At 46.7% G+C, this 141,563-nt stretch overlaps 5 protein-coding genes and 1 long non-coding RNA gene across 20 annotated transcripts in view; 3 read left to right on the top strand and 3 right to left on the bottom strand.

Annotated features, from left to right (window-relative positions):
- LOC118080270 (uncharacterized) overlaps positions 1-3,401 on the top strand; it is an 8,856-nt gene extending 5,455 nt beyond the window's left edge. Inside the window, exons 2-4 of the long non-coding RNA XR_015948545.1 lie at positions 1-37; positions 1,693-1,818; positions 3,126-3,401. The exon at positions 1-37 is cut by the window's left edge and continues 296 nt beyond it. This is a non-coding gene — a long non-coding RNA (uncharacterized LOC118080270). The remainder of the gene's footprint in view (positions 38-1,692; positions 1,819-3,125) is intronic.
- Positions 3,402-18,751: 15,350 nt separating this feature from the next.
- On the bottom strand, positions 18,752-57,098 carry SLC43A1 (solute carrier family 43 member 1). 3 transcript variants are annotated; one of them, XM_035124885.3, is made up of 16 exons: positions 56,799-57,098; positions 52,995-53,122; positions 51,252-51,429; positions 48,919-49,114; positions 47,974-48,029; positions 47,467-47,543; positions 41,096-41,188; positions 40,077-40,210; positions 39,181-39,350; positions 32,362-32,508; positions 32,076-32,111; positions 30,664-30,802; positions 30,397-30,538; positions 30,201-30,274; positions 21,931-22,054; positions 18,752-20,339 (listed from the first exon to the last, which is right to left on the bottom strand). In XM_035124885.3, exons 3-16 carry the CDS (start codon positions 51,403-51,405, stop codon positions 20,145-20,147), a joined length of 1,737 nt encoding a protein of 578 aa, XP_034980776.2. In that variant the 5' UTR covers positions 51,406-51,429; positions 52,995-53,122; positions 56,799-57,098; the 3' UTR covers positions 18,752-20,144. The 3 variants fall into 3 exon arrangements, with proteins under 3 accessions (XP_034980776.2, XP_034980803.2, XP_088520338.1); XM_035124912.3 differs by lacking the exon at positions 32,076-32,111 and having other exon boundaries at positions 56,799-57,095; XM_088664212.1 differs by lacking the exon at positions 30,201-30,274 and having other exon boundaries at positions 56,799-57,095.
- Positions 57,099-68,413: 11,315 nt separating this feature from the next.
- TIMM10 (translocase of inner mitochondrial membrane 10) lies at positions 68,414-74,707 on the bottom strand. Of its 3 annotated transcripts, none has more exons than XM_035124850.3 (3): positions 74,673-74,707; positions 73,899-73,996; positions 68,414-68,758 (listed from the first exon to the last, which is right to left on the bottom strand). In XM_035124850.3, the coding sequence occupies exons 2-3, from the start codon at positions 73,967-73,969 to the stop codon at positions 68,557-68,559; spliced, it is 273 nt and encodes a 90-aa protein (XP_034980741.1). In that variant the 5' UTR covers positions 73,970-73,996; positions 74,673-74,707; the 3' UTR covers positions 68,414-68,556. The 3 variants fall into 3 exon arrangements, with proteins under 3 accessions (XP_034980741.1, XP_060133353.1, XP_034980761.1); XM_060277370.2 differs by having other exon boundaries at positions 74,546-74,692; XM_035124870.3 differs by having other exon boundaries at positions 74,540-74,692.
- On the top strand, positions 70,116-113,374 carry SMTNL1 (smoothelin like 1). 2 transcript variants are annotated; one of them, XM_035124815.3, is made up of 9 exons: positions 70,116-70,252; positions 95,006-95,465; positions 96,741-96,876; positions 103,013-103,067; positions 103,887-104,057; positions 106,051-106,153; positions 108,277-108,428; positions 109,908-110,115; positions 111,517-111,923. In XM_035124815.3, exons 2-8 carry the CDS (start codon positions 95,070-95,072, stop codon positions 110,050-110,052), a joined length of 1,158 nt encoding a protein of 385 aa, XP_034980706.1. In that variant the 5' UTR covers positions 70,116-70,252; positions 95,006-95,069; the 3' UTR covers positions 110,053-110,115; positions 111,517-111,923. The 2 variants fall into 2 exon arrangements, with proteins under 2 accessions (XP_034980706.1, XP_034980686.1); XM_035124795.3 differs by lacking the exon at positions 70,116-70,252 and adding an exon at positions 85,698-85,794 and having other exon boundaries at positions 111,517-113,374.
- On the bottom strand, positions 112,353-116,888 carry UBE2L6 (ubiquitin conjugating enzyme E2 L6). Of its 3 annotated transcripts, none has more exons than XM_035124836.3 (4): positions 116,601-116,888; positions 114,705-114,800; positions 114,200-114,386; positions 112,353-114,089 (listed from the first exon to the last, which is right to left on the bottom strand). In XM_035124836.3, exons 1-4 carry the CDS (start codon positions 116,628-116,630, stop codon positions 113,935-113,937), a joined length of 468 nt encoding a protein of 155 aa, XP_034980727.1. In that variant the 5' UTR covers positions 116,631-116,888; the 3' UTR covers positions 112,353-113,934. The 3 variants fall into 3 exon arrangements, with proteins under 3 accessions (XP_034980727.1, XP_088520358.1, XP_088520368.1); XM_088664232.1 differs by lacking the exon at positions 116,601-116,888 and adding an exon at positions 115,368-115,397; XM_088664242.1 differs by having other exon boundaries at positions 113,782-114,089; positions 116,240-116,622.
- Positions 116,889-127,766: 10,878 nt separating this feature from the next.
- Positions 127,767-141,563, top strand: part of SERPING1 (serpin family G member 1) — a 17,140-nt gene continuing 3,343 nt past the window's right edge. The window contains exons 1-9 of one of the 8 annotated variants that reach the window (XM_035124763.3): positions 127,773-127,840; positions 128,211-128,283; positions 130,327-130,440; positions 131,279-131,380; positions 133,555-133,674; positions 135,436-135,712; positions 136,345-136,482; positions 138,336-138,539; positions 139,880-140,022. In XM_035124763.3, the coding sequence (XP_034980654.1) occupies positions 128,224-128,283; positions 130,327-130,440; positions 131,279-131,380; positions 133,555-133,674; positions 135,436-135,712; positions 136,345-136,482; positions 138,336-138,539; positions 139,880-140,022 (1,158 nt within the window). In that variant the 5' untranslated portion in view covers positions 127,773-127,840; positions 128,211-128,223. Of the gene's footprint in view, positions 127,841-128,064; positions 128,284-130,326; positions 130,441-131,278; positions 131,381-133,554; positions 133,675-135,435; positions 135,713-136,344; positions 136,483-138,335; positions 138,540-139,879; positions 140,023-141,563 lie in introns of those variants that run through there. The other 7 variants (XM_035124733.3, XM_088664276.1, XM_088664284.1 and 4 more) reach the window with 7 other exon arrangements.

Here is a 141,563-nt window from a genome sequence, read left to right on the forward strand (position 1 = left end):
GAAGAGTCGATGGAGAGGGAGCCAAGCCAGCAGTCAGGTAAGCAAGGACTAGGGCAGAGGCAATTACATGTACCAGGTTGGAGAACCTATATGATGGGGGAAGTAGTCAGAAGGTGCCCTCTTCCTCTTGGGGGGGGGGGTCAAAGGTTGAGAATACAGATCTGATTAAAGGGAAAGCAGCAAACATTTCTTCAGGAGCAGATGGTCAAAACAGGGATGTTTTTCTTTGCCGTTTTAGTTTTCTGATTATTATTTTTTTAAATTTTATGATGTTGCCTTAATTTGGATTTGTGTATGGTCACCCTGATGGATAAACAAGCAAACAAAGATGGGGAAGGATCAGGAGATAGTTTTATCACAACTGGAGGCTGATTTCCCCAAAAGTTCAGCATTTCTGCCTCTCCCAAATATACAGTCATACCTCTGTTTAAGTACGCCTTGGTTTGAGTACTTTCAGTTTAAGTACTCCGCAGACCTGTCTGGAACAGATTAATCCACTTTCCATTACTTTCAATGGGAAAGTTTGGTTCAGGTTAAGTATGCTGCAGGTTAAGTACAGACTTCCGGAACCAATTGTGTTTGTAAACCGAGGTACCCCTGTAATTTGAAGTGCTCCTAAATGGTTGCTAACTTTACTGTATGCCGAGTGTTGAAGAAAGAATACCTTCCCACAAGAGGCATAGTACCCAAGGTTAGTTCTGGAAACTGAGGCAGAAAATCCTACAAACAACTCTCCTTGAAGTACAAACATAACCATAATAAATTTAAAAATGAACAGTTTGCTGCCCTTTCATGACATCCAGAATTAGCAGTCTGAGGCAGCTGTTCCACTCTGTTTAATGGCAGCCCTACTATTTCCTATTTATTTATCTAAAATATATACCATGTAATTCAATAGAGCCTTCAGGACAGTTTACAAAAACAAATGAAGTATCCTTAAGGGTCTAAACTTCATTTTTGAATGCTAAGGTGGAAACTGCAGCCAGAGTGGTGCAGGCTCTAGTTATCTCTTGCTTGGACTACTGCAATGCACTCTACCGGTACGTGGGGCTACCTTTGAAGGTGAGCCGGAAACTGCAACTAATCCAGAATGCGTCAGCTAGACTGGGGACTGGGAGCAGCTGCCGAGACCACATAACATTGGTCCTGAAAGACCTACATTGGCTCCCAGTACAATTCTGAGCACAATTAAAAGTGTTGGTGCTGACTTTAAAGCCCTAAACGGCCTTGCCCCAGCATACCTGAAGGAGCATCCCCAGCCCCATCATTCAGCCCAGACACTGAGGTCCAGCGCTGAGGGCCTTCAGGTAGTTCCCTCCCTGCGAGAAGCAAAGCTACAGGGAACCAGGCAGAGGGCCTTCTCGGTGGTGGCGCCTGCCCTGTGGAATGCCCTTCCATCAGATGTTAAGGAAATAAACAACTTCCGGACTTTTAGAAGACATATGAAGGCATCCCTGTTTAGGGAAGCTTTTAATGTCTGATGTTTTATTATATTTTTAATATTTTGTTGGAAGCTGCCCAGAGTGGCTGGGGAAACCCAGCCAGATGGGCAGGGTATAAATAATGTATTATTATTATTATTATTATTATTATTATTATTATTAAGTGTGTGCTCTAAAAATGCCAGTCTGAAATGTCCGTCTTGGTGAAGGTGAGTGGGCCTCTGACTCTCTCTATTTTCTCTCACATCAGCCTCAACTGTCTTGGAGTTTCAGAGCAGCCTTCATACAGGGCAGGTCATTTTCCTGCTCCTGGTGGTCAAGAGCTTTGCCTATGGCACTGCTCTGGGAATCTACACAGCCTGTAAGAAGAAAACATGTAAGAGACCCATTTTACTTACTGAAATCTGAATGGTACAACTTCCTTGGCCACAGGGAACCAGTGTTCCTGTATCCAGAGGCCCTGGTGACATCCAAAGTATATAATGAAAGCCCCACCCCACTTAGTTGGAACAATTGGCTTGCTGATCAGAAGGTCGGCGGTTCGAATCCCTGCGACGGGGTGAGCTCCTGTTGCTTGGTCCCAGCTCCTGCCAACCTAGCAGTTCGAAAGAACGTCAAAATGCAAGTAGATAAATAGGAACCGCTATAGCGGGAAGGTAAACGGCGTTTCCATGTGCTGCTCTGGTTTGCCAGAAGCGGCTTTGTCATGCTGGCCACATGACCTGGAAGCTATACGCCGGCTCCCTCGGCCAATAATGTGAGATGAGCGTGCAACCCCAGAGTCGGACACGACTGGACCTAATGGTCAGGGGTCCCTTTACCTTTACCTTTATGTAAACAGTAGGGCTGTGCATCGGTCCCAAGATTCAGCTTGTATCTGTAGGTTTGGGACCCAAATATATTTGTTAAATTTGTTTCCCACTCCCCATCCAATATAATGGGGAAGTTAAAAACAGCTATAGCTTGTTTTCCTTTTTGTAGAAATGGATAGAGTCGATTAAGCCTACCAAATGGTAGGCGGGGAAAATCCAGGTGTTTTCATGCAGGGCATCTTTACATTTTGATTTTTAAAGGGGAGGGAACAAAGGAAAAGTATATAAAATTTTCTGATTCTCCCAGAATTAGATGGAATTTGCGAGCGTGGCCATAGCCTCTAAAGGGGTAAATAGCCTGCCAAATTTCTAAACGATAGCTGCAGTGGATCTGCAGCTGGTACAGGCTTTAGTATTTGGGGATAGGTACAAATGGAATGATGGGGGAAAGAACATGAATTTACAGGAAATCTTGGAGCAAGGAAAATGTCACCCCAATAAGTATCCTATTACCCCAAGGGTCGTTGATGTGAGGTGCACTCCCCTACCCAATTTTTTAGGGTATAATGGAGAATGAGAACAAAACAAACACTGTTTTTAATCCCTCCTCAAAACCTGCCCATCAAAACAAAAGGTCTTTCTGCCAGCTCTGCATTCCCTTCCCTCTTGAACTCTGAGCATTTCCCAAGTCACAGAATGGTTCAGGATCTGTTTTGACTTGAGATGCCTTGTTAATGGTGCCATCTCACTTGGAAATTTGAGAAGCTTCTGCACATCGCTCTGCGTTGCTTCATATATCACTGTACACACAGAATTGATGGTGCATCCTGCGCTGATGATCATTGCCTTGCTGGGTTATTTTCTTTTATAGGTCTCTGATGGAGCTGTGGAAAGGCTCTGTGTCTTCCTGCTGGGACTGAAGCGTTAGCTCTTCCTTCAGTCAAGAAATTTATCCACTTACAGCTGGAGGCCATTCCCAGTGTGGATCCTCAATGTTTCTTCTCTGACATTTTCCCGTCTTCCTTCTCATCTGCTCTTCAATCTTGAGGGACCTACATTGGTCACTTGAAAAACTGCTGAATTCTTCCTTTCCTTGAGCAAATTTCCTGTGTAACAATAAACAGAACTAGATTTTATTATCTCTGCATGACTGTGTTGGGAATTATTAATCCAACAAGATGGGAAGCTCCTCATGTGCACCTTTCCTCATTGCTGCATCTCTGTTTTGGGGGGGAGACACAGATGCAGCTCCTGTTAAAGACACACAAGCGCTCTCAAATGTTCATGTATCCTTCCATCCATTAGGTCCCACCCATATCTAATTAATTCTGGGATGATATGCACTTCACATGATAGATGTGGGCTGTAGTGGTTCAGTCAGTGGTAGAACATTTGCTTTGTATTTAGATGGATGTCCAATCTCCAGGTGGAGCTGAGCATGCCTCTTGCCAGAAACCCATGGAGAGCTGCTGTCAGTCTGTGTAGACTCACTTAGATGGACCAATGGTCTTGTTCAGCATGAGGCAGCTTCCCTATTCTCCTGTGTTCATTAATCATCATCATCATCACCATCAATTTATTATTTATATCCCACCCATCTGGCTGGGTGGCTTCCAACAAAATATTAAAAGTATATTTAAAAAATCAGACATTAAAAGCGTCCCTAAACAGGGCTGCCTTCAGATGTCTTCTAAAAGTCAGATAGTTGTTTATTTACGACAGGGGTCCCCAAACTACGGCCCCCGGGCCGGATGCGGCCCAATCGGCCTTCCAATCCGGCCCGCGACGACCCCCGCCGCCCGCTGCCGCCGCCCGCTCTCACAGCGTGCGGCGCAGCGACGATCTAAAACAATCGGCAAAAAATCGCCGAAAATCCTTTGTGCGCATGCGTATGGGCCTCTCCCAACCCGGAAGAGGTCATTTCTGGTGCACTTCCGGGTCGGGGGAGGCCCATACGCATGCGCACAAGCGATTTTCGGCGATTTTTTTCCCGCCCGTGTGCGTGTGCGCATGCGCACGGGCGCGCACTCCCCCGCCCTCCGGCCCGCTGCGCGCGCACTCCCCTGCCCTCCGGCCCACCGCGCGGTCGGCGCGGCGGGCACCGGCCCGCCGCGCGGTAAGTCTGGGGACCCCTGATTTACGACATCTGATGGAAGGGCGTTCCATAGGGTGGGCGCCACTACCGAGAAGGCCCTCTGCCTGGTTCCCTGTAACCTCACTTCTTGCAGGGAGGGAACCACCAGAAGGCCCTCAGAGCTGGACCTCAGTGTCTGGGCTGAACAATGGGGTTGGAGACGCTCCTTCAGGTATACAGGACTGAGGACATTTAGGGCTTTAAAGGTTAGCACTAACACTTTGAATTGTGCTCGGAAACCTCCTGGGAGCCAATGTAAAATGGGTCTGCAGCACATTGTATTCCAAGGTCTCAATAGAAGTGGGAAGGGAATTAAGAGTATAGCAGCTGGATGAGCAGATTCCCCAAAACATACTGGAATATTTTATAGATATCTAGACATGCATGCACACACAAGCATCATACTATGCTTCCATCACCATAGTCAATGGGGATGAGACTACAAAGGGATACTTGCATTAGAACTGGTGCAGGGAAGAGGAAGGTGGTGGTGGGAGAAATTGTCCTAGTGGAAGCCATTGAGGTGTAGTGGTTGGAGTGCTGGACTAGGGCTGGGAAAATCTCGGTTCAAATCCTCACTCTGCCATGAAGCGCACTAGGTGACATCAGGCCAGTCAACTTTAAAAAGTTGTTGTAAGGATAAAATTGGGCTGGTGCGGGGGCAGCCTTGAAGAAATGGTTTGCCTGCCCATCTCAAGGCCAACAGAGAAGGCACCAGCCCAACCTGCTTTTGGAGGGAGTGCCACAACTGGTGCATAGGTTCCTCGGCTACAAAATGGAGATGAGTCTGAGACAAGACCAGTTTTGCCGAGTGAGTTTGTGGCTGAGGTGACATGTGAACTGGGAGGTTGTCATGGAAACCTACCCTACCCACATCTGTCTCTTTAAAAAACATACCGTTCCTTCAACCTCTGTTTCATAGAGGCAGACAGACCACATCTTTCCCTCCTCCTCTGAACACATGAGCTGAAAAACCCTGCTGTCGAGCAGAGAAGCTAAATCGCTCCAGAAATAGTTGATATTTTGGTAGCTGCATCTCTGTGCCATTGACACCTTGATCATGTCATTTTCTAGTTCTACAAAAAGGTCATAACCCCACTTTCTTGCTTTCCTGCAACTCCATCTCATAGGTTGTCCCTCCCTGGAGCAACTATCAATCAAAGTCCCGAAGCCCTGAACCCCATCAACATAGAAGGACATACCTATGGTGTGGTCCCTCATTCCTCACCATCAATGTTTCTGCATGTACTTACTATTGAGGTGACCCTTGTATTGTGTGAGTATATGACTCCAGAGAATAAGCTTGTTTCTCGCATTAAAGTTTAAGCTATTTTCTTTAAGCAAAATCTTTGCCTTTCCCCTTTATTCTCTTTAAACTTCTTCTTAATAAACCCTCCTAAAATTTGCTGCTGGAGTTTGTGCATTTATTTTGTGTCAAGCTTTTGTGTGAGTAGGGGGAGGGGGTTTGAGAGAAAAGCAAGTAGCTTTGCTCTCTGGTGAAGAAGAGGGGTGAAAGCTGGATGCTCCCACCAACACACACACACACACACACCCCAAAATACCCCAATTCCCTTGGAATTTCACTTCTGCCTATGGGGAAAGGGAGAAAGTAAAGCATGGTGTCAGCAAGCTGATACTAACACCTCATTGCATGACCAGCCTACAGGCCCAGTACCAAGTCAGGCACTAGTTAATGGCTCCAGGGGCTCAGAAGAGCCCCTCAGCAGCTGCACTGCCTCTCACTGACCTGAATGGCTCCTTTAGAGATGGGTGGTGCCACTTTTGAATGAGAGTGAAGCTTGGCACCCATTTGTAGTGGCCCCCTGCCCTTTCAGTGTATCCAAAATGCAATGCCCCGGCTTATAGATCTAAAAAAATGTATGACTGAGTAAATTAAAACAGTGGGCAACTGCTGCCCAGCTGCCACTAAAATGCCAAGGGTCCCCCAAATCCTTCTGGCATAGCTCATTTGGCAGACATGACAAGAGGGGCCTTTTTACCCACAATGCTCTACTGGTGTGCCGGAAAGTTCCGTGCAGCAGCGCTAAGTGCTAAGCAACAGTTCTGCCTTGCTGACAGTTGAAAGAAATAACTAGGCAAAACATACCAGCATGCTTTACAGGTCTTGGGTTAACTGTAACACACTTTAGAGTGTGGAAGTCTACCAGGTGCCAATTTAAGCAGATGTTAAAAATACATAGGGGAAGCCACACAAGCCAAACTAGGGGTCTTTTAATCTGAGTCAGCTCCCCACTGTGTGCAAACCCAAATAGCCTTGGGGCTCCCATCATCTTTAATCTGGCTTTGTTATAGGGCAAGGAGAAGCTGTGCTCGCCTTCCACTTCACCTGCAGCCCCGCTTCTTTTTCTCTTTTTGTGTCAAAGCAAACCTCAATAGTTTCCATCTTCTATATCTGCCTGATCTACAGCTGCAGGAGCCGCTTCCTTTCAAACAAGAACTTCTTTTGTTTTTTTGAGAACCGTGCAGCTTCAACCCCGATCACAAAAAACCTGCCTGCACTTTGATGACACTTGCTAGGTCAGGGCTGCTGCTCAGCTGCAGCATGAGAAAAACACAGAGAGAGAGTGGTTGCAAGTCCTTTTGAGCTCGGTGAGGTTTCATCTGTGCCTTCCAGTCCTTAACAAAGCCTGTTAAGCTAATTCTTAACTTACTGTTGAACTGTTTCTTGAACACCTTTCTCCATTAACATGCTGAAGCATTGTAATCTGATGTGAGATCCAGATGGTTTTGCGGTAAAATCTTGATTCCCTCTGCATAGTCGCCACAGATTGGGCTAGGAATGCTAAAATCAACTCAGATGAAAGTAGTGCATCTTGTAGAACGGTCTGTAATGAGATTAATTCCAGCCTCACGATGGACAGGTTCCTACAGTCATCTCTATCAATGCACTGGTCTGAAACATCTCCACCAACCATCTCCAGTAAGCTCTGGAGTCTGTTGTTGTTGTTTAGTCGTTTAGTCGTGTCCGACTCTTCGTGACCCCATGGACCAGAGCACGCCAGGCACTCCTGTCTTCCACTGCCTCCCGCAGTTTGGTCAGACTCATGTTGGTAGCTTCGAGAACACTGTCCAACCATCTCGTCCTCTGTCGTCCCCTTCTCCTAGTGCCCTCAATCTTTCCCAACATCAGGGTCTTTTCCAGGGAGTCTTCTCTTCTCATGAGGTGGCCAAAGTATTGAAGCCTCAGCTTCACGATCTGTCCTTCCAGTGAGCACTCAGGGCTGATTTTCTTCAGAATGGATAGGTTTGATCTTCTTGGGACTCTCAAGAGTCTCCTCCAGCACCATAATTCAAAAGTAGAAGCTTTGGTAAGGTGGTGCTATGAGGGGGAAGGCCCCACAACTTCCCCCTCATAGCACCACCTTACCAAACTGAAAGGAGACCTTGAGAGAGTTTGAGAAAAAGGTCTACCTGGCCAAATGCAGAATATATTTAGGAAAGTGTACTTTCATTTGTTGCTTGTACCACAATGTCAGTCTCACTGCCCTGACCCTTACTTCATGCAATAGCCGTATCTAAGCTGTACACAGACCACATCCAAAAGCAGAGATCATCTCTCTCTCTCTCTCTCTCTGGTTTCCACCTTCCACAATGCAAATAATAACACTCAGTGCTTTTTTTCTGGGGGGACATATGGGGACGCATACCCCTAAATGTTTTGTGAATCTTTGTACTTTTGTCCATTTACTGTATTTATTTCCCCCAATTTAAACTATAAAACTGTGGGGGTTTTTTAGTCAAAATGAGAACACCCCTAAACATTTTTAAGGGGGAAAAGCACTGATAACAGTAACTGCCTCCATTTTGAATACTGATCTATAATAATAATAATAATAATAATAATAATAATAATAATATATTATTTATACCCTGCCCATCTGGCTGGGTTTTCCCAGCCACTCTCGGCAGCTTCCAACAGAAGAATAAAATAATTGATTAAAGATTAAAAGCCTCTCTAAACAGGGCTGTCTTCAGATGTCTTCTAAATTAAAATCTGGTAGCTTTTTTCTCTTTGACATCTGGTGGGAGGGCGTTCCACAGGGCAGGCACAACTACCAAGAAGGCCCTCTGCCTGGTTCCCTGCAACTTGGCTTCTCACAATGAGGGAACCACCAGAAGGCCCTCGGTACTGGACCTCAGTGTCCGGGCAGAACGATGGGGGTGGAGACACTCCTTCAGTTATACTAGACCGAGGCCATTTAGGGCTTTAAAGGTCAGCACCAACACTTTGAATTGTGCTCGGAAATGTCTACCATATAGACCGTCCATTCCACCTTAACCTACCCTGCCTTTCTGCCTCTTTTGCTTAAAGAGAGTACGTGTATGTTTTTCCATTCTAGCACTTAAACACCCGCCCGCACACAAACACCTGCACACCCATACACAATCAGCATTTTTCAGTCGAGGGGGGCAGGTGGCTTCATGATATCACAGGTACTAGTCAACCAACCAACAGCTCAGGACCACAGTGCAACAAAGACCACCTCTCCCCATATGAACTGACCCAGACCCTGCAATCATCATCTGAGGCCCTTCTTTGTGTGCCCTCTCTATGAGGGGTCCAGAGGGCGGCAACACGTGAACAAGCATTTTCTGCAGTGGCTCTCTGTTTATGGAATGCTCTCCCCAGGGAGGCTCACCTGGCGCCTTCATTACATATCTTCAAGCGCCAGGCAAAATCATTCCTCTTCACTCAAGTCTTTGGCTAATTAAACAATCTATGACCTTTTAAACTGTGTGGATGGGGTATTGTTTTGTTTGTTATTATGTTTTGTATTTCTGTGTTTTTGTACTGTAATCCACCCTGTGATCCTTGGATGAAGGGCGGTATATAAATTTAACAAACAAACACTGCACACAGCCAGTTCTACTGGAAAATGAAGGGGGGGGATCTGGTATTGACTGAAATTGACCCTGAAGAGAAAATTGTACTTTTGACCAAAACACAGTGAGCTTCCATGGAATCACTCGATATATAAATTTCTATGCAGCCTATTTTTTAATACTTTATATGAGTTGGAAATGCAGTACACTCGAATTTTACACACGTTAAATATGTGGGCATGATGGAGATCCTCTCGCAAGATCTCACAAGAAGTCAGATCGCCCCATGAAATCTCGCGAGAGCATCCCTAGCAATCCCAGAGCTGGTGTGCAGAGTTCAAAAGCTCTTTTCATGCTGGGTAACCCCAAGCTGCCCTGGCACAAAAAAAGCTTTTAAGCTCTCGGCCTTGCTTCCCAGGCAAGGCCTGCTCTACCCCTGAGACTGGTAGAGATACTGCCTCTCTCCCTGTCACCTGCTGCCTTACAGAGAGCGAGGGTAATGTGGTTTTGGCTATATGTGCTTTTCGCATTCACGCTTTACAGCTGGAACTGAACTCCCACATAAGATGCAGGCCAGCTGTACAATAAGTGGATTTGTTTAACACTAAGCAGGAGGGTCATCTAGTCCAAACCCCTGCAATGTATTCAGCTCCCTAGGTCTCAGGGGCCCCAAATGGTTGGGGGGGGCAACCCAGTCAGATGGGTTCTACACATTCCAAAATGGGTAGAACTTCTGAAGAAGCTATAATTTCCACAGACACAGCCTTTCCTGTTTGGAACCATGAGGATAGCCATACCTGTGGAATATCACTTTGTTTTAGACCCTTTCGATGGGAAAAGGTACTTTCCTTTTTGGAATATAGATGCCCCAGTTGTGTAATTAACACTGAATGTTGATTGTTGTAATCCTTGATAAAGCTTTCTGTCCCAATGAAAGTCTTGCCCCTACTCTCTTCTAAATCCTCCTGTTCCAAGTCTCTTGTCTTTTGTGGCCAGAAGTTTCCCAAATTCATTGTGCCCTCTGTTGAGATAAATTTCCGTCTGACACTTTGCCTTTTGGTTCAGTTGAGCTATTCCCTCTTTTATTATGAATAATGGAAACCAGAGCAAAGCCGCTTGACATTTTCCAGGCGTTGCTTCTCATAGGAAACAAGGGTGTGTGGCTGTGGGGGAGAGAGAGAGACAGCTTTTGAAAGATGCTGTCAAATGTTCCTGAAACCAAGGTTTTCATTCATCATGGGGGTTTATAGTTTAAAGAAGAAAAACAAAACCTAGCTTGTCTATTTCAAGCACCTTGGGGGGGAATATTTATCTTCTCTTTTTTCAGGAGCCTACGCACGCTAGAGAGGCTGCTAATCTATTTCCTCTTTATCTCATTCACCAAGAGCAGATGAATGGAGTGTGTTAGCTGTCGCAATGAAGGTGCTGAGTGCAAATTGTAGAAGTAAATCAGTGAAGTGGTCTGTTGGGGACGGGCCATAACTCAATAGCATAGCATCTGCTTTGCATGCGGGAGGCACCTGAGTCAATCTCTGCCAATCCTTCCAGGTACGGCTAGCCCCCTGCCTAGAACCCAAGACATTTGCTGCCAATCAGTGTAAACCATACTGGTCTAGATGGTCTTACTCAGTTGTAAAACAGCTTCCTGCATTCCTATGTATTGTTTTATATGGAGCCTGAGCTACCGCTCACATTCCAGTCTCGCCTTCTCATCCCTGTCTTCTCAATTCATTTCCCAATCATAGGAGCCAACTTCAGGGGGCGCCATGGGTGTTTGGGCACCCGCAATAATAGAATTGTGGGGGCCAGGCACCCACAAAGTCAATGAAAAAAGCCAGCAGGCGGCAGCGATGCTGCCTTCAAGAGAAAAGCAGTTCAGCTCCATCCTCAACAGCCAGCCAGCTGCCTCCGCTGGCCGCTGCAATGTGGACACGCTACTTCACATGCACATGCCTACACATAGTGTGCATGGTGTCATGTGATGTCATAGTGTGTGCGTGATGTGCATGTGACGTTGCATGTCTGCGTTGCAGCAGTGAGCACCAACAATCCTGAGGGCGAGATGCCATCAGGCTCCTCATTTGAGGTGTCATGAAAGGGCAGCAGAGGGTTAGTTATTTAAATTGTCCTCGTACTTTTATTGCCAGGGAAGGGGAGAGGTGCTTGGGAGATTTTCTGAGTTGCCAAAACAAACATTGGATAGTATCTTATATACCTTGACTCAAGGGTGGTGGGGGTGAGTGGGATTTCTGCTGCTCCTCAGACATAGGTAAAGGTAAAGGGGCCCCTGACCATCAGGTCCAGTCGTGTCCGACTCTGGGGTTGCGGCGCTCATCTCACTCTATAGGCCGAGGGAGCCGGCGTTTGTCCGTAGACAGTATCCGGGTCATGTGGCCAGCATGATAAAGCTGCTTCTGGCGAACCAGAGCAGCGCACGGAAACACCGTTTACCTTCCTGACGGAGCGGTCCCTATTTATCTACTTGCACTTTGACATGCTTTCGAACTGCTAGGTGGGCAGGAGCCGGGACCGAGCAATGGGAGCTCACCCCGTTGCAGGGATTTGAACCGCCGGCCTTCTGATCAGCAAGCCCAAGACTCTGTGGTTTAACACACAGCGCCACCTGGGTCCTCCTCAGGCAGCAAAATATCAAGTGTCTTAGCTACTTGCCCTTTCATAGACACATTCAGCTGTGTGTGTTTTTGTTGCGGTTAAACAAAAGGTCAGAAGTACTAATACTGCATTAACGGCTGCATGATTGATATGGAAAGCTACACTTGTTGAGTTCCTTCACTGCATCTTCAACTGTTGAATAATCTGCCTGTCATTCAGCTGTTAAAAAAAAAAAAAAGGCGCAGAGGCTCTGTCAAGTGCGGGGGTGGGGGAGTGGCAAGTACATTTTTGCATTTCCAAACTTTTAATGAAGCAGATTTCTTTCCCCAACGGCCTATTTTTGTTTAGCAGCCTGCTCAGATGAAGCATCCCCCAACTGTATTTTTAATCTATATGATAATCCCACAAACCTCAGTCCCAAGAAATGATAAGACATGCTATCTCCACGTAGTGGGGGCCACGGGTAGCCAGGCTATCATCACCCCCTGTTTAAATAACTGAAGAAGAAGACAACGAGCAAGATCCAACAAAGAAAAGGGGTTCGCAAAACAGTTGGATGGGGAAGAAGAGAGGGAGGACAGTAACAAGGTGAATTTTCTATATTTAAACAGAAGGACCCAAAAAGGGTAGGGACAGGTTAGAGGAACTTGCTTTGCCAGTCAATCTATATGTCACAGGGAATATCCAGTCGGCGTTTGTGACACCTGTAGACTCCTCGTTAACTACAGCTATACTGGGGGTTTGTGTGTGAGAGAGCTGCCTTGGGGGATCTTTCGATCCGAAAGATGGGATAGTAATTAATTAAGCGGAAGGTGCTGCCTTATACAGAGTCAGACCAATTATTCACATAACCCAGATCTGTCTATGCTGACTGGCAGCAGCTCTCCAGGGTCACACACAGAGCTCTTTTCAGCCTTGCTATTTGAAAACCTTTAACTGGATGTGCCAGGGACTGAATCTGGGGCTTTATACATGCAGAGCATGGCCTCCGACACTGAGCCACAGCCTCTCCTTCTCATGCTGCAGTCACGGTAGCAATGGGGGCGCCATCTGGAGAAAAGGCTGTTTCCCCTTGAACAGCTGCCTCGGAGAACTCCAAAAATACTGCATTCCCACTAATTCTTGCTGCTTCTGCTCAGGGCCGACCCTACCGTTGGGCAGAGTGGGACAATTGTCCCAGGTGGTGACAGAAGCCCGCCTGCACCCCAGCCATTTCTCCCGAGTTCCTTCCTCATTCCTCTGTTAGGAGATGAGAGCTGAGCTCCACTCAGCCTGCCATATACCTTTTTAATGAGTCTGCTGCCCTCAGGTGGAGAGGAGAATGCTGTCCCGTTGCTAGTGCTGAAGTAAGATTAAAATTGCCAGTCCAGTCAGTTTCTATACATGGAATTGGGGGGGGGGTCTCCTTTTCCTAGAGCAGCAAAAAGCCTTGCACCACCCCTGCTCCAAAGCTCAAGGATGCGAAAATAACAAAAAGAAATGCTGGAATATTGTAGTCCAATCAGACATGAACATTCCAAGAGCTGCAAATTTTGTCACTGAAGTTCATTTTGCTCCCCTGCTCACCCTCGATTTTGTCACTCCTCCTACCAAGGCTCATTGCCAGCAGTGCAGCGACACTAGACCACTAGCTTGCTGGAATCGTTAATGTACCAGAGACTGCTATCCTACGCACACTTAGCTTGGGAAAAAACATCCTATTGAACTCCATAGGAGAGACCTCGGAGTCAGGCAAGCCCAGGATTGCACTGTCGGGCACTGCTTATCATGCCCTAGCTTTTCTAGCTGATGGTGTGTGTCAAACAGAAGCCTTCTCTAGTTGAATAAGACAAAGACGACAATGACAAGTGCTGTGTTGCCTTAGTGGTTGATTTATTCTGGCAGTTGAAGAGTAATGCCTACTTCATTAGAAACTGGTACAAGGCCCATTTTATCTCCCAAGTCACAACAGCTAAAAAGCTGCAAAGACAGATTGTTGAAAAGTGTTCCTGCGTGGAACGTTATCTTCAACGTTAGCACTTTGTGTGTGTGTGTGTGTGTGTGTGTGTGTGTGTGTGTGTGTGTGTGTGTTTAAAAGCTCTTCACGGCATCACAGTGCCTTCTTTCTTCTATTTTATAATGGCTACTATGATAGTTTCCATTTCTAGATGCCGTTTTTCAGGTGTAAAATAGATTCGGGTGATACTAGGGTCTGGGAATCCGCAGGAACCCTTACAAACCATAACCTGTTTCTGAAATTAACATTATTTACCAACATTTACCATTTACCCAGGTGGCTCTGTGGGTTAAACCACTGAGCCTAGGGCTTGCTGATCAGAAGGTCGGCGGTTCGAATCCCTGTGGTGGGGTGAGCTCCCGTTGCTTGGTCCCAGCTCCTGCCAACCTAGCAATTCGAAAGCACATCAAAATGCAAGTAGATAAATAGGAACCGCTACAGCGGGAAGGTAAACGGCGTTTCCGTGTGCTGCTCTGGTTCACCAGAAGTGGCTTTGTCATGCTGGCCACATGACCTGGAAACTATACGCCGGCTCCCTTGGCCAATAATGTGAGATGAGCGCGCAACCCCAGAGTCAGTCACGACTGGACCTAATGGTCAGGGGTCCCTTTACCTTTACCAACATTTACCATTTACAACCTCTAAACTGGATCTGAACATTTTTGCCATGTTCAGGGCTTCACAGTGCTAAAACAATCCTATGGACCCGCCACCCATTTCTGGCCACCATCTTTTCATACTCAGCTAATCAGGTCGTTTTCCATAGCCTTTTGCCACTTTTTAATCTCTAGACTTGATTTTCAGAGTCCGAACAATGTGTGGAGGGCCACACGTTCCCCACCCTGCCATAAAGGGGGACAGTAGGACCTTCTTGATTCTGCAGGATCTCTGGGACTAGTGTCCTCCTGAAATACTTGCACATGTTGGGAGCAGCAGGAATGACTTTTAAAGAGGCTTGTATGCTTTACTTCTCCTAGGAATTTTAGCATTTTCATGTATGCCACTGCAGCAGCGAGACTTTTGATTGCTAAATACTGGAAGCAGCAAACGTTACCAACGATCGATGAATGGCAGATGAAGATGATGGAATTTATGGAACTGGCAGAGATGACCGGACGAATCTGCAACCAGGGAGAACAAGCAACTGAAGAAGAGTGGAAAGATTTTAAATTGTATTTAAAAAATTACGTTAAAGTAACATTTTAAGAATAGAAATTAGGTGGTAAATAAATCTGTGGATTAGGTGAAGAGGTTATTTTAGACTAGAAAATAAGAAATTTTGTATTAAAAGTGAATAATTAGAGGTAGAATTTGCTAAATTAGATGTGTGTTTGAGAAACACAGGGACGGGAACCCGAGGAGGTCCCAATTTACATTGTGATAAAGATAAGTTATATAGTTTTTCACTTTTTCATTTTGTGGTTTTTCCTGTTTTTCTTGATCTTTGTATTGTGTATTCTTGTTTCTTGTCCCCACCCTTTTTAATTTTTTGTAAATCCCTTTTTTATTGTGAAAATCAATAAATATTTAATATTTTAAAAAAAAGGAATGACTTTTAAAGAGTTCTACTCTCCTTCACGCTTTCCAATCAGGTGGTCGGCAGTTCAAATCCCTGCAACGGGGTGAGCTCCCATTGTTTGGTCCCAGCTCCTGCCAACCTAGCAGTTCGAAAGCATGAAGCGCAAGTAGATAAATAGGTACTGCTCCGGCGGGAAGGTAAACGGCATTTCCGTGTGCTACTCTGGTTTGCCAGAAGTGGCTTAGTCATGCTGGCCACATGACCCGGAAGCTGTACGCCGGCTCCCTCGGCCAATAACGCGAGATGAGCGCCGCAACCCCAGAGTCGTCCACAACTGGACCTAATGGTCAGGAGTCCCTTTACTCTCCCTCACAGCCAAGTTCCAGAAATGCTCTTTCCTATGTGAATTGTCTGTCAAGCTCCCATCTTGTCTCCTTTTAGCATCTACACAAAACTGCTAGGATAAGCAATTCACAGGACTCAGGCACAGTGTCATCAGTATGCTTCTGATGTCCCATTATGTCTCTTTTCCCTCTGCATCAGGTGTGGAAGGACGCTTGATGAATGACTGCCCAAATCAGTAATAGACTGAGTGAGAGTGAATAAACTGAAATTCAATGCAGGCAAAATGAGGTTGCTGATGATGGGAAGATCAGCTGATCCAGATGTCAGGGGAATTACCTGCTCCTTCTCCCATAAAGATTCGCAGCTTGGGAACGATCCTGGATTTAGTGTTACCTTAACACAGAGAGCCAGTAGCCACGGCCAGAAGTGTGGAGTTTGGCTTTTGGTTTATTTCCACATTGGCTGATTCACTACTTGTGCTCCTTTCTGGAGACTAAAGGCGTGGCCACTGTTGTGCACATTCTGGCAACTTCCCTAAGTGACAACGGCAATGTGCTAAATGTAAGGCTGTCCCTGGAAACTGTACAGAAGGTTAGTGGCTCAAAAGATGACAGCTTTGCTTTTAGCTGGCATAGGCCACAGGGTACGTATAACTTAATCCTTTCCATACACAAAAACTTGCACTTGCTATCATGTTGTGTCTAAGCAAAGTTCAACATGCTGGGTTTGGTGTGGGGAACATGTGGCTCTCCAGATGTTGCTGGACTTCTATCAGCCCAAGCCAGCATGGCTAACAGACAGGGCTGGTGGGAGTTGTTGTCCCAAGAGCATCTGCTTCCCCATCTCTGTTTAGAGCTGTGAATGGCCGGAGTCTGGGGTACCTCAGTAGCATCTTCTCCTTATGTGCACTTCTGTCCTTAACCTGACCCCTCCCCAGTCACCGCCAGTGGATTAAGAGCGGCTGATCAGCTGTGTTTTCAGTGCTACCGTGTTTCCCCTTTTTTAAGACACCGTCTTATAACTTTTTTTCCTCAAAAAAACACAAGGTGTCTTATTTTCAGGGGATGTCTTAATTTTTTATTAGGTTTTTATTACAGTCCGGTACCTTACTGGCTCGGGGTGCTGCCATCCATCCCATCGCTAACATGGGAGCCGAGGGGCACGAAATCGAGGCGGGAGAGCGGGGGGGGGGAGAGATGAGAGAGACGCGAAGCAGGTCGTCTGAAAGATGCCTGTGTACGCCCTGTCCCGTGAGGGGGAAACGAGACCCGTGTCCACACCTTGTCCACACCACCGAAACACGCATTCATAAGGGGCGGCAGCTCGAGGAGCTAAACTTCCTTTCCCGCTTGAGCGCGCACGGAGGCGGGCGAGGTGTGAGCGCAGGGACCCCCTTCGGGATTCCTCTGCGCCCTTAAACTCAGGAGGTCGAGTAGCCAGCCAGCCAGCCCCCGCGCGCGCTACATCTCTGAGGAAACACGCTTTTTTTTACACTGATACACTGAAGTCCCGCGGAGTTGCCCCAGGAGGAGGCACCGGCGGTGGCACCCTGACTCCAGAGGGAACGGGGCGAGTTCGTCGTGGCCCACCCGACGAGCACCCCCGTGGGTTTTTTGGGCAAAGCGGCGGCGGCGGTGCCTGAGGCACAGCTAGCAGCGCCGTAGCCACGCTCCCTGAGGCCTCCCCACCCCGGGCCGTTTCCATTAGCGGGCGGAGCAAGGTGGGGGTTCCCTTGCTTGCTCCTCGCCGCCCTTCTCCCTCCAGGCATTGGCGAGGCCGCCTGTCAATCAGCCGCCAACTCGCCCGCAGAAGGGGCCAGCAGTGCTCCCTCCGCCGTCCATCGCGCGGGCCTTGGCCCATGCAGCCCACGACGTTCTGGTGGCACAGAAGGGGCCAGCAGCGCTCCCGCCACCATCTGTCACCCTGGTGGCGCGGAAGGGCCTGCAGGCCTCCCGCCGCCGCTCTGCCTCGGGCCATGCTTCCCACGACGCTCCAGCGGCGCGGAATGGGCCAGCAGCGCTCCCGTCACCATCCGTCGCCCCGGCGGCGTGGAAGGGCCCGCGGGACTCACACCGCCGCTCAGCTTTGGGCCATGCAGCTCACTACGCTCCGGTGGCACGGAAGGGGCTAGCAGGCCTCCCGACACCAAGGGGTTTCCCCATCCAGGCGCTCCGCCGGAGTGGAAAAAAGTCCTGGGAAGAGCGGGGGGGGAGTCCTCCTAGCGCGGCTTGCCTGGCGACGCGCTCAATTCATGCACCCCACTCCCACCTGGTCTCAAGCCTCTCTGAGGCTCTAAAGGAAAGCAACAAGGTATGCCTTATTTTCGGGGTATGTCTTAAATTTCGCAAATACTTAAAACTCCTGCCATGGCTTACTTTATGACTACGTCTTAAAAAAGGGGAAACACGGTAGCTGTGGCATTATGGAACTCATCCACAAGCGAGACCTGCCAGTCCCACAAAACCAGTTATTTTAGGTGACTAGTAAGAACTACCAGGTTTTTGTAGTTTCTATGAGTTTTAAGCTTGCTTCCCCCCCCCCCCCCGGTTTAGTGCCCCCAGCAGAATGCTGTTCCAGGAGAGGCTTGTATGCTTTTCTTCTCCTAGGAATTTTAGCATTCTTTATTTATTTTCCTTTCCAACAGTTTGGTGGCGGTCTGTGGTGGTTCAGACTTATGTTAAGAGAGGGGTCAGCAACCTTTTTCAGCCGTGGGCTGGTCCACCATCCCTCAGACCATGTGATGGGCCAGACTATATTTTGGAAAAAAATATGAATGAATTCCTATGCCCCACAAATAACCCAGAGATGCATTTTAAATAAAAGCACACATTCTATTCATGTAAAAATACTAGGCAGGCCATACAAATAACCCAGAGATGCATTTTAAAGAAAAGGACACATTCTACTCTGTAAAAACATGCTGATCCCCGGACCGTCCGTGGGCTGGATTGAGAAGGCGATTGGGCCACATCCGGCCCACAGGCCTGAGGTTACCTACCCCTGTGTTAAGGGATGGAGATATTGCTTTTATGATTTGATTACCTAAAGATAAGATATCTTTATTGTAATTGTCCCCTTGCAGGAACAACGAAATTACTCATGTTGTGCTTTGGTTTAAATTACTTTGTGTTTCATATATTGTATTGCGTATTTTACTGCAAGCTGCTTTGAGTGACTTGTACAAAGCGACTTAAAAAGCTTAAATACTACTAGTAATAAAATCGAACCAAAACTGGTTTCGGTTTATTGTTGATTGATTGTCTTGCTGTAAGCCATGTTGAGGACAATTTTTGGTAGGAAGGCAATGCTAGAAATTTAAATATAAATAAATAAGTCTTTTTGTTGGAGTCTGGCAACATACCTGGTGTAATACCTAAAATCCAGCCTCTAGAAAGCACTGCTACAGTCGCTCTTGCTAGGATATAATTCAGCTGAAAGTCATTAAAAATTACATTCTTGTTCTCCTCCATTACAAATCCTGTTACATTAACATCCTCTCCAGTGTAATCGAGAACCAGTTCTGTAATTTGCACATCTTGTCATAACTGCTGTCAAGAGAAGGTCCAAACCCGTAGAGAGACACATAGCTTTCAAGAGGCCAGCGGAGTTTAGTCTCGGGACGAGATAAGCTTGTTTTAATAAAGCTTGGTGTGGGATTAGGAGATTAGAGGGAGGACTTGCAGTGTCAGCTATAAAATGATGCCCCAATATTGACTCTCCAACAGCAGCTGCCAGAATACAAGGAAGCTGAGGAAACATCTTTGACTCATGAGAGTCAGTTGAGAGAGAGAGAAAAGCATTACCATTGGACAGACACCTGTGTGTGTTAATTCAGCTTTCCTCAGTTCAACGCCCTCCAGATCTACAAATGAGGTCAATTAGTTGAAATTGAAATCCAAAACATCTGGAGGACACCAGGCTGGGGATGGCTGGCTTCATTCATCCCTTGATTGCATCTGCAATAACCACCATGGCAGAGAGGAGGGAACCGAAAAGGGTAATTTGGCAGCACAACCTCAGAATGTTGAGACTATGATTGGAAAGTGCTGGCTAAGTGGTGTGAACTAGACATAAGACACCATGATGTGTCACCTGTCAGCAAGAGAGAGACCTTTCTATAAACTATTCTAGTCCTCTAATGCTCACTGCCCTAGCATCTATTTAAAAAGTTTTAGGGCTGTTTAAAATACTCTGCAAAAAAAAATAGAGTTCTCTTTCTGTATATAGTTATATATAAAATATAGACATAAATATAGATATGCATTTGTTGAGATTTAAAAGCACCTCGGTTATTTTCATAGTTCCCAAATATAAAATTGTCACAGTATTTCCCCCTCTCCCCCCCCCTCTAATAGCATCTCACTCCATCTGCTCAGCACTCGGATTCCACATTCTGTTCTCTGTCACCCACAAGCTCCCCACCTTCCCTGTCCATGGCTTATACAGTGGTGGCATCATTGCTCAACAAGCCATTGGTGGCTGCATTGTCCTGGAGTTTCATCTGGGCACCGTTCGCCTGATCTGGAATCCCTTCTTTGGCTGCCTGTTCCTGGAGGAGCCTGCGGCGGTAGAAGTAGAGGTAGCTGGGAAGCAGGAAGCCCACAAAAGAGAAGATGAGGAGGGGAAGGTTCACCTGGGGAGAAGGCCAAGGAGAATCGGTAACATGAGTGCATACCCAGTGATGTACATTTATGCTAAATGCTGATGAGGGGCAGAGAAAATGCTGGCTCCACCTCCTGGCCTGCCCTTAAAGTGGAATACTGTCTTCACTGTAAAGTCCCAACTCAGAAAAGGAAGCCAAGAGAAGGGAAACTTTTAAAGTCCCAACTTAGAAAAGGAAGCCAAGGGAAAGGAAACTTTTAATATCCCCCCATTAATGAATTAGAAGGATGCATCCTGCTGCTTCCGCATGTAATAATAAACTATATATTAAAAAAAATGTAAAAATGGTGAAACTGTGGGCTCCACTTTTCTCGGTAACCGCTTGACCAATCCCCCTGAAATTTGGACACAACGCTCCATGCCACTTCCTGAGTGTTCGCAGAACCTCGGATGTCTCACATCTCTTACCTGCGCAGGTACAGACCTGCTTTTCCACAAAGTAAAACAGCGCCCTCAAGTGGCGTTATTCCCACAGCTCCCTTCCTATGAAATCTACACCACACCCACAAACCCCTCCTCCACCACAAGATCCACTACTCACATACATCCATGAAGGCCAAACCAACTGAAAACAGGCCTTTTCCAGCAACAAGGCCCAACATTGCTAAGTGGAGGTAGGGGCCTGCCTGGAGGGGATGGGGGCCCAAATAGAGGGCAGGGATAGGTAATGGGTCAGAACAGGGTGGGGGGAGACACAGGGATGAAACCTGCCCTCTCCACAGTATCTCGACTCGGCTCAGGGGGACTCTGAGGCTCAGGGGGATCTGAAGAGGGGCTATTACCCTCCATCTCACAGACTAACACACAGCAACGCGTGGAGGGCCAGCTGCTAATAATAATAATAATAATAATAATAATAATAATAATAATAAGGCAATCAAACATTAAAAACTTCCCTAAGCAGGGCTGTATTCAGATGTCTTCTATAAGTCAGATAGTTGTTTATTTCCTTGACATCTGATGGGAGGGCGTTCCACATGGTGGGCACCACCACCGAGAAGGCCCTCTACCTGGTTCCCTATAACTTCACTTATCGCAGGGAGGGAACCGCCAGAAGGCCCTCAGACCTGGACCTCAGTGTCCGGGAATGATGGGGGTGGAGACACTCCTTCAGGTATACTGGGCTGAGGCCGTTTAGGGCTTTAAAGGTCGGAACCAACACTTTGAATTGTGCTCAGAAATGTACTGCAAGCCAATGTAATGATGCACAGGCACATGCCCACTCAGCCCCCATCCTGTGATTGCTCCTTTTCCCGCACTGCACCAGCATGCTAGAGAAAGGGTCAGAGCACAAAGCTGGCTGCAGCAGGCACCTATTGCTCAGCACATGTGACATTACCAACCTCTCCACACTGGCAGAGTAGTTTTGTAACTGTTTTTAAAATGTTAGCGAATCTTTCATTTTTTGCAGGATGTGGGGGTGAATGCACAAATGCTTAGGCTTGTTTCTTTGTTAAAAGAAGTGCACAAGTGTAAATGGGATCCACACTGCAAATGAAAAGTTTGCTGCGATCCCTCAGAGAAAGCAACCTCGGTCTTCATCCCGAGAAGCCATAACTCACCCAAAAGGGATCACCATGTAGTGGTCCCACCATAGCCATGAAGAGTGGCTGCTGGAGGAGAGCAAATACAGCACTGATCAAGGACTGTAGACCGGTCAATGTACCAAAGTGATTGGACGGGTACCTGGCAACCAGAAATTGCATACAGAGGGTGAGACTCAAAATGCCGCAGAAGCTAGTAACAACCCTCCCCCACTCCCAAGACCCACTGCACACACCTTCCAGATACCTGGGAAGTGGATCAGCTGCTCAAAAGATATAAAAATCTTTCCATATTTTAAAGCAGTCTTCGCCAACCTGGTTCCCTCCAGATTGCTTTGTGTTTTAAATCCCCCCAAAAAGTATTGCGGTACAAAACATCTAGAGGGCACCAGGTTGGCAGAGGCTGAGCAAGGACATGTGAAACATATAAGGATGTCTATCTATGAACAGGAAGAGGAAAAGAATGTGTGAATGGACAAAGTTAGTAGTGACATGAACAACAGCTTCTACTGAAAAGCAGGAACCGCTTTAAGGTTTGGCAACAGAAACGGAAATATAAACTGCCTCTTTATTGCTGCTCCTTTCCCCCTCCTCAAACTCTCAATTGCTAGGGAAGATACTCTGCCTTTAGAAAAAGATAACTGGAGATAAAGAGAAGGGGAAAGCCGGCCGATAGGGCATCTCCTCCTCCTCCTCCCTTCCAGCTCTCTTTGCCTGTCAGCCAATGAGTAGAGCCAGAGAGCAGAGCTGCTCTTCACACAGGTGTCACAACATGAGATTTTGGAATGGCAGAGAATCCTACCAGAATGCAAACACACACAGGGACCTCCCTCTCCCCCACCTGTACGGTCTTGCTCTGCAGCTCCAAAACGGAAGCTGCTGCTAGGAAGGGAAAAGGAGCCCACTTGGCTGTCTCTCCTGCTTCATCCACCTCCTGTGGAACTCTCCCCATGCCTTGTGCTTTAGCCACATACCGTGTTTCCCCTTTTTAAAGACACCGTCTTATATTTATTTTTCCTTAAAAAACACACTATGGCTTATTTTCAGGGGATGTCTTATTTTTTTATTAAGTATGGTACAGCAATCTACATTTATTCGATTTATTTTTAAAAAAAAACGCCCGGATCAGATGGCCCCAAAATATAAAGACGTGCCGCTTCTGCTGCTGCGTTTCCTTCTAAACGCGCAACAGAGGAGGCTGCAGAGTCCCAGCCACTTGCAGCGCGATCCTATGGCTCCTAACTCAGAAGAAAGCCCCGTGGAGTTCAGCGGGGCTCTGACAGCCAGGGACCAGCTTTTGGCTGCGATCCTGCTGCTGCTGCTGCCGCCGCCGCACACATTTCCCCTGGGGGCAAAGCGCGCCACTGAATGCGCAGGATGGCACTGTGCGCGAGCGAGGCGACGAAAGTTAACTGACCCAAACGGCAGATCCCCAAACCAAAGCGCACAGTCGGATCACATGCCTGCGCCTCCTTTTGTGCATTGCTTCCTCCCTCCAGCCCCGCAAGAGGGTTAAAGGCAATAGGGCAGCCCAATCCTATGCAGAGTGAACCTCCATCCGCCCGCGCTTCAGTGTGCGGGACCCGGGAGCGGGAGACGCTGCAGCGAGGAGAAGAGGCAGCGATGGCAAAGGGGGAGGAGGGGGAGGAGGCGGGGGAGGAGGGGGAGGAGGCGGTGGAAGTGGCTTCGGCTTCACCTCCTTTCCTCCCTCGCAAGGCTTCTCAGTGTGGGATGCAAAGGGTTAAGTGCAGTCAAGTCACAACAATCCCTAGATAGTCCACTTGGAGGACTGAGGAGGAGGATATGACTAAGCGTAGTTTCCTCTTCCTTCACATGCAAATGAGTTGAGGAAGTGGCAGATAAATCCTGAAGGAAACAGCCATTTTCCCTCTCTTGGACCAGACCTCTTGGACTACACACATCTTAGTGAGTCTCTCCCTCAAGGCCTCCAGCCTAGAGAGAGAGATGAGATGGAGTCTCACTTCTTATAAGTGAACTTCACAATGTATATATTACCTTTTAACTAAGCAAGTCTACCTCTTGAGTGTGCTGTACCTCGAGATGCTTGTAAGTAAACATCTTTTATACTTTTAAGAGCATTGTGTTGTGTCTTTTCTTTTAAGAGGGAAAAAGGGGAAATACCAGGAAAATACACTTTATTTTAGTGGCTTAAATCAAGCCTGCGCAAACGTTCTTCTGCTGTGTATTTTGCAAAAGGGGAATGTTTTACTCTGCTAAAGTTTTGTGCTTGCTAGCGCAAGCGGGGATAGGATATATTAAACAATATCTCCTCATCCACATTCCTGAACATTCCCACATAGGGTTATTGCGGCCCAGAGTTGCGTATTTTGTGTATTTTTGAAGGATTGATTTGGATTGTGATTTTGAACTCTGTAGGATTTTTCCAGTTAGGATTTCCTGGTTGAGCACATGGTCTCTTTGTTCTGCAGTGTGCTTGGGGGATTAACTACCCCTCCCCTCCCTCAGAGTTTACAGCACTGAGAAAGCTCAGAGGTAGTGAAGATATTTTTGAGATTTTGAATTTGATTTTTGAAAGATTTTTGAATTTTGGAAATTTTTGAAGTTTTAAGATGGCAAGCTCCAGTTTTGATAGTGAGGCAAGACCAAGTTTTATGCTGCTGGATGACAATAATTTTGTGCAGTGGAAGCAGCGCGTTTTAGTTTATCTTGCTGCTAGGCGTGTTCTGCAGGCCATTAAGGAAGAAAAGCCTACAGGAACCGATGCAGAAGCTTTAGCTAAGATAGAAGCTTGGAGTATTAAAAATGATGAAGCCAAGCACATAATTTTGAGCAGTTTGAGGAATGAGCATCTATCAATGATAAATTTTGAAGATGATGCATCTAAGATCCTAGAGGACATTGAACGCATTTATGCACAATCTACAGAGAGTTCCTATAGATACTTGTTGGATAAGTTACTCAAGTTGAAGATGAATTCTAGAGAAGAGTTTACAGAGCATTTTAAGAATTTTTCTGAGATTGTTCAAAGAATTGCCCTTACTCCCAGAGCCTTTGATGATGTGACTAAAGTAACGTTTATGCTTGCATCATTGGGACCTACGTTTGCTCCATTTAAAAGTATAATGGATCACACAAAGGATTTAACTTTTAATGAGCTTATCAACCATTTAAGAGAGGAATGCAGAGATAGCCTTGATTCTCAAGAAAGGAATCCAAGGAGGAAGGATAGCAGCTATGCATCCAAGCATTTTGGAAAGTCCAGACAGACATCTAGAGAAATAATTTGTTTTAAATGCAATGGGAAAAACCACATAGCAAGGAACTGCAAGAGTCAAAATGGGGATAAAGTTGAATCCCACCCCTCAAAACCACAAGGTGTTAAGAAGGGGAGTCATGAGCAAACCATGTTGATGCAGGAGAGGAGTTTAGCTGTCCAGGATTGTGAAAATAAGCGCAATAAGTGGATTCTTGACAGTGGAGCGAGTTCTCATTTCTGTTATGAAAAGGAGTATTTTAATGAGATTAATGGGGATGAAACCTCTGAAATTGAGATTGCTGATGGCAACATTGTAAAGGCAATTGGTTCAGGAACTGTGAATTTGAAATTCAACGTAGATCATGAAACAATTAATACTAAGATAACTGAAGTTAAGTTTGCACCAAAGCTTAATTGCAACTTACTCAGCGTGTCCAGTTTGGACAGGAAAGGTTTTAAAATTACATTTGAAAAAGGACAATGTATTGTGACTAAGCATGATGAAGTTTATGTTCAAGGCACACTAAAGGATGGTGTATATGAGCTTAATGTTTCAGAGAACCAGCAGAACCAGTCTGCAAAGGTGGCGCAACCAAGTCAAAAGGACGAAGGAAGTCTGGAACTCTGGCACAAGAGACTTGGACACAGAGACACCAACGTTATTCTGGAACTACAGAAAGGTGATCTTGTGAGAGGTCTGCAGGTAAAGCAAAGCAACACAAATACACCAACATCAAAATGTATAACTTGTGTTAGTGAGAAAGCAACTAAACCTTCTTTCCCACGTTGTGCAGAGAAGAGAAGCACTAAAGTATTGGACATTGTCCATACAGATCTATGTGGACCAATGAATGTGTCTTCTCTAGGAGGTAATAAATATATTTTGATATTTTTGGACGATTTCTCGAGATTCTGCGTAGCCTACTTTATCAAGGAGAAGAGTGAGACAGTGGAATTGTTCAGGGACTATCTTAACATGGTCAAGAACAAGTTCCAGCGAGCCCCTTCCATTTTAATGTCCGATAATGGTGGGGAATTTTGTTCACATGAGATGCAGGCCGTCATGGCTAGAGAAGGCATATCACACGTGACCACAGTTGCCTACACACCCCAACAAAACTCAATTGCAGAGAGGAAATTTAGATCCATTTTGGAAATGACAAGGTGCATGCTAAAGGAAGCTAACTTGTCACACAGGCTGTGGGGTGAAGCGGCTCGTTGCTCAGTCTATCTTCAGAACAGACTGCCCACAAAAGGCGCAGAGCGCACACCATTTGAACTTTGGCATGGAAAAGCCCCAAATTTGTCACATATACGTGTATTTGGAAGTTTGTGCTACTATCATGTGCCCAAGGAGCACAGACACAAACTTGATTCCAGAGCGAAGGCAGGGATCCTAGTTGGGTACGCTTCTGGAGGAAAAGGATATAGAGTCTTGGATCCGCAAACTGGCAAGACAAGTTCGCAGCATGTAATTTACTTCGATGAGCAAGGCAAAGTTGATACAAAGGACACTGCCATTGATTGTTCCAAGGAGCCACAGGATGAGGAATTTGTGATTTTTCCTTTTGAACCAATACAAAGTACTAATCCAACTTCTAGTGTCGTAGCACCCCCTATAGGTGACACCCGAGAAGACGTGGAGGTCCAGGCCCCTGGCAGCACCAGAGACGAAGATGATGACGAGCAGCTGTATGGGGATATGCCACTGCTGGAGGAGGATGAGGAAGCTGATGCGGTCGAAAGACCAGAGGTCAGACGCTCATCCAGAACCAACAGAGGTGTTCCACCATTACGGCTGTCCTACCTTACAAGGTCGGCGTCTCCACAGGAACCTTCCAAATGGGAAGAGATAGAGAGGATGCCACCAGATGAAGCCAGTCTCTGGAGGAAAGCTGCTCAGGAGGAGATAGATGCACTTCATCGGAACAGGACCTGGACACTCACAGAACTACCTCCTGGTAAGGAAGCAATTGGAAGTAAATGGGTGTTCAAGGTTAAAAAGGGTTCAGAAGGGGAGGTGCAACGCTACAAAGCTAGGCTTGTGGCACAAGGTTTTTCCCAGAAGTATGGAGAGGATTACGATCAAGTGTTTGCACCGACAGTTCGATACAGCAGTGTCAGACTACTTTTAAGTATTGCAGCATCTAAGCAAATGTCAGTTTACCATATTGACATTGCGACAGCCTTTCTTCACGGCGAAATTTCTGAGCAGATTTATATGAAGCAGCCCAAAGGTTTCATTAAACCAAATGAGGCACATCTAGTGTGCAAGCTGCAGAAAGGACTTTATGGTTTGAAGCAAGCAGCGAGGGCTTGGAACCAGAAACTCCATGAGATGCTGGTGCAGCTTGGGTACAAGCAAGGGACTGCTGATAAGTGCTTGTACACCAAACAAAGGAATGGACAGTTTTCGTACATTTTAGCCTTTGTTGACGACCTTTTAATTTCTACGTCAAATGAGAAAGACTATAAAGACATAGTCAAACACCTCAACAGGGAAGTAGAGGTCAAGGAACTTGGAAAAGTGAAATACTACTTGGGAATTCAAGTTGAGAGAGAAGAGGATGGATCGTTCTTACTCAGCCAAAGGCAAAAGATAACTGAACTGATTGAAAGCATGCAGATGCAGGACGCACACCCAGTTGCGACACCGATGGCCACAGACTTCTTGAAGAATCAACAAGGTTCGAAGTTGCTGCCAAACAACACGCAATACAGGTCAGCGGTCGGCAAACTTTTGTATTTGGTTACCACATGCAGACCTGACCTGGCAAGTGCAGTGGGGATCCTAAGTAGGAAAGTAAGTTGTCCCACTGAGCATGATTGGGCTGGAGTTAAGAGGGTTGTTCGTTATCTAAAGGGAACCATGGACTGTAAATTAAAACTGCCAGCTGTCAGAGACCCTAAACTGCTTGGGTACACTGATGCGGATTGGGCTGGGGACAATAAGGATTATAAATCCACAAGTGGCTATGTTTTTATGTATGGGGACGGAGCTATTGCATGGGGCAGCTATAAACAGAAATGTGTAGCTTTATCGTCCACAGAATCTGAGTACATTGCGGCTTCGGAAGCTTGCAGAGAGATCCCCTGGCTGGATCAGCTCCTGAAGGACTTTGGCGTGCCAAGAACGGGACCTGTCAGCTTGATGGAGGACAATCAGAGCAGTATGAAGCTGACACAAAGTGAAAAGTTCCTTGCACGCACCAAACACATTGGGGTCAGGTACCACTACATACGCCAGGTGATCGAGGATGGACTTGTTGAAATGTGTTACTGCAACACTGACCAGATGACTGCAGATGTCCTAACAAAGCCCCTGCCAAGAGAGAAGTTCCAGGATCTTCGTGGCAAGCTGGGACTCTTGGGTGGTTGATTAAAGTTATTTATGTATGTTTTTGTGTATGTTGTGAATTGCCTGAGAAGGGGTTTGTGGGATGCAAAGGGTTAAGTGCAGTCAAGTCACAACAATCCCTAGATAGTCCACTTGGAGGACTGAGGAGGAGGATATGACTAAGCGTAGTTTCCTCTTCCTTCACATGCAAATGAGTTGAGGAAGTGGCAGATAAATCCTGAAGGAAACAGCCATTTTCCCTCTCTTGGACCAGACCTCTTGGACTACACACATCTTAGTGAGTCTCTCCCTCAAGGCCTCCAGCCTAGAGAGAGAGATGAGATGGAGTCTCACTTCTTATAAGTGAACTTCACAATGTATATATTACCTTTTAACTAAGCAAGTCTACCTCTTGAGTGTGCTGTACCTCGAGATGCTTGTAAGTAAACATCTTTTATACTTTTAAGAGCATTGTGTTGTGTCTTTTCTTTTAAGAGGGAAAAAGGGGAAATACCAGGAAAATACACTTTATTTTAGTGGCTTAAATCAAGCCTGCGCAAACGTTCTTCTGCTGTGTATTTTGCAAAAGGGGAATGTTTTACTCTGCTAAAGTTTTGTGCTTGCTAGCGCAAGCGGGGATAGGATATATTAAACAATATCTCCTCATCCACATTCCTGAACATTCCCACACTCAGGAGCCCCGGCGCTAGGCAGAACCTTGGGCCCGGGAGCCGCCGGCCGGCACTCACCAAAGGGAAAGGACCCAGCGTGCCGGCGACGTGCGCTCTGCACCAGGGCCACGATCCTCGCCCCCATCTCCTCCAGCCTCCCTACTCGCCCTTCCATGTTGGATGCCTGGCAGAAACCTCGCTTCTGTAGGTGCAGAGTTGCAGCCGGACGCTGAGTGCCGCTTCCCGGCTCCCCCCCCCCGCGGTTTCCCTGCGGTCTGCCTCGATCCGAGGCCAATCAGGCTCCCGCATTGCTTCGTTCGATCGCCTTGAAAAAAATCAAAGCGGGGAAATGGCGTGGGCGGCGGCCGCTTTTGCTCTCTTTTCATCCAGTTCGTCTAAATGCTTTCTTCCTCGTTTTCACTCAGGTTCTTCAGCTTTCCTTTAATTGCTGCTGCTGCCGCCGCCATTGCTATTGTGCTTTTTACAGCAGAGTGGATCCGGCGGCCTGCCGGGTCGGCGCCGATCAGCGCTGCGCTGAGCACCGGATCGAGGAAGTGGCCTGCAGGGTCGGCGTCCAGCAGCGCCACATGGAACACCACCTCCTCAATCCAGCACGGCGCTGCTGGACGCTGACCCTGCAGACCGGCTCCTTGATCCAGCACTCTGCGCGGCGCTGTTGGCTTATTTTCGGGGTATGTCTTAAATTTTACAAAGTTTAAAAATCCTGCCCTGGCTTATATCATGACTACGGCTTAAAAAGGGGGAAACTAAAACTAGATCCAAATCAGGGTGTATCCACGTTTGAAAGAGTTTGGTAAGAGGCCTTTTTTGGCCTGAGATTTCCATATCCCTGGTGTAGCGTAAGAAGCACAATGCAAGCCCTCCTCTCTCCTGACCATTCTAGCTGGGGCTGATGGGAGTTCAACTACATCAGGAGGGCAGGGCACCAGGTTGGGGGGGGGGAAGCTGGTGCTGACCATAATCTGGCTCCCACTCTGAAGCTGGGAGGGCAAAGGTGCTCCACACAGTGGCATAAACTCACACAGCGGCATAGAGACCTCCGCAGGCAGAATGGAAAAAGCCACGCACCATGGTGTGAAAGATGAAGGTCACATACTGTGGAGAAAGAAACAAAATGAAGGAAGCCACACAGGGCTGGTTCGATGAAGGGCAGGGTCAGAGGGAGGCCATATGCCAAGGAGCATCATGGGTGAAATGAGAAGTGGGGCAGAGGTTACCTGGAGAGGGAGGCTGTTGATCAGGCAAGTGATACCAAATCCCACCAGCAGGAGATTGGTGATGACAAAGGCACGAATAGCATTGGTGAGCTTCTGGATTTTACAGTAGCGAACTTTGCCTGGCTTTCCTTTTGTCTCGGTCCTAAGAAGAAAAACAGAGAACCGGTCAGCCCCCTGTGACTGCATCAACACCCTCACACCGAGAGCATTCAGGTTTGGTCTTCATACCGATTCTGCTTTTGAAATTAGGGGAATTGTGACTCTCACCTTGCCGATCCAGTGCTGTGGATGTTCGCTGGTGCATCCACACAGTCCTTCATGCGCCAGTCCATCACGTAGCCAATGACGGGACAGGTGAGAAGGCACAGAAATTGCATGACACCAAAGATGGAGGAGTAGAAGCCAACTGCCCAGCAAAAAGAAAGGGGGTAGGATAGAGAGAACAGTCTGAAAGACTTCCTCGTCTGAAGCTAAGCAGCAGTTGTTAGACTGCCATCTGAGAGGCCCTATACACACCACTCTGAACTCGTTGGAGGCAGGGTGGAACAAACATATGAGAAATAATCATCCTTTGCACCCAGTGCAGATGATGTGGGAAGTATTTACCAATTGCCATGGGGAAATGCTTTGGTCTAGGCCTGTCCACACATCATGAATTCGCCACTCCACATTTCACCCTTTCACCCTTTGTCCCTGCTTCCCATTCTATTTCTCTCAGCTAATCCAGTCTGGCCCTCACTTTCCCCAGGTAAGCTTTTTTATTTAAAAAGGGGCCCATCCTAAGCAGCTAACAATCCAAAGATAAAAAACAAAACAAAATTGTAAACCAATGAACTACCACTTAACAGCTCCTAACATCACCTACTATGTTGGACAAAGGACCAGAAACCCAGTATTCCTCCCATGGGATAAAACTTACTCCACACACACACACACACACACACACACACCATTCCCAGTCTCTCCATTTTGTATACAGCTCAGCACCAGGTTACTTGAGAAACTGTCTTATCCCTTATATACCCAGAAGGGCAGTGCCTTCAGCTGGAGAATTTCTCCTTAAAGGGTCAAAAATATCAGAAGCTTGCCCCATAGTAAAGTAACTCAGAGCAGGGCTTTCAGTGTAGTTATCCCTTGTTTCGTGGAACAGCATCCCCGTGGAGATACAGCACTATCTGTACTTTCCAGAAACAACTGAAGACATTTTTTTCCTCTGACAAGCTTTTCTGGCTGGAAGGAAAGGTTCCTTGCCTTAGGTGTTCATTTTGTATTGCTTCAATTTTCTAAACTATTTTTAGCTGTTCTTATGGTTTGTTTGTAAGTTGCTTTGAGACACATGTAAAAGGTAATTCATTTATTAATAACAGCAGCTGCAGAGGCAGCTCTGGTTATCAGTCAAGATGGGCCAGTTCTGCTCCATCAGCACTCATAACTTGCCACTGTGAAAAATTGCTACTTGGACTTATTAAATTTTCCAAAGCAGGGCTGAGAACCATTTTATGTTTGCAGGGAAGCGGCTTTGAGGTTTTAAAAGGAGACTCTAGGCTTTGTTTCCTAGGAAATGGAAGTTCCCAACCAACTCAAAGTCTGGGCAGGCAGAGCAATGAACAGAGGGTTTGTGTATCGCACACATACATGGAAAGGTCTGCACTAGGCTCGTCTCCCATGAAGGTTCCTACCTGTTGCCTCAGCTTCATCCGCCAACTCTTCTGGAACTGGAATGCCCAAGAAAAGAAGAAGGAAAGAAGAACAAGACTGCATCACAGTAACTGGACCAGGACCTTGTCCCAACAGACCCGGATTCACTCCCCTGGCAACTCTACACAATTATTATGTAGGTTACCCTGCAAGCAATACTTCTTCCACTCTCCTATGTTGTTTATTCTCCCCCAACTCCCATCTTTCTCCCCTTTGCTTCCCGGTGTGCTTTGGCTGCTGGGAAATCTTTCCCCTATCAGTCCTCACCAGGGTCCTGGCCACCTGTTACTTGGAACTCCAGCATCTTGTTCATGGCTGCCATGTAGAAGATGACACGCAGCTGGGTCATGCCCATGGTGAAGAGACTCCACAGAAAGATGGGGGAGCAGACACTGCGGCGGAAGGAGGTGGCACCTGGAGCCAAACAGAGCACAGAATACAGATCAGGAAGGGAGAAAACTTCAAGTTTCCCTGGACTGCAATACCAATAAGCTCTGCCACTGGCTATGCTGGGCTGGGGCCTACGGGGTCAATCATTTGTAGGCTCCCCTTTCTAATTTAGAGGGTTGATATGGCACAGCAGATGGACAAAGCAGAGCAAAATCTTGTGTTCACTTAAGGTAAAGTTTAAAAGGTAAATAACCCCTGGGCGGTTAAGTCCAGTCAAAGGCGACTATGGGGTGCGGCGCTCATCTCGCTTCAGACTGAGGGAGCTAGCGTTTGTCCACAGACAGTTTTCTGGGTCATGTGGCCAGCATGACTAAACCGCTTCTGACGCAACGGGACACTGATGGAAGCCAGAGTGCACGGAAAAGTCGTTTTACCTTCCTGCTGCCGCAGTACCTGTTGTGACGTGGGGTTTGTGATTTCAGCTCTCTTGACATAACATGCTGGAGACAGTTCTCTAGTAACAGCTCTTTATTAAAGTGAACAAGACTGAAGACTGAGGAGAGGAAAGCTACATTTATAGGGACAGGGGACTAGCTAGGAAGGGATACATTTTGGAGGGAACAATATCAAGCAATCACAGTGCTGCCTTTTGGAGGAAACCAATAAGACAGAGGATCCAAATACAGCAGCTTAAATGAACCAATAGTAGCTGTACCCTCTGGAACCAAAAGGCAGTTACTTTATCCTAATGCAAATACAGACAATAATAATACAGATATAAAATCCTTTGACTCAATACACAACACCCCTCCCCCCCTAGTGAGCACAGCAGACGTAATCCCTCAGGTACTGTGGGGTCCTACAACTTCTACCTGATCTCCTGACAACAGGGGTTGCAGGTTCTGGATTGGGTGTTACCTGTGGTGGAGGGGCTGCTATAGGGGTTTCGTCAGGAACAGATGGAGTCCCAGACATCTCAGGGTCCCCGACCTGTACCTCGTCATCCTGAGGACTAGCAGACCCTGGTTCATTTGCTGAAGCCCCTGGTGACTGCACCTCTGGGCCATCTTCACTCTGGTCTCGCAGCTGTGCGTCATTAGCCAGGGATGAATTATCTGACTCCTCCCTGCTGAGCGCCCGGCGCCTCAGCTGATCTATATGTCTCTTCCAAACTTGCCCATTTTCCAAGGTCACATAATAGGACACAGGTCCACTAGCCCGGGTGATCACACCGGCCACCCACCGCGGACCTCGTGAATAGTTCCTCACCCAGACCAGATCTTCAGGGGCGAGATACCTTGTTGTGTCAGTCTCAGCCTGGGGGGTTGCTCTTGAATTATGGTTTGGCATTTTATCTGGGTGGACATAATCCAGCACCGTTACCAGTCTTCTACCTAAGAGCAGCTCGGCTGGCGACTTGCCCGTCGCAGTACACGGCGTCGCATGCTGCAAAAATAACATTCGCGCAATGCGAGCCGACCAGTTACCCTCCATTAAGCGCGCAATGGATTCTTTGGCTGTTCTTACCATGCGCTCAGCCTGCCCATTGGAGGATGGGTGAAAGGGCGCGGATGTGACCCCTCTTATAAAGTTATCAGCCAAGAATGCCCTGAATTCTTGGGATACAAAAGCTGCCCCATTATCTGATACAATGGTCTCAGGTAACCCGTGGGTAGCAAACAGCTGCCTCAACACCTTGATTACGGCAGCTGATGCCATACTAGGGACCATCGCCACTTCTAACCATTTGGAATATGCATCAACGATAACCAAAAAGACCTTCCCTTGGAATGGCCCAGCAAAATCTATGTGCAGCCGGCTCCAGGGAGTCCTGGACTGCTCCCACCAGTGGACTGGTGCTCTGGCCACTTCTGGCCGCACCTCTTGGCATGCCTTGCATGTTCGTACCCATTGTTCTATGTTCTGGTCCATTCCAGGCCACCACACATAACATCGGGCTAGCGACTTCATCCTGACCATTCCCGGGTGTCCCATGTGAAGCGTCTCAAGAACCCTGTTTCTCAGTGGTGCTGGGATGATCACCCTATCTCCCCATAGGAGACAACCCTTATGCATGGACAATTCGTGCTGCCTTGTCGCATAAGGCCTGAATTTTTCTTCATGCGGACCACCTGGCCACCCCCTCCCCACCCAAGTGAGCACACGGGAGAGAACAGCATCTTTCCTAGTTTTCTCAGCTATATCCGTAGCTGTTACAGGAGCCCCCGGAAGTGTTTCTAGCATCATAATGTGCTCCGCCAGAGCAGGATCCTCATTGCTCCCGCCAGGAAGGGGCAATCGACTCAGCGCATCAGCATGGCACAACTGTTTCCCCGGCACATGGGTCAAGGTGTACTGGAACCCATTCAGGAATATTGACCAACGCAACATTCTGGGGGAGAGAATTTGTGGCGTTTGTTTGTTTGGGTTGAACAACCCTAACAGTGGTTTGTGGTCCGTTTCAATGGAGAAATGGCGACCGTACAAATAATCATAGAACCTTTTGATTCCGGACACAATAGCCAGTGCCTCTTTATCAATTTGAGCATAGTTGCGCTCTGTGGGCGACAACGTACGGGAATAGAAAGAGATGGGCTTTTCCGACCCATCCGGTTCCCTATGACTCAGCACAGCCCCCAGACCGTATTGAGAGGCATCACATGCCAGGACCAGCGGCTTTGACTCATCATAATGAGCAAGGACGCTCCTGCTACTCAGCATTCCTCGCAAGGAGTCAAAAGCCTTCTGCTGCTCCCGCCCCCATCGCCACACATTCTTTTTCTGCAATAGTCTATGTAATGGTTCAGCTACCGAAGCTTTCTGGGGTAAGAACGAATGATAAAAGTTAATAAGTCCCAGGAATGACTGCAACTCCGTCTTGTTCTGTGGTCGTGGTGCCTCGATGATGGCCTTAATCTTAGCATCTGTGGGGTGGATGCCTGATGCATCAATTTTAAACCCCAAGAAATCCACAGTTGGCACCCCAAAACTGCATTTTTCTTTTTTCAGTTGCAACCCCACCTCCTTGAACTTGAGCAACACTGCACGGACACGCGCAACCAGTTCCTGTGGGTCTTTTCCAGCAATCAAAACGTCATCAAAAAATGGCAAGACCCCCGGCAGACCTCTTAACAGGCGTTCCATGAGCCCTTGAAAAATCCCTGGGGCCACACAAACTCCGAACTGTAATCTGTTAACTCTGAACACCCCTTTATGTGTGACAATAGTCTGTGCTTCCGCTGATTGTGGGGTTACTGGCAGCTGTTGGTAAGCTTGTGCCAGGTCAATTTTGGCGAACACCTTGCCCCCAGCCAGTTTAGCCAACAGATGTGATACGACTGGAATGGGGTATGAGTTTCCCCTGAGTGCCTTATTGATAGTACATTTGTAATCTGCACATATCCTGACTTCCCCATTTGCTTTAAGGGGCGTGACGATTGGAGTCTCCCACTTAGCAGAGTCCACGGGTGAGAGAACTCCCTGCTTGACCAATTTATCCAGCTCTGCCTCGATCTTGGGTTGCAGTGCAAATGGCACTCGCCTTGGTTTGAGTCGGATTGGGGCCACACCGGGGTCCAACTCGAAGTCAACTGGGGGCCCTTTATAACAACCCAGTTTTCCATTAAAGAGACCAGCAAATTCCTTGCATAATGCCTCGCTCATCTCAGGGCAGGTTTGGATTGAATTAAGCCCTGAGATACTCAGTCCCAGGGCGGGGAACCAGTCAGTGCCCAGGAGACTGGGGCGACTGCCCTTCGCAATCACCAGTTTGAGTACAGCCTGTTTGTCCCGGAACTGTACTCTCACGGCACACATTCCCATAACATGGATGCGGCCTGCTGAGTACGACTGCAAGGTTGCCGGGAAGGGCTCCAGAGGGGGCAACTTACCCCTGGGGAAGAATGTCTTCGCGGTCTGGTCCGACACGATGGTGAATGCAGATCCGGAGTCCACCTCCATGTCGCACTTCTGACCCTCAATCTTCACCTTGACGTGTGCCTTGCCTTGCGCTGGAAACTGCACGGCCCTCCCGTTGATCTCCGTTACGTAGTGGCAGTCCTTTAGAAAACGAGTTGCTGTGGGCGGTCTGCGATGCTCCAGTCTAGGTGCTCCTGTTGCTCCCGACGCCGCCGATCTACAGACCCTGGCGATGTGACCCGTCTTTCCGCACGTCCGGCACATAGCATCCCTGAAACGACAACTCTTCCGCTCATGGTTTCCGCCACAACCTGGGCAACTGCCTCGGCGATCTTTGTGCACTGTGCAGGCCTGACGCACCAACTCGACCCCACGGACTGGGCTCTGGCTCGGAGTAGCCTCTAGCTCGTCCATGGCATGCGCAACTTCTATCTGTGGCTTAGTGGCCTTGCGACTGGCATCAAGCTCCTCTCTTTCATAATTCTCCGTGGCGGTGGCCTCCTTCAAGGCTGAAGCAAGGGTAACCTCTTCTTTAGCCACGATGCGTCTTCTGGCTTTCTTGCTGCTCAGACCACCAATAAACCGATCCAGGAGAGTCTCTTCCAGATTTTGGAAGCCGCAGTGCTGAGCGAGCTTCCGGAGTTCAGCCAGAAATGTGGATACAGACTCCCCAGCATGCTGCTGCCTCTTATGGAACTCCATCCGCCGGGCCATCTTGGTCTCAGTAGGCGCCAAGTGGCTTGTTAGGCAGGCAAGAATATCTTTGAGAGATGTCTCACTCAGCTTCGCTGGAGCAAGTAATGCCTTGGCCAGCTTGAAGGTCTCGGGCCCACAGTAGCTCAGGAATGTGGCCCTTCTTTTGCTGGCATCGGTGATCCCTTGAGCCACTGCAAAGAACTCGAAGCGTTCGACGTAGTCTTCCCATGTGTGGGGCTCTGATGGCTGGAAGGGCTCCAATACCCTTGGACTCTCCATTGTCCTAGCGGGCAGGGTCGTCTTCTCAGCTGGCCAGTGAGTCTTGTTCTAAGCTGCAATCCGGACTCTGAGGCAGGGCTGTGTTTAACCGCTCCTCAGCATTCCGGATCCCACCTTCGTCGCCAGTTGTTGTGACGTGGGGTTTGTGATTTCAGCTCTCTTGACATAACATGCTGGAGACAGTTCTCTAGTAACAGCTCTTTATTAAAGTGAACAAGACTGAAGACTGAGGAGAGGAAAGCTACATTTATAGGGACAGGGGACTAGCTAGGAAGGGATACATTTTGGAGGGAACAATATCAAGCAATCACAGTGCTGCCTTTTGGAGGAAACCAATAAGACAGAGGATCCAAATACAGCAGCTTAAATGAACCAATAGTAGCTGTACCCTCTGGAACCAAAAGGCAGTTACTTTATCCTAATGCAAATACAGACAATAATAATACAGATATAAAATCCTTTGACTCAATACACAACAGTACCCATTTATCTACTTGCACTGGTATGCTTTCAAACTGCTAGGTTGGCAGGAGCTGGGACAGAAGCAACGAGAGCTCTCCCCGTCATGGGGATTTGAACCACCGACCTTTCAATCGGCAAGCCCAAGAGGCTCAGTGGTTTATACCACAGTGCCACCCGCTTAAAGTATATGGGGGTGTGGGATTTTCCACTTGCTGCCCATCCCCCTACACCAACATGGAGCACACTGGCTGGGCTAACAGGGCAATCCTACTTCATCGGTGAAGGCATAGGACGTTTCATCTGAACAGCCCTGCGGGTGGCAAACACCAAAAAAGATGATGGGAAAGATTAGTGTCTAGCTCTCATGGAAAAGCACTAGCTTCACTCTCATTTCAGAGAGTGAGCTTTAGTAGACACAGAGGCACTTCTGAGACTCAAAGGTTTGTATATTATGCCTTGTTAGGGAACAAGAAGGGGGTGGGGTTTTTTTTGGTAAAACCTTTACCTTTTGAATTCAGGCTCAACACAGTTGCTGGCAATTTCCATTGGATTATTTACAAGGCTATATACACCTCCCTGGCAGGACTCTTAACTCCAGACCAGGCATCCCTAAACTTTGGCCCTCCAGATGTTTTGGACTACAATTCCCATCATGCCTGACCACTGGTCCTGTTAGCTAGGGATCATGGGAGTTGTAGGCCAAAACATCTGGAGGGCCAAAGTTTGGGGATGCCTGCTCCAGACTGCAGTAGGGGATTCCTCTGGTATATGGGATGGGAGGTGAGACTCTTTAAGGGGACAGTGTGTAGTTAGTGTACTATGCCTGAATACAGGAAAGGGTTGTTGTTGTTTTTATATATATATAAAAAGGATGGACTCGGGAATGGGCTTCAGCCCTGTTTTCTGCTATGAACTAGAGTAACCTCCTCCTCGAGTAATTCCTTTGCATTATGCAGGCAGAGAAAGCCCAGCCACTCCCTAGAAGTTGTTTTTCCTCACAAGAGCAAGACAGATGTCGAAAGGAAACGGCAATGGCTTGCTCCGGCCAATAGATGGAGCCAGATGCCAGGGCCTGTTCTCAGCTCTTGAAGCCACTGCCAGGAACGGAGCCTGACGCAAGAGGCCCAAGGCTTTCAGGAATAAATCTATAACACTTCCCATCCCTCAGGAAGCCTCGAGGAAGGCCCTTGACCTGCAAGAGACCTGTGTGTGTTTGTGTGCAAGCCATGAAACACTAGACGGGCACCGAACCAAACCGCAGGCTTTGTTCGACAGGCCAGGGGGGGCCGGGATTCCCTTCCTTCTTGGGGAGCTGTGGTGATGTGATGAGGGGGCACTCACGATCAGAGGATTTCACGGGCTTTTGGTAAAGGTCCTCCACAGATGGGTAGAGCCCGTCGAGACGGGGCGTTCTCTGGCTCAGCCGCTGCCCCACAGCCGTCACGTGCATGTAGAACCGGTCGCCCGTCACCTTGTGGTCGAGGGCTAAGCTGCTCAGTTTGATCTTCTTCCTATCTCAGGGACATGGAGGGAGGGTTACATGCTTGCCCAAGGGAGAAATTCAATGTTGCACTATGATGGATGCCATCTTGTCTCACGGGAAATTGGTGCCAGTGCCACTTCTCCGCCAGCAGCAGAGGCGAAGGTGGCATTTCCGGTTTTTGCCTCAAGCGGCAAAACAGGACATGCTGCCACAGCTCTAGTGGAAAATGAAGTGGATCCCGCAAGGCTAAAGCCTGTCCACCTCTGAAGTAGTGGGAGAGCCCAATGGGCCCAAGCCCAATTATGAGCTGCGTTGGGCTGAAGGGGGGGGATAAAACTGAGCCTCAGATATTGTGGACTGCTTAGAGTGGAAACAGGCGTATGTGGTAGAAGTGCCTCAGGGTCACGGTTCAGAAGCAGCAGCTGGCATCCTTCGCCATGTGCCATGACTGGCAGGGCCCACTGCTGCCGCCCTGCCTGTGTCCCCCCCCCCCCGGCTTGGCACTCCAAGCAGCACCCGACAGCTAGTTTTAGCCACCCTTTTAATTTCCACAGTGCCCGTCTCCTAGGAAATCAGAAAGGGTTGCAAGACCTAGCTGCCCAGTTTGCCCAAACCAAAGTGCTGCTGCTATTGGGATAGCCACCTCCCCACTCCCTCACAGAAAGCAGCTCTCTCTGCCCACGGGACAACCTGCCCCAGGTGACAGGAACAGGAGCATCCTTCCTCAGTTAAGGCTGAACCGGCTGCTGCTTACATGTAGCTGACTTCTTCGGGAGCCGGGAAAGATTCACGGGGCCAGTTGATCACGCAGTTGAGGAAGATGAGGCAAGCCAGGCCTGACCAGACGAGCATAATGGTGATGAAGGAAACTCCGCTGTCGTAGATCAGCTAACAGCAACGGGACAGGAGACAGAAATGAAGGGGTGGGAGAAGACAGAGGGCGGCAGAGGAGGCCTCAGGTGGGCTTGGGCAGTCTCCCAAAGTAGAATCAAGGGGGGAAGCCAACAGGTAGTCCAGAACACCTGGAGAACACAGAGTTCCCATCAGCCCCAATCAGCATGGCTGATAGTCAGAGAAGATTGGAGCTGCAGCCTGCAATATTTAGAGGGCACCATGTTGGCTACCCTACACTAAGCCACGATTGGTTTTAGCCAACGTGTGCTTTCTTTGAGCATCAAACCCAGTCTAGCACTAGCCATGGTTTGTTGTTGGTTTAGAAACCATGGCTTGCTTTAACTAAGTGTAGCGTTCTGTCTGAACCCAACAGGCTTTGTTTAACCATGGTTTGCTTGGCCACCCCACCCTAGAAATTTGCCAAGCTACAGAAGCACAGGGCAGCTTGGGGGGGGGGGACCAAGCATCAGAGAAGAAAGCCAGGGTTTGTTTGCTCATGTGAGAGACACCCTGTGGATTGTTGAACAAACCATGGATAAAGCAAACTATGGTTTAGTGTTATGTATGAACTCAACCAATGCCTCCTGGATTCCACCCTGCCTCGCCTTACGCCTCCCTTCAATACCCCTAACAGGTCTAATGGAGGAAATATTATCAACTGTAAGGCTCTGTCAGCCAGGAGAGAACCACACAGGCATACATCTGAGACATAGCTGTCAAGTTTTCCCTTTTCTCGCGAGGAAGCCTATTCAGCATAAGGGAATTTCCCTTTAGAAAAGGGAGAACTTGACAGCTATGATCTGGGAGCTGCCTCGAGTCCTAAGTAATAGTGGGGCACTCCACACTAGGCAGCTGGGGTGATTCAGGTTTGCTACATACCTTGATCCCAGGAAATGTAACAGCAGAGGAAGCATACGAGCCAATCATGAGGGCCATGAAGGTGGACCGCAGGTGTCCAAACATGTTGGGCAGCTAAGGAGAAACAAAAGGAGAAAACAATTAGCAAAAATGTCCTGCTTCCACTCCAATTCAAGGGCTTCTTCTATAGGGCTGCTAGAGTCCTCCTTCTGCCTTATTCAAGAACTTCACAGAACACCATGGAAGCTCCAAAGGCTGTGCTGGAGGATTATTACCCTCCAGGCACCAAACGGCTGGAATTTTGTTTATTTTCCAAATTCTCATTGCATCTCTCATTCTGAGCTTTCATTTACTACAGATGAGGCACATTCTACATAAATGTATCACAGCTTAATTATCCAACATGTGTTACAGCCCAAATTATATATGCTTACAGTACTTACCGTAGAAGTATTTCTCAGAGAGTTCAAGGGAGCTTAATCCCAGGTAAGTGTTGCAACTTTAACCAAGTTCAGTGCAAAGAAGGTAAAAAGTGGGGTTTAGTTCGCTCTTTCAATTCATCTTGGGAGGGGTGTTTCTAGGACGAAGGGGGAAATGTGAAGTTCCCTTGTCATTTTTGCTATTGGATGCTGCATGTTCTTTAAGGAATGCTATATTTACAGTTTTGGAATGTGGTTTTTTTGGTATGTTACTATATTTGCTATTTGCTGTGTTATTATGAAATTGCTTTTGTTTTGCTGTGCTATGAAATTGTTGCTATGTTGTTTTGCTGTGTTACTATGATATTGTTTTATCGTGTTTGTTTGAAATGCATCCCTGTTTCTTTATTGTAAGCCACTTTGAGCATGATTTGTGTGTGTGTGTGTGTGTGTGTGTGTGTGTGTGTGTGTGTGTGTGTGGAAAAGCCGCACACAAATAAAATGGATGGTGAATGCATGAACGAAAATGAATGGTATGTGGGTACATGCAGAAGATCTGGATACATGTGGTTTGTTGCAAGTGGAGAACTAGGAAGTGATAGTCATTAGCCCAGATTTACTAATCCACAGTAAGACAAAGCAGAGAAAGATGTGGCTAATTTCCAAGAGCAGAAAAGATAAACACTATTGTCTTCTAATCTCTGCAAATCAAGCTGGTGTTTAAGGTACTGGAGCAGAGGCTGGTAAAACTATTGGGTGCCTCAGAGACACCAAAAAAGCCACCTGTTTATCAGGAGGGGAGTTCTGGTGTTGTGAAGAGTTAAGAAATCTCCCGGTATGAATGTGTATAAGTCAGTGGGGAGCAGGAGAAATAATAACCTGGCTTCCATTTATTTTCCTGTTCCGGAAGGGAAACTCCAATTTCTAGATTGATTGCAGCATCTTAAAAAATGCAAGGTGGGGTATAGAACAGCTGTGGCCCTCAGAATCCTTAGTAAGATGTAAGCTTACACCAGCATCAGAGAGAGATAACTGAACATATGGTGTCGCCATATTCTGTCAGGCCGTTGACCCACCAGAGACCACCCAATATCTCAGGCAGGGATAAAATTCCCAGCCCTATGACTAGAACTGTTTCAACTGGAGATGTCCGAGGCTGGACCTGGGACCTTCCAAGTGCCAAACATTTACATCCACTGAGCTATTTGTACTCCACTCTCAAGAAAATATGCTTATACTTGGAGGGAGGTCCTTCTAGTTATCCACCTGTTTTTCCTTTGCAACAGCCCCGGGGTTGTGGCGTGCTGCCAACCAAGCACTTTGCTTGGGTAAACAGTGGCGTACAGGAAGACTCTGCCACACTCCAGCTCTTCAACATATGCCCTTGCCAAAGGCAAGGGGGAAGGGGGTGGGGCGCTCGACCCTGTCTTCTGATTGGCCAGATACTACCCTTCCTAGCTCATGTATATGTACCCTGTGAGTGGTTTTGCCTGCCTATTCAAGAAGGCACTGTGCTCTAATAGTAAGGCAAGCACCATTCCTTATGTGTTCTGGAAAGAATTGGAAATAATCAGAGCATGCACGCAAACACCACCACAGAGGGAGTGAGGTGTCTCCCTGCCCCCTCCTCAATATCATATTCCCTTTCTTTCTGCCAGCACAGATTGGTTTGGCACAACAGGGACAAACAAACTGTGGGAGACGATTCCCACTCTTCCTACCATATAACCAACATGGACCTTGCAACATGGCCTTATCTAGACAGGGTTTCCCAAACTTGGGTCTCCAGCTGTTTTTGGACTAAAACTCCCACCATCCCCCAACCACTGGCCCTGCTAGCTAGGGATGATGGGAGTTGTAGTCCCAAAACAGGTAGAGACCCAAGTTTGGGAAACCTTGTGCTAGGGTGACCGTAGCACAGGAATAAAGGGTTCTTGTGCCTTTAAAAAAAAGTATAATGAGAGGGACTTCCAGTAAGTGCAGCCCTTCTCAGTCCCAGATGGTGAGATGCTTACAACATGCCCTCTTTGACATGGCTCTAAAAGGCACAGGGTCACCTCTCCCAGGTCATGTCACCCACAGGGCTCTGTCCTCAAAACTTTGCACTCCCTGGAATCTTACACAACAGAAATGAGAAGGGCACGCATGTCCCTCCCAATACCTGAACAGGAGACAGATTACGCAATGAAACATGCACACCCTATGCCAAAACAGACAAGTTGTATGAGAGGTGTTCTTGCAACCAGTAAAAGGGGCTTCACATTTTACACGAACACCCTCTGCACTTGGAAAGAAGACACGCATGCAGAGCAGAGAAATGTCTCAACCTGCAGGGCTGAGTTCCACCACACAGATTTGCATCACTTTAATTGCTGAGTTTTACGAGGGCGGGTTTTTCTCAAATTAACTTGTTGCCAATACTTCCGTCATAAATCACGCAAATTATACCACAGCACAGAGAAACAAGGCATGTGAGAGAACTAGCGGGACGGTGAGATTTAGTAGAAAACAAACACCTGGGCTTTTAATTATGGTCTCAAAGGGAGACTACTTATTTCTTTGTGCTTTTATCCTGTGTAGGTGTCCTTCCCTGTGCCAACCCACCCATACGGCAGCCGAGCTTTGCTTTCCTCGCTTGCTTTTAAATGCAGCAAAAGAAGAAATAAGCCTGTTTCTAGAAGTACAACCTCAAAATGCAGATGAAGGCTGACATGACTGAATGGTCCTCCACACAAAGAGGTGGGTAAGGCGATGTGAGACATTTGTCTTCTGTGTACAAGGATTTACTTCCATGGGGAAGTGTTCAGACACATGAGTCTCCCTCAGGGAAGCCCAGGGGCCGGATGAAACTTCTCTATCTGGCCACTGGGACTCTTCCCAGGTCAAACTTGCCATTGGTCCTTCTCTATACCCCTTTGACTTCTTTTGCTTGGCTGGAACATGTCCTTGAACAATGGGCATGCGTTTCAGTGTGCAGAGCAATCCCTGACTTGTGCATAGCTGGAACATAGCTTACTATACAAAGGCAAGAGGACTATCAATGGCTATTAGCCATTGGAGGTTGGCTATTAGCCATTAGCCAGTTGGAGGTAGAGAAGCTTCAGAATACCAGTTGCTGGAAACCACAGGAGGGGAGAAGATTCTTGTGCTCAAATCCAGGCAACAAGATTTGAGAACGGGATGCTGGACAAGATGGGCCACTGGCCTGATTCAGCTGGCTCAGGGGTTGTTCTTAAGAGTCTCGTCTGTCACCCAGCCCTGTGATCTTTGGATGCAGGGCGGTATACAAATTTGACAAATAAATACTAATATGCAAGTTCTGAGCAGAAGAGGCTAACCTCCAAATTTCCATTCTATAAGTTCATGGATCATCGTGGCTTTTACATGCAGATCTCAGAAACCTAACAATACTAACAGCAGCAGGAAATCTCTGGTATCTCCTCTTAGATATCATGAGGATTCGTGCATCTGATCTAGTTTTTTGCACCATGGCAGTGACATGAAGTGTGGGATCGATGATGATCACAGAGCAGTCTGTGAGCACAGATGTAAACTGATGGTTGAGAGTGGATATAGGATGTCCCCACGTAAAAATCACGCCTTCTGGGTTCCTCGCAGCCTCAACTGCGGGAGTGGGGCTGAGATTCCCAGCAGGTGTTCAGACACAGAACACGGTATATTTAGCTCTGAATAAAAGATGATGCCTAAGCTCAGATACGAGCAAATATGCAGCTGTGTTTGAAATGAGAGAGGCGCCCAGCGCTCCAGTTACCCAAGTTCTTGCCTCGAGTTAGCAGAAATTATGAAAGAAATCAAAATGGTATCAAAGAAGAAAAACACAACTCCTGAGCGATGCAGCGAAGCTCAGTGAGAAATGCAAATGACAAGGAAGCCGTCTCTGCCCTCTCTTAAGTACTCCTGCAGCCACATACTCAGCCTTGACACAGGACTGCAGGACTGTACTTGTGGCAAAGTATAGATAGGCACCCTGCCAGTCCTGTGCAGTGCCCTGCCCCTGCCACGCCTTGCCTCTGAGCCAATCATTGTGTGCGTCCCCGTTTCTTCCTGCTGGTTGCCCTGTTCCTTGGGAAACAAGTAACAGCTACTGCCTGCAATTGTAAACAAGGACAGGGCTTCTGTATGCTTAATAGCTGTACAAAAGAGGGAGCCTTTGGCAGGTTCAACTTTTGCACGCCACACCCTGCTCGGAAAGCCACAGGTGCCCAAAGCTGCACTTCTCCACCAGGGTTAAAGAGACAGGAGCCCTGTCCTCATTGATCTCCCTGGCATTACATCATTATCATCTGCAGTTTCCCCAACCTGGTGCCCTCTGGATGTTGTTGGACTGCAATTACCATCTGCCCCAGCCAGCATGGCCAGTGATCAGGGATGATGGGAGTTGTTGTCCAGCAATATTTGGAGGCCATCAGGTTGAGGAAGGGGGTTGTCTGAGTTCAATGAGGATGGTGCTTTTCTTAAAAAAAAGCAAAAAGAGTGTTTTTCAATAGATGAAGCCAAATCCTAGCCTAAACCAAATCATAAACCAGGGCTGGGTATGTTTAGCCTGGAGAAGAGAAGGTTAAGGGGTGATATGATAGCCATGTTCAAATATATAAAAGGATGTCATATAGAGGAGGGAGAAAGGTTGTTTTCTGCTGCTCCAGAGAAGCGGACACGGAGCAACGGATTCAAACTACAAGAAAGAAAATTCCACCTAAACATTAGGAAGAACTTCCTGACAGTAAGAGCTGTTCGGCAGTGGAATTTGCTGCCAAGGAGTGTGGTGGAGTCTCCTTCTTTGGAGGTCTTTAAGCAGAGGCTTGACAGGCATATGTCAAGAATGCTTTGATGGTGTTTCCTGCTTGGCAGGGGGTTCGACTGGATGGCCCTTGTGGTCTCTTCTATGATTCTATAAATGTGTGTATGTGTTTGCATATTGCCTATCCCCACGACACTGACAAAAAAGCTCCACTCATATACTATGTAAAGAATGAAAGTTTAATGTGCCCCTCACCTTCCCCCTCTTATTTCTCTCTCTCTCTTTTCCCTCCTCTCTCCCCCCATCTCTCTTTCTCCCTCAACCCCACATTGTCTACAAAAAAGGCCTCAAACTGACTGCAACTGACCTGTATGAAGGATTCTGTAATAGGAATTGATACTCCCAAATTTTGGGAGTATCAATTCCTATTACAATTTCTACCATTTGAAAACAGAGACATTGAATGTACTTTTGTTACCTATGAAAAATCTTTCAATGAAAAACAGATTTAAACTGTAAACTTTATGTATTTGCAACGTCATTCTGAGCTATTTATTTTTCACTGCAGGTTTTATAAGATCTGTCTTTTGGGGCGGTATTATTGAAGGAGGACAGGTAAGGAGGGGGAAGCTGTACAGTTCTGGCAATGTAACCCACCTCTCTCAGCTACTGTGAAAATGGGAGAGAGGCCACCAAGTACAAGACAGACCCTAAAGGAGGGATGAGGAATCTGTGACCTTTCAGAGATCGCTCAACTACAGCTCCCATCGTTCCTGTCCATTGGTCCTGCTGGGTGGGGTTGAAGGGAGATGAAGCCCAGCAACACCCAGGGGGCCACAGGTTCCCCACTCCTGACTTAAAACTCAGCTTGAACTCAGGCCATGTGGAAAGATAAGATAAGATAGATAAGATAAGATAAATCTTTATTGTCATTGTCCCCTTGTGGGAACAACGAAATTGCTCTCCAATGTCCTTGGAATGAATATAGGTGAAGAATATTGTTCCAGTATCTCCTATTATCGCCACCCATCTCTTTATGCAGCAAAAGGGCCAATCTGTCCAGGGCCATCTCAAGCATGTCAGGCGCCCTGCCGCCGTGGTGCGGAGATCGCTCCGGCGCCTCCACCCTGGTGGGCGCAGCACAGCTTCCGCGCGGCGCCACCCAGCCTACCCCTAGAGCCGGCCCTGAATCTGTCGCTTTCCCCCATACTTACAGTTAAGGAGGTGAAGGTCAGGCAGATCCCACCAAAGCCATTCAGGGAAAGGCCAAGGAAAATCAGTGGGGAAAGAACTAGCAGGAAGAGAACAGAAATGTAGGTTGAACACAAATGAGATAGTGGGGTGCCGCAAAGAATGGGGGTGGCACAAACATTAGTGGGGTGACGTCCACAGGGCTTGAGAGCACCATGCGAGTTTGCTAAGGGAAGTGGGTGGAGCAGGCTAACAGTTTGCAACCTGGAGAGCCATCGCATCGTCTTTAGGCTTCAGCAGCCAGAAAGGGGGATCCAGCCCTGGCTTCTGCAGCAACTCTCCTTTGCAAGCCCCATTGCACATGCCCACATGCTGCCTACTGTGGAGGCACAGCAGGAGGGGGAGGGTGGGCCATGGGAGTCGGTCAAGAGGGGTGACGCTGCAGAACCATCCTCATTGCTGATGGGAGGGGGGAGGGGGGAATTCTCCACACTGCTACTGAAAATAAAGTGGCACATGGCCAGTCTTACCTTGTGGTTTGTAGGCTGCCAGGGCCATGAGACTGCAGGAAAGAGCAAAGCTGGCACTGCAGAGAAAGCAAGACAGACACATGAGAACAATGCAAGGCTAAGTCATGCCTTCAATGAGATGCCCCACAACCATGTCAGGAAGTCATCCCCCCAAACCACAACCCATTCTTAGTTTCTCCGTGGCCTATCCAGTGGACCCCACCCTGCCATTCCAGGGAACCAGGCAGGGCCTTCTCAGTAGTGGCACCCGCCCTGTGGAAGGCCCTCCCATCAGATGTCAAGGAAATATACACTGAAGAAGTGTGCATGCACACGAAAGCTCATACCTACGACAAACTTAGTTGGTCTCTGAGGTGCTACTGGAAGGATTTTTTATTCTTATTTTGACTGCGTCAGACCAACACGGCTACCTGCCTGTAACTGATGTTTTATCGCTATTATTATTATTCTATTGGGAGCCACCCAGAGTGGCTGGGGAAGCCCAGCCAGATGGGCGGGGTATAAATAAATAAATTACTATCACTATTCCAGACCCCTTTGAAACAAGAACCCACTTGCCAGCACCCTCAGGGCAAATTTGTCACTGTCCCTAGACCGGGGAGGGGAACTTCAGGCCCAGGGGCCAAATCTGGCCTTCTAGGTCTCTCTATCTGGCCTTCAAAAATTTCCCTAGGCCACAGCCCTCCCTGGGCCTGCTTCACCCCTCAGTGCTTTTGCCTGGCTGGAATGTGTCCTTGAACTCTGCTAATGCCTCTTGCTTGTCCGGATAGAGAAGAGAAAGGGGCATGTCTAAAACTTTCCTACCATACAAAGGTAAAACGTACATTACTGGCTCCGTCCACTTTTGCCACTGGCCCCACCCAACCCTGGAAAGTGGCCCTCAGAACACTGTCCAGAAAGTCCCTTCGGTTGAAGAAAGGTTCCCCATTGGTCTCTGATCCATACCTGCCAACCAGGCGCAGTGGCCTGGGGCCAAGCCGGTCCATGAGGATCCCCAGAGGCAAAGTGGCCGCGCTCAGTAGAAAGGAGCCAATGGTGAAGCCCAGGTTGAGCATCTCCTCCTGCTCCACGCAGCCAATGGGCCAATGGTGAGACGAGGTAGTCGCAGCTGAGCCGTTAGTGGCATTGGTGTCATTCGCACCTAGGAAGAGAAAGAGGCAGCTTGGGTCAGAGACCGGCCCTTCTCCTATGAATCTCTCCCTTTCACACTCCCAGTGTCCTAGGGCAAGCAGGCTGCTCTCTACCCCTGAGGTCCCATTGCTCATCTTTCCTCCTCCCTGGTGTGCTGAAGGGAATGCAGAATCTGTGTTTCTCCACAACAGGGTCAGCAACAGAGCCTGGGGAGGAGGAAGGTTGGGGACCCAGTATCAGTGCTGCCTTGAACCTGTAAAGCTATAGAAAGGTTGCCTCGTTTACATTGTGGTCAAGGGAAGGAATCTACCTGAGATATGGAATCGGTGTGAGGGGAAAGTGGGTCCCTAGGGCAAGGGCTTGGCCTTGGAGAAGGGAGGGTGTCACTTCGATTTATAACGGGAGCAGGTGTTTCTAAAGTTTTGCCCCATCGGAAGATAAGATGGCCACCTGTGGCTTGCAAATTAGCATCCTGGGAGGGGGACAGGTGTCGTGCCCCGAGGCCTGTAGGAGGGAACCAGGCACTCTCACTTCAAGACAGGCCCGTAGGCTATGTTTATCAGGTGGAGAATCTTTGAAACAGCCTCTGTGTGATTGCTTCCACCTACTACTGCCCTAATGGGTAGCCATAGTTGCCATATTGCGCTTACACACTGTGTGGAATGTCTCCCCACCAGCCCTACCCACTCCCGACCTCAGCGGGGGGAAACCCCAGAGGGCTGCCAAGTTTGTGGTGACCCATGACAAGGCCTTTACAGAGGTGGTTCCCCATTGGTGGAGAACCCTCCCTAGTGAGGCGTGTCTGACTTCCTCATTGACTTCCAGGAGGAATTTAAGAACATTATTGTTTACCCTGATATTTGATGGCAGTAAGATACTGTGCCCGGCAACCCAGAGACCACAGGTTGTGAAAGTTTTGCACTGTTTTTAGAATGTTTCTTAACAGCTTTTCGTTGTTCTTAATAATAATAATAATAATAATAATAATAATAATAATAATAATAAATTACCATTCCCTTGTCTGACATTCTGGGCGCCTTTGAGAAGAACAGGATATAGATTAAATAAATAAGGATGAAAAGTATGATCTGGATGTCTGTGGCGTCCTAACTCTGTGTGCTATGATGGCATCAGTATTATGGCATTGTCTGGAAGCTCTCAAACAGCCTCCATGTGATAAGGCTAACATGCCACTTTGCTTTGACTTTCAGCCAGTCACACAAACCCCACATGCTTGATGCAGGGGGTGGGGAAGACACATGAATTAGGTATCCTTGTAGTAGTGGTAGTAGCAGTAGTACATATTTGATTTTTTACCCACCTTTTTCCAAGAAGTCCCAGGGTGGCTTATGATATAAAAATACAGTATCAGAAACAGATTACAATCAAGAAAATTGTGTGCAAGGATACAGAACTCCTTTTGCAGAAATAAAATTCATTCAATGTGTTAATACGAATGGAAGTCAAAAAGTCTGTAGCTGTTGATAAGGGATTAAGATCAAGACGGAATGTAATTGGATTAAATAAGATTTCGGAAGCAGGATGAAATAAAATTATTTTACCTTGAAATCTAGCACGCTCGGCGGGTCACACGAAATGTACAATTGGCTTTTTAATTTAAAAAGTATAATTATATTTGAATTTGAACTGCAATTTGGTATTGATAAAATGTGGTTTATATTGGATTTTAGTAACTGAAAACTAATAAAAATTATTTCCAAAAAAAATAGGAATGAAAGAAAATTGTGTGCAGTATCAAAAGGACAGGGTAGAACCAGAGGCAGTTGAATGCCAGCCCTACCAAGGCTGAAGCGGATGTGTCCTTTTGCTTGGTCTCATACCCACACCAGAGTTTCTACTGCACACAGTACAACATTCTCTATCAGGCTGGTTCATAAAAGCTCTGCTCCAACCAAGACCCATGGCCAGAAGAAGCCTGACCTGGTTAGAAACATCCTTGTGATGATTAGGTATCTCAAAAGAGCAGAATGTGAGGAAGGGATTCTGCAGAGCTTTTTGGAAACCATCGGACAGGATCTTTTCTGAAATTCACCCTCCCCAGCCCCTACCACGTTCTTCACCTGCCTTACCCCACTCTCTCCCTCACCATAAATGTCCAAGCAGCGCCCTGGGATTTCCCGTCTCACCTATGCATACATGGGAGTAGAACCCTTCGTGCTTGAGCATGATGAGCAAGGAGCCCCAGCCCAGCAGGACGGCAGAGAAGAAGAGGTTTTCCACCACTGCGATGCAGGCCATCCACCAGCGCCGCCGGTACGCCTGGTGCAGGCTTGGCGCCATCTTCCCTTGGACTCGGAGACCAGGCTGAAAAGGAAGGTAGACGTCACTTCTCACACCCGGCAGTCTTATCAGAGGCATGAAAAACAGCCGTTGCTGAAGCAAAGCAGAGATGGGGGAGCAGTGTGCAGTAGCTGCTGGGATCTGGTGCCCAGATTTCCCACAGACGACTCAGCTGCATTGTGGCTCTTCCTATGAGGGAAGGAGAGCCTGGCAACAGCAGCCATTCAGAGGGGTAAGAACGGCAAAGAAAGTTGCAACCCCACCCTCCCTGCAAGAGCATATAGCCGATCTGCCAGCCACTGACTGCTCTAAGGGCCCATATATACTCTAAATTTAAAGCAGTATCATACCACAGTCATGGCTTCCCTCTAAAATTCCTGGGGAGGGCTGTTTATTGAGGGTGCTGAGAGTTCTTAGGAAACCCCCTCTGAGAGCAACAATTCCCAGAATTCCCTGGGAAAAGAGATTGGTTGTTAAACCACTCTGGAAATCCCTTTTAAAAAGGAAGAAATGTGAAATTAAAAAGATTTACATATAGCCACCCAGATCTTGAGGGACAGAGCAAACAAAATAGCATGGCGGCAGGTGGAGTTGTTCTACGCGGAATTAAAACCCAAAAGGAGAGATTTCTACATGCTCAGTTGGATGTCTGCAAACTGTAACATGTGTATAGATGCTCATGGGTTCCCTGGAGATATTAAATTAATTATATTTACATCAGGGGTAGGCAGCAATCCAGCTACACATGTGAACTGGGCACAGTTTGAACATCTGTGTGATATTTTAGCTGTGAACCAAGGAGGCCTCTATTTCAGGATGATAACACCATACATTTAAAATGCATGGCTTCCCCCAAAGGATCCCAACTACTGTCATTTGTTGAAGATGCTGGGCTGTATGAGGAGTAAGCTACAGATCCCAGGATTCTTTGGGGGAAAGCCAATGCATTTTAGATGTATGATGTAAGTGTGACTAAGACCTCCCCTCTGCCACAAACTCACAAAGCGGCCATAAACAACTTGCTATGTCTTAAAGGTAAAGTTAAAGGGACCCCTGACCATTAGGTCCAGTTGTGACCGACTCTGGGGTTGTGGCGCTCGTCTCGCGTTATTGGCCGAGGGAGCCAGCATACAGCTTCCTGGTCATGTGGCCAGCATGACAAAGCCGCTTCTGGCAAACCAGAGCAGCACATGGAAACGCCGTTTACCTTCCTGCTGTAGCGGTACCTATTTATCTACTTGCACTTTGACATGCTTTCGAACTGCTAGGTTGGCAGGAGCTAGGACCGAGCAACGGGCAGGGATTCAAACTGCTGACCTTCTGATCGGCAAGCCCTAGGCTCAGTGGTTTAACCCACAGCGCCACCCACGTCCCTTGCTATATCTTAGTCCCCATCTAAAACAACGGGATGATACTAATGTTGTCTTACCATAAAGCGCTGTTGTAAAATGCAGGCAAAATGTTCTATGAGCAAGCAGAAAGCTCAAATGTTAGGAGCTGCAAAGGAACGCTTGAAAACATGACTCCCTCATGAGACTTAACTACAAGTGCCCCAGCCAAATTGCTCAACCGCAGAACCTTATCCTTACTTGTAAGGGCTCCAAGTGTTATGCTGGGCTCCCGAGTCCTGAAGGCAGCCTTTTGCTTCTGAGCATTTGGGGCCGAGACTTCTGAAGCTCGACAGATACAGCGGAGCTCCCAGAAGATTTAGCGCTTCCTGTGGCAAGGTAGAAAGGGAAGCAAACAGCTTGGCAATGGAATTCAGAAAAGACACTCAACCCAGCAGCATTTGTAAACAAGCAACATTAGGGGGGGTGGAGGGGGGTGTTGATAGATCCAAAAGAAGAAAGAAGACCAAGGAAATGTGGCCACCACAAGATTTTGCATGGAAGCAAAAGAAAGAGGAGCTGTAAACACAGGTGTTGCCTATGGGAAACAATGCCAGAAAGCAGCTGCTGCTTGAAGTGGTTAGGAAACCACCATTACGGGAATGTGCTGTCAACACGGGGAACATGGTGGATTTTTTTTTTTTTTGAAAAGGTGTCCCATTCAACAGAAATGAAGGGAGGCAAGGAGATGAGGACAGGTAGGCAGGGGTAGGGTTGTCATTCACGAACCTACTTAACTTACTTTTAAAGCCCTCCAAGTTGGTGACTGTCACTGTGCGCATTAGTTTCATAATAAAATAACTCCACCAACACATGCACACACACTCCACACAGATTAGCTGAGGAAGAGGGAAGCTGAGCAGGAAAAAGAAGGGGCCTGTGTGTATGTAATGTGTGTTGTGTGTGTGTGACTGTCTGGTTACAAGGAGAGGGAACAGAGCAGCAACGTATGTGTGCATTTGTTAAGGATGTGTGGTTATGTACGTGTTTGGCCCCACCCACTCCAGGCCCTTGGTCAGAAAAAAGTTCCCCACTCCTGCCCTAAAGAGAAATGAATTCCAAGGGTGGAATGTTTCTATTGCTGCCCCATAATTTTTCCTCAGGCAATTGGCTAACAAAGACAGGTGAGAAGGCTGAGCCATTTGACTGGAAGTACGTTTCCATGTCTTTATTCTCTTATTTCCTCTGAGTACATCCTGTTATAGAAGGAAAGGGTATGAATTATAGAACTAAGGAATACATAAATAAATATTTTTCCCGTCTCTTCCAGCAGCGTTAGAGAAAAATCGCTGTGAAATATGCTGATCTGCTATGCCATAGGGTTGCATGTTATTGTAGCTCAGAATTCAAAGTTGTGGGAAGGCAATTGTTCTGTTAGCACAAGCCTTTCTGCTTGCCAGGCAGAATGATCTTCCCCTCTTCTCCAGACCACCCAGAACCCCATTGCAGAGAGAGGCAGCCCACTGCACTAGCGTGACTTGTTCTACTGGCTCCTCCTGCTAGTGCAACAACTCAGTTGAATCCACCCTAGAGATGCTGAAATTTCATTTTAAAAGAAAGCAAGCTTCTGTTCTTATGGAAGGAAAGGAAAACTCGGAAGACATCTGGGCACCAGTGTTTGTTAACTAAGATGGGAGCTGAAATAAACATTGGAGAGAGAAAGAGGCTATTGCACTCTGCACAGTTCCCCAAGGTTTACTGTGCCTGTATCTCCTGCTGTCCATCTAAGTTTCCCTGCTTCTTTCCTGTGCTCCACACACCCCTTAAGGTAAGGTGATCAAATTGCAAAGGAAGGCAAAGCTCCTAGATGTCTAACGGAAGAGGGGATTGCAATAGATTCAGCTTTTCTGAACACTGTGTGCCCTGCCAAAGTTCTGCTGCTGTCCTCCTTTGCGCAAAGCCACTCTAGCCGATAAACTTCAGAAGAGGGAAAGAAGTTCCATGTGACCATCGCAAGGTTGCAATAAAAACAAATAGGGAGATGTAAGAACATCGAAACAAAGTTGCATCATTCATTCCAAACCCTGGAAGCGACCTTCTCCAGAAGTCTATATTTAGACACACACACACACTTGAACTTGCAATTTAAAATGTTGGCTTGGCAAGCACCAATCTGTCAGACATCCAGGTGTATTAAAAACAAGGATGCATCAACACATTGCATGCTATCACTCTCTCGCTCACACTAGCTGGATGACAGCATGTACGCAGTGAATGGGTTTGCCATGCCCCAAAGTGGCTGCTTCAGGTGTATGCACAAACCTTCAAACAACCATTTCTTGGCTCTGATGGTGGTAAGGTGGGAGGGGGTGTGAGAAACTCTCCCCCACCAAGACAGAAGGAATAATGTGACTTGGCCTTAAGAAAGACCATTAGGAAGAGGACGGCAAGATCTACAATGGACCCCCATTCTCCCCTACAGAAGGGTTGGAGATTATGGTGGGAAATCTGTGGAACATGTTGTTGTTGTTGTTTTGAGAGGGGCAGGTTCTAGCTGGGCATTGTCAACCCAGCATTGGCCCTGGGCTGGAAATGTTTTCATCTTCTGCAGACAGCACAGGGATATGAGAGTCTGAGAAGAGGCAGGCTAGTGCATTTGGGCAGCACTGCACACCAGCAGATTGTCAGTTATTATTACTATTGTTTGTGGGGGGAACACAACTCTAGGCTTTCTGCCCAATGGACACCAAACAATCTAGCACAGCCCCCTTGGGAATGTAGCTGAGAGCCTGTTCTATCTGCATCCTGGTGGGGCTGGGGGTGGGGGGACAAGGAGCACAAGAAAAGCTGCAAGTTCCCATGTGCCAGGGGCTGAAGTTTGGCGGAGGAGAACAAAAGGCAACAGTTTCAAGGAAGATGGGATTTCCGCGGAAGAACATCAGACAGAGCGCCCTAACGGCAAAAAAAGGAGGAAGAAGTTGCCCCAGGAAACTGTGGAGTCTCCGGAGGTGTGAAGAAGAGGAGAGGGAAGAACATCTGTTAGGATTTAAGTCGAGGGAATCCAGTTGTTGCTAAAGGGCAGTGCTCGGATTGGGGGGAGGGGGGCCTTAAGTTCACCACAGCGCCCTGGCCGGGCCGACCCGCCCCCCCCCACTGCCCCACTTAAGCCAAACCATGCTCCCCGTCGCCTCTCCACCCACAAGGAAAGGGGCAAAGTGGGGTATCGCAACAGGTAGGAAGGAGATAATCCTAAGCAAACCCACATATGTTTCAAGCACTGCAGGGTGCCATTTCCTCAACACCCATTTCCTCGGTGACCTCGCCTACCCCTCTTTATGAACCCCGCAAAGCCCTCTGGTATGGGGGGCCAACTTGAATAAAAAACATTGGGGGGCTGTAAACCCCGCCTCGCATAATCGATCACAAGATTCACAAGATGCGGTGCTCAAACACCATTTGAATGCCAATGCTCATCAATTTTGGGGGTCCCAGCCCCTTCAAATATTCTATTGGGGGTACCCTGTGCCCTCCGGAGATCCTGCCGCTTTATTCCCTTCCAGGACGAGCGTTGACTCGGAAATGGGGGCGGTGGAGGGGGAGCGATCAGAATATCCTTATCTCCATGCAGAAGGAGCCACCCGATTTTGGAAGGTGAAGGGGAGATCATTGGTTTTAGTACGACTCCCTCCCAGCACTTTCCAGCGACCCGATTCCCTCTTGAAGCGATCCCTTCGCTTCTCTCTCTCTCCCCCCCCCCTTTCTTCCAGCTTTCGGCCAGGCCCGCGCCGTCCCTGCTTCCCCCTCCCCCCGCACACCCAAAATATCTATGGCTGGCAGAATCAACACATGGCCGAAGTAAGTTATTTGTTTTTCCCAGTCCAGGCTAGAGGAAGCGGCTGCCACGTAGAAAGGAGAGCCCTGCCTGCCTGGCAGGCGAGCGGCTTGGAGACCGGAGAGCAGTCCACAAAGGAGGCTTTCAGGGCGAGCCCCGCCCGGGACACTCGCCACCCCGCGCCCCTTTCCCGCCACCCCGCGCCCCTTTTCCCGTCCAGTCGAGCCACTCACACTGGGCGCCGGATCTCCGGCGGGCGGCAATGGAGTCGCGCCTGCTCTTCCTTGGCGAGGTGCTGCCGGCTCTGCGCTCGGGAGGGGTGGAGAGCTGGAGGGGGGGAATCTCCTCCTGGCCCTGCCCTCCACCTAGGCGAAGATTACGCGCCACGCCGCGCTGGCGGGTCTCGCCAGCGGCGGCCGCGGGGTGCCTGGTCCTGCCCGCCCCGGAGGAACAAGCGTGTTGCGCGCCTGGGGGGTCGGAGAGGGCGCGCAGCGAGCGGCCCGCGCGGGAAGTGTTGGCGTTCGGGGGAGGGCGGGGAGACGGAGGCGCGTGTTACTTTATAAGGCCATCGGATTTGGAGTGTGTGTGTGTGTGTGCAGTGTTTCTGTGTTTCTGTGTCAGTCAGTCAAGAGGGGGGAAAGAACATGGGACTCGGGGAAAGTGGAGCAAAAGAGCCCGAGGCAGGGAAAAGAAGGAGCGCAGCACTTTCCACGTGGGGCATCGTCGCCCCAGTCAGCGCGCGCACACACAAGAGCCTCTTGTTCTAAGCGCTTCATGCCCGCTTCCCTCGCTCTCGCTTTGGAGCAATAAGCGGATGGGATGTTGGCGCTAGAGGACCGGCTTTGTAGCCAGGGGCAGAAGGGCAGGAATCGAATTCACCACTGCCCCAGGCTACAGAGTCGGGACTCCAAGTATGTGCGTATGTATGTATGTATGTACGCGCACACACGCAGGGGCTGGGTGGCTATGTGAGCACTTGTGTGTGTTTTCCCCTCTTCTCGCCCCTATGGGGGAAATAAAATTGAACTACCTCGCAGGACTTTCCTCTTGCGCCTCTTGATTGCGCGCAGCAACAGAGTAGAATTTGTACTGACGCCTATTACTTTTCATATTGCAGGTGCAGATATGCACCCCTTGGTACTGCGTGCAAATATGAACTAAGTATTTTCAAAATAAAAATAAAAGAGGTAAATGCTGAAAAGCTTTCCAGAGCAAGCTTGCTTAGAAATTCAACCCTTGCCTATACTGTATGTATACTGATGCAGCTGGATTAAATGCATAGAGTGCAGGGAATGTTGCAAGACAGCATGTTTCTAATTTAACCGTTCCTCTGTGTAACTGAGTCATTGGTTTGCTTGTTTTTGTTTAAAATCCAACTCAGAACACCCTTGTGCCTCCCCCCCCCCTTTCTCTTCTCTGCACACATTCAACCCTACTGCACTGAAGTGAAGGAGCTGAGCTTTGGTTTGAAATAAACAGTTTTCCATAGTTTAACTATGTGCTGTGTATAGAAAAACTTTCTTTTGTCTGTCCTGAACCTTCCAACCTTCCTCTTCATTGGATGCCCACGAGTTCTAGTGTTATGCAGGGAGGGATAGAAACTTCTCTCTATCCACTTGCTATACATCATGCATAGATTTATGCACTTCCATCATGTCACCTCCTACTTGCCTTCAAAACTTCAAAGCCCCAAACAAAAAACTTCAAAGCCCCAAACATCCTCTCCTCTTTGAGGAGTTGTTCCCTCCCCTTGATTGTTTTGGTTGCCTTTTTCTGAAACTTCCAGCTCTACAGTATCCTTTTTGAGGAGAGGCAACCAGAACTGTACTCAGTATTCCAAATGTGGGTGCACTATAAGATTTGTATTGGCCATGGCAGGAAACAGGATGCTGAACCAGGTAGGTCCTTTCTTCTTCTTTTTGCTCCAGGAGGGCTCTTCTTACATTGCTAGCTGTTGTTTGTTTGTTTGTTTGTTTGTTTGTTTGTTTGTTTGTTTTCGGCCCCATGTTCTAGTTTATCCATGTCATTGTCTAGTCAAGACATAGCCAATGCAGTGCCTTCCAGATGTTCTTTGATTCCCATCGATCCCAGTTAGCATTGCCAATGGTCAGGAACAGTGGGGATTGTTTTCCAGCCTTGTATTGAGGACATCACATTGGCAACCCCTGGACTGCTGAACCTGAAGTTGTGGATTTGTATACCTAGCAAACTAGATGAGCATCCATCCTCCACACTCCCCTGTGCACGTTATTAAAACAGCAAATAGAGCAGGAAGACCCACAACTGTTCCTTTGGAAAACCCCTTGCTCCTTCATTCGCTGGGATTCATTCCCGGCTACATTTTGAGTGCACTTTTCCCGCAACCCACACACATACCCCCACCTTACAGGAGGCAGCTTTCCAATCCACCTTCTTTCCATTTTATTTATGACAATGTGGTGTGGAACCATGCCAGAAGAGAAATAGCTCAAAGCTCCTCCTGTATTTAAGAAACATAGCCTATTCCAGGCAATTTCAACATCCTGAACACATATAAGATCCTTTGTCCAAAGGGTTCCTGGGTATGCAGTGAAGATGTTAAATGCCTTCAGCCCATAGGAGAAAACTGCTGCCAGATGCAGCACCGGCAGGTAATGAGGACAGAATGCATAAAGTAGCTGCTCAAAATAACCTTGAAGCAAGCAATGATGAGTTGGTCCTGTCCAATTTAATTGGAAGGGCAAACGGAGCTGGAAAGGCAACGAAGGATTCTGGAAAGGGCAGATCTGGAGAAATCAAGGTAGCTGGTTAATGAGGGAGGTGAGCTGGGCAGCGGAACTACATGCCCCCATATGCAGACAAGGGTTTTAAAGGTTATAACTGGCAGTGCGTCGCTTTTGTACCATATGAATGCCAAGGAAGGCAAAGGAGCCCGAGGGAAGTGGCTTCAGGCCTAATTGGATGTGTAGCATGCAAGTCAGCCTGGAGCTTATGGGGCAGCGTTCATGTCCAAGGAACAAACACAGCTTTGCTTTCCAGCAGCATTGTACATGTGGAAGGTATAGCTGACACGAAAAGCTATATCCTGTGAGCTACAGAAACTCCTACAGTGGAAAGAGAGACCTGCATAAATGGGCACAGGACCTGAGCTCCTTCTGCACGGCTTGTAAGACAGAGCTATTCCGCCTGGCCTTCAATTTGAATTAGCCTAATCCTCTATTCCCCTTTCCCCTTTCCTCTTCTATGAAGAAACTCTTTCTGAGACCCCACATGTAAATTCTTCACTGGTCTTGCTGGCCCTAGTAGGACCAACTTGGCCAGTTAGCCCTGGTGATCACTTGATGTCTACATTCCTAAAATGACCCCTGAAATTTTTGAATTTTATTGATATTGACTCTGCATTTTATGTTGTATTTTATGCTGTTTTTAAGTTGCATTTTAATCAATGTTTTATACTTGCTGTTGGCCGCCCTGAGCCCGGTTTTCAAACCGGGAAGGGCGGGGTATAAAATTTATTATTATTATTATTGTTATTATTATTATTATTATTACCACAGTCAGACACAAGTCTGGCATTGGGCAGGGTTACGTGCCAGAAGGCGATGGGGACTGTCCCATAGCAGGTTCCAGCAATGGGATCAGCTGGGCAGCCGTCACCCCACTAGAACTGCACATTTGAGCTGTAAGGCATATCCTTGGAATGGAGAAGTGCCAGGAAAACAACTTGTTTGAGGAAACCATATAGGAAGTAAAACCAGTTGGGTCAATTAAAAGCTAATTGCAAGCATCGATGGCTGCAGGTGGAGGCTTCCAAAAGAACTCTGCAAAGTCCCTTCCTTTTTGGTACACTTCTGCCAAAATATACATGACAGCAGCTTCCAAGAAGAGCCCACAGGACAATGTTCTTTAGAAAACTTGGGAGGGTTCCTCCAATGAGAAGATATGTGACCACAAGATAAGCTTCTGAAACCTTCCAAGAGGGTTCGGTTTGTGCTACACCACATTCCCAGTTCACACAGCGGGTGTGTGTCTGAGAGAGGATGGTGAGGTCTAGGACAAAGGGAAGGGAACCTTTCCCAGCTCAAGGGCCACCTTCTCTTTTGCACAACCTGCTGAGGGCCACACGCCAGTGGTGGGCAGAATCATGAATATGAATGTTATCCTTTTAACAGTAGGCCTGTTTCTACATACAGTTACAGAGCCTTTTCTATCCTCCCTCCAGCCAAGCAAGAGGCATTCAGAGTTCAAAGGCACATTCTGGCTGGGATGCAAAGCAAGGCCAATTGGGGGGGGGGCGGTAGCCTAGAGGGCCTAATGGTTTGATGTTCTCCATCCCAAGCAAGTACCTGTATGAACTGAACATGGGCAGGGGGGGGGGAGGTAGATTACTACCAGTATGTATTTTACTGTTTTATTTGTAAGATGTCGAGAATTATTATTTTTTAAATTGAAGTGTGACTTACATTCTTAAGACAAAAGTGTGAAAGTAATAATAGATCAAGATTTCCCAGACAACCTCTGGATGGGTTGCAATAAATAAGCAATTGGACTCCCACACTGGATGCAAAAGTCTGGTTCCCTGGCCCCAAATTCATCTGGTTAATGAAGTGTTTAAGGGGGAGTGCAGAAGTGGGGTTTTGGAGAAAAGAACAGCAAGCTCAAATCCGGTCCACAAATCCCATCCCTGGGCTCAGCTCAGTGCGTTAAAAACCTCTCTGTTCCTTATTTCAATGTGTATTCTCTCCATCCCCCTTTAGAGCAGCTTCTTCTGAAAGACCACATGGCAGCAAGCCCCACTGAGTTCATAGGGACTTGTTCCCAGGTAAATGTGTGCAGCAAGCACTCCAGCTCTCGTGACCAAGTCAGGGATGAGTTGGGAGTTCAATATCTGGAAGGCCACAGGTTCCCAAGCCCCATTAAGCAGGACTGCAGCTTTTAGCCACTTTTTTGCTTTTGTGTTAGTGTTCTAATAAGAACCAAAGTACACACACACATCCCAAGTCTGCCCTAGACCAAGGCTCAGAATATTTGTTATTAATTGCGTGTGCATCCCAACTTCCTCCAAAGATCTCATGGTGGCAAACGTACGTGATTCTCCCCCTCCTCATTTAACTCTCCCAGCCCTGTTAGGTTAGACTGAGAGACCGTGACCGACCCAAGGGGGGGGGCAAGTGGAGATTTGAAACCTGGTCTCGGTCCTGTATACCTGAAGGAGCGTCTCCACCCCCATCGTTCAGCCTGGACACTGAGATCCAGCGCCGAGGGCCTTCTGGCGGTTCCCTCGCTACGAGAAGCAAAGCTACAGGGAACCAGGCAGAGGGCCTTCTCGGTAGTGGCACCCGCCCTGTGGAACACCCTCCCATCAGAGGTCAGAGAGATAAACAACTACCTGACATTTAAAGGTAAAGGTAAAGGGACCCCTGACCATTAGGTCCAGTCGTGACCGACTCTGGGGTTGCGCGCTCATCTCGCATTATTGGCCGAGGGAGCCGGCGTATAGCTTCCAGGTCATGTGGCCAGCATGACAAAGCTGCTTCTGGAGAACCAGAGCAGCACATGGAAACACCGTTTACCTTCCCGCTGTAGCGGTTCCTATTTATCTACTTGCATTTTGACGTGCTTTCGAACTGCTAGGTTGGCAGGAGCTGGGGCCGAGCAACGGGAGCTCACCCCGTCACAGGGATTCGAACCGCCGACCTTCTGATCAGCAAGCCCTAGGCTCAGTGGTTTAACCACAGTGCCACCTGGGTCCCTTACCTAAAGAGAATACCTAAAGGCAGCCATGTTTAGGGAAGTTTTTAATCTGTGATATTTTAATGTATTTTAATGTGTGTTGGAAGCAGCCCAGAGTGGCGGGGGGGGGGGCCAGCCAGATGGGCAGGGTATAAATAATAAATTATTATTATTATTATATCCCAGGTCCAACACTCTAGTCCAGGCATCCCCAAACTGTGGCCCTCCAGATGTTTTGGCCTACAACTCCCATGATCCCTAGCTAACAGGACCAGTGGTCGGGGAAGATGGGAATTGTAGTCCAAAACATCTGGAGGGCCAAAGTTTGGGGATGCCTGCTCTAGTCTAACCACTACACCACACTGGCTCTCCAGGGAAAACAAGCAGGAACTCCTCAGCTTTCACATCCATGTAGGAAGCTGCACCTGGAAGTATAACGTTTGAAGTTCACCGCTGCAGAAAATCGTGAGGAAGAATAAGCAACAGATTAACATCCAATACACCCGAGCCCTGCTGAGGCTGTGAGCTTTTCTAAGCAGGATGTGAGAGGTCTTGATTTTTTACTAGCTCCCTTAATTGCTCCCGCCACTGCGCCTATAGCTCCTCCTTGCCCTTTCCAGCCGCCACGGGGTGGACTCAGAGCTCTGCCAAAGCAGCCGCAGCACAACGGCCTGGCCCTGTGCAGGCATCAAACCGCAAAGAAGGCTTGCCAAATAACTTCCAGCATGTGGTTTTAAATAACTTCTAATTGCTTTAAGCAGCTCTAATTGAATAAGTCACCCTTTGGCTAAACACAGCTGGTATTTAATTAGAAAATGCAGAATGAGGCTGTAAGAAATCAAAGGGGCCCAATTATGAGGTATACTCATAAAAAAAAAAATATAACAGTAAGAGTGCCTGAAAGTTGTTACTCACACACTGTCGGTTAAAAAAAGAAAGAGAAAGAGAGAAAGAAAAGCCACGTGTTTTGCAATGGCCCCTGCTGGCCACAATGAAAAACACAAATGTTTAAATCCAGAAACAAAACCCTTCTTCATGGGCCATTTGGTTACAATCATGCTAGAAGAGGGAGGGGCGAGAGTTTAATGAAAAACAGCAACACGCCTCCTCCTTTGCAGAGGGAAGGGCGGTCGGATCTCCAGTTCAAATCATACAGAGAAATGGCTTGAGGGCTCCCAACGAAAAGCACCAGAATAGAGGTGGCTTAACAAGCACATCGGAAGAACTAAGTTTTAGCAAATATGGTGAGGGCTGCTGGAAGTTTACCCATTTATTATTATTTTCTCACATATCCAGTTTTCCAGTGTGCCAGAATTTCCGCATGGCCTTCTCCTCCGAGTGCACCTATTAAGATTGACATACATTCTGCTCTTGGCAGAGACACAGATGCCGCCCACGCTTATCCCTTCACCAGCTTCACCCTTGAACTTCTGTGAAACCCTGGGCCTTCCTGCTGCAGGCACAGAAAAGTAAATAAAATACTGTATGAACAAAATCACAATCTTACAGGCTTTGGTTCCCTCTAGTGGCTGCCTTCTGCAACTGCAGGCAGCTTCCCTTTTTTGTGCCCTGCCAACAGCAGTGTGACCATTAATGCTCATTTCATTTCAAATTTTTCATGGTTAAAATTAACTATGCTAACATGCATAGCCTGCCAGGTAATGTGTGTATCACACTCTACTCAAAACTTCTTTTGAAGAAGACTCAGGACACTGAAGCATCTCATACAGGGCTAGGAATTATTTCTGCAGTTGGCTCAGCAGGCGACTTCAGATTTTTATTTTTGGACTTCCCCTGTAGCTTTCCTGACTTGCTTGAATAATCAGAAGTGATTCTCTGTGCTAACAATATTATGTGGCACCCTTGCGCTCCCACTGCTATGGGTAGATGATCTTGCAAATAGCAGGGGATAGACCATATCAGTGTTTCCCAACCGGGGGCCACATGGTGAAAAATGCATAAATGGGGGGCCATAGCACGAGGCTAGGGGGCCACAGAGGGAAGGGGGAAAAGATTTTTTAAAATAAAAAAATCCTGATTGGCCGGCTATCTGCTTGGCCAATCACAAGCAGGTAAGGGGACAACCCACCAAGGCCTGGCGCTCCTTTTTGCCACACATTTTCTTTGAGCAATCCTGGGCGATCGCTGAGGCTCCTGCTTTGACCAGTAGAGACCGCGATCCACAACCCCCAGGTCAGGTAAGTGCAGTGGTGGGGTGGCAATGGGTAGGGCTGGGCGAGCCAGAGCTGCTTGTTGTCCTACTTCATTGTCCAGAAAGTGGGAGAAGCAACAAGAGGATCAGCCTTTTTAGATCTGGTCCTAACCAATAGTGATGACTTGGTTAGTGGGGTAGAAGTGGCAGGATCATTAGGTGGGAGTGACCATGCTCTTCTGGAGTTTATTATCCAGCGGAAAGGAGCAACCAAGCATACTAAGGTCCAAATTCTAGACTTTAAGAAAGCCGACTTCAGAAAACTTAGGGAAACGCTGGGTGAAATCCCATGGACAGTAAAACTAAAAGGGAAGGGAGTTCATGATGGTTGGGAGTTTGTTAAAAGGGAGATATTAAAAGCACAACTTCAGCCAATACCAATGAGACAGAAACATGGAAGGTGCCTAAAGAAGCCAGGCTGGCTATCTAAAGAACTTTTGACTGAGTTAAGATTTAAAAGGGATATGTACAAAAAATGGAAAAGGGGGGAAATCTCCAGAGAGGAATTCAAACATATAGCCAGCACGTGTAGAGACAAAGTCAGAAAAGCTAAAGCACAGAATGAACTCAGGCTCGCCAGAGAGGTTAAAAGCAACAAAAAGGGCTTTTATGGGTATGTCCGTAGCAAAAGGAAAAACAAGGAAACAGTGGGGTCACTCAGAGGAGAAGATGGTGAAATGCAAACAGGGGACAGAGAAAGGGCAGAACTCCTCAATGCCTTCTTTGCCTCAGTCTTCTCCAAGAAAGAAAACAACGCCCGACCTGAAGAATATGGAGCAGATGATTCAGCAGGGGAAACACAGCCCAGAATAAGTAAGGAGGTAGTACAAGAATACTTGGCTAGTTTAGATGTCTTCAAGTCTCCAGGGCCAGATGAACTACATCCAAGAGTATTAAAAGAACTGGCAGAGGTGATTTCAGAACCACTGGCAATAATCTTTGAAAATTCCTGGAGAGCAGGCGAAGTTCCAGCAGACTGGAGGAGGGCAAATGTTGTCCCCATTTTCAAAAAGGGGAAAAGAGAGGACCCAAACAATTACTGCCCAGTCAGCCTGACATCAATACCAGGAAAGATTCTAGAGCAGATCATTAAGCAAACAGTCTGTGAGCACCTAGAAAGAAACTCTGTGATCACTAAAAGTCAGCATGGGTTCCTGAAAAATAAGTCATGTCAGACTAATCTGATCTCATTTTTTGACAGAATTACAAGCCTGGTAGATGAAGGGAACGCTGTGGATGTAGCCTATCTTGATTTCAGCAAGGCCTTTGACAAGGTGCCCCATGATATTCTTGTAAAGAAGCTGGTAAAATGTGGGCTAGACAATGCTACCATTCAGTGGATTTGTAACTGGCTTACTGACCGAACCCAAAGGGTGCTCATCAATGGCTCCTCCTCATCCTGGAGAGTAGTGACTAGTGGGGTGCCACAGGGTTCTGTCTTGGGCCCAGTCTTGTTCAACATCTTTATCAATGACTTGGATGATGGGCTTGAGGGCATCCTGAGCAAGTTTGCAGATGACACCAAATTGGGAGGGGTGGCTAACACCCCAGAGGACAGTATCACACTTCAGAATGACCTTAACAGATTAGACAACTGGGCCAAAGCAAACAAGATGAATTTTAACAAGGAGAAATGTAAAGTACTACACTTGGGCAAAAAAAATGAAAGGCACAAATACAGGATGGGAGACACCTGGCTTGAGAGCAGTACATGTGAAAAGGATCTAGGAGTCTTGGTAGACCACAAACTTGACATGAGTCAGCAGTGTGATGCAGCAGCTAAAAAAGCCAATGCAATTCTGGGCTGCATCAATAGGAGTATAGCATCTAGATCAAGGGAAGTAATAGTACCACTGTATTCTGCTCTGGTCAGACCTCACCTGGAGTACTGTGTCCAGTTCTGGGCACCACAGTTCAAGAAGGATACTGATAAGCTGGAACGTGTCCAGAAGAGGGCAACCAAAATGGTCAAAGGCCTGGAAACGATGCCTTATGAGGAACGGCTTAGGGAGCTGGGTATGTTTAGCCTGGAGAAGAGAAGGTTAAGGGGTGATATGATAACCATGTTCAAATATATAAAAGGATGTCATATAGAGGAGGGAGAAAGGTTGTTTTCTGCTGCTCCAGAGAAGCGGACACGGAGCAACGGATTCAAACTACAAGAAAGAAAATTCCACCTAAACATTAGGAAGAACTTCCTGACAGTAAGAGCTGTTCGGCAGTGGAATTTGCTGCCAAGGAGTGTGGTGGAGTCTCCTTCTTTGGAGGTCTTTAAGCAGAGGCTTGACAGCCATCTGTCAGGAATGCTTTGATGGTGTTTCCTGCTTGGCAGGGGGTTGGACTGGATGGCCCTTGTGGTCTCTTCCAACTCTATGATTCTATGATTCTATGTTGCTGCCACCAGTGCTGGGCCTGACTCTGCAAGGCGCAGAGTGCAGTCAATCCTCCAGCACCTAGTGGATCAGGGCCTTTGGATGTTGCCAAGGGTTGCAGGGTCCGTTGGCACTGTTGGCCCGGCTCTGCAAGACGCGGGGTGAAACCCACCAGTGCCTAGCTGATCGCGGTCTGGTGCTGCTGACTTGCATCTAGTAAATAACTGTCTACTCAGAAGAAAACCACACTGAGTTCAGTGGGCCTTACTCCCAGGTAAGGGGGGGGTGCTATAGTGTTTTATCTAGGCAGCCAGGATTCCTCCAGGTGACAAGATCTTTTTGCACCAGGTCAGTGAGGACCACTCGCATTTTAAAACTCTCCCATATCTACAGAACTCCCTGTGCGCCTTTTGGATTGTATCTGTAGGTTTCCCCCTCTGCATCAAATAACTGGGGTCAAATAAGTGTTGATAACATTTAATAATATGTGGAAGGTGGATCTTCCTCAGGAGGTTCTGGAGGGCCAGAGGCGGCCCAATCACTTCTAAATCCGGCCCGCGGACGGTCTGGGAATCAGCATTTTTTTTTACATGAGTAGAATGTGTCCTTTTATTTAAAATACATCTCTGGGTTATTTGTGGGGCATAGGAATTCGTTCATATTTTCCCCCAAAAAAATATATAGTCCAGCCCACCACAAGGTCTGAGGGACAGTGGACCGGCCCCCTGCTGAAAAAGTTTGCTGACCCCTGTTCTGGACTCTCCTTCCTTGGAGGTTTCTTAGCAGAGGTTGGGTGGCCATCTGTCATGGATGCTTAACGGAGTTTCCTGCATTGCAGAGGGTTGCAAAAAAATGATAACCCTTGGGGTCCCTTCCAGCTCTATGATTCTGTTTTTCTGCTTCAACATTTCATTATGTTCCTATCATTTTATGTAATTGTATTTTGTTTAAATTATAAAAATTATAAATAAAATATGTTCTATTTACAAACAAAACATTTAAATAGCTGCATTTCTACCGGTATGACCGGGGTGTGTGTGTGTGCAATGGGCATAGCCAGGATTTTTGTTAGGGGTGCAGAACCTCATATTTATATTGATTTTGACTTATTTGGGGGGCAGCTGCCCCTCCCCACAGCCATAGGGAGGCCACAGGAAGGAAACCAGGTCAGAAGGGGGCCATGGTCAGACAACACTGGACTACATTTCAACTCTTTTAGTCTAAATAGCATGTCTTGTAAGTGAAGCATTACCTAAATAAGAAAGATTATAAACTCTGCTTCAACTACTGTTCCGCTATTGCAAGAGAGCAGCAAGAAGTCACCAAAACCACCTGCGAAACCGGCTTTTAGGAAAGTGAATCCACGCAGAAGAACAGAATGTGCCAAAAGGCATTCAGTCTCTCTGCAGCCTCCAACTTTATGTGCTGGGACAGGAAAGCTCCATCGGACCCCACAGGTGAAGAGGATCTCCCTTGGCCAGAGAATCGCAGACTGCCCCCATCTTCCATCAGGCCTAGCAAGGAAGGATGAAAACTCCAGCATACTTGGTAGTTAACAGATAATGTAATGTTCAACATTTTATTGGCAGAAGGTGGGATCAACACAGAGTCCAGGCACAAAGTAGGGGAAAAGGGGGCGGTAAGCACATGGGCATGTTGTCCATTATCAAAAGTGTGTGCGTGTATTTGTTTGTGTTACGCCGGCCCAGCCCCCTGCTGCATCCTCTTCATCAGCTCCTCGTCCTGCATCGAGAGCTCCGTCAGCTTCTTGCCCATGCGCTCATGGATGTCCAAATACTTGGAGACGCAGCGATCCAGGCACACAGACTCTCCCTTAGACAGCTCAGCCTCCTTGTAGTGTGGAGGGACGCATTTGCGATGGCAGGCATTGGTCATTCTGGGGCACAACAAGGAAAGAACAGAGCGTGAGCGGAAGGAAGTCGCCATCTTATGGCTCTTCCGAGTCGACTTTATTTATTATTCAGCTAAAACAAGCACACCACAGTTCTTGCCTAAAAGCTCTCTATCGATGCCTTAAAAGCCATGGTGTTTCTCCCCTACCACCACCCAAATTCTAATCATCACCAACACAGTCATCCTAAAGAAATCTATCTGTGTTTTTGTCAGTGCCAAAGTTCTGCAACCTGCCACTTCAAGCAGGAGATGCTACTTTGGGGGCTACCAATAGCCTCTGCTGCTCTGAACACGTGCAAAGCCTGGTGTCCCTTAGGAACTGTACATAACTCCACAGAACAGAGTAACCTGGTTTAGCTCAGTTCCGGACTTCCTACTCTGCTTGACACTCTGGCAAAATGGGCAGCACCACTTCACTCACCTGCTGCCAATTTTGCCCCAGGATATAGGGATAAAGGACAGTACCTTATTAGTAAAAAAACACACATGAAGCATTCAAATGTAAAACTCTATTATTATTTAATGTATTATCTACCAAATTCATATACTGCGCTTCATCACAAGGTTTCAGAGTGGTTCACAGAATAACCACTACCGAATGTCAATCAGCATCATGAACTTTGGGATTAAAGAAACTTATTAAAACACCTCTATTTCTCTGCTGCAACAGGTTTAAATCTTCTGTCTGCATAATCTTACCTGTAAACAATTCCACTTTGGCAACTTTCCCCTATAACCCCTTGATCACCACTCTAACTTCTTTTTCTTCCTCCTCCTCCTCTCTGTCTCTCTTACAACCCTCATCATCCTGCAACTGTCTCTCCCAAATGACATCCTTCCCATACTGCATGTAACTTCTGTCAATTAGACTATTTCTTCAGCAGATCAGGTGTAAGATTCTAAAACTGTAATTCTAACCCTGTTTACCTGAGAGTAAGACCCCATTAAATTCAATATGGTTTAGTTTATGAGTAGACATGGTTAGGAATGTGCTGCAAGTTATTTCCCAAACATATATATCAGTTTACAATTCTAACCAAACGTACAAACACACACAAAATTGTAATACACATTTAAAAACTAACCAACTGCGCTCTAAGGCAATCATTTTGTCAGGGACACACAGTCCACTTTACAGTGGAATCATTAAGACGTATATTAAGGTAGACAAGGAGTGTCTTTTTAGTAGCCAACCAGCTTCAGGAACATCTAAGCTGCTACAGCCAAATAAACATGCATGGAATTGGGTGTAAGCCCCCAGTGAACATTCAAATAAATGTGCATAGGATCAAACTGCATGCCTTCCAGGCTAGAAAAATCTCAACAAATGTTTTTCCTCCAGCCGAAGACTCTGGTAGTCAGAGTGTCTGCTTGACTCCTTTGCCTTATTTGGTGTCTGAAAAAGATTCCCTGCAACAAAGTGTCTCTGCTCCAGTGTCAAGGCAACAAGCGAATTAAACAGCTGAGCAACTAGAGGGTAAGTACGATCCTTTTATATAAATCATTGGTTTAAACAACACAGTAAGACCACTGTGTGCTAAGAGCTTAATCGTGTAAAACTTAGAACTCAGGAGCTATAAATTCTAGCGGTAGTAAGTCTGTAGAAACCTAGCTTTCATCTCTATTCAAGCAGGGGCACAGTATACCAGAAACCTAGATAAAATTTCAATTTTAGAGAGGTGGTATTAAGCAACAACATAAAATCAACCTCAGATATGATTCCCCATGCAACAGAGTAACCCTTAACCATTTTGATCCAGAATACCTGAAGGACCATCTAATGGCTTAGATTCCTGTCCAATCACTGAGGAAGTCACTTAGGGAAGTCACTGTTAATGGTTCCCTAAGGCTCATATGGAAGAAGAAGAAGAAGAAGAAGAAGAAGAAGAAGAAGAAGAAGAAGAAGAAGAAGAAGAAGAAGAAGAAGAAGAAGAAGAAGAAGAAGAAGAAGAAGAAGAAGAAGAAGAGTTTGGATTTGATATCCCGCTTTATCACTACTCGAAGGAGTCTCAAAGCGGCTAACATTCTCCTTTTCCTTCCTCCCCCACAACAAACACTCTGTGAGGTGAGTGAGGCTGAGAGACTTCAGAGAAGTATAACTAGCCCAAGGTCACCCAGCAGCTGCATGTGGAGGAGCGAAGGCGCGAACCCAGTTCCCCAGATTATGAGTCTACTGCTCTTAACCACTACACCACACTGGCAAGGCTTGTATCCACCAGTATTGCCATTAGTATTGTGGGCCCGGTCTTATGCAATTTCTTCCACTTGAGGTCAGACAGGCCCCTTCCCGACTGAACCTCTGAGGACTAAAATAATAATAATCCAGCAGGCATTTTAATTATAGTTAGTATAGTTCTAATTTATACCTATTTTTGGATTGTCTCTTTTTAAACTTCTTAGAGTATTGTAGGTAATCAGTATAAAAATTGTTTAAACAAATAATACATAAATACTGTAAATAACAAAAATAAACTAGTGACAGAGTAAGCCTAGATTTTAAAAAGCGGGCTTAGCTTTTAGATCAAGCTCAGTATAGACTTCAGTTAAAAAGGACGGTAATAAAAAACAGTATAGAAGCTAATGTGCAAGGGCAAGATTCAGCTGAAAGTTTCAGTTACAGGTAGGTAGCCATGTTGGTCTGAGTCGAAGCAAAATAAAAAAATTCCTTCAGTAGCACCTTAAAGACCAACTAAGTTTATATTTTGGTATGAGCTTTCGTGTGCAAGTGTGCATGCACACGAAAGCTCATACCAAAATATAAACTTAGTTGGTCTTTAAGGTGCTACTGAAGGATTTTTTTTATTTTGCTGAAAGTTTCAGTTCAGTTTAAATAAAACTAGTTCAGGTTTTCAAAGCTAAACTGTAACTTACAACTTAAAAACTACGGAGTAACTTGCACTTTTAAAAGCCACAGTACAAGTGCAGTGTAGGTGTGCTTTAAGCTTATTAAGTGCAGCATACAAGCTAAAGTCAAACAATTGGCTTCAGTTCCATATATACCAGTATATATACCATATATTTTCAGTTTTAAAAGCAAACTTTCCCATAAAGTTAATCCCCACTTAATCACTGCCCATTCCCTGATAAAAAAAGATCTCCATACCCAGGGTGTTAAAATGACCTAAATTCAGCCCCCCTTCCAAATCCCTACTCACCGGAATTTAAACAAGCCCAGCAGTTGTGTTACAACTTGGTGTTTTTCAAATGAGGACCTCCTGATCTAACTAGTTGCATTAGCAAGTGTGGAAAGCTAGCCATGGACATAAATTTGGAACAACCTAGCCAGGGAGCCTGGTCCACAAGCAAGAGGAGAGCCCCTGTGGATGCCTCATCAGGGAATGAGTTCAGCAGCAGGATGAGGTCAAGGCAAAATACTTTGGCCTGCCCCTTAGTGACTCAAGCTCCCAAGTAAACAAACAATAAATTGTACAGAATGCCACATGTACAGCTATCCTCCTTTTGGATAAAAGTAATGGATGTGTGCTTGGTAAAATGAGCTCCTGGTCCTCAGTTTGTTCCCTTGAGGGCAAGGTGGATGACCTGAAATAAAACCAAGAGAGACAAAGAGGTTGGTGGACAAGGCCTCTGGGGACATGCTGTGTCCCAAGGTGACAACTCCTCTGCTGACATACAGAATGACTCTCTAGGGGAAGGAGTGCACCACTCTGAGAAGGAGGAAAATGATCTCTTAGAATGACCCAGTCACTGGGGTATGAGCTGTTATCCTCTCATGCCAAGGATACACCTCCAGGTGGAGACAGGGGTATCCTGGTAGTGGGTGATTCAATCATTAGAGATACAGTATAGATAACGGGGTATGTGACTGTTATGCAGATTGCAGAGTGAACTGTCTGCCACGTGGAAAGGTTGTGGAGGTTGTACAGCATCCAGATAGCCTGGCAGACACTGCTGGGGAGGAGTCACTGGCCATGGTGCATGTTGGCACTAGTGACACAGAGAAAAGTACCATAGTTGTGTGATCTTGAAAGAGAAATTTAGGTTGCTAGCTAGGAGGCTTAGAGTCAAGAACTTCAAAGTAGCTTTTTCTGACATGCACAGGGCCAGCTAGACAGGAACAGCTGTGTGGTCTCAATGCATGCATGAAATGGTGGCATCTGAAGGAGGGCTTTGGATTTGACAGGCACTGGGGAATGTCTTTGGATAAACTGGGCCTCTATAAAAGGAATAGGTTCCATTTAAGCCAGATTGTTGGCGCTTAAAAACAAAAAGGTGGCAGAGCATATTTTAAACAGATTGTTGAAATCCCTGCCTTGTCTGTCTGTCTATCTATCTATCATCTATCTATTATTATTAATTCAATTTAAATACCACCCTTTATCAAAAGATCCCAGGGTAGTATACAACATTAAGAACACATTTTATGGAGCATAATAATAAAAACACAATAAAAGCATAATTTGTGATATAATTTCCCCTGCGCAGGGCCAGCTAGATCATTTAGCAAGCAGCGACTAGAGCATTTGGGGTTTTTTAATTTAGCTAAGCGGAACATAGTAGACTTATCAAATTTTGAATGAACAAAGGAATCTTTTGCCATCTCTAATTATACTGAAATTCAGTATTACCCAATGTAACTAACATACAGTAGGTTCAGGATGGACAAAAGGCAATATTTTACCCAATAAGGAGTTCTCAGACACAAGATGCAATGATGGACACCAGGTTATGATACCTAGATCTGTCAACGACAATGGTTAAATAAAACTTCTATGTTCAAATACAGTACCCCTGCGAACACCAGGTGCTAGACTAACAGGGAAGGATGCTTTGCCTGTATGTCCTACTTGTGAGCTTCCCAATTCAACCACATGAAGCCTTGATCAGATTTTTTAAATCCTATGTTTCTATGTGTGAACCACCCTGTGATCTTTAGATGAAGGGTGGTATACATTAAAAATATGTTCTGTACAATGTCTAGTAAGGTATAGGTCCTAAAATAGTACATTTTGGTGGGAGAAGGATAATCTTGGAAAGTCTGGGGTACTTTGAGAGAAGCAAAACACAAGTCACAGCATACAGTGCCCACATTGTTTTCATAGCTCTTATGCTGCACATTTCAAATGAGCACCAATAGTGCCCTCATGCTTGTGGTTAGTCGGTACCTGTTGTACATATCAGCCATCATCTCCACTTCCAACTCAGCCGCCAGCTGCTGAGCCCTCACAGGATCCATCACACATTCAAGTATTTGTCCTCGACACTGTTGGAGAACACAAAGAATCAGAACCCAATGACTCTATCTACACATTATCAACAAGGTTGCCACTTAGTCGGTATTTTAGAACGCTGTTCAGTTTTTCCAGTGGTCAGGTCCATCTGCAGTCCTGGCAGTAAAAGGGCAGTTAAGTGCGAGCTAGTTCGCACCCCACCTAACAGATCACGGCTGTGAGCCTGTGACAAGAACAGACGCTGACCCTCTGCTGACCCACTAAAGTAAGGACAGGGAGCCCTTCAGATAGTCAGCCCATAGCCAGAGATGATGGAAGCTACTGTGTAACAACATCTGGAGGGCCAGAGGTTCCCTGCATTATGGGATGTCTGACCTGGATGCAGAAGACCACTGCCTGGGGTGAGGGAATATGGACCCAAAAGGGAATATGGACCCAAAAGGACAGCACAGCTGTTTGCTTTTCAAAACGAAAAGTGGCAACGTCCAACCATCCCGCCGGCTCACTGCTTCCCAACCTGACCCCCGCACCGCCCTCATTCCTCACAGGCCGGGTGAACCCCCCTCCTCTCGTACACGCACACGGAGGGAGCGGGGAGCCCCCAGGCGGCAGCTCCCGTCCTCTCCCCTCGTCCCCCGCCTGGGTTGCTCTGCCCATCAACTCCCGCCAGTTGAACAGTATGTCTATCTCAGCACGAGCAACGCTCACCTCCAGCCGCAGATATCAACCGGAAGCACGAGGAACAGGCGCTTCCGCAGCGCGCCTTTCAGGGAAACCATAGAGACTTCCTGGCAGGTATAATGCCTTTCTAGGCAGCCTGTTTTTCTTTTTCCCCAGCGAGGGACCATGGCCCGTGTTGCCATAGAGTTCAGAAGGGGGTGATGGACGTTGGGAAGGAGGCGGGATTTCCTCAGTTGCGCTGTCAATGGATGAGAAGTGGCTACGTCGTCGCCCACCGCGGAGGGGCTTCTTGCCTCATGTCTGCATTATTTACCTTGTGTATTATTTAGTGCGTTTCTTGTCTGCCTTTGTCTGGAAACGCAGGCCGAAGGGGGAGGGGTTACAAGTAAAAATGCATGGCAACAAGAAGACGCAGCAGTTCACATGAGGGGTTTTCCCTCCACTTCTTTATTTATGTGTTTATTTTTATGAAATCCAGCAGAAGCTGAAAGGTGCAAAACACACACACGGTATTTCATAATTCATTACAGCAACGAAATATAAGATGAATTAAATATGCTGCCTTTCAAACATTTGTTTGATAACTTATCAAAAGGAGAGGGGAAACAGTTTGATTTGCATATTTAAATACTCCATGGGTGGTACTCAGTTTTACTTAGAGTAGACCCGCCGAACTTGCTGTTGTTTACCTAGCTGGAAAATAATAATAGACTCTTGAGCAGTTGTGAGCGCATATGGTTTTCAACAGATTACTTTCTAAAAAGGAATTGCATGTTTATTTCTATCTGAAACAGGAATGCAGTAAGTTCTTTCATATTCCAGGAGCTTTAAAGGCTGTGATTGTATGAATATTTATTTGACAATGGCTCTTTAGATTTAGTAGTCTTACTTCTGAGTAAATATGCACAGGCTTGTGCTGTGTGCTGCCTACTACATTGAACAACAAGACTTCTAAAAAGCAAACATTTATAATAGGTTACATAACATGTAACAGTTAGGTGTGCTTTTGTTTGTTTTTTGTTTGGTCAGCTCCTGATGCAAGCTTTTAATATCTGACATGGATATTAAGATAGTTTCACTGATCTTATATGCAGGCTTAAAGAAAAAAGCTATATTCATAAGCCAGCACTTTTGGAAACAACCATCCTAAACCTTTCCATTTCTTTTATCAAGTACAAGTAGATGTTCTTACTCTCCTACAGATTTCTGGAAGCACGCCCAAAATTCATGATTGCTGAATAGAAATCCCTGGGGGCATTGTGTGATAATCCCCTGAAAAAGGACAGAAGGAGTGTGGCAGGTATTAAGTCACTGGAGGCACAACAGGAAAATGCCCAGATACTTGGTGATACTGGGCCAAAAAGGAGCAAGCCAGTACAGTCAGAAAAGGTTCTTTGTTTATCAGTCTTTTATCTATTCTGTCCTGATGGTGTTGGAAGGAAGAAAAAGATCAGCAGCCATATTAAAGTAGAAACAGAACATATGACTTTGAAGAAAAACGGGAAATTTATATTCCAACTCTAATGTACCACCTATACCGCAAAGTTCTGATTGGACACTTCCTTCTCAGACCTAGGGCAAACCTAATGACTTCTCTGCATGAAAAACGAATCCAGAGCTTTGAAATCTGAAAATAGGAGCCATAATGTCTGGGGAAATGCTATTAATTTTGAGACTTTAAAACTTTACCCTGCACTCCTGGCTCTGATGTAGCTTATGCCCTGCTGCTTAACTGAGCTGGAGCTCTCTGCAGATTCATCCTTTTATGAAGAGCCCTTGCTGTGCTTTCCTGAACCTGTAACGAGACACCCTAGAGAGAACAGACTGTCTGCACTATTACTTTCTGAGGCTAGATGCTTCTCCGCATTCTGAGTTTGCTGTCGGTCAGTGTGGATGAAATTTTATTTGGCTTGTGGCTGATTTGTTTCTGCAATGGGGAATGAGGTGGGCACAGACAGAAGCTGTGTTTGCCCAGTTCTCGGTGCACTGCCCTGAAATGGGCAGGTGTCCCCTGTAAAACATAAAATGACATAAAAACAGTCTGGGGACAAAAATGGTGTGATAGTTCCCTTATTTAACCACTAAGGTTGTATGTGTGGAGTCAACTCAGCTAGATTGCTCATGTGTCTTGCTGTTTGTATTCTGGCTGAAACAAAAACTGATGATTTGGGATGGAGCCATTGCTCCATGGTACAGCACTTCCTTTACAAACAAAACGTCCCAGGTTCAGTCCTGGCTCCTGTTAAAAGGCTCTGCAGTAGCAGATGTTGTAGCAGCCAGTCCTAGTAGACTATACAGAAATAGGTGGACTGATAGTCTGACTTGGTACAAGACAGTTCACCTTGTTTATATGAGTTGCAGCTAGAGTCTAGCTTTGTTGCTTTGTGTGTAACTGAAGCTCGCTGGGTGACCTTGGGCCAGTCACCATCTCTTAACCTAACATACCTCACAGGGTGAGGATGAAATGAGGAGGAGGATAACCATGTACGCCACCTTGAGCAACTTGGAAGAATAAAGGTGGTATATAAAAGTAATAAGTTAGGAAAAAAAATAAAACATTTGTTCCCTTTGCACCCACATGTGTACATATATGTGTAATCTGCTAGCAGAGGATATAATTTCATGCATTTGATGAAGTGGATCCAGGTTCCTGAAACTTGTTAGTGTTTTAGATGCTACATGACTCATTTCTTTTTTGCCTTTCTCTTTTGCGTTGAAAGTATTTATGTGCAGCACACTCTGTGACCACACAAGCCTGGCAAAAACGCTGTTGACAAGGTTTGAAGAAAATAAAGCACCGTGGCAATGCAACAAGACAGCCATTTTTGTTACAGGATAAGCTAATATTCATTTCTAATTCAGTAGCACTTTCGAGAATCAGATGCATAAGTGATGCAAGCCTTAGAGACCATACAATGCAACACAAACCTGAAGCACATTGTAGTCCTTAGATTTCCACCCACCCCTTGACATTCACCACAATACATGGTGCCACAATGCCAAAGAAGGAAACAACGATGTTATCCGAGGGTTCATATTTATCTCATCATAAGTATACCATTGCCAAAGATCTGACCACTATGAATTCAGAAAAAGACCTGTACTATACTTGGTTGCTCACTTGAGGACATATTTACATCTTTGGCTTAACTGACTTAAACAGGACAGCCATTAATAGTGAAACTGGTGTGGAACTCTGATGACATTCTTTGCATTTGTGGGTTGAATTCACACTTGCTTTCAAAGGATTTCTGGCCATTTTCAGATGACACAGTTGTAACATGGAAGCCTGCTCCACTGAGCTGGGAAATCTAGATTGGGCAAATTGCAGTCATTTATTTCCATTCATGACTTGCAGTGAGACTTGAGCGCAGACAGCTGCCAAGCTTTTAGGTGAATTGTATGACGTGTGTCACTAGAGCTATTTTCATCAAGGTTGAATTTTGACACCCAAGTGACAAATTGGCTCGGTTTTCTTTCCAGCTACTTGGAATCTTGTCTGCTTGTGGGCCAAAGCAGTGCAAGCGGTGATGTTTCTTGAGGCATTTTTCAACAATTTGGCAGGAGTCAACTCTTTGCTACATGGTTATATTTAGCCATGCATCAGTTTGGTTCTTTTTATGTTTGGAAACAAATTTGAACCCACCCTTGTGTTGCCATGTTATCCAAACAGTGAATAAAGCAACTTCTGCCATGAGCCAACAATGCCTTGATGGGAAGCTCCCTCTCGATCACTTTGGTAACTCTCCATTTACTTAGGAAAACAAACAGGCATGGTGGAAAAGGGAGGAGACCTAACATAGATCACACAGCAAATCAGTCAGACAGAACATTAATAACTTTTCAAACCACTGGGTCATTTTTACCACTAGGGTGGTAACTTGGATAATTCAGCAGTGGGAAGCCGCAAGGCGTCAGACCAGTAAAAATAACATGATTGGGGGGGAGATGGTCAGGACCACCTCTGTGTGTCCACCGACTGTCTTGTATGATTCTCCTGTGCCTTTATTAGCTATTGTATATACAGCACTTGTCACAAGTGAGTCTTCTTCTGCCCTGACAGATTTCCCAGATATATCCTACACTCACAAACACAGTTTGTGCAACCAGGATAAAACAAAAAGCTTCATAATACATTACCAAATCTGCCAGTCCTATTGCAGGTTACAAAGGGCCATGTGATATTTAAATGTAGGCCTGTCTGCTCTTTGAAGCACAGTCCAATTCTTCCTTCTCACTATACACACACCCCTTCCTGCTCTTGTTACAACCCTGGTTTAGGGACCCATTCAGTCTCTATTTGGCCACAAGAGGTCAGAGCTGCTTCAAAAATGAAAAGATGCAGTGGTGGAAAGAGTGTTTATTTGAGTGGATTGAGTGGGTGTCGTGATGAAGAGGTTAATCCCATAGTTTTCACCAGGTTTTCACTGTCACCCTAGGAAGACATTTTAAAACAGGCTTAGAAAGGATAAAGTCCTTGGCAAACAAGGCGTTCGAACCATGGGTTTCTCCAAACCGAGAACTATCGCAGTTTAGTTCCCATAGCAATGTTTATAGGAAACATGCTCTGTCAGGCTGTGAAAGATGCAAAAAAGGACAGTGACAACATTTGTGTAGCTTGTGTTGCCAATGAAACATTATTTAGGTCTCTGTCATTGAGGAAGATCTTTCCCAGAGGAAGCTGGACTGACACAGACTGGGATTCTATTCCTAGGGACTGCTCAGGTCAGAATATTAACATGCATTGGGGTCTTGTCCCTAGGCTATTAGTAAATTTTCTGTATGGTTAAGTACTATCTATATAATCTGTCCCTTTATGGAAATAAGGTTGCAACCCTAAATAAATTTGCTAGTCATTAAATTCTGTTGAATTCAGTGGCATTTCTCACCAGCTTGGGGGGAGGGGTAGGTTCAGACCACAAGGCTTGCTTGCTCTTACCTCTTAGAAGAGTTGAGTGCTTCCAACACACCACATACCACACAGCCATTTCAGCAGATGGATGCTTTGCTCTTATATCACAGCAAAATACTGTTGTCTTGTGCCGAGCCAGTTTAGGACCTACGGTATACAAGTCTCACCCCATCCCAAGGATGAACAAACACCTTGGCCCAGATGGAAATGTGCCTTTATGAAGCTCCTATATCTCAGCTTGCCTCCAAATATTCTGCTCCTGTAAAATTTCCTCACCTTCCCAGGACAGAGACAGTACTAGGGCCTTGCTGTGGGAACAATATAATAAAGTGTCAGCGAGAGTGGGGAAATGAGGCATAAAGCAGCACCCTGTTCCAACCTTCTTCCAGGCCCAGATATGAAAACAGAACAGAATTAGAAATTTAGAAATGTATTTACGGTATTTGGTTTTTCAGATTAAATTTTTACAGTCACCTATCCAACATACAACATAAAAACAAGATTCCAAGGAATCTTTTGGACTTCCTGCTGTTAATCATTTGCTGCTGCATCTTTTATAATAATCCAAATCTTTTATCTCTCCATTGTATCCAAAATTCACCATTAAACTACAAGTGATATTCCAGTCCTATTAATGATTTTAACTGTTTACAATGGTCTTTAAGATAAGTTATAAATTTTCCCCATTCCTTATTAAAATTTTGATCTTCCTGGTTTTCATTTGTTTCATGTGTGCTCTCTTCAAAGTATTGTTTCCTTCTTTTTCTGCTGGCTCCGTTTCTTTTCATCTGAGTGGTCTCTGAATCCCTCTCTTCCGCGCTTCATCTAAATGCCTCATGCTTCATGTTGCTAAGAGCTCCAGGACTTTTGCCGCCAATGAAATTGTTGTGACGTGGGGTTTGTGATTTCAGCTCTCTTGACAAAACATGCTGGAGACAGTTCTCTAGTAACAGCTCTTTATTAAAGTGAACAAGACTGAAGACTGAGGAGAGGAAAGCTACATTTATAGGAACAGGGGACTAGCTAGGAAGGGATACATTTTGGAGGGAACAATATCAAGCAATCACAGTGCTGCCTTTTGGAGGAAACCAATAAGACAGAGGATCCAAATACAGCAGCTTAAATGAACCAATAGTAGCTGTACCCTCTGGAACCAAAAGGCAGTTACTTTATCCTAATGCAAATACAGACAATAATAATACAGATATAAAATCCTTTGACTCAATACACAACACCCCTCCCCCCCTAGTGAGCACAGCAGACGTAATCCCTCAGGTACTGTGGGGTCCTACAACTTCTACCTGATCTCCTGACAACAGGTGTTGCAGGTTCTGGATTGGGTGTTACCTGTGGTGGAGGGGCTGCTATAGTGGTTTCATCAGGAACAGATGGAGTCCCAGACATCTCAGGGTCCCCGACCTGTACCTCGTCATCATGAGGACTAGCAGACCCTGGTTCATTTGCTGAAGCCCCTGGTGACTGTACCTCTGGACCATTTTCACTCTGGTCTTGCAGCTGTGCGTCATTAGCCAGGGATGAATTATCTGACTCCTCCCTGCTGAGCGCCCGGCGCCTCAGCTGATCTATATGTCTCTTCCAAACTTGCCCATTTTCCAAGGTCACATAATAGGACACAGGTCCAGTAGCCCGGGTGATCACACCGGCCACCCACCGCGGACCTCGTGAATAGTTCCTCACCCAGACCAGATCTTCAGGGGCGAGATACCTTGTTGTGTCAGTCTCAGCCTGGGGGGTTGCTCTTGAATTACGGTTTGGCATTTTATCTGGGTGGACATAATCCAGCACCGTTACCAGTCTTCTACCTAAGAGCAGCTCGGCTGGCGACTTGCCCGTCGCAGTACACGGCGTCGCATGCTGCAAAAATAACATTCGCGCAATGCGAGCCGACCAGTTACCCTCCATTAAGCGCGCAATGGATTCTTTGGCTGTTCTTACCATGCGCTCAGCCTGCCCATTGGAGGATGGGTGAAAGGGCGCGGATGTGACCCCTCTTATAAAGTTATCAGCCAAGAATGCCCTGAATTCTTGGGATACAAAAGCTGCCCCATTATCTGATACAATGGTCTCAGGTAACCCGTGGGTAGCAAACAGCTGCCTCAACACCTTGATTACGGCAGCTGATGCCATGCTAGGGACCATCGCCACTTCTAACCATTTGGAATATGCATCAACGATAACCAAAAAGACCTTCCCTTGGAATGGCCCAGCAAAATCTATGTGCAGCCGGCTCCAGGGAGTCCTGGACTGCTCCCACCAGTGGACTGGTGCTCTGGCCACTTCTGGCCGCACCTCTTGGCATGCCTTGCATGTTCGTACCCATTGTTCTATGTTCTGGTCCATTCCAGGCCACCACACATAACATCGGGCTAGCGACTTCATCCTGACCATTCCCGGGTGTCCCATGTGAAGCGTCTCAAGAACCCTGTTTCTCAGTGGTGCTGGGATTATCACCCTATCTCCCCATAGGAGACAACCCTTATGCATGGACAATTCGTGCTGCCTTGTCGCATAAGGCCTGAATTTTTCTTCATGCGGACCACCTGGCCACCCCCTCCCCACCCAAGTGAGCACACGGGAGAGAACAGCATCATTCCTAGTTTTCTCAGCTATATCCGTAGCTGTTACAGGAGCCCCCGGAAGTGTTTCTAGCATCATAATGTGCTCCGCCGGAGCAGGATCCTCATTGCTCCCGCCAGGAAGGGGCAATCGACTCAGCGCATCAGCATGGCACAACTGTTTCCCCGGCACATGGGTCAAGGTGTACTGGAACCCATTCAGGAATATTGACCAACGCAACATTCTGGGGGAGAGAATTTGTGGCGTTTGTTTGTTTGGGTTGAACAACCCTAACAGTGGTTTGTGGTCCGTTTCAATGGAGAAATGGCGACCGTACAAATAATCATAGAACCTTTTGATTCCGGACACAATAGCCAGTGCCTCTTTATCAATTTGAGCATAGTTGCGCTCTGTGGGCGACAACGTACGGGAATAGAAAGAGATGGGCTTTTCCGACCCATCCGGTTCCCTATGACTCAGCACAGCCCCCAGACCGTATTGAGAGGCATCACATGCCAGGACCAGCGGCTTTGACTCATCATAATGAGCAAGGACGCTCCTGCTACTCAGCATTCCTCGCAAGGAGTCAAAAGCCTTCTGCTGCTCCCGCCCCCATCGCCACACATTCTTTTTCTGCAATAGTCTATGTAATGGTTCAGCTACCGAAGCTTTCTGGGGTAAGAACGAATGATAAAAGTTAATAAGTCCCAGGAATGACTGCAACTCCGTCTTGTTCTGTGGTCGTGGTGCCTCGATGATGGCCTTAATCTTAGCATCTGTGGGGTGGATGCCTGATGCATCAATTTTAAACCCCAAGAAATCCACAGTTGGCACCCCAAAACTGCATTTTTCTTTTTTCAGTTGCAACCCCACCTCCTTGAACTTGAGCAACACTGCACGGACACGCGCAACCAGTTCCTGTGGGTCTTTTCCAGCAATCAAAACATCATCAAAAAATGGCAAGACCCCCGGCAGACCTCTTAACAGGCGTTCCATGAGCCCTTGAAAAATCCCTGGGGCCACACAAACTCCGAACTGTAATCTGTTAACTCTGAACGCCCCTTTATGTGTGACAATAGTCTGTGCTTCCGCTGATTGTGGGGTTACTGGCAGCTGTTGGTAAGCTTGTGCCAGGTCAATTTTGGCGAACACCTTGCCCCCAGCCAGTTTAGCCAACAGATGTGATACGACTGGAATGGGGTATGAGTTTCCCCTGAGTGCCTTATTGATAGTACATTTGTAATCTGCACATATCCTGACTTCCCCATTTGCTTTAAGGGGTGTGACGATTGGAGTCTCCCACTTAGCAGAGTCCACAGGTGAGAGAACTCCCTGCTTGACCAATTTATCCAGCTCTGCCTCGATCTTGGGTTGCAGTGCAAATGGCACTCGCCTTGGTTTGAGTCGGATTGGAGCCACCCCGGGGTCCAACTCGAAGTCAACTGGGGGCCCTTTATAACAACCCAGTTTTCCATTAAAGAGACCAGCAAATTCCTTGCATAATACCTCACTCATCTCAGGGCAGGTTTGGATTGAATTAAGCCCTGAGATACTCAGTCCCAGGGCAGGGAACCAGTCAGTGCGCAGGAGACTGGGGCGACTGCCCTTCGCAATCACCAGTTTGAGTACAGCCTGTTTGTCCCGGAACTGTACTCTCACGGCACACATTCCCATAACATGGATGCGGCCTGCTGAGTACGACTGCAAGGTTGCCGGAAAGGGCTCCAGAGGGGGCAACTTACCCCTGGGGAAGAATGTCTTCGCGGTCTGGTCCGACACGATGGTGAATGCGGATCCGGAGTCCACCTCCATGTCGCACTGCTGACCCTCAATCTTCACCTTGACGTGTGCCTTGCCTTGCGCTGGAAACTGCACGGCCCTCCCGTTGATCTCCGTTACGTAGTGGCAGTCCTTTAGAAAACGAGTTGCTGTGGGCGGTCTGCGATGCTCCAGTCTAGGTGCTCCTGTCGCTCCCGACGCCGCCGATCTACAGACCCTGGCGATGTGACCCGTCTTTCCGCACGTCCGGCAGATAGCATCCCTGAAACGACAACTCTTCCTTTCATGGTTTCCGCCACAACCTGGGCAACTGCCTCGGCGATCTCTGTGCACTGTGCAGGCCTGACGCACCGACTCGACCCCACGGACTGGGCTCTGGCTCGGAGTAGCCTCTAGCTCGTCCATGGCATGCGCAACTTCTATCTGTGGCTTAGTGGCCTTGCGACTGGCATCAAGCTCCTCTCTTTCATAATTCTCCGTGGCGGTGGCCTCTTTCAAGGCTGAAGCAAGGGTAACCTCTTCTTTAGCCACGATGCGTCTTCTGGCTTTCTTGCTGCTCAGACCACCAATAAACCGATCCAGGAGAGTCTCTTCCAGATTTTGGAAGCCGCAGTGCTGAGCGAGCTTCCGGAGTTCAGCCAGAAATGTGGATACAGACTCCCCAGCATGCTGCTGCCTCTTATGGAACTCCATCCGCCGGGCCATCTTGGTCTCAGTAGGCGCCAAGTGGCTTGTTAGGCAGGCAAGAATATCTTGGAGAGATGTCTCACTCAGCTTCGCTGGAGCAAGTAATGCCTTGGCCAGCTTGAAGGTCTCGGGCCCACAGTAGCTCAGGAATGTGGCCCTTCTTTTGCTGGCATCGGTGATCCCTTGAGCCACTGCAAAGAACTCGAAGCGTTCGACGTAGTCTTCCCAGGTGTGGGGCTCTGATGGCTGGAAGGGCTCCAATACCCTTGGACTCTCCATTGTCCTAGCGGGCAGGGTCGTCTTCTCAGCTGGCCAGTGAGTCTTGTTCTCAGCTGCAATCCGGACTCTGAGGCAGGGTTGTGTTTAACCGCTCCTCAGCATTCCGGATCCCATCCTCGTCGCCAGTTGTTGTGACGTGGGGTTTGTGATTTCAGCTCTCTTGACAAAACATGCTGGAGACAGTTCTCTAGTAACAGCTCTTTATTAAAGTGAACAAGACTGAAGACTGAGGAGAGGAAAGCTACATTTATAGGAACAGGGGACTAGCTAGGAAGGGATACATTTTGGAGGGAACAATATCAAGCAATCACAGTGCTGCCTTTTGGAGGAAACCAATAAGACAGAGGATCCAAATACAGCAGCTTAAATGAACCAATAGTAGCTGTACCCTCTGGAACCAAAAGGCAGTTACTTTATCCTAATGCAAATACAGACAATAATAATACAGATATAAAATCCTTTGACTCAATACACAACAGAAATACATCTCGTTCCCAATGTACCTCCACGTGGGCAATGCCTCAAGGCATCGGGTCTCTAGCGGACATTTTGCTAGACAGCACTCTCCCCTATAGGGGAGAAAAATGTTTCCTGTGATTCTCTTCCCCAAGACTGGAGTTGCTCAGAGGCTGCTGGGAGAATTGCTTTCTCTTCACCTTGCCCTGGCTCCCATCTGCCCCTTCTGAGAAGTGGGAGCCGTGATTGAAAGAGGCACCTGTTGGCCTCCTGATAAAAATAGGAGCATCCAGTTACCCATCACAGTAGGGAGGGTGGGTGTATCAACAGAGTAGTAAACAATGAGAAAAGGCACAGCACGCACAGTGGAGGGGGGAAGAGAAGCTGAGAGGAGGCCAGGAGGAGGAAGCAGGAGAAGGAGAGAGCAAGGGAAAGACTGAGCAGAAGACCAGCCGTTTGGTAGGTGCAGCCTCTTTTCCAAAGCCCCCTCTTTTCCCAGCAGCCCACTGTAGGGGTTTCATTACTTGAAAAGAACTGTTTGTGTGCATGTGTCTAGATAAGTATTCGTTCTGCAAACAAGCCATATATTCTGGTCCCAAGTACAGCTCCTGGACACTCAAGAGAGAAGGATAGAGGTGGAAGGAAAGTCCGCCCTGCACGTTGCCCTCCTGTTCATTCGGGGCCCAAGGAGCAGAAACAGCCACAAAAAGTGGGGCAATGTAGGGCTACAGATGAGGCTGTGGGGGGGGGCTACTTAGCATCTCTGCAATATGGGCCCTTCTTCAGGTGTGCAAGGGGCCTTTTCAGTGGTGGCTCCCTCACTGGAATAGACTCCCAAAAAGAGGCTTACCTGGTGTCTACGCTGATGCTATTTAGTTGCCAAAGACCTTTCTCTGTCCCTACACTTTTTAATATAACCCATTTTTACCTCTGCTGCTCTTATTTTTTTATTTTTTTAAAATTATTTATTTATTTAACGTCTACACCACCTGCTTCTTCCAAGGTTCTCCCCACACCCCATTTCCCCCCTCACAACAACCCTGTGAGGCAGGTTAGGTTAAGAGATGGTGACTGGCTGAGTGGCGATTTGAACCCTGCTCTCCCAGTTCACAGTCCCACAATCTGAACATTACGACACTTCTGCAGATTGCTTTTATGGTGCTCTTTTAAACCCCGTTGTCTTCAGTGCTTTGTCTTAAACTGGGAGTCAATGAAAGACTGCGTAGGTTTCCCTAAAATGAATATTAGAGTTGTCTCATCTTTTATGGGCAAAGGTTCTATTTCTTCACCTTCTGAATTTTTGCCTGTCACAGTTTAAAGTGGTTTCTGGTGGAAAGATGCAGTAATGTGCAATACTGTACCTGCTGAATTTCTGGCTGTTGCACAGTGGGTTCAAGCAGGGGTAGCCAATATGGGGCCTGCCAGTCATTGCTGCCGCCCCCCTCAACTCCCACCATCCTTGACCATTGGCAGTGTTGGCTGAGGCTGGTGGGAGCTGGCTCTCAGGAGAGTGTTTTTGGTGAGTGACTCTGGTTTAAACATATTGGCCACAGTGCCCTAAACCATTATTTGATTCCAAATGCACATATGCTGGGCAAGCCAAGAAAATTCCATTATCATTATTTGTATGTATTGGGAAGCAAGGTACTTGGAGACAGCCTGCTTCCAGACAGAGGCTTAATTTGCAAACGAGACACTGAGATATTGCAAATGGGATATTGGCAACAGAGCTGGAGTTTCGGGTTGTTGGGGGTTTTTTTTAATTATTATTTATTTACCAGCTTTTTCCCTGGGAGAGGTAACTTCAGATGAAATGGGAGATATAGGCTGGCGTTTTAATGGCAACAAATTGGCTGCTAAGACCTTGCATACATGAAGAGCAGGGATCCCACAATAAACCCTGTCTGGAAACACCCTCCCACTGTATTCGTTGGAGCTTACTCTCAGGAAAGTGCGTATAAATCAGCCTTCAGGATCTGCCTCCAACTATCTGGTAGTACAAGGAGCTGAGCTTGAATAAATCTCTCTTTTTTATAATAATTTTTATTAATTTTATAAAATAAAACAAGACATACATTTCCTTTTCTCTCGCCCTCTTCCATCCCTCCCCCACAAGCCCCCTCCTGCCACGAGAGAGTCCCATGAAGGCTGGACGGTCGAAGGCGTTTCATTTTATAGCCGGGCCTATCTCCTCCCCCCTTCCCCCCCCAAAGCCCACCCCTGCCACCGGTGAGCCCCGGGGCAATGAGGGAAGACAGAGGAGGACAACCGCCCAACTATCTGTCCATACATGTCTTTTAACCAAAAAGAAAAAGAAAAAGAAAAAGAAAACAAAAAACGTGACTTCCCCCGACTCTCCCCCTTGATTTTCATAGCTTCTCATAATCGTTCAATACAGTTTCATTGTAAAAAAAGAAAAAAAATCCTACTCATCATCATTAAACATAGATCATACCATTGTCAAAATTTATAAAAACATTTTTCTAACAGATATCATATTTTTAATTCCCTAGCCTGCTCTTCTCCCCAAAAGGATTTTTCATAAAAAATAGTCCTTTCCTTATTTCCATATATTTCTTTTAACCTTAGTTGTTCATTACTTCCTCCTCACTCCTGGACTCCCTCCCCCATTTAATACAGCAGATCCATAATAAATCCAAATTCCAAAATCAAATTCCATAAACCCAGTCCAAATTCCATAACCATTTTTTTCTTTTCTAGCCTACTTTTAATTCAAAACATCTTCATCCCACTCCCAATCTATCCCATTTTACCACCCATGCATTTGTCCTCCCCTCCTTCTGCCCCTCCATCATCCCACATTCTTTCCCTTGCCTATTCACATTTTCCCACATTTCCCATGAAATCGATTCCACTTCTTGTTCCAGTTCAAGAAGATCAGGACCATCACCTAGATCCTGGTCAGTTTTTTCTCCTTCTTGCTGGGCATTTTCTTCTTCCTCTTCTGTATGTTCTTGCAATTTGTCTTCAAATGTTGATTTCTCACTATCAAGCCCATTATGGGTAACTTTATTCAGTTCCTGGCATTGTTCCCTAATGTCTCTTAACTGTGCATTGAGCTGTTGCTGCCCAGTTACAATGTCTCCCAGGAGTTTTAGCACTTTCCTCTGGAAAACAGATGTCCCGGATGTTGACATTCTCACACAAGGGCAGAAGAGAGATAAGAGAACAAAGAGCAATGGAGGATCAGAATTCCCATACCGAAAAGTCCAACGTGGCTGAAAAGCAATTTCCAAAGTTCTTGTAAAACAATCACTATATCTCTTTTCTTTTCATCACAAATTATTTGGCGTTCATTGTTGATAGTTGTCAACCTTCCCTCACATAGGAACCCCGCTGCCTCTCCTGGGGTGCCGAGTCCAGGGTTGAGAAGGTGTTTCTTAAGCATATCTCACTTATTTTTGCAGGGTCTGCATTGTTCCGATCTTCCCCTCCTTTACCCTGCTTTAGGAGGGGGAATTTTACATTCCTTTGGGTTTTTAAAATTCTCTATATCCTTTTTCTTCTGGCTTCGGGCTAAAACACTGCCCCCAGTTCCTCAGTGGGTAGAGATTGACTCCCGTTTTTTAGGTCTCTTCCCTTTAGCCAATTGTCCAGATCAAGATCCAAATTAAAATCCAAACTTACAATTTTGTTCCAAATGTTGGGAGAATTGGTCGCTGTAGCCTCGCAGTTCCGCAGCTTCGCAGATTGGAGTTAGTGATCTAAGGTTTGTCGCGTCGCAGCTCCGATCCCACCGCTCACGGGGGCTAAAAACAGAGCCTTTCCGGGGGGGGACAACCCGCTTTTGACGCCCGCCAGACGAACCTGGCCCCAAGACGCTCGACTTGGGGGTTTTAACGGGAATCCGCTTCGCTGGAGCGGTATTCCCTTTCTCCAAAGTGCCGAGGTCCGCTCCGCTGAACGGACCCCCCAACCGCGATGGCGTCGTGACCAACCGGAAGCCGATCAGGTGAGCTTGAATAAATCTCAACAGGCTAACTAGTTTTCTATGCCTCCAATAATCCATTTCAAAATCTTGGAAGACGTACAGTCACCCACCACCTTTGCGCACCTGTATTCTCAGGGGAAAGATGAACAGAGATGCCAAAGCTCCTCCGGCTCAATCTGCTTATGAACATAAGAAGAGTCCTGGTGGATCAGGCCCATGGCCCAACTAGTCCAGCATCCTGTCCTCATAGTGGCCAACCAGATGCCTGCAGGGAGCCTACAAGCAGGATATGAGCATAACAGCACTGTCCCCCCCCTCCCTCCCCGTGGTTTCTAGCCACTGGTACCCAGAAGGATGCTGCCTCTGATTGCAGAGGCAGACCGTGAATGAGGCAAAACCAAAGAAGCTTCCTTTGTATATATGGCCAATGGCCAAAGGCCATGCCAAACATTTGCTCCCTTGCTTCCTGAACATCCAGGGCAGTCTGTAAATTGGGGGAGGTTGGTTGCTCAGTGGAAGGCCAAATGCATTATGTACGAAAAGTCCCAGGTTTAACTCCCAGAATCTCCTGGTTAGGCTGCCCAGGTGAAAAAGAGGGAATTCAGCAGGTATAGTTACAGAAATTTCCTCTTTCACACTACTATTCCCCCAGCTTCTTTTTTATCTTGTCACTCCAGGAAGAGCTGGAAAAGACCTCTGTCTAAAAGAGGCGTCCCCAAACTGCGGCCCTCCAGATGTTTTGGCCTACAACTCCCATGATCCCTAGCTAACAGGACTAGTGGTTGGGGAAGATGGGAATTGTAGTCCAAAACATCTGGAGGGCTGAAGTTTGGGGGTGCCTGGTCTTAAACCTTGGAAGACCATTGATTTGACTGGTGTAAGGGATCTTCCTTTATTCCTAATAAGCAGTTTAATTTGATGGAAGGAGTTTTAGGAGGGTCTCTGTGAAGACTGGTTTCTTTTCAGCCTTACAGGGAAATCAGCTGAGGCAGGGCTAATCAATGCAAAATTGATGCAGAGCCCCATAATTCCTGAGTTCACCCCATTATCCATTAGCTGAAACAACAGCTAACAATCCCATTTCCTTCAATTCTAGGAAAACCTTTGTATTCATTGTGACTGGTCAGCCATACTAGTCTGAAGGGTTCCTTTTCTTCAGCGAAGTGTTCATTTTATTCACCCAAAGTTGCTCCCATCACTCAGTCATGCCACCACTGAGCACCTCTAAGGGGAAAACAATGCTTGTATAGTATTCGCAGTCGGTCTAGTTCAGCAGATTCCCATGTCTGAAGAATGCCAAACAATTTTAGACAAAGCAAGGATGGAAGGTGGCCATCACTGTCTCTTGTGGGAGCAAATGCCATAGTTTTAACAATGAACTGTGGGGAGATGTACTTTCTTTTGTCTATCCTGAATCTCGCAACATTCAGGTGCTAGTGTTATAAGGAGAGAAACTTTTCTCTGCCCACTTTCCTGCACTGTGCATAATTTTGCACACCTCTGTCATGTTACTCGCCTTTTCTGTAAACCCCAAAGACCCAAATGTTGTCATCTTTCTTCATAGAGGAGTTGTTCCATCCCCTTAGGTGTTTTGCTTGTTCTGCACAAGGTCCCAGGTTCAATCCCTGGCATCACCGGGCAGGACTGGCAGATCCCCGTCTGAAATCCCGAAGAGTCACTTACAGTCCATGTCAACAACACTAAGCTAGGTTGGCCAATGGTCTGATTCAGTATAAGGCAGCTCCCTAAGTTGCCATAGTGTGATATTTTAGGGTGCCAATGGATTGTGTAGGTGCCTGTAGGAAATCCAACAATGGAATAGCAACCGGTGGGCGAGGATAAGATTGAGGGACATTTGTAGGGACATGAGATCACAACAGGGAGTGACCAGGAAGGACTGGAGGGGCGTAGGCGATAGCTTCTGCATAACTGCTCAGATGTCTTTATACCGCAGCTGCCAATACAGCTTTATTGGATAAATTGCACAGTCTTAGCTGGCAACAGAGCTGCCTTTCCCCTCTAGTCCTCATTTCCTGTGTTATGTATTGGTTTAATTTGTGTACATGAGTTTCTCTGCTAGTCCTGTAACTACCTTTCCCGCTCCAGGGCGATTCAAATGGGTGCGGTGACAGTTGCTATTGGTTAACTTGTTAGCACAATTTGGATCCTCGCTCTGATAGGTTCCCGCCAAAATCTAAATGTATCCTTTCCTCAACCCCTGCTCATGAGAGTATAAAAGGAGCTCACCCTTTCCCTCCAGTCAGTCAAGATTCCTACCGCAATAAAGAAGACTGTTCTCGTTATACTTGACTCCTAGCATGGGCGTACCCAGGATCAAAACTAGGGGGGGGCAAGGGGAGGGGCCAAGGCACGGAAGAGGAGGGGCCACAAAATGGGCGGGAATGGCGAACTCGCGCTCCGCCGGGCTGTGCCCCTCCCTAGAAGCAGGGCTGGTGGGCGGAGGCGGAGCCCAGGCCAGCGGAGCGCGAGTTCGGCGTTCCCGCCCACTGCGCCACGCTCCCTGGTTCCCCGCCGCGCTTGGCCTTGCCTGAGGGCGCGCCGGGGAGCTGGAGGGAGGGTGCGGCGTGGCGCGGCGGGAATGGCAAACTCGTGCTCCGCCGGGCTGTGCTCCGCCTCTGCCCACCAGCCCTGCTTCTAGAGTAGGGCAGCTGCCCTAACTTGCCCCGTGGTGGGTACGCCCTTGACTCCTAGCAGTTCCTTGCTAGTATGCTGAATCACTATTCTGAGCTGACTTCACGAAGAGCTGAAATCACACTCACGACATAACATCCTGTATAAGAGCTTCCTTCGCTGAAAGTGTCAGAATGCTTCCTAGAGTCTCTGCGTAGGGCTCTGGCAGTCCTTACTGTGCTAACAGCACTGCAGAAGCGTAAAGAACTGGGGTCGGTGTTCAAATCCTTTAAGCGTGGGCTGCACTGACAACCAAGCAGCGTTAATGACAAGAGTGTTTATTTGAGGAGTGATGAAAACAAATTGTCAGTAAACTGAAGTCTGGGGTGAATGTGATTCAACCCAGCAATCTAAATGCATTAGCCAGCTAATTCCATCCTCTCTCTCTCTCTCTCTCTCTCTCTCAATGTCAATATTCCCACCCATACCCCAACTGCCATTTAGTGCTCCCTTCAACTCCTCGCTCCCTTACCTTAACATCCATTACTTCAATTGACCCCCTCCCCTCCCCTCCCCTCCAAACACAAACCCCAAACATGGTTCCTTAACAGCACTGCAAGATGGCACAAGAGCTACAGAAGAGTGATAAGAATGTGTGGCCTCCTTAACTGAAAGAGCCCATTCATTTTCAGTGCAATTCTACAAACGGATAGTGCTTGGTGCAGGCACCCCCAAACTGTAGCTCTCCAGATGTTTTGGCCTACAACTCCCATGATCCCTAGCTAACAGGACCAGTGGTCAGGGATGATGGGAATTGTAGTCCAAAACATCTGGAGGGCCAAAGTTTGGGGATGCCTGGCTTAGTGGTATAACGGTGTTGGACTAGGACCTCGGCTGTGAAGCTCCCTGGGTGACCTTGGGCCAGTGACTCCTTCAATCTTAGCCTTGCCTACCTAACAGGGTTGTTGTGAGGATAAAATGGGGAGGGGTATATGGACCACCCTGAGCTTCCTGGAGGAGAAATGGGATATGAATGTAATGAATAAATAAATACATAATCACAAGTCCCACAGAGTTCAATGGGACTTATTCCTGGGTAAGAACATGTAGGATCATTGCCTTAGAAAGACGGAGCCACTCTTTGCTCAGATGTTCTGGGCATCCTGACCTCTTGACTGCATCTGAAAATGTCAGAGGGTTATTTTTAGCAGGTGACAGCGCAGCTCACCTGCCCCTTCTCCCTATAATTGCCTCTTGCACTGGCTGCTCCTGGCATTTGTCAGCAGGTTTTATTTAAAGATGATTTACTAAGTGACGAGGAAAGACTGAGTAGGGGCTAAAGGATCTATGAAGTTCTGCTTCAGATAGGTGGCTGATGTTTCGCAGGGCTGACCAAAGAGTAAGGTGGCTGCCTGAGGCAGCTGGTTTGGGGTCTTTTTTATGAATGGGCAGCACATTTTTAGTTACTTAATTTATTGTAATATGTTTTCTACCTGGGAGGGGTGCTCAGAGGATTTGCTGCGCCACATGCTCAAAATAACTCATCCAGCTTTTGAGACTATTATGTACCTCGACTGGAGAGGGCTCACCTTGGGCAGCAACACATATTGGCACAGTCCTGGCGCAAGGCTTGCCATGGATTCTCGTGACTAATTTAGCCTTCTGTGTAGCTCTGCCTGTCTCCGTAGAAAGAAGCTGGATTAGGACACATGTTGGGCAGGATCTATGCCAAGCCATACTTTTGAGCCCCCCGGATTCCTGAACTATAATAGAATCATAGAGTTGGAAGAGACCACAAGGGCCATCCAGTCCAACCCCCTGCCAAGCAGGAAACACCATCAAAGCATTCTTGACATATGGCTGTCAAGCCTCTGCTTAAAGACCTCCAAAGAAGGAGACTCCGCCACACTCCTTGGTAGCAAATTCCACTGCCGAACAGCTCTTACTGTCAGGAAGTTCTTCCTAATGTTTAGGTGGAATCTTCTTTCTTGAAGTTTGAATCCATTGCTAGGCTGCTTCCTTTACTTAGACACAGGTTGATTCACATCAATGCAGTGTACCCTTCACTGGATTTGTGGAGCAAGGAGCTTATCCAGATGCTATTCTAAAACATCCAAATATTCTATGTTACCTTCTGGCTGAAAATTATTGTCTACCACATTGTGGGGAAGGCGCAGTCACACCATTTCCTTGAGCGACAGAGACATTTAAAGCAGCACCATGCGTGAAACAAGAATCTATGTTCACTGCCTCGAGTGTAATTACCTCCTCACATAGTTATATCACACACAGCAAGACCCCTGGCCTGGCTGGGCTCCTACTGTGTAGCTTAATATTTCCATAGCTCTTAAAGACTATTTATAACATAAACCCAGCAGAGGGCATCCCTTTTACTCTCCCCCGCCCCTTGAGTACTGCTGGTGGAATTCTTGGTGAAACTCGAGAAGGAAGTATTTGTGTTCCAAAAGTTGTATAGCAGGGATGTGGGAATCCGTAGCTTTCCAGGTATCTGCTGGACTACAACTCCCATCATTCCTAGCCATTTGCTATGCTGGCTAGGGCTAATGGGAATTGGAGTCCCGTGAAAGCTGGAGGGCCACCCCTCTTCTGTGGGCCACCTCACACATGTATGCTGATCACATGATGACTGCCACAGACACAGATAACTTGCATGTGTGAATAGGCCACCATATATAGATTTGTCACAATGCCTCAAAAATCCAGTGCTTTTCAATGGAGTCACTCATGTAGCTGCTGGTTATCAAGCTAATAGAAGCCAAGTGTTAACTATGTATCTGGGGGAATGCATAGGGCAGATCCTTGCTACACATTTAAAGCATATTCAACACACATTTAAAGTGCATGCCTGCCCGCCCCCCAAGAATCCTGGGACCTGTAGAGAACTACCATTCCCAGCACCTTTAGCAAACTACAGCTCCCAGGATTCTTTGGGGAAGTCATGTACTTTAATGTGCGTAAAATGTATACCGTGTGCCTGCCCTAATAGTTGCATCAGTTGGTATCAAAGAGTGACATATTTTAGCCCTCTGATTTTCACGTTTTGTCCCTTGCCCTGTGAATTTCCAGAACTGGAGCTGGAAGAGGCCACCAGCTTCATCCTCCACTGAATCAGCCAGAGGAACTTGACACCATGGAGGCCGAAGGCACTAAGGAGCAGCAGCAGGAGAGCCAGCAGATCAATGGACTGGAGCAACAGAGCGAGTCAGGAGATGCTCAGGTTGAGGCTCAGGGAGAGAGTGAGGCTGGGAAAACAGAGGTTGCTGCTGGGAAGAAGACCAAGGATGAGAATGAGCCTGCAGGAAAGGCTTCGGGGGCCGAGGAGATGCTGGAATCTGAGACCAAAGAGAAAGCAGAGGAAGCCGGAGAAACCAACCAGGCAGCCTCCGAGGACAGAGTGGCCGTGGGTGTATCTGGAGCAGAGCCCAAGGAAGAAGCTGAGGTTTCTGGAACACCAGAAGAACAGCAGGAAGAAAAAGGAGCAAAAGCTGATGCCTTGGAGAGAAACACCAGCACTTCCAGCGCAGAGGTGGGAACAGAGTGCATTTCACTCCCTGTCTTGTGCATCTCATTCCCCTGGCTGGCTTGTCTTGCTCTCTTTTAGCTTCTATGTTAGTTTCTTTCCTTTATAGCAGCCTTCACTGCTCCAGATGTTTTAGACTACAACTCCCATCAGCCCCAACCGGCACCCCAATTCTGTGTGGGTCTATTGCACCTCTTTGTCTTTAAGTTTCCATGAGACCTTTTGCATTTCCGTTAACACATTACTCCCAATAGTTAGCTAGTAGCTTTATGTGCTGCCTTTAACCCCATATTGGAACTCAAGGTGGTGGCCATGGGATTTCTGGCTGGTCCCCCACCCCGGCAACAGCCAGACACAAAATCAAAGCAGCCATACAACTGCCAGGGGGCTGGACCAGCCGTCTGAGCCAGAAAGAAAAACAGAAGACGAATGAGACTGATTTTAGGAGGAATTTGTGCACATACAATTGTGTAAGCCACTCGTTTCTGTCTCCCTGCGTAAGTGGCTCCTTTGCAAAGCTAAGGCACCAGGTTTCAAAATAGTTTCTGGGAAACATTGAGGATGCAGGAAAGAACATAGATATGCTCTGGGAATGGTAAACAAGGTGACAGGTAAATGTCTCACCCTACAATTCGTGGAGACTATCCACAGGCTTGGCTTATTTATAAGGTTTTTATTCTGTCTTATAGCATATGGCCCCAAGGCAGCTTACAATTGGTTGGTGCTGGTGCTGGGCGATACCTGGTTTTCAACATTGTAATATATCATCGACTAACTAAACATCACAATATACCGATATATCACAATGTCTGAAATAAGGATGGAACTATGCAGAAGCGAATGGGGTAATGTCCTGGCAACAGCTGCTGCTTAGTGGTCTAAAACTGATATATTTTTACTTAATGTTAACATATTGTTACAAGTGTTATTTTATAGTACAGAGCAACAGGGCAGGGGCAGCAGGAATCATGAGAGAAGTGACGATTGGCTTCTTGGTTTTCCCCACATCATGATATCTTTTTACATAGCGCGCACACACTGTCATTCACAGTTTATCGCCATGTCAAATATAATGAAATTATGTCAAATATTATGAAACCGTTATCATGATGTGGACCTCAAACCAATTGGGGACGATGTATTGATACATCACCCAGCCCTAGATGTTGGACTCCACTCCAGCTTAATGTAGGGTTTACTCCTTATCCCACAAGACAGTGGAGTTTACAATAACCCACTGAAAATGTGTTTTGGCCTGTCCCTTCTCTCTTGTTCTTGTAGGGCCGAACTGGCAGCACTTCAGATGAGCCTCTCTCGCCAGAACCAGAGGAGGAAGAAGAATTCTGGCCAGAATTCTCTCCAAGTTCTCCTGAAGAGAGCCCACAAAGCCCCACAGAGCTCAAAAACGTGGAGACAGGTAAGGAAAATATGATTCAGCACCCTGAAAATTTAAAGCAGAGGTGGGGAACCTGCAGCCTATGGGTCAATCTTGACCTGCCTGGCTGTTTTCACCAGGCCAAGCCCACCCATTGGCTGACATAATCAGTGACATCAGTCAATGGGCAGGAGGACAGGGTTTAATCCTGCCTAGGTTGTGCTGCCCTATTCCTAGCAGGATCACACAGTCTAGGCAGCAGGATTTAATATTCTCTCATGAGCAGAGATTAGAACCCTTTCCCTTTTCTTTTAATTGGGCATGGGAGGTGAGCCACGGCTGCCACACCCACTGATTCAAGGTCACAGTTCTCCCCAGCTGCCACCCACCTGTTCGAAGCACTGCTGTTTGAAACAGCCTCTGTCTCCATTAAAGGATCAAAGGATACTTTGCAAAGCCACGGAGCGGATTTTGACAGGTGGTCTGCCCTGTCTGCCTGTCAAATATATACTATCACAGTGACATCACAGGATTGGCAGGTGTGTGGCCCCCCACTCAGTTCTCAGATTGGGCCTGCAAGACTGATCCTGAGAAGAATCTGTCCCCTGGAGCCAAAAAAAGGTTCCCCATTTATGAAGAGTGCCACCTAGAGCAGGCATCCCCAAACTGCGGCCCTCCAGATGTTTTGGCCTACAACTCCCATGATCCCTAGCTAACAGGACCAGTGGTCAGGGATGATGGGAATTGTAGTCCAAAACATCTGGAGTGCCTAAGTTTGGGGATGCCTGATGTGACAAATTGAAGCACTTTTAAAATGTTTATTTCTGCCCGGCTGGCAAAGAGTTAACCCACCTCCAGCCTGACTGGCTTAGAACTCTGATGGGGGCGGGACTGTGCCCAGTTTGAAAGGAGGGAGTGTCGGTTTGGTCAGTTAGGAGGGAGAGGGAGGAAGGTGTGGTGTGATGTTATGTGGTGGCTTGTTAGAAGACAGTGAAGAGGCTAGGACAACTTAAAGTTAAATGTTTGACTGAGTTTATTTTGTACAACTGGAACAAAGCTAATTAATAAATGACACGTTAAAGAATCACTTATGTTTTTAACACAATAAAACTTCATCTCTGTTTTTGCCAACAAGAGGTCCGTCTGTATTTTTCCAGCGAGGTACCAGGACTCACAGCCGTGGTGACTCAAGAGAGGGCAAAACTCACCTCAGGCAGGGAGGTGGTGGTTTGTGTCCTGAAGTTACACGGAGGAGACTTAGAAGGGTAACCTGAGGTGCCAAGAAGTTGCCAGAGTGCATAGGGCAAACTTCTACAGTGGGGGAATCCAACTGAGGGAGACCCTTTACTGGAGGCAAGAGGTTATTCCTGGGGGACAGCCTAGAGTTTCTTAAGGTACCAGGTCACGCAGGCTGGAAGGCTCTCCTTACTTAGAAACCCATTAGTAAAAGGGGTTTATTTTTGAGCCGGCAGGACCAGAGGGTGGGTGTTTTCCCCTCTGGATTCCTGTGTCGCAGTGATAGTAAGGCAGAGTGGGACCAGGGTCGTCACATTTTTGGTGGCAGCGTCGTGATCGAAATTCAAAGCTCACGCGCCTAGTTTGGTTTGAGTCTGTCAGGATTTTCCTGTGAGGAAAATGACTCACGTAAGAAAACCCAGAGAGGCAAAAGGAGATGAAAGAACGGAAGGGGCTGAGGGAAGCCCAGGTTCTGAGGTAGAACTGATGAAACTACGAATTGAGATGGCCCGAATTGAAGCTGAAAGTGAGAGGGAAAAAGCTAGAATTGAAAGTGAGAGAGAAAGAGCTAGGATTGAAGCTGAAAGTGAGAGGGAAAAAGCTAGAATTGAAGCTGAGGAGAGAATGCAGTCAGAGAGGTTAAGGGTACAATTAGAACAGGACAGAATGAAGCTTGAAGAGATACGTTTGAGATCAGAATTAACTCGGAGTCCAGTTAACAATGATAGTATCGCAATTAATTTAAAAAGGTTCCCCAAATTTGGAAAAGACGATAATGTCGAATCGTTTCTATTTACCTTCGAACGCGTTTGTGTGGAATTTCAAATACCTGAGGAGAACTGGATGCTTTATTTAAGACCTCAAATTTGTGGGATACTAAGTGAAATTTATGCTGACCTGAGGGAAGAAGAGCTGTCAAGTTACCAAGTATTTAAGCAAAGGGTCAGGGTTCGATGTGGACTCACGGCTGAACAAAGCAGAAAGGCTTTTCGTGAGGCAAAAAAGGAACATAAAGAGACTTATGCCCAACTAGCTAGCCGCTTAGATAAATTACTTGACAGATGGATTCAAGGGAGTGGAGTGAAGGACTTTGATGAGTTAAAACAATTAATTTGTTTAGAACAATTTTTTAAGCAAATCCCTAGCAATTTACGTTGGTTCTTGAGGGATAAAAAACTGAAAACTGTGGCACAGGTTGCTGAGGTCTTAGACGAACTACAAGGAGATTTCAATGAAATAGCATTCCCAAAACACTCACAGAAGGGTAATCCATGGAGAAACAGAGAAAATAAAGACAGGCAAGAAAATTTTCCTGTCAGGGAATCAGTTTCTGACAAGACAGGGTCTAAGAAAATCACTTGTTTTTTCTGTAATCGTGAGGGCCATGTACGTGCCAGGTGCCCCCTGCTGGTTAAGTCGCAAACTACACCTTCTGCAGCTAAACAAGTAAAACTGGTAATGCAGTCTCAGGAAAATAGCTCGCCTCAGACAGAAGGCTCAGAGAAATCAGACAGTCCAGCTGAGACTACTTCTAAGGTCTTACAGGTCTGGAGGGCTGAGCAGGAGTGCAACCAAGATTACATGGAGCCAATTGAATTAAATGGTCAGTTTTTTTTAGGTTTGAGGGACACAGGAGCAGAGGTCTCACTTGTCAAATCACAATTTGTTCCAAAGGAGCAGTACCTCAAGGGTCAGTCCTATAGTTTAAAAGGCATATGGGGCCCACATTTTGAAGTACCATTAGCTGAAGTTGATATTACCTACAAAGGATTTTGTGGCAAATGGAGAGTAGGAATCCTAAATGAATTGGAGGTACCCTTTTTAATAGGGAATGACCTAGCTAGTCAGAAGCACCGTATTCAAGTGATAACTAGGTCACAGTCTCAAGTCACTGAGAGTAATCCTCCTGCAGTTATAGAGTCACCCATAGAGCCTGGTGAGGATGAAGGGCTGATTAGCGTGCCAGTGGTCCAGGAGCACGGTGCCCAATTCTTGAGTGATCAAAAAGAGGATGAAACTATAAAAGAGCTGTGGGGTAAAGCACAAAGTCCTACTGCAGAAGTAACTGTGGAGAACCCCTGCTTATTTACCACCATTGAGGGAAGATTGTATAGAATTTCTAGGAGGAGGAAAACTGCTGCTGTTTGGGAAAGGAAGAAACAGTTAGTGTTGCCAAGAGCTTACCGGTTGCAAGTGCTACAAATGGCACACGACGCACCCTCAGCAGCGCATCTAGGCATTAGAAAGACTAGTGATAGAATCCAAGCAAGATTTTACTGGCCTGGGATGGGCAAAGACATCAAAGAGTATTGCAAGTCCTGTGTGATCTGCCAAAAAGCAGGCAAAAGAGCGGACAAAACGCGAGGCTTGTTACAGTCTATTCCTGTAATTACTGAGCCCTTTTCCAGAGTAGGAGTGGACATCCTCGGGCCTATCTCCAGAGTTACAAAAAGGGGGAATAAGTTTATTTTATGCCTCGTGGATTATGCTACGCGCTATCCAGAAGCAATACCTCTAAAGGACATTGATTCCAAGACTGTAGCAAAAGCCCTCATGTCGGTGTTCTTAAGGCTGGGATTCCCCAAAGAAATTATAACAGATTTAGGGACATCCTTCACGTCCAAGACCATGGAAGAGCTTTTAACTCTTTGTGGGATTAAGCATGTTAAAACTACGGCTTATCATCCACAGTCGAATGGCTTGACGGAGAAATTTAACTCAACCCTGAGCCGGATGCTAAAAACCTATTCCATCAATCATCCTAACGACTGGGATGAGAGGCTGCAACACTTCCTATTCGGTTATCGCGAAGTGCCGCAGGAGAGCACAGGGTTCAGTCCTTTTGAAATCCTATTTGGACGACAGCCACGAGGACCCCTAGACTTGATGAAAGCAGCGTGGTCGGGGGAGGAGCAGATCGACAGCCCTGATGTTGTGACGTGTCTACAGGAGCTACAGAGCGACCTTCAAGAGCTACGGAAGCAAGCTGCTCACAACTTGCAGCAGGCACAGCGTCGACAGAAGCAGTGGTATGATGCACACGCAAGAGACAGATCTTTCCAGCCCGGTGACAGTGTGCTCGTGTTAAGAACAAGACATCGAAAGAAGTTGGAGATGTCGCGGGACGGTCCCTTCAAAGTGGTCGAGAGGATATCAGCGGTGAACTATTTAGTAGAATTAGATGGGGAAGGGAACCGATGTAAGAATTTTCATGTAAATTTACTTAAGCCTTATTTTGACAGAAATAAGTTGGTGTTGCAAGTAAAGGGGAAGGTGACACAAGGAATTCATTTAACTGGGTGGGGAGAGCTAAGTAAGGGCACAACTCTAGCAGAGGTGTCATTCGATGAAAGTCTGACCCCAGAGCAAAAGGAGCAGTTAAAATTAGTCCTTGCTCAGTTTGCCCAGATCTTCTCAAACATCCCAGGGAGGACCAGCCTAGCAACTCATGTAATAGACACAGGGTAAGCACATAAGTGGGAAGCAAAACATCATAGCGGACGCCTTATCCAGGTATTTTTGAGAGGTATAGGATGGTGCAAATTATTATATGAAACGGTGATAACCCTAGCAGAACATTTGTGCTTAGGCGTTATAATCTGACACATGCCAAACATGATTTATCTGTGTACAAGTTTATGAGATGTTAATTTTGTTGACCTTGTAATATGAATGTTATAGAATGCATTGAAGTATTTTGGACCCCAAGCCCATTGCTTTGGCATTGCTCTAGTTAATTAAGAGCAAGCCGACGCAATGTCTTTGTGGTGGGGGAGATATGTGACAAATTGAAGCACTTTTAAAATGTTTATTTCTGCCCGGCTGGCAAAGAGTTAACCCACCTCCAGCCTGACTGGCTTAGAACTCTGATGGGGGCGGGACTGTGCCCAGTTTGAAAGGAGGGAGTGTCGGTTTGGTCAGTTAGGAGGGAGAGGGAGGAAGGTGTGGTGTGATGTTATGTGGTGGCTTGTTAGAAGACAGTGAAGAGGCTAGGACAACTTAAAGTTAAATGTTTGACTGAGTTTATTTTGTACAACTGGAACAAAGCTAATTAATAAATGACACGTTAAAGAATCACTTATGTTTTTAACACAATAAAACTTCATCTCTGTTTTTGCCAACAAGAGGTCCGTCTGTATTTTTCCAGCGAGGTACCAGGACTCACAGCCGTGGTGACTCAAGAGAGGGCAAAACTCACCTCAGGCAGGGAGGTGGTGGTTTGTGTCCTGAAGTTACACGGAGGAGACTTAGAAGGGTAACCTGAGGTGCCAAGAAGTTGCCAGAGTGCATAGGGCAAACTTCTACAGTGGGGGAATCCAACTGAGGGAGACCCTTTACTGGAGGCAAGAGGTTATTCCTGGGGGACAGCCTAGAGTTTCTTAAGGTACCAGGTCACGCAGGCTGGAAGGCTCTCCTTACTTAGAAACCCATTAGTAAAAGGGGTTTATTTTTGAGGCGGCAGGACCAGAGGGTGGGTGTTTTCCCCTCTGGATTCCTGTGTCGCAGTGATAGTAAGGCAGAGTGGGACCAGGGTCGTCACACCTGACCTAGAGGTTTAATCTCAAGTGTATTAAAGCTCTAGGTGGCACTCTTGATTTGTTGATTGTAAAGGTACCTTTCATGGAATCTGGCAACAGACACAGAATCCTGAGAAACTCAATTTTATTTTATTTAAAGCATGTTTCTAGCCCTCATCATTCTGAAGGCATAACTGAAAGCAATCAGTAGCTTCACTTCCTACATATGGGAAATTCCTGCATGACTGCATGGGATCCCTCACAGTCTTCAGTCACATTTCACAAGTTGGGGATGGGTGCAGAGGCAATGCTGAGAACAGTGATGGAGAAGCATTGGGTGTCTGTGTGCTGTTTCCCCTCTCCTCATGCCATTTCTCACAAGTGTGATTTTTTTAAAAGGTATAACTTTCTGTAATTTCATCTAGGAAGCCCTCCTTCAGGCCCAACTGCCCCTGAAGCTGCCACGGGGAACAGCACCAGGTGAGACAGAGTCTCTGAGAGCAACCCTGGCCTAGTAGAGCTGTGTTGTGTGACCCCTTGCTACCATGGGGCAACGTACACAGAAAGCACAGCTCAGCAATGATGGTGATGACCAAGATTCTGAACAAGAACTGTTGCCTCATGGAGGAGTGCTGCTAGGTACTTAGTGGGCTCCAGGCAGTCACAGGCCCACAACAGGCAAATGTCCATAGTGTGCCTCTGGGCATATTAAGATGCCAGGTTGCTGAGGTCTCACCGGCCCGCATTTTGCAATGCACCCAGACACCTTGTAAGCAAAGATAGGCATATGGTTGGGGAAAGGGGCAAGAAATTTGGGGTGTGAGGGTGGAAGACCACCACCACAGCCCTGTGTCTTGAGCCTGGGGACTGGAACTTCAAATTGCCCTGCAAAGAGATTTTAAGCCAGCAAAAACTATACTGAGCAATGACGGGGAACTTGCAGACCTCCAGATGTTGGACTTCCATCACCCCTGACCATGTTGGATGGGGCTGATGAGGGTCCAACCACATCTGGAGCGTCTTAGGTCTCCTGCTCTTGCCATGGAGGACCACTACCATTATAATATTTCCCCCTTCCCTCAGAGTGGCACTCGTCAGGACTGATGAGGATGCTTTTCCATGAGTGGTGAGGGGAACGGCCTTCTCCTGGCCGCCATCTTGGCCTCTCCTCCTCCTCCTCCTATTCTGAGAAGAGCTGGACTAAGAGGGGATCACAGGTCTACCTACTGTCATGCCCTCATCCAATACCTCTCAGCCTTCTTGGGTTTGCTTGTTTGTTTACTTCCTTTTGGTTCTTAGCACTGAAGCAGTCCCAAAGGGGGATCAAGAACAACTGCCAGCTGCTGAGGGAGCAGCCGCTGCCAAGGAGGAAAAGAAGAAGAGGCCCACTTTTGACAGAAGGGAGATGACAAGGCCTCGTATGCCACCCAGAGCTCATTCCCGCAAGGCCATCATGGATAAGTTTGGAGGGTAAGCCTGGGATTGCACCACTGGGTGCCTCCATTGCAATCCTTCACTGATTCTCTCTTTCTCTCTCTTTCTTCATTGCCCCACAGCCTTTGTACTTCCTGTGTAGCAACATGCATGCTTCCTTCTGCCACAACTCCTAGATAGTGCAAAATGTTTATTTACCGCCTGTCACGTAAACATTTCCAGGAGGAGCACAAGAATAAAAGCAGTGCAATAATTAAAATCAATAGCCATAATATTTAAAATCGTTAACGGCAAGCTAAAAAAAAGAGGCCTGAACTGTAGCATGTTCTTTATTCTGGTGCACGGACAGCCTAACAAGGTAGAGAAGGCAGCTTTAAAAGATAGCTTTGTAAGAGACTGCAAAATAGATTGTTCCATGTTAAAGAGAAAGAGCAGGGCCAGCATCACCACCTGTCCTTCTCAGGTAACTGCCAGGGCCCTCAGCATTCTGGCACTGCTGTGGACTACCCTGAACCACCCTCAGTTTTTGATTCCTTGCCTCTGCCCCAACTGGCTGGATGTCGTCACCCTCTTCATTTCACACAGTGTCCCCACAAGCATTGGAAGAAGACCTAGATGTGCAGCACTGCTTGGAGTGTTGCCACCACAACCATAGCTGCCAAGTTCTCCCTTTTTTTAAGGGAAATTCCCTTATGCTGAATAGGCTTCCTCGCAAGAAAAGGGAAAACTTGGCAGCTATGACCACAACCAGCTAAGCCTGCCAAAGGCAAGCACACCAACTCCTAAGGGCCGAAGCAGAGAGAGAGATATATATATGATTTTTATTAATTTTTCATTAATAATACTCCAATTGATACAATGCCAAATCTTGCCACATCATAATACAAATAATAAAGCCAATTATACATTCCAATTTATATATTTTAAAAAGACTTTCCATGTTCTGGCCAGTCAGAGAAACCTTTTGTTTCTTGTTCCTGCTTTTTCTTGGGGCCGAAGCAGTTTTGGGCCCCTCGATGTTTTGTTTTGTTTTTGAGGTGGCTGGGCTCCCTCAATGTTCAGAGGGTGTTTCAACTGCATCGCTGGCTCCTTGAAACGTCATGTGGCGTCGGGACGTCGCATTGAGCCCCCTCAATCGTCTTGAGAAGATGGTGCCTCTGGCCAGGGGACACAGAGAGAGACACTTTGCTTGGGTGGCGCTCAAACCTACAACTGGCCTGGATAAAGAGGTTTCTCTTGGGTAGATCAGTGAATAGTTAAGAATCTATGCAATCGACTAGAGAAAAGGCCCCAGGTGCCACGTTCCATAGTGGGTAGAGCAAAGGATGGGGCTCTTGTAGGTGACATTTCAACAGCAAAGAAGCCAGCAGGTTCTGTACATGCACATCCCTCCAGGGGCATAGGGAGGGGGGCAGGGGGTGGTCCGCCCCGGGTGCCATCATGGAGGGGGGTGACAAGTTATCAAGGGACAATTACTGCCCTACTAGGGCGGTTCATAAAAGACTTTTTAAAAAATAGAATAAAATGCCTGTTCCAAAGGTCTTATCTTACTACACTAGGTATTATATAGCTATATATGAAATGTCATGCATATCAATTAATATCTTGACAAGAAATTTTCCACACCAGATACCACCTGACCTTCCTACACCTCTGCATCCCTCTCCAGCCAGGTAAACAAGAGGCATTATCAGAGTTCAAGGGCTCATTCCAGTCAGACGAAAGCTCTCAAGGAAGGTGTGTGGCAGGGATGGTGAAAGGTGTAGCCAGGGGAGATCCCCAAAAGCTGGACAAAGGCCTGCATTTACCCGTCTAGCCTGAGGTTACTCATCTCAAGTATAGGAATTCATCCTAAAGAGGCAGATCTGTGCCCCCAATGCTGTCCAGAAGAGAAGAATGAGGAAATGTAAACCAAAATCAGTTAAATTCTATATAGTCTGTGGATTCCTGAGAAGCATGTCTTTATTCTGGCTCTAGACACACATTTTCTTCTCCCTCTTTTGGTCATTTCCCTACTTCCCTCCCAAAGGGCTGCAACCGGTCCTGCCCCCAATATCAAGAAGACGGGAGGTGCCAACACAGTGAAGACCATGCTGCTGGAGTGGTGCCGGGCGAAGACCCGTGGCTATGAGGTAATGAGTATGTATAAACTGTGAAACTCAATGCCTCCTTAAGTGGTCCTTCAGCTCATGACCCCACTTTTCCCCAGGGATGCAGCAGGCACCCTCATTTCCCTTGTGAGGATGGTGTTGGTCATGCAACTTGTGTGTGTGTGATCAGCTGTTATATGACAATAAGATGCTTTCTTGTAAAATATGAGTGTATTTTTTTCCTGGTACAGAGGAATGTTCCATGTTCTTATTAGGTAGAATCAGCATCAGTGTGTGATCAATATTGTGTGATCTCCACAATCAGTCCCAACAGGTTGTCAAAAGTGGATGTCTCTCTTATTTTGTGTTAGGCCATGCCCCCCCCATGCCAGTCATTTTATGAGTAGCACCCACAGCACTCTCAAAATTTGAAATGTGTGCATTGATCCAAAAGGCTGGTGATCCCTGCAATGCATGTTGGAATGCCTTGACATAAAATTACTGACCATAGAGGCTTGTCTGAAGTGTTGCTGAGAAACTGCGGACCCAGCCGAGTCCTGTGGCATCTTTAAAGACTAACAAATATGTTATGGCATAAGCTTTGATGAATTGCTGCATTGCTGCCCCGATAAATTCCTTAAAGATGCCCAAAGACTCTTTGTTGTGCTTGCTGCAACAGACTGACATGGCAACCTCACTGGAAATTGAGAAAATGCCCATGAAAAATGAAGCACTTGGAACGTTCTAGAAGAGCTATATAACCGCTACCATTTCCCTACACTTCAGATTGTGGTGGGTTATAAATAGGCACAACGTAACCTCAGGTTTATGTTAATACTCTGTGCTTATCACCCTCAGATACATTTTGTAATTCCTCAAAATAGTAGCACTATTTGTCTCACTCTCTCACACACATACACAAATACACACCCCAGAACAGTGCAATCTTGCTAAAAGCAAACTGTTGGAGAAAATGTACCTATAAACCAAACCTGCTATTCTCCCTACACAGAGGTGCCAGCCACAATGATAAATTCATGGGATTTCCAACCACAGGTTGTTGGGTTTTTGAAAAAAATAAATAAATAAAAACCAAAGCAAATAGTAATGCATCTTTCAAGTTCCATTTGGTCACTTCCGAACTTCTGTTTCAAAGCAGTAATTACAATATTCCCACAACTGATTATCAAGGAGCAAAAGCGGTCTGAACTTCTGTTTGGCTTTAAAAGGGCTTTGGCAGACGCTAACAATTGTGCAAGTCTTTTTCCTGACTTTAGACACTTGCTAAGCAGGCACACGGGTGGCGCTGTGAGTTAAACCACAGAGCCTAGGGCTTGCTGATCAGAAAGTCGGCAGTTTGAATCCCCGTGACGCGGTGAGCTCCCGTTGCTCGGTCCCAGCTCCTGCCAACCTAGCAGTTTGGAAGCACATCAAAGTGCAAGTAGATAAATAGGGACCGCTCCAAGTGGGAAGGTAAACAGCGTTTCCGTGCCCTGCTCTGGTTCGCCAGAAGCGGCTTTGTCATGCTGGCCACATGACCTGGAAGCTGTACGCCAGCTCCCTCGGCCAATAACATGAGATGAGCGCCGCAACCCAAGAGTCGGTCATGACTGGATCTAATGGTCAGGGGTCCCTTTAGCTAAGCAGGCAAGTAATTTTTTTTTATTACAGATTCAGCGGTCGTTCCTTCTACACATTTGTATGGCAATCTTTTAACTGTGATAATAATAATAATAAAAACTGCCTTTCCCAACCATTTCAGTGTTACACATGACCACAGCTATACCAAACATCTTCAGTGCAAACAGATGCATATTCATGAGTCTCAAAGCAGAAAGAGGCAGTGTGGTTCAGCGCTAGAATGCTGGTTTGGATGTTTCCATTCCCACTCAGTCTTGATGCTCATTTGGTGCCTGGCCTATGCCACGGTGTTGTTATAAAGATTTTTTTTTTTTAATGAGAACTCCATTCACATGACCCTGAAATGATTGGAAGAAAGGAGGGACATAAATGGGATGGACGGATAAGCAAACTACTGTAGGTATTCTTCTAATAATAATTAACACCTGTTGCAGATGCTGGGGTGCGGGGCGTAGAGATTTTAGTGTAAGCCCAAGGAGAGAAGACAGATGGGCCCTGTTTATGTTTCTCTTTCTCATTCCCAGCACGTGGACATCCAGAATTTCTCCACCAGCTGGAGCAGTGGCATGGCCTTCTGCGCTCTCGTCCACAAATTCTTCCCAGATGCGTTTGACTATGCTGCACTCGATCCAGCAAACCGTAAAGAGAACTTCACCCTGGCCTTCTCCACTGCAGAGTGAGCACCTTCCCAGACCCCAGGACCCCACAACCATAGGGCAGGTTGGGTTGGGTGGAAGAGCCAGGCCACACTTTCACATACCCACACCCTGGTGATTGTGGGTGCATTGCTGTTTGCTGCAGTGAACATGTAAACAAATCTATACTGTACCTGTTTCAAATTATTATTATTATTATTATTATTATTATTATTATTATTATTACCCCACCCATCTGGCTGGGTTCCCCAGCCACACTGAACGGCTCCCAACAAAATAAAAAGGCGATAAAATATCAAATATTAAGAACTTCCCTAAATTGGGCTGACTTCGGATGTCTTCTAAAAGTCAGATAATTATTTATTTCCTAGACATCTGATAGGCGGGTGTTCCACAGGACGGGCGCCACTACCGAGAAGGCCCTCTGCCTGGTACATGTAACAACATCTAGGCCTTATCTACACTTACCTCCCCCCCCCCCATTCTGCTCTTTCCAGGCACAGGCCCACACTTTAAAGCACTGTGTCCTCGCAAAAGCCCACTCTTTAAAGCTGAAGCACAACAAAAGATTGTTGTTTGCTCGGATTCAGATTGTTGTTTGCTCGGATTCAGATTTAAAGAACTGGCTTTTACTGGGGAAACGCCAAAGCAAAAAAAAGGGGGGGACACTCAGACACTAAGCTGTAAAGTGTGGACTTGGGCCTGGAAATTGCGGAGGAAAAGTTAAGTGTGAATAACAGCAATTCAAAGCACAGCTAAACCATTTCAAACAACCAGGCAACAAAAAACAACAAAGTAATAGTTGTACATTTCAGCACAGGTTAATATCAGAGTGCAACAACAACACGGGCAAATAAACAGGTCTTCACTTTGCACCAAAGAAATATCAAAGGCGGGGGGCAGAAACAGGGCGCTATACCCAAGGAAGCCATTTCTCCTGTCACTTGACCTCTGGAAGCAGGGGAAGCTGGAGAAGGGCCTTGGAAGGTGATCTCTGCATGCAAATAGGCTTGTTTGGTAGTGGGACAGCCTTTCCCATGCCATGCCAGCCGTAGGGAGCTGTAGTCCAAAACCTCTGGTCTCTTTACACCTTCCGCATCTGCCTGAGGAACATGGAGTAAACCAAGCCAGAGTCAAAAAGCACTGATAGGGATGTCTCGCCATCTGTACCCTAGCATGTAATGTATTATATGGGCCATGGTTTGTTCATGAGTGGGGAACCTGCTGCCCTCCAGGTGTTGCTGGGTTCCCACTACAAGCAGCCCCAGCCAGCACAGCAAAGGATGATGGGAGTTGGAATTCAACACCCAAAGCACTGCACGTCCCCGCTCCCCGCTTTAGATCACAATCCTTATCCATCCCGTGCCAACTTTCCGAAGTCAAAGGGGTGGGGCGGCTTCACTGTTTTTTGGTTTAAGAGTGTTATGTTCTGTAGCATCCGTGAAGGTGAGAAAGTTGGCAAGCTAAATCTGGATGCTCTTTTGACATCCTCTTCCCAGGGAGCTCGCTGACTGCGCCCAGCTTCTGGATGTGGCCGACATGGTGCGCATGAGTGTCCCTGACAACAAATGCATCTACACCTACGTCCAGGAGCTTTACCGCAGCCTGGTGCAGAAAGGGCTTGTGAAGACCAAGAAGAATTGAGAATGGAAGGCAGGCTTGCGTTTGAGGCTTACTGGAAGCTGGAGGGAAGGTTTGGCAGAACAGGTGAGAAAGGCTCCATGGAGGACCTCTTCACTAAGTGAGAGTGTAATATAATGGCCAGTAGGGGACACAGGTGGTGCTGTGGTCTAAACCACAGAGCCGCTTGGGCTTGCTGATCAGAAGGTCAGCAGTTTGAATCCCCTTGACAGGGCAAGCTCCCGTTGCTCTGTCCCAGCTCCTGCCAACCTAGCAGTTCAAAAGCATGCCAGTGCAACAGGTACCACTGCAACGGCACTTCCGTGTGCTCTGGCTTCTGTCATGGTGTCCTGTTGCACCAGAAGCAGTTTAGTCATGGTGCCACATGACAAAGAAAGCTGTCTGTGGACAAACACCGGCTCCCTCAGCCTGAAAGTGAGATGGGCACCGCAACCCCATGGTCACCTTTGACTGGACTTAACCATCCGGGGTCCTTTACCTTATATATATATATATATATATATATATATATATATATATATATATATATATATATATATATAATGGCTAGTAGAAATGGGGGGCAGGACACTGGCTCAGTCATTATCACATCTCTGGAAGCAACCTTATTTTAACATTTATACCGTGCCTTACACTTTCAACTTGAAGCACCCAAGGTGGCTTACAGAGCGGTAAGTCATCAAAAGCTCAAGGAGGATGTCGAAGACAGAGCCATGGTTTAAATCAGGGCTGCCAAACAGAATTATTTTATCGAGTCCTGTGACTTTCCCAGTGAGGTCTTTGGCCTCCCTACCTCACGCTACACAATTTGCTGAACCACCTCCAGAGTTTGGGAATGATGTGCATAGTAGAGCCAAAGGGATGACCCACCAATTGCATGTCTCAAATTAGCCCCGCACCCCATTAGCAGCAAAGGTATCAAAGCATATGACAGCTGCAGCCAAGGGTGTCATGTTGGTTGGTGGTATTTGGTCAGTAGAAAAGGATATTTGGACGACGGGGGCATTAAAGATGGCAGGACTGGGTGATGATGGATAGCTGTTTTGGCTGAGAGGGCTGGTGGCAGGTGTTCTGGCATGCAAGAAGCTTTTGGAGGTTTGGCAGTGGCTAGTGGGAAGAGGGCTTAAAATGGGAGGTTATGAGCTGAAAGTGGGTGCCCAGCATAAGAGTGTGAAGTGGCAATTGCGGGCAGCACTGGTGACAGGATAGTGGCAGACAACATGTGGAAGCAAGGGACCTTGCTAACCATAATCCTACTACTGGTCTCCCCCTCCAACCCAACTAGGGCAAACCAACCAATGAGTTTTTTGATGCAGATTATGGGTGTGGTCCATCTGTATCTTATTTGCAGGTAAGATGCCCCTCCAACCCTTTTGGATTCTCCTCCTCTGCACTGGAAATTACAGGTTCTCTTAAGCGAAAGTGAACTCAGATTCAGGATTTTCTTTTTTCTTTTTTGCTTTTCAGAGAGAAGGCGACGTGGGATGTCCCCTGGTCTCTATTCTGCCATTTCTTGTGTGCTGCACTGGATCAAACCAAAGTGGCTTTTGCTCTAGCATTTAAGTCTGTTATGCACAGAGTTTCTGCCAGTGTGCTTTTCAGATGTGTGGGGAAAGGGATCATTAACTCTGTCCTGTAAGTGCTTCTAGTCACCTTCAGCAATCTGGCCTCCAAGGAACCAAAAGCCTCTGTCATAAACGGGCATGGTGTGGAACAAGGAAGTCTCTCCAGAAAATTACCACTGCCCATTTCACGTACTATTCTCTTGGCTGCAGATGCTGGCAAGTCCTCCTCCAACCCGTGCTGCGCTTCTCTTTAACCTCGCTCACGTCTCCTTACCGAGCATCATTAAAGCACAACTGTTTGAAGTCCAAGGCAACTGGCAGTGTCTGTGATCCCCCCTCCCCCCAAAAAAGCAAACTACAGTTCAAGCCCCATCCATCAATGGTGAGGTTACCAAGGAGATAGTATGAACAGCTCTCCTTGAAGATATTAAGCACACGGCACACTACAGCTGTGCAGCGTACAGGGAAAACACAACTTCATCCGATGCCTGCTTACTAGGAAGGAAGCCCCACAGTATTCAGTTACTCCCAAACAGATGCTTCAGTCCTAAGCACAAAAGTCCCTGTGCAACTTGGAGTAGGCATGGCTAAGATCAGGCTGTTAGGATAACACACTAGGAAGAAGTTTAGCAAACAAGCTGCCATGAGAGACTGTGGCCAGGGAGGAATAAGGCCAGATAACCCCAACAGCAAGAGATCCAGCAGAGTGAGAATGAGAAAGACCAGCTGCCACAACAGGAGGAAGAACATTTTTTTATTAGAAAATGCATTTACTCCCATATATCTGTGCAAGGCATTCAAAAAATGAGGAGCCACCATTTCCTAGGGAGTAAGATGCCACTGAAGCAAGAACTTGTCTCTAAATCTGTTCAGTTTAAGTGGCTTAAAAATAAAATAAAATCTAACTTCAGATTTTTGGCAACATAGGCCAATTGCTTGCCAGCTCCACATCTCTGCCCTGCTCTACTCGGAAGAGCCTTCCAGTTCACTCATCACATCATTACTTACCTATTTCAAAATCTCTAAGCTAAGTTAAGTTAGGGCGCTTCCAGACAGTGGAGCGTTGCCCATTAGGGAGAATGGGGCATTGCCCCACCAACTTCAGTCTGCCCTCAACCAGTCCCCCACCTGCCTACCTTCTTACAACCAGTCCAGGGAGTGCTCCTAGCAGCCAGCTTCCCCCTTCTTAGACTCAAGGTTGCCCTTGTAAGACTCAGCAGGAAAGAGGATGTGGTCAAAACTAAAATGAGTTGCCTTTGCTTATCAAAGGCTCTGACTCCACTTACTGCTCCCTCTGCCTTCTGTCCCAAGAGTCCCAGTGGCCACTGGCCATCTCTGCTTCCAGTTCCAGATGTGGACAATTAGCAGCACTCAGTCCTCACTGCTGTGTTTTAAGGTGGAAGTGGAGTAGCTGCTCAGAGAGTGTTAGAAATCTGGAAACAGAGGCAGTCCCCCCCTCCCACTTTCCTCAACCCCAAATGTTGCAGGTGGGGGGAGATGTTAATTCCCTTTCCTCACTGAACTCATGATTATGTTTTCTCCCCTCCTTCCAATTTGGGGTCAGAGAGAGAAAGACAAGAAATACCTGCAAATACCTGGAAAGGGAAGAATTAAAATGCCAAGTTGATTTTTGAGATCCAAACCATCAAGAAGGAAGTGGTTACAGCACAGCCTGTACAGACCATCACCAGCCTGCAATAGACCAGAACACCTGCATAACAGGTCGTCTGAGGAAATTGTAGAGCTGCTCCATTGTTGTTGTTTTAAAAAAAAAGTTTGATTATTATTTTTTGGCTTGGAGAAGGAGGCAGGGAAGGAAGATGAACAGGGAAAACATGGGAGGAGGACGTTTTGATCACAAATGACATGTACATGTCCTCTAAAAAAACAAGGGACAAAGTGTTCTACGGTAAATGCCCGATGAGAAAGCTGCCTTGGACAAACTAAAGGAAGTCATTTGTGCCTCTCCCCAGGAATGTTTAGAGCGGGGACCGAGTTAAAGTTAAAAGCAAAACTGTAAGAAAGCAAGAAAGGTCATCCAAACGCCAACGAATGCAAGGAGAAAGCACAACATTTCACTTCCAAGAGTCCAAACCAAAGTCTCTCCTCCCCAGGGCTGAAGTCTCCTCCCCCTCAGATGCAGAATTAGTGTCATGAGCCAGAGCAATGCAGGATCCCACCGTGTACATTCCTTTATTGATAATGCAACGGTGGGGACAGCTTCCGTGGTCCCACTTGCATTTCATCCCACTGGGACCGTGCCTATGTGGAAGGTTCCAGCCAGCCAGTGAGGCAGGCAGGGGTTCAGGAGGGCAGCAGGTCACTCGCATGGCCGCTTCTCACTGAATTTGCTGGTCTGCTCTTCAGCTTTGGACAAAAAGCGCTCGTGGTCCTGGATAAACTCGTCGGCCAAGTCAGCGCGCAAAGGGTGCTCTGGGTCAGGTTTATTCACCAGCGCGATCAGTTCCGCAATCACTGTGGGTCAGGAAAAGGTAGGAAGGTCAGAAAAGAGCCTAACATATGTAATCACTTCAAGGAGAGAGAGAGAGAGCGCAGCAGAATGGACAGATGAGCCGTGGCCCTACCTTGGTCTGCCTTGGTGGAAGGTCTCCAGTTCTTGCTGCTGACGATTGGCAAGCACACCTGGCCCTTCTCATCCACGTTGGGGTGGTAGATCTGAGTCTTGAAAGTGACCTTGGGAGGCTTGAGGGGGTACTCGCTTGGAAAGCTGATCTCAATCCGGAAGGCGCCTTTGTTGTACGGGGGGTCATCCTGAGCACAAGGACAGGAAAAGGTAGTAGTCACCTCACAGTGCGGCTAGCAAATCGTGCTTCCCTGTATGTGGGCTGTGGGGATCTAAAAAAAATTAAAGCCCAGGCTCAAGCAGACCCTTTCTGTTACCTCAAAGCGAGTGGACCCTCCTCTGTAAAATAAAATGATACAGTGCTGCCTTTGAACGATGCCCAAATACATTGCCTGAGGCAGTCACTTCACCCTACCCCAAAGGCCAAGCTCTTCCCCCTCTGAGCCATTGGTGTTGCCTTTGAGGCTATTCGGGCCCAGCCATTTCCTTGCCTTCCCTAAACTCACCGGCACTAGAAGTCCCTTCCACAGCAGGACATTGTTCACATCTACTTCCACATCCCGAAAGCAGCGGAACCCGGCCTTCTTAATTCCATCCAGCTCCTGAAAAAGCAAAAAGATGGTTCCAGGCCTAGCGGTGACAATTGCCCAGCAATGCATGGCCATCCTGTTGGACCAGGGGATCTCAAACTTTTCACCTCCAGTGAGGACCACTTGCCTGAAAATTGCTGAGGCCCACCAGCCACAAAAGGGAGGCAGAGGTTAGCACAATCCACTTTGTAAATTACTCCATTCCATCCCAGTCTTTTCACATATAGCAAGGAGCACCAGAACTTGGCTTTCCTCAAGCTAAGTACAGACATTTATTTACTCAGAAGGTATTCTGACAGCCTCCCACTTCTAGGAAGAATTTGCTGAATCAGAGGCATTAAGTGGAGACGACTTTTTCTTTTATATTTTTCATATCCCATCCTCATGTGTCTCAAAAGTATTTTTCCCATCTCTGACCCTCTTCCACCAATTTCTATCATCTCTCCTTCCTGGGCAAACCATGGTTTGTGACATCTCAATACTGCCAATGTCTGCATAAAACTACTGAACACCTTCATTTTGGTCTTCTACTCATATAGCCTTGTCATACCATGGAGGACTTGGAGGCAAGACCCTCACCTTCCATTTCCACATGTCCGGTTTCCCAAATGCTTGACACAGGATCTGTGTTTGTGTCATTTGCTTCCTGTAAATCAGTTATATCCACCACCTTTATTTTTGTTTCTCTTCCCCTCACTCAAACAAGTCACAAGCTGCCTTACAAAAAAGATAGCAAAATATTAATCTTCTAAAAGTGAGAAAGATCTTTCCTAATTTAGTCCCAGCTGTGCCTTGGCCTGCCTTCTCTTCCCTGCCTCTAAGTTTCAATTCATTGACAGAAACTTCCTCAAGAAGTTGAGATCATAACAGCAGACATATCTCCTTTCTCAAACTATGGCTTTTCTCATCCACAGGACAACTGACATTCTGCCAACAGCATTATATTTTTGCGCAATTTCCTTGCTCTTTCCCAGCTTCTAAACTAACAGAAAGTGAAAGCTATTTTTCCACTGCAGCTGAATTGGGAGCTACACAGCCTCCCTCCTTCAGACATTTCCCCTTCAAACCAGAATTTCAGTTTCATTCTGTTTGAAAATTGTAGTCAACAATTGCTAAAATAATAGTAATAGTAATACAGTAACCATCATCCTGGGAACAGCAGTTTACTCTTCAGATACACAATTCCCAGCACCTTCACTAAACGTACCAAATTGAAGTAGTTTTTGACATACAGTATGCTTATCTGTCCCACAATGAATTCAGAACTCCCCCTTAATAGCAAATGTTATCCAAGAAAGTTGCACTTAAGGGTTTGCTGTCTGTTTACTTTTTTTACAAGTCTCTCAGTCTAAAGGGATTTTGATTGTTTTAACCGTGAGAGATGGGCAGCTTGCACACCCCCAAAAGCACATTTCTATATGTTCAAGTACGCATATCACCGCCATCCCCACCCCGGTGAGGGCTTCCGTGCTCTGGGCAACTGCGCGGCAGGCAGGCATTCGAGAGGTGCAGCCTCCTTGGCTCAGCCTAGCGGTGCTGCGACGAGAAACGCTTCGCCCGTCATGTGGCCAGCTGTGGAGGGTCCATGAAACCTTCCCCGGCAGAAAAGAGGCAAGCCGATCCTAAGACGGGAACCGTCGCTGGATCGAAGCGCCCCCTTACCATAAAGCGCCGGCAAGACTAGGGCACGTGTCCCTCCCTCCCCTCCAACATCCCACCTTCACAAGCCCGCCTGGCCCGCCTTTCAGCCCTTCCTAAACAGCAGATCGCCAGAGAAGGTCGGGGATCTGCCGCGCCGCCCACCGCGCCCACCTTTGCCACTCGGCGGGCCGCCGGCGCCATCTTCGCTTGAAGCCGCTCCAGGAGCGCCTTCCGAGGCTCCTCCTGCTGCTGCTGCTTCTCGGTGCGCCGGGTGGCTGGCTGGCTGGCTGGCTGCAAGTTGCGCTACTGCTCCGCCTCGTAGAGAGCGCCGCGAGATGCGAGGAGAGGGTTTTCCTTTCGAAAGAGCGGGCAAAAGCTCTCTCTGGGTTAGGATCTGGATTTCCCCGCCGCATGCATGAGGCTGAGCAGCACCGATTTCAAAATAAACTCCCGCCAGCCAGCCAGCTAATCGGAATCACTTCCTAAAGTGAACCACAGACATTATTTGCATCATGTATGACATGCACACCATAGCTGCCAAGTTATCCCTTTTTTTAAGGGATTTTCCCTTATGCTGAATAGGCTTCCTCGTGAGAAAAGGGAAAACTTGGCAGCTATGATGCACACCCCTTTCCCGACCCCCACCTCTCCACTTCCAGAGAAATCCCGCAATTAAGCTTGAGGGCTGCATCTCCTTTTGCCTGCCCTCCAGAATGCCTCCTCAGGTGAAGAAGGATTGCACCTTTGCAGACGGTGGCTCTGAGGAGCAGGCTGCGAATGGCAGGGTGAGCCGCGATTCTAAATGCCCCTGATCCTGCAGATCAGGGACAGAGCCGGATCCGGAGGCGTCTCCAGGCTGCATACTGGAGAGCAAACCCATCCACAGTAGGCGACTGACCAGTTCCTCGGACACGGGGCCCACTCGCCTTCAGTGCCTTCCTCTTGCCAGGATGGAGTCAAGCATAGGAGACGAGGTCCCCCTTTGCCCCCCCAAAAAATATTTAAGCATTGCCATTCAAGATGGTGTGCGTGCACCGCATCTTGTGGGGCGGGAGTTACCTCCCCCCCCCAATATTTTATTAAAGGAGGCCGGCACCCCTGGATTCAAGCTTTGGCACGATGGCGTTTCCCTTTTCCAGGGGAAAGTTCTGGTAGATCTTCGACAAGGGTGGGGATAAACTTATACCCAGAACAAAGTTAGTTGGTCTCTAAGGTGCTACTGGACAATTTTTTAATTTTATTTCGACCAACACGGCTGATACTGGATGCAAAAAAACAACAACCCTACAACAATTTATTGCATAAAAGGTTGCTTTCTTTTTAATACAGTATTTCAGATTACCATCAGATTTGGGGGGTTGCTACTTTTCAGGGGCAAGGAGTGGAATTGGAGCTTTCAAGGTGCCCCCCCCTTCTTAGATCCCCTCCTCCCAGACACTCAGCATTCTGTGTCACGGTCCTTAGTCCTCACTGGGTTGTTTTAGGGTTTTCCCCCTTGGGTTTTCTTTCTTCTTTTCTCTTAAAAATAGTTTGTACTTCTGCAAATCGTGGGGCTCCTCCAAGCCTGCTAGTATTCCCCTCTTGTGCAAGGATGGTGATGTTGTGTGGCTGTCTATAATACAAGGGTGCCATCTCTCATTGTTTTATCCGCAATCAAATGGCTTGAGGCTTTTAAAAAATAACATAAAACCCCCAACCCGCAGAACATCCCCCTTCCCTTATATACAAGGAGTGTGTTTCTTGTCCTTATGGCTGCAGAGGAAAAAACTCAAAGACATGCCTGTGAAGAAGTCACACACCGATTCAAAACGTAGCTTACCTGAATGTGAGGATCCCCACATGCGTCAAACAACATTTCCCCCTCTTCAACAAATGTAATAAAGTCAGTATGGCAGCATGAGTGTAAAAGCAGTTTCATTTGAGGCTGTGTACATGCTATATATTTAAAGCACTCTTGTTCCCTCAAAGACTTATGGGTGCTATCAAGAGTTGTTGAGAATTGTAACTCTGTGAAGGATGAACTACAGTACCCAGAATCCTTTGATGAATAATGTGCTTTGGATGTTATAGTGTGTACCCAATAAAAAGACAGGGCCTGGCACAGTTGAAGCAATCATCCTTAATAGCAGCTGGGTATCTGCCCCTCACTGCCATCTGCTTCATAGGATGCAGAGCCAACCTAGAGGAGACTGAAATATGGCTGAAGTACCTCAGTTCACACAGCAATCTACCAAAAATAACTAGTTAACTAGGAAAGGGTGGAATAGGCGAAGAAGGGTTGGAAAGTGTAGGGCAGGGGTGCTAAACTCAGAGAGGCACCCTTCAGAACATTGTGGACCATCCTCCCTGCTTTCAAAACATTTTGGTGGCTAAAGCCTCTGCCTCCTGAGTCACTGTCTACCACATTCTGCAGCCACCAAATTGGCCTTAACTGAAATGAATGGGGTAGTGTCTATTTCCAAGAAAGGGATGCCACGCCTCACAGAAGTGGGGTGGAGTGGGGGGAACTCAGCTTTGTTGCTTTCACATATAGAAGCCTATTTGAGACATATGGAAAAGTTCGAAATGGCTGTTGCCTAATCGTGACAGAGTTTGAAAATAAATATTTATTTATTTTCCATAACTTGGCTGGCAGCGGCTGGCAAAGAACCCAGTTCGGCAGGTTTCAGGCAGTTCAAGTGTTCCCAGGACTAGAGGCATCAGAGTGGACGACCTGCTGATTTTGACAGGCTGCACAATCCCAGTCAAACAGCACCTGCTTGTATCTCTTGAAATACTTGCCAGAAGTTGCTTTTGTCGCCCAGGTTCTGTGTGTCATAGAATCATAGAGTTGGAAGGGACCTCAAGGCTACAAAATAGATAGGTGGGGAATGTGTAGCCTCTTTTGTTCTTTAAAGTTATATAATATTGTTTTGTAAATGTATGAGCAGGAATTGGTGAACCAACAGCTATTGCATAAAGGGAATTGAATACAGTATAAGGAAAGAATTGTGAGTCAGAGATAAATATGTAACATCATGCAGCAGTGGGGGGGGGAACAGGGACGCCTCTAGGATGAAGAGCGGGAAGTCAACTTTTTGGAAATTTTGTATTAAATTTGATGTCATTTGGCTCTGGTTTGTTAAATAACTGGGGGGGGGAACAATAAATAACAATTGGCAAAAAAAGGAAGGCACCCCCAAAGTCATCTAGTCCAACCCCCTGCAATGCAGTAACCTTTCACCCAACATGGGGATCGAACCCACAGCCCTGAGATTAAGAGTCTCAGACCACTACCAGTAGTTAGCAGTACCAGTAGGCAGCTGTGTACTGCAGTCCAGCGATCCTTCAGTTCAATGCTAAACACACTCACTAGGGACTTGCTTCTGAGTAGGCATGCGTAGGGATGCACTGTATAACTGTGATCTGAACTTTTCAATTTGTTGATTATTATTGATTATCCACAACAAAAAGAATGGAGGGAAACAGCTAGGCAACATTTTTTCCAAAGTGAATAGGGACAAATAAGGAGGGATGGGAGAATCTGTCAATTTGAGTTTCTCGTTTTCCAGTCCTAATTTCAGTTCTTCACGTTCATGTGTGAAAGTTCTAATGAAAGTTACTCAGCATTTTAATGTTAATTTCCCCCAGCATATATACACATTTGTATGCAATTTCGCCTAACATACACATTTTATTCTAAAGCAATGTTCCCATAAGTTATGCATTTTTGTTTGTTGTTTTCATGAATACACACATTATTATGCACACTTTGCCCTGGGATAAGCATTTTTGCACACATTACTTGGCTGGAGAGACCATATAACACCTGTCCTGAAAGACCTACATTGGCTCCCAGTACGTTACCAAGCACAGTTCAAAGTGTTGGTGCTGACCTTTAAAGCCCTAAATGGCCTCGATCCAGTATACCTGAAGGAGCATCTCCATCCCCATCATTTTCTGGCGGTTCCCTCACTGCAAGAAGCAAAGCTACAGGGAACCAGGCAGAGGGCCTTTTCGATAGTGGCACCCGTCCAGTGGAATGCCCTCCCATCAGATGTCAAAGAGATAAAACAACTACCTGACATTTAGAAAACATCTGAAGACAGCCCTGTTCAGGGAAGTTTTTAATGTATTTTAATTTTTAGTTGGAAGCAGCCCAGAGTGGCTGGGGAAACCCAGCTGGATGGGCGGGGTACAAACAAACAAACAAACAATAAGAACCTTATGGTTACAGGTAGGTAGCCGTGTTGGTCTGGATCGAAGTAAAATAAAAAAATTCCTTCAGTAGCACCTTAAAGACCAACTAAGTTTTTATTTTGGTATGAGCTTTCGTGTGCATGCACACTTCTTCAGATACAGTGAAATGGAAGTTTCCAGGCACTTATGTAGAGAAGGGGTGGGGAGGGGTGGGGATGGGGATGGGGAGGGGGGATCACTCAGAAGGGTGGTGGAAATGGGTGATTGACTGACTGATAGCTGTTGATGACCGCAAACGACTGCAAATGGTTTTGCATGAAAAAGCAAGGGTTGAGATGGCTGAAGATCGCTTATCATGTATAATGTGATAAGAACCCGATATCTCTGTTCAAACCAGGTCCCTCCATGGTTTTGAGCTTGGTGATAAGTTGCAATTCAGCAACTTCTCTTTCCAGTCTATTTCTGAAATTCTTTTGTAGTAAGACAGCTACTTTGAGATCTTGTATAGAATGTCCTGGGAGATTGAAGTGTTCTCCTACTGGTTTTTCTGTCTTCTGGTTCCTGATGTCAGATTTATGTCCATTTATCCTTTGGCGTAGGGTTTGGCCTGTTTGTCCAATATAGAGAGCTGAAGGGCACTGTTGGCATTTGATGGCATACACAATGTTAGAGGATGAGCAATTAAATAGTCCTGAGATGGTATGTTGGATGTTGTTGGGGCCAGTAATGGTGTTGTCTGGGTGTATGTGGCAGCAAAGTTGGCATCTGGGTTTATTGCAGGCTCTGGTACCAGTGTCCATGTTAAGTCTGGTGGTTGTATTATTGTGGGTGAGGAGTTGTTTAAGATTGGGTGGCTGTCTGTAGGCAATGAAAGGTCTTCCTCCCAGAGCTTGAGAAAGGGAGCGGTCATTGTCCAGGAGAGGCTGTAGATCTCTGATGATGCGTTGTACTGTTTTAGCTTGGGAGCTGTATGTGATGACTAGTGGTGTTCTGTTATTTTCTTTTTTGGGTCTGTCTTGCAGCAGGTTCTCTCTAGGTATCTGTCTGGCTCTGTTGATCTGTTGTTTAACTTCATCAGGTGGATATTTTAGTTCTAAAAAGGTTTGCTGTAGATCTCTTAGGTGAGATTCTCTGTCTGTAGAGTTGGAACAGATGCGGTTGTAACGTAAGGCCTGGCTGTATACGATGGATTGTTTGGTATGTTTGGGATGGTAGCTAGAAGCATGTAGATATGTTTGTCGGTCAGTTGGTTTTCTGTATAAGGTGGTGTCTATACGTCCATCCTGTATTTTTATAGTAGTGTCCAAAAAATGTATTTCTTGCATAGATTGGTTCATTGTTAGGTTGATGGTGGGGTGAAAGTCATTGAATGTCTGGTGGAAGGTTTCCAGGGTCTGTTGTCCATGTGTCCAGATAATAAAAATATCGTCAATGTATCGCAGGTACAGGAGAGGTTTGAGTGGGTAGGAGTTAAGGAAACGTTGTTCTAAATCTGCCATGAAGATGTTGGCATACTGTGGGGCCATGCGGGTGCCCATGGCTGTGCCGCTGATCTGGAGGAACAGGTCATCACCAAATTTGAAGTGGTTGTGGGTAAGGACAAAGTGGCAGAGTTTGGTAGCAAAGTCCGCTGTGGTTTTATCTGAAATGGTGTTCCTTATGGCTTGTAAACCATCATTGTGTGGGATGTTGGTATATAGAGATTCCACATCCATAGTGGCTAGTATAGTATTGTTAGGAAGATTGTTCAAATATTGTATTTTCCTCAGAAAATCTGTGGTGTCACGTACGTAGCTGGGAGCACTGATAGCATATGGTTTCAGAACAGAGTCCATATAGCCGGAAACACCCACTGTAATGGTGCCAATACCTGAGATGATGGGGCGTCCTGGGTTTCCTGGTTTGTGTATTTTGGGTAGAAGATAGAAAGTTCCTGGCCGAGGTTCCGCTGGTGTGTTTGTGAGGATCTGTTCTTGGATGTGTAGGGGTAGCTCCTTAATAATCTTGTTCAGTTCTTTTTTGTATGCTTGTGTGGGGTCTGAGTCCAATTTCATGTAAAAGGCAGTATTGGAAAGTTGTCTGTGGGCCTCTTGGATGTAATCAGTTTTGTTCATGATGACGACAGCTCCACCCTTGTCTGCCTCTTTAATTATAATGTCTGGGTTGTTCCTGAGATTTTCCATGGCTCTCCTTTCAGCATGGTTTAGATTTTGTTGTAAGCGATGGTGTTTTCTGGTCACATCCGTTTGGATTCTGTGGCGGAAGCATTCGATGTACAGATCTAGTGTGGTATTGCGTCCATCAGGAGGGGTCCATGTGGAGTCCCTTTTTGTGTAACTTCTTTTCGGTGGTAGTTGGTGGTCAATGTTCTGTTCATTGATGCGTTTGGAGGGTGATGGTTGTTCCCCAGTAAGTTGAGAGGTGTTGTGTTGTGGGGATGTAGTTTGTTCTACTTTGTCTTGTTCTTGTGTGTGATGAAAATACTCCTTCAGGCGTAAACGGCGGAAAAATGCTTCCAGGTCCCCGCAGAACTGAATCATGTGTTGGGATTTGGCAGGGCAGAATGATAGTCCCCGTGAAAGGACGGATTCCTCAGCTGGGCTGAGTGTTTGCTGTGAAAGATTGACAATGTTGTTGATCTTGTTTTGATTGGTGGCCTGTAGGTTGGAAAGGTTGCAGAGTTTTTTATTTTTCTGGTTCTTCAGTAACTCCAGTTGAGAGTGGTAAATGGTTTGTTTTTCCTTGTGGAACTTCTGCCAGGCCGGGTGATTCCTGATGGAGTTCTCCAGTGCAGAGAGTTCCTCCTTTATTAACTTCTGTTTGGAATACAGAACGCCGATAAGATGTTTCAGCAGTTTCTTAGATAAAGTGTGGCATAGTTTTCTGGCATATTCTGTGGGATAAGTTGATTGAAGAGGGTTCTTAATTCTAAGACCCTTAGGTACAATGTCCAGGTTTTTGCATTTAGATAGAAAGAGGATGTCAGTTTGTACCTGGGCAAGTTTCTTGGTGAGGTTGATGGACTTCCATTTCATGCGGCTCAATGTGGTGCCTTCCATAGTTCTGGTTACAGGTAGGTAGCCGTGTTGGTCTGGATCGAAGTAAAATAAAAAAATTCCTTCAGTAGCACCTTAAAGACCAACTAAGTTTTTATTTTGGTATGAGCTTTCGTGTGCATGCACACTTCTTCAGATACAGTGAAATGGAAGTTTCCAGGCACTTATGTAGAGAAGGGGTGGGGAGGGGTGGGGATGGGGATGGGGAGGGGGGATCACTCAGAAGGGTGGTGGAAATGGGTGATGGAAAAATGGGGGAAAGAAAAAGAAAAAAGAATAAAAGAAAAAGAAAAATTCAAGAAAAAAAGATCAAAAAACCTTTAAAACAATTAAAATTATTCCGAATGATAACATACCGTTTCCTGTGATTCTCTTTTACCTTGCTTTCTTAATATATTTGTTTTATTATTCAGTTATTATCTATCTTCCGTTATCGATTTATTTTCTATCTTCCATTACCTTATTTATTTAACTTCTCTCTTTATTTAATATAGGCAAACTACCAAATCCATTTTGATACCTTCCTTTTTAAGGTAGTCCTCCACTAGTTTCCACTCTTTTTGTGTTCTCTGCTTGGGTATGTTCCTTATAGCGGCTGTCATTTTATCCAAATTCATATATTCTACTAATTTAGCTTCCCATTCCTGTACTGATGGTACCTCTTCCCCCTTCCATTTTTGCGCTATCAAGATCCTTGCTGCCATTCCGGCATATAATAATATATTCCTTCTGTCCTTTGGAATGCTTTCGGGAACCCATACTTAACAAAAATAACTCTGGCTTTTTATCAAATGTTAATTTGAATATACTTTTCAATTTTTCATAAACCTTGTTCCAAAATCCTTGAATTCTTTTGCAATCCCACCAGCAATGTATATATGTTCCAATCTTTTCTTGGCATTTCCAACATTTATTAGATCCTACTTTATAAATTTTATTTAATTTTTTGGGTGTCAAATGCCATCTATAAATCATTTTTAACATATTTTCTTTAATAGCATGGGGGATGTTGTGGGGGCTGGAACACGTAAGGCTCCAGGCACCCGGTGCCTATGCAAGGCAACCTAGAACGAGGGGCTTGCAGAGAATACCACAACCTTGGTGCTAAATATGTACAGTACAGCCGCATTGACAATGGCTTCTGTCTTCATATTTTAATTAGTATGGTGACGCCGAACTAATTGCCTGCTTTTTATAATAATTCTTTGCATCGTGAGTGTCCTGTTCTACACCCCACACATTCTGCCAAAGTTTTGAAGACTGGACAAAATTGCCCACCAATCCAGGTTAATCAACTGCTGTGATTGGCTCCAAACTATCCTAATAGCTGAAATGTCACAATGGCACCCATCATCAACCACAGGAAGCTCTTTGCAGCAGGTGTGCTTGCTTCTTTAAGGCACACCTGGACAAAGGGTGGGTTGCATTTTTGAGATGTTTCTGAGAGAGCTGCAAGATGAGTCAGAGAGGCCCTGCTTGCAGAATATTTTGCACGGAAACCGTTGCTGTTTAGCGTGTGCTTGTCACCCCTCCACACACACACCCCAACACACACCCCACACACTCCAGAGAAGCAGGTTTTTTTCCTGCCATGGAGCTGACACGATATTAAAAGAAAGAGCCTGGCCTGTTGAAATTTTGCCAAACATGTACCTGTATAAGGCAACGGAGCTTGGCCTGAGAAGGAATGGCATTACTACTACATTTAGGGTTGCCAGACTCAATAGTGGACAGGACACCTGTGCCTTTAATTGCCCTGCTCTCTTTTGAGTCTGGAAACCTTAAAGAGAAACCAGCAGACCCTTTGCTTGGAAATTAAACAAAGGGTCTGCTGGTTTCTCTTTAAGGTTTCCAGACTCAAAAGAGAGCAGGGCAATTAAAGGCACAGAAGTCCTGCCCTCTATTGACTCTGGCAACCCTACCTACATTCAGTGTCTCAAGTACTTGCAGCCCACACTGAGCCCACCTCAGTCCCTTGCCCGTTTGCATGGCCCATGGAAATAGCTTGCATTATGTGTCTAGTGTGCATCAGGTCTCCTGCATACTTCAAGATGCAATGTTGGCAGCTGGGTGAGCCCATAGCATCATCATAACTTATTTGTGAGGTGAAGTCTCCGTTTTAGCATTTAAGTGCTGAAACAGCACTTTTTTGGCAGTGTGTGTGTGTGGGTGGGGGGGGTTACAAACAAGGGGAGAAAGTCAGTTGGAAACCCAGATACAAATCCAGAGTTCAGGCCAGATCAGGGAACTCATGGCTGCTTTTTCTTCAAAATAAAAGTGGTGGTGTTAAGCATACTTTTTTTAATAATAAAAAAGAGTGCTCAATATAAATACTATATTAAGCACACATTTAAGAAGCATCCTTAATACTACCATTTTTATTTCGGAGGTGAAGTGGTTAATCTCTAGAAAATTCTGCAGCAGCTGAAATCTGGAAATTCTTGAATTTATTGGCTCTGTCTCCTCTAAACTGTGATATGTGAGAAGTCTCTGTGGTTCTGGTGAGGGAATTGTGTCTTACATGTGCTCTTCATTGCAAAGGTTCAGTCCTGACATGGAAAGGAGATGCCATGTCTCAGCTCTGGAGACGCCTCCTGGACCACATCTGGTGACCAAGCTGCGCAACTAACAGCAGATGCTTCCCAGAGAACATATTTCATTAAAACTAAGGGATACTGTATATTAGGGTGTCACTTGTCTTAGCTACAGCAAAGGTAGCGGGGGATTGATTTAGCTTGCATTTTACAGTAATTGTACTGTAGTTTGCTACACAGATTCTGCTGTGGGAAGAGACTTGGCTTTGAACAATGTTGCTTTCTCTGACTCATTTGCAACATCGCTGCACTCATTTCTCAAAGCAGGGTCAAAATAGATACTTAATTTCAGAGCATGCGCAGAGTACCAGCCAAACGGGACTTCACATTAACAATGTAGTCCCTGAGGACACAGTGAAACGACAAAAAGCTGGGAAGCAGTAAAAATATTTTGGAGGGGCAGGATCTCTCTCTTGGGATCTGAAGTAGGGCAGTTTCCACTGCACATGCCATTTGCCTTCATGTATTCTTCAACTTGATTATTTGTAGGTAAAGCAAATACAGTATTGCAAAAATGGCACCAGTCTCCAGTGCTCTCTCTCCTCCCAAGGAAATCAAACTTGGGCCATGCTGCCATCTCACTGCGAGGAGGAATGAGCAATAACTGTGTTGTTGTTTTTTGACCACCCCAAATTATACCTCTGTGCCAAATGCGGGGAGAAAAACAGATGAGATCACATATTGTGAAAGAGTTGAAAGCTTGATTTGGAGTCCGTCTGGTGTTGTTGGTATGTTGCTGATACCCAGCTCTTTTTCTCCTTTTCGGCACATTCAGAGGAGGATGTGGAAGTGCTGAGTTGGTGCCTAGGTTCAGTTAGGGCCTGGATGAGGGCTAGTAAACTCATGTTCGATCCAGAAAAGATGGGGATGTTGTCAGTGGGTGATTTGTCTGACGGGGGATGTGGTGTTTCTGGACAGAGTTGCTCTCTCCTCGGTGGGCCAGACCTGCTGTTAGATCCAGTTTTTACCATAAGAGGCCCCAATGGCTACGGTAGGATCTCAGTCTGTTTTCTCAAAATACTTACCAAATAGAGCAGGGTCCAACATGCAGCAAAGTCTCAACAAAATACGTCTATCGTTACAGCCAGCTTCATTTATACCTAATTGCTCCTGAAATTTCCTTATCAAATTGAATTCATTTGATTTATGATTATCTTTCCATTTTCTGGCATATAGCATCCTAACCATTATTAAGTACACAGACACTGGTTCTGATGAATAGATTTTGTTTTTCCAGTAATTGAACAGAAACAAGAGGAGATCTAAAAAGACTCCTGTCCTAAAAAAATTCTCTAGTAATATTGGCAGGTGGCAGCCATGACCGATTATTCCTTTTGTCTTACTTCACTCCCACCACAAATGAATAAAACCCTCTTTATCCTCAGGCTGGCCTGCTCCCATTCCTGCCTCATGATTTACGGGAATTCTCATTAATTCTTAATTTTTAACTAACTTCTGCCTGCAGCCAACCAATGACATATAAATAACCCCCCTTTTCCCTCCCCCATGATCCACTCAGAAAGTAGATAAGGTATGTCACAACAGTTGGGCCATATCGCTTGAAGAATTCCCCACAGAGAAGGTAATTCCTTGAACTCTTTATTTTCCACTTGAGAAGTTCTTCTGTCCTCGGCCCTCCCCTCCTTTGACAGTTTTCTTATTTCACCACATCTTCTAATGATTTCCTCTCAAGCCAGGGGAACTAGGGAATTGGAATTCCCCCGAAGTCAGTGAATCTAATGTTTTCTTTAGGCACGTGATCCGAGATTGCGAAAAATGGGAGAGAGGAGCCTACAAGCAGCAGCCAGAGAAGGGGGGCAAGGAGAGGAAGCAACTGACTGGAGCCGATATTCTTCAGAAATTTCTCCAGTGAGGAACTGTGTTAGTCCCATGCAGGGAGCAAGTGCATGCATCTTCTTTGGGGATTAAATACAAGTGTCTTTCTTTGGCAGGATTTCTGCCACCATGAAGTTCTGGCTGATCCTCCTAGGCCTGGCCACAACTCTGATACCAAGCTTCTCACAGGTGAGTAGCAGAGGTGTGAGTAACACAGAAAGGGATTGGACTAGTTGGCATCTGAGGTTACCTTCCAATCAGGGCCAGCCCTGCTCCCTAATATTAGGCAGAGTGGTTTGGAGTGCCATGAAAAGCAGGAGAGTAGTTATTTATTTAACAACTTATTAGTGTATTTTTGCTGCCAGGAGAAGGAGGGCATCTTGTAGGATGTTCTGCCTCGGGTGCCAAAACAACTTGCCCAGTCTTGGGTAGTTATTTATGCACCTTGACTCGGGGAGGAAGCAACATTCGTTCACTGAAGGGGCATTGATTTCAATGGGAAGTTAACTGACCTGCCTTCAGTGGTGTGGGTCTTCTGTTGAGGCAGGTAAATGTGTGGTCAGAGGAGTGTTTGGGTACTCAGATCTCTCTCTCTCTTTTTGCATTGTAGTCTCTTGGAAAGGTTACTTGTCTCTAAGCACCATCCGTGCTTCTGTGACCTGGGTGTCCCATTGCAGCAGAAAAATGTGGGATTCAAGAGTGGTTTGGTGTTTTGGGGTCTCTGGCCCAACTTCTGCTTTGCACTCAGGTTCTTGGGCAGGCTACTTGTCTCTAAGCACCATCAGTTTGCCTTCTGCGAAATGGGTGCTTTTGGGTTGCAGTATCAAATTCAGGGTCAAATATGTGGTTTGGTATTTAGGACTGGGACCCAACCTCTGCCTTGTATTTGCTTTGTGGACTTGGACACTTGTCTCAATCTAGTCCAATGTTCTCTGTGTGTGTTGTTGTGGACAGCCAAAGCCCTCTGGGAACCTTAAAAGTAGGACATGAGAACAGCAGCAGTACTGCCTTGTTTATTCTCCTGCATTTAGTATTGAAAGAGAAAGAGAGATTGGAGGGGGGGCATATTATGATGTAGTATGAGCCTCATCTGTGTACATGAGAAAGAGAGGAAGGCTGTGTGTGTTGTCATCTCCTGGGCTTACCCCATCTCAGACAGCTGCATGTTTTCAATGTCATCTTCTATATGTTTAATTCCTTCATCATATTTTCGGGGTGGATAACAAGATCCGTCCAGCAGGCCTGCCTGCCTACCTGTCCATCACCTGACATCACAATGACCCTGTTTTGCAAACTCCACTGCATACAGGGATTTTTGCGTGGGGTTAACAGGTGACAATCCCCTTTTGGCCCGGCCACATCTTTACCTATCCCACGTCCCACATCATATATGATGCCACATGTTTGGACTACTGGTCCAAATAAACGTATTTGAATTTTTAGCTGCCAATCGCTGTTAAATTCAGTTGTGGGCAGCAGAATGGGATGGCGGCTCTCACATGAGCTCCAGTCTCCTACATTGCTGCTACATACCAGAAGGGGGCAGGTGGTGGGGAGGCTGGTATGGCACAGGTGCAGTCCAGTGCTCCTAAGTGTGAGCTGAGGTGGCGATCCAACAAGCTCAATGTCTCCTCCTTCTTCCTTTTGAAGATTGGGGAAGGTCCAAACCTTAGCATGGCCAACGACAGGCCTTTCTGCTCTGGGCAAACAAACAAGAACTTCTGTGAGTGGGCTGGGCTTGTGATATTTGTTCATGTTGGCGCCAGCACCTCTGTGTCCTTGGTGCTGGAGGTGCAGGTTCAGTATCTGACGAACTCTCAGGCGTCTCCTCTGAGGAGTTTCTTTACAGACAGGAGTGACGGGAAAAGCTGATGGCTGCAGGTCTTTAGGAGGTGCCCGACTAGACGTATCCAATATCTCAGGGGGAGGACACCACTCCGACAACCACTTGAAACTTCCCCAGGATCCAGGTCCTAACTCTCCTGATCACTGCCCCCTGTCTGTCAGCCCTGCCACCTCTTGAGGCTCCAGTTTCACCTCCCTCAGCCCACCTGAGCCCTTCCTCAGGTCACCCCGTTTCTCCCACCTTTTCATTGCAATTATTTGTCCACATGCTCTAGAACCCAACCCAGTTTCTGATTAAGAGAATGAAGCACATTTGTTGGTCATGATAAACCAGAGAACAAAGACTTTCCTAACGGGGATTTATTTTTCCTGACTTCTTGCAACAAGGAGGTGCCAGAAGACAGCATAAGAGAAGCTGAGAATGATGGAGCTGAGCCGACTCAACCCACAAACAATGGCGGATGGAATTGGTCCTGGAATTGGCCACCCATCTTCAGACAGGTGTGGTTGTTAATCTGGATTAGAATGGGAATCCTTAGCCCCATGGACCCAAAGCAGCAACTATTGAATTATTCATTTAGAAAGAGAAGCCATTGATATCTGAACAGTTTCTGGTTGAAGAAAGAAACCTTTTATTTGGTTATGATAATCAGGAGAACAACAATTTCTCTAATGGAGATTGGTTTCTCCATGACCTTTTAGGAACACAAGGAAGTTGTATTCCAAAGAATCTGGAAGGTGCCATGTTGTGTGTGGGGTGTGTGGGTTGTTGGCCACAGTGGTTGCAGATGCAGGAATAAATGATTCTGGGATCCCTCTTCCCTTCCAGGATCATGAAAATGAAGAATGAGAGCTGCAAAAATACTATAGGGGCTTATGCACTTATAACTGAGGGAAAAATGCAGGAGCAGAAGGTGTGGCTAATAATACAGACTAGAATGGAAATGACTTTATCCTACTCCTAGTCCAAGTAGACATATTTGAATTTTAGCCGCCAACCCCTTTTAAATTATGTTGTGGGCAATAGAATGGGGGAGGTGCTCACCTGAGCTCCAGTCACGTTTCTGGATAACAGGACAGAGAGGAGAAGGGATGAGACATTGGTGAGGTCAGTGTGCTGCAAATGCACCAGTGCAATCCAGTGTTCCCACCAGTATGTTTGCATTGCGCTAACCTTGCCACTGCCTTACCTCTCTTTGCCCCAGTTTGCAGCAGAGATCTAGAACCCAACACAGTTTCTGATTAAGAGAAAGAAGCACATTTATTGGTCACGATAAACCAGAGAATGAAGACTTTCCTAATGGGGATTTATTTCTCCGTGACTTCTTGCAACAAGTAGGTGCCAGAAAAGACCATAAGAGAAGCTGAGAATGATGGACCTGAGCTGACCCAGCCCACAAATAATGGCGGATGGAATTGGCCCTGGAATTCCTTTGGACAGGTGTGGTTGTTAATCTGGACAAGAATGGGAATTAGGTCCATTATCTTTAACCCCTTGTCAGGGGGGTTGGACTGGGTGTTCACCAATATGCTCTACCTCTCATTTAAATCGGAACCAGTGATGGCGGTAAACGTCCTGTGTGAATATCTGGAGGCAGATGGAGGGCGGATGGTGATCAATGGATTGAGGATGAATCCCAACAAGACAGAAGTATTATTTCTGGGGGACAGGGGGTGGGCAGGTGTGGAGGGACTCCCTGGTCCTGAATGGGGTAACTGTGCCCCTGAAGGACCAGATGTGCAGCCTTGGGGTCATTTTGGAATCACAGTTGTTCATGGAAGTGCAGGTTAATTCTGTATCCAGGGTGGCTGTTTACCAGCTCCGTTTGTTACACTAGCTGAGACATGCCTGTGCACTGTCTTGCCAGAGTGGTACATACTCTGGTTATCTCCCACTTAGACTACTGCAATGTGCTCTATGTGGGGCTACTTTTGAAGGTGACACGGAAACTACAGGAATCCAGAATGCAGCTGCCAGACTGGTGACTGGGAGTGGTCGCCAGGACCGTATAACACCTGCTCTGAAAAACCTACATCGGTCCCCAGTATGTTTCCAAGCACATTTCAAATTGTTGGTGCTGACCATTAATCCTCTAAACAGCCCTGTCCTGTATACCTGAAGGGGCATCTCTGCCCCCATCATTTAGCCTGAACCAGCTTGAGGTCCAGCTCCAAGGGCCCTCTGGTGGTTCCCTCACTGCAAGAAGTGAAGTTACAGGGAACCAGGCAGAGGGCCTTCTCTGTGGAATGCCCTCCTGTGGAATGCCCCCCATCAGATGTCGAAAGAGTTAAACAACTATACAACATTCTGAAGAGATCAGAAGGTATCAGGGAGTTTTAATGCCTGATGTTTCACTGTGTTTTTATCATCTGTTGGAAGCTGGCCAGAGTGGATGGGTCATCCCAGTCAGATAGGCAGGGTATAAGTAATATCCAAGCTGGCTCCTGGATGTCATGAGCCCTGTGGAGATGTCATGGAAGGGATGGTCAGATCCTGAGGAGAGAGTGGGAGGTTGATGGCTCAGAGGAGCATCCTAGCAAGGTTGGGGGGGAGGTGAAATTGGGACTCCCTCCTAAAAATGTCTGAGCCAGAGGAGGGGGGCAGTGATCAAGGGAGTCAGGAGCTGGATCCTGGGAAGAGTCCAAGCAGGTTGACAAAGAGGTGTTACACCCCTGTGTTATCAGACACCTCTAGTCATGAACTTCCTAAAGTGTAGCCTCCTCCTCCTCCTGTCAATTAGAAAACTCTGCCTTCTGGGAAGGTCCTTACAGTAAGTTGGATACAGTACTGAGCCAGCACTGACTCCACCTCCATCTCCCAGCACATGGAGACACCAGTGCCAGGATGAACAAACCTCACAGATCCAACTCACAGGTCCAACCCATGTGCTTGCCCAGTCCTGAGATGTGTGTTGCTTTCTGCCTTAAGGGCTATGCTTACCCTGTTTTCAAAAAGAAGATGTGGGGGGGGGCGTGTCTTAGCTCATTCTTAGCCATGTAATTCATCTGCTGTGTTTTTCCCCACTTTGTCTTCCTATGTACCACTCAGTTTTATGCATTCCGAGTCCAAGTCGTAGTTCATCATCTAGCAGTGAGGTCCAGGACACTGCAGGAGCAAATTCCATAATGAAAAAGTACTTTCTTTTATCTGCCCTGAATCTGCCAACATTCAGCTTGGCTATATGCCTTACAAGTTCTAGTGTTACCAGAGAGTGAAAGAAATATTTCGCCATACCATGCATAATATTATAAACTTCTATCATGCCGCCTCTTACTGGCCTTTTCTCTGAACTAAAAAGTCCTGGAAGCTGCAATGTTTCTTCAGACTGGAGTCACTCCATCTCCTTGATCATTTCAGTTGCCCTTTTCTGAACCTTTTCCAAGTCAACAGTATCCTTTTCGAGGCGAGGAGACCAGAACTGTACACGGTATTCCAAATGAAGTCACACCACAGATTTCTATAATGGCATTGTGCTATAAGCATTTTTGTTTTCATTTCATTTCCTACTGATCTCCAGGATGGACTTTCCCCCTTTTTCACAGCTGCCGAACTTTTGGCAGACATCTTCATCAAGCAATCCACTGCAACCTCAAGCACATTGTCCTTCCTTTCAGGGTCCTGAGGTTACAGAAGAGCCAGTCCGGACAACAAGCAGCAGCAACAACAACAACAAGGAAACCGGAACATGGTACCCGTTCAACTTCAGCAAGTTCCTTAAATTTTGGGACTCTCAGGTGTGACTATTAATCCTAGGAATATTTGGAAGTGACCTTTTGCTGGGAATTACTTCTTTCACCTTTCCTGTTTAGTTTAGATTTTAGTTGTTGTCTGAGAATGCTAATCAGGATTTATTTTTATTTTTGCTTTGCATTAGAGATTTGTATCCTAATTAGTGAATTTTAACACTCAGCTTTCTAGTATCTCTCAGCTGTACCCTTACATACCTTTCCAGTAATTGATCTAAATGCTATGAGCATGATTAAGGTACCTCTGGGGTCGCTCTAATATACAACTCTACCACCACAATCTCCAACAAAAGACAAGAGTACTCTGGCTGCTAGAGCTGATCCAGATTAAGACTCTCTGTTTGAATAAGAAGCACATTTATTAGTTGCAACACTCAAAAGAACAATGGTTTTTGGTCTACGTATTGTTGTGAGTTGGGGGGGGGTGTATGTCCGTCTTTATGATGCCTTTAGTCCCTTCCAACTCCTGGGGTCCTGTATCCATTAAGGGTTAGAACTGACAGATAGAAGGGGACAACAGAGGACGAGATGGTTGGACGGTGTTCTCGAAGCTACCAACATGAGTCTGACCAAACTGTGGGAGGCAGTGGAAGACAGGAGTGCCTGGCGTGCTCTGGTCCATGGGGTCACGAAGAGTCGGACACGACTAAACAACTAAACAACAACACAGTTGTGGGCGGTGTGTAGCAGCACCATCAACCCTGGTGCCTGCCAGTAAAAGGAACCTTGGAGGGTGGAAGTAGGGTGATGCCGGCAGGTTCCAAGAACCCTCTTTTTTGGGAGATTTTGGGGGTGATTTGTGAGTTTCTTTGGGCCCTCGATGGGGCCGGATTTAGGTGTGATGAGGCCCTAAGCTACTGAAGGTAATGGGGCCCTTTATATGTACAGTTGTCAACAACAAATTGTCACTGTTTTTTGTGTTGAATATATGCAATATGGTAATTTATGGACCTAATAAGTATCTAAAGCCATTTGCACATAACAGATTATGTATTTTATTAAAGTAATTGTTGAACAGAAATACAATTAAGAAGAAGTATAGAAGTATATTAATAGTGAAATTTGGGGGGGGGGCAAGAGAGTAGGGCCCTAAGCTGTAGCTTGTTTAAAGGTAAAGGGACCCCTGACCATTAGGTCCAGTCATGACCGACTCTGGGGTTGCGGCGCTCATCTTGGCCGAGGGAGCTGGCGTATAGCTTCCAGGTCATGTGCCCAGCATGACAAAGCCGCTTCTGGCAAAGCAGAGCAGCACACGGAAACGCCGTTTACCTCCCCACTGTAGCGGTACCTATTTATCTATTTGCACTTTGAGGTGCTTTCGAACTGCTAGGTTGGCAGGAGCTGGGACCGAGGAACGGGAGCTCACCCCATCGCAGGGATTCGAACCACCGACCTTCTGATCAGCAAGCTCTAGGCTCTGTGGTTTAACCCACAGCGCCACCCACGTTTAATAAGCTTGTTTAGCTTATATGTAAATCTGGCCCTGGCCCTGGGTGAGAGTGAGGGTGGATGGATGAAGTCCTGGGTAAGAGGAAGCTGAGAGGTGTTGGGTGGGGAGCTGTGTCAAAAGAAGGGAAGAATAGATTTATTAGTAATTTGTATTAATATTGCATTGTGTGTTTTTGTCACATTTGTTGTTGTTTTAGCTTCCTGTATACCTCTAAGATATATTTTTATATATCAAGCAGCATTTGAAATGGCATTTTTAATCATCATCTATTATGGTATATGGCTAACACTATTTGACAGGGGATTCCAGTTGAGAATGAAGAGAATGTTACAGCAGAGCCAGCCCCAACAAAACCAACAACAGCAGAGGCAACTACACCTAAACAGCGCCAACCACGCATCAATCCATGGGCCACGTGCGCTCGTGCCACTACAGAGGATGAAAAGAAGTTGTTTGAGGCTCTAACTGAATTTTCTGTGGAGTTCTATAAAGCAGCAATCCGACATGAGAACCATGGCTCTAACTTGATCTTTTCACCCTTCAGTGTCGCAGTGATGCTCTCCAACCTATTGCTGGGTAAGGCCATACCTACCCTTCAGGTGTGTACATCATCACTTCAGGCTTAAGACCTCTGCATCTGATTCCCCCCCCCCCGTGTGGAAATAATCTCTGTGTAGAAAAATGGGCATATATCAAGATGTACAAAGTACAGCATGATTGCTCCTCTGGCAATGAGCAACTGCGTCACATGCCAGCCACGTGATTTAATATTATTATTATTTTCCCAAATGGTGTTCCCAGAGTTTCAGCATGTCCTTTCCTTCTCAGCTTCACCTGGTGGACCTCCAGCCCCTCATATATTCTTATTCATTCAATTTTTTTCCCCTGCTTTCCACCTTACCTGCTCCATCACTCAAACCAAAAGTGCCAGTGTGTATTACAAAAAGCAACAATAAAGGCCTCAGCTCAGGACAGCTTGGCAAATGCTTCTTCTGGTCAGTGACAGGCCAGGGCTAGATAGAGGGGACATAACCAATGGTCAACACCCCACTTTCCCTTGAGTCACCCTGCTCTCTTCCTGGTCCTGTTGGTGCTGTGGGGTGGGTTGTCACTCACTCCTTAATAAATTCCTCACTAAATTAAGGGAAGCCATGGCCCCTAGGCAATGGCAGATACCTGCTCCTCACAACCCTGTCTTTGCCATCCAGGCACCTGCGATCAAACCAAGGACCGTCTTGAGAGGCTTCTCTTTTATCCTGAAGGATTCACATGTGTCCATAGAGCACTAGAGAGTCTCCAGAAATCAGAGGCCTTGACCTCCGCCAATGCAATGTTTTTCCAACCAGGTGAGTAAACTGCCAGGTTCAAGATTCCCATACACCGTCTTTTCCCACGCACCATCTTCTCTTAGGTAAGATCTTATTCACACTGACAGATGTGGAAATTGGTTTTATAGCTGTGGAACATAGCTGAAATGTTCTCCATATTCTCCATTTATGGATTATAGCTGAATTGAAGGGACGCGGGGGGTACTGTGGTCTAACCCACTGAGCCTCTTTGACTTGCTGATCAGAAGGTTGGTGGTTTGAATCCACTTGACAGTGGCGAGCTCCCGTCGCTCTGTCCCAGCTTCTGCCAACTTAGCACCAGTGCAAATAGATAAATAGGTACCGCTGCGGCAGGAAGGTAAAGGGCATTTCCATGCGCTCTGGCACGCACAGTGTCCCCTTGCACCAGAAGTGGTTTAGTCATGCTGGCCACATGACCCGGAAAGCTGTCTGTGGACAAATGCCTGCTCCCTCAGCCTGAAAAGTGAGATGAGCGCCGCACCCCATAGTTGCCTTTGACTGGGCTTAACTGTCCAGGGGTCCTTTACCTTTTTTTAATAGCTGAATTCCCCAAACTGTTTACATCAGATATTCAATCTCTTGTGGTTACCAGTCTCTGGGCTAAATCATCCCCCTACTGCAGTGCTAACAAACTTGATTTGAATCTGTCCTGATGCACATCTCAACCCTGCAATATGAAGTATGGCGGTAGAGCAGAAATAATGAACATTCATGAGACCAGGAGGTTGTAACAGATGGATCTGTGAGAACTTCGTGTTTAAATTATTTAGGGTTGTCAATTACCAATTTATGCCTTTTAAATGTATGGCTGGCTGACCTGTGAAAACATGGTAGGAACATGTTTAGGAGGGGCATGTGTGGTAGGGCTCTCTTGGCACTGGCATCTCTACCAGGGCCGTCTTATCCATTAGTGCTAAGGGTGTGGGGCACCCGGGTGCCAGTCTCTCAGGGGCGCCAGGCTGAGAGTCTGGGGCCTGAGAGCTGAGTTCGGGGAAGAGCCCGTCTGTCAGTCAGAGTGCCGCTGTGGGCTCTTCTGCTGTGGGCAGCTCTCCACCCCACACCCCACCCTCCTGCCCAGCATCTGACGGCGGAGTCATCGTCAAAGTCTTAAGGTGCCACGGCAGTGTGGGACCAAAGCGAGCAGATGCTCTGGGTCCCCGGACGGGCTTTCGCAAACTGCCTGGAGAGGCTTGCCATTTGGGTGCCCATTGGCCGCCAGCATGAACTTTCCTCCTTCCCTTTCTCTGCCTCCCAAATTTTAGGCACCGTGCTGGAGACAGAGGGCAACATGTGAGCAGGGAGGGCAACACAGGCAACAAAGAAATCAGCTCGGCGGAGTCCCTGGCCATTTGATTTGATTTGTAAGCCCCTGCCTGTTGCCAACACTTGGCATCCAGCCGAGCTCTGGCCGCAGCAGCTCCGTCCAGAAGGCGGGGGGGGCGCTGGGTGGATTTTTGCACCCCAGCGCCGCATATGCTTAAGACAGCCCTGATCACTACTTAGCAGGGTGAGGTAGGGTAGCAAGATTGGGGCAGCACATGTGCACCAGCATGACCATTGAAGGTTGTGACAATGCAGTTGCAACAGCGAGGCTGCTAGATTGTACCCTTGAGCCCACCACTGCCCTGTAGACAAGTAGCAGCAGCAATGCCAGGAAGGCAGCTCTGCAACACCACCCCATACCTGCCACTACTGAAAATGTTCATGTGTTCCACAGCCACAAGAGCCAGCTCTATAAATACCTGGCGTTTAGCATGGGTTAAGGAGTCATCTCAAGATAATCCACAAGAGCAAGAAGTATGTCTCAAGGGAGTATTTTTTTTGTCTCTGGTTTTTTTCTTCATGCGCAGGTCTCCCCTTGGAAAATGATTTCCGCAACCTGACAAGGATGTTCTATAAAACCAAAATGGCTCACCTTACTAATAACAGCAACCAGGATGTGACCGACATCAACAGTTGGGTGAGCCAAAGTACTAACAAGAAGATCAAGAAGATTGTGAACGAGCTGGATTCTGATGCCAAGATGATACTCCTCAATGCTGTCTACTTCCACTGTAAGTGGGAAGTTTCTAGGGCCTCCTGTCCATAGCTGCCAAGTTTTCCCTTTTCTCGCGAGGAAGCCTATTCAGCATAAGGGAAAATCCCTTTAAAAAAGGGATAACTTGGCAGCTATGCTCCTGTCCCCCAATGTCTGATCCAGAGAGTCTGCTCACCCATAGCCAGTTTGGCTTCCTTACCCTTTGGCACCCAATTCCTGAAACACTGGTCCTCAGGCAGATTCCAGTTAGCACCCTTTCCCCCACACCATGGCATGTCTTGGGGCTCCATCATTATTGAGCTTTTATATCACTTTAAAATTCAAGAGACCTCCTATCGGTTGACTTATCTCAACAAAAATTGATATATATGATATGGAAATACAAAGCCCACACCCAATACAAGTGTGACTGATGAGAAAGATGATGGGCTACATATAGCCCCCATCTTCTAGGATTCCACTTATAGAGAGAGCTCTCCACAAGTGGAAGGCAATGAAGCCAGCAACAGGAATATGATGGTTGATGCAGGGCAAATGACTTATCCGCCCTTATCCCGCACAATGGTTGGCCTTCCACAAAGGATGTAGACATTCTGGGCTCTTGACACTCCTGCAACTAGAATCGTCAGTGTATGCATACCCAAACAAAAATACTAGCTAGAGAGGCGAACACTCTTTTATATATATTGGGGGGGAGTAGTGTAGATCCTCCCTGCTCCATAACAATTAGTAACAATGGTGCTTGGAGAGCACAAAGCCATTCTGGAAGCAGCCAGTATTTGGCTGGGACAGGCAAGCTGTGACACTAGTAGGGACAGGACTGTGCTTCATTAATGCCAGGTTGTGAAACATATAAAGAGGAGTAAGTAGGAAAGTTCAGGGACTTTCTTTAGCATTACCCCTACAGATGCAAGTTTAGATTGTGGGTTAATTAAATATGAAGTATGGTGTCTTTTTCTTCTGGTCTTCAAAAATGCATAACTTACTCTGTAACCTGATGATAGGGTGGGTTCTCATGATACTAGACATGTGGTCATCCAACAAAACTTTTTAACAGGAGACTCGGGAAAGACAAAAGGATGTACTGTGGAACTCACTGCCACAAGACATGGGGATGGAATATTTGTGTTTTTGTAGTTTTAACTGTAAACCTCAGTCTGGGAAAAAGCAGCATATAGATGGTGGTGGTTGTGGTGGTGATAGCCACTAGGCATAATGCCTTTATGTCGTGCTTGTGAGGCTTCCTGGGGGCCCATGTTTGGCCAATGTGTAATGTGTACCTTTCAGTTGGATTCAAGCAGAGCTCTTCTGGTGTTTATGCCTCAATAAGCTGATCCAAGCTCTTCATCTTTTCAGCCAAGTGGAAGGAAATGTTTGTAGTGAAAGACACAAAGAAGGGAAAATTCTACCGCCCAGGCTTATCTCCCATCAATGTTCAAATGATGATGAATAAGAAGTACCCAATGGCCTCCTTCATTGACCACAGCCTGCAGGCTAAGGTAATGCCTATGGGGATTGGGAGAGGCTTACCTTTTCAATTTCTAAGACCTAGTAAGGTTGGCTTGCAACAAAGAAAGCAATATATTAAAAAATTAGTTATTAATGCAATGAACATACCTATAGAAGCAAAAACTAGTATCAGCTTGGCTTAATGTTTAGGACTCCCATCCAAGAACCTTGGGAACTGTAGTTCTAAGGTGGTAAGAATTGCTTTCATTCCTAGCAAAACTATAGTTTCCAGGTTTCTTAAAGTTAAACTGGTTTCACACTTGTTGAAACTTGCAGTGCAGGGATACTCTTATAGCCTCAGCTCCTTGTTGTTGTTGTTGTTTAGTCGTTTAGTCGTGTCCGACTCTTCGTGACCCCATGGACCATAGCACGCCAGGCACTCCTGTCTTCCACTGCCTCCCGCAGTTTGGTCAAACTCATGTTGGTAGCTTCGAGAACACTGTCCAACCATCTCGTCCTCTGTCGTCCCCTTCTCCTAGTGCCCTCCATCTTTCCCAACATCAAGGTCTTTTCCAAGGATTCTTCTCTTCTCATGAGGTGGCCAAAGTATTGGAGCCTCAGCTTCACGATCTGTCCTTCCAGTGAGCACTCAGGGCTGATTTCCTTCAGAATGGATAGGTTTGATCTTCTTGCAGTCCATGGGACTCTCAAGAGTCTCCTCCAGCACCATAATTCAAAAGCATCAATTCTTCGGCGATCAGCCTTCTTTATGGTCCAGCTCTCACTTCCATACATCACTACTGGGAAAACCATAGCTTTAACTATACGCTCCTAAGGCATTCCTATTCTTTGGTGGCCCCACCAGCTTGACTATTGTGTGCCTGTCTTGGGTTTCTCCTTGAACAGTTGCTCCTGCTGTTGAACTGGGTCACATCTGTAAAGACTTAGGCTAGTTTGGTTTGTCAGTTGCTTCTCACAGCTGGTGGAAGTCCCATAGCAATTTGTAGAACGGAAAATAAAACACAAAAATACAGTTCAATCAAATAACAATTAAAACAATACAGAACAAATCTATTGCAGCCATCCAAAAAGTCACCAAAATACAAAACATGCACCCCATATCCAACAGGAGAATAAACACCGAACAGGCTTAGTGTTCCTTGTATAAATAACCATTTTATTATTTTTGTGTGTGTTAACTTTACTCTGTTGAGCCCACATGAAACCCTTTCTTCTTTTCCAAATATAAAAGGGAGAGGGGGAGGAGGAAGAAAAATGGAAAGCAGCAAATTAGATCTACAGTATACCATATTGGTCTGAATATAAGCCACAGTTTCTCTCCAATTCTGGTTTGTGTAAAACCAAAGTGTGGGGTAGCCAGTCTAATATAAGCAACATGCTTAAGTCTAATTCATGCATGAAGGGTTTAATGCCATGGTGGAAGCAGTCCTACCAGGTTTCTTCTAGGTCATTTCCCCTTGCCTTGGGAGGAAATAGGTAAGCAAGTCTATTGTCCCTGCCACATGGGAAGAGGTTTGAGCTGGTTGCTCCAGCTTAGCTGCATGGCTCTCACCAGCCAAGCCACTCTTGA

This window comes from Zootoca vivipara, chromosome 1, assembly GCF_965207765.1.
Source record: "Zootoca vivipara chromosome 1, rZooViv2.hap1.1, whole genome shotgun sequence".
Taxonomy (NCBI): Eukaryota; Metazoa; Chordata; class Lepidosauria; order Squamata; family Lacertidae; genus Zootoca; species Zootoca vivipara.

Excerpts from the sequence above, each read along its gene's own strand:
- SLC43A1 (XM_035124885.3), bottom strand. The coding sequence starts at position 51,405 with ATGGCGCCAAGCCTGCACCAGGCGTACCGGCGGCGCTGGTGGATGGCC. Across the intron at positions 41,189-47,466 it reads TGACCTTCACCTCCTTAACT|CTGCCCAACATGTTTGGACA; the intron begins GTAAGTATGGGG and ends GTTTCTCCTTAG. Across the intron at positions 20,340-21,930 it reads TACATGGTGATCCCTTTTGG|GTGAACCTTCCCCTCCTCAT; the intron begins GTGAGTTATGGC and ends CCTTCTCCCCAG.
- SMTNL1 (XM_035124815.3), top strand. The coding sequence starts at position 95,070 with ATGGAGGCCGAAGGCACTAAGGAGCAGCAGCAGGAGAGCCAGCAGATC. Across the intron at positions 95,466-96,740 it reads CCAGCACTTCCAGCGCAGAG|GGCCGAACTGGCAGCACTTC; the intron begins GTGGGAACAGAG and ends TTGTTCTTGTAG. Across the intron at positions 104,058-106,050 it reads ATCATGGATAAGTTTGGAGG|GGCTGCAACCGGTCCTGCCC; the intron begins GTAAGCCTGGGA and ends TCCCTCCCAAAG.
- TIMM10 (XM_035124850.3), bottom strand. The coding sequence starts at position 73,969 with ATGGATCCTGTGAGGGCTCAGCAGCTGGCGGCTGAGTTGGAAGTGGAG. Across the intron at positions 68,759-73,898 it reads ATGGCTGATATGTACAACAG|AATGACCAATGCCTGCCATC; the intron begins GTACCGACTAAC and ends GTTGTGCCCCAG.
- UBE2L6 (XM_088664242.1), bottom strand. The coding sequence starts at position 116,287 with ATGCCTGCCTGCCGCGCAGTTGCCCAGAGCACGGAAGCCCTCACCGGG. Across the intron at positions 114,801-116,239 it reads GCACGGAAGCCCTCACCGGG|GAGCTGGATGGAATTAAGAA; the intron begins GTGGGGATGGCG and ends TTGCTTTTTCAG. Across the intron at positions 114,387-114,704 it reads GGAAGGGACTTCTAGTGCCG|GATGACCCCCCGTACAACAA; the intron begins GTGAGTTTAGGG and ends CCTTGTGCTCAG.